At 60.7% G+C, this 139,046-nt stretch overlaps 1 protein-coding gene and 1 non-coding gene across 3 annotated transcripts; both read left to right on the top strand.

The window, feature by feature from the left end:
• Nucleotides 1-3,693: 3,693 nt before the first annotated feature.
• On the top strand, nt 3,694-103,111 carry PDZRN3 (PDZ domain containing ring finger 3). 2 transcript variants are annotated; one of them, XM_036267017.1, is made up of 11 exons: nt 3,694-4,416; nt 15,381-15,467; nt 19,848-19,955; nt 90,260-90,507; nt 92,999-93,080; nt 96,559-96,657; nt 97,580-97,642; nt 99,310-99,411; nt 100,504-100,620; nt 101,665-101,963; nt 102,039-103,111. In XM_036267017.1, exons 1-11 carry the CDS (start codon nt 3,694-3,696, stop codon nt 103,105-103,107), a joined length of 2,997 nt encoding a protein of 998 aa, XP_036122910.1. In that variant the 3' UTR covers nt 103,108-103,111. The 2 variants fall into 2 exon arrangements, with proteins under 2 accessions (XP_036122910.1, XP_036122911.1); XM_036267018.1 differs by lacking the exons at nt 3,694-4,416; nt 15,381-15,467; nt 19,848-19,955 and adding an exon at nt 77,836-77,904.
• Nucleotides 99,931-100,069, top strand: LOC118633645. The gene has a single exon (XR_004960205.1). It is a non-coding gene; the product is annotated as a small nucleolar RNA SNORA67 (small nucleolar RNA).
• Nucleotides 103,112-139,046: the final 35,935 nt, after the last annotated feature.

Raw genomic sequence — 139,046 nt, forward strand, 5'->3', positions numbered from 1 at the left:
GGAAGCCACTGGTCTGAGCTGAGACCTGTGTGTGGCTGCAAGGGGCCCGCGGCGGGTGCCCTGAGCTCCCCTCTGCGCCCGCATGCGCCTGGGCAACACGGGGACGCAGGGCGACCGTCCCGCAGCTGGAAGCGACTGCCCTGAGCACCTGCACCAGGTCTGCAGGGGTTTCCACACTTAAACATTAGTCAATTAGCAAGTGGTACCGTCTGCTGGGCGAGCACGGATTATCATTATCATAATTTTACCAACGGAGTAAATGAGGGTGTGAGGCTGCCAGGAGAAAAATTAGCATTAACGAGTTCCTAGATCACAGGCCTGCGTAGCAAGGACTTTAAAGTGCTTATTTAAAAAAAAAAAAGTGCTGTAAAGCGAAACTTGAATATTGCAAAACAGACTTTCCAAATTAAAAATGTTCGATTTATTAATGAAACCAGTGCCGGGATTCTGTTTTTCATTTATGAATGGAAACCACCCGTTTTTATGACTTTATCCCTTCCCGTACATCTGTGGTGACCAGCTTTTTTTAAAAAAGTTTTTTTCCCTTTATTGATTTTGGAGAGAGAGGAAGGGAGAGGGAGAGAGAGATAGAAACGTTGATGAGAGAACATCAACTGACCGCCTCCTGCACGCCCCCCACTGGGGATCAGGCCCACAACCTGGGCATGTGCCCTGACCGGGAATCGAACCGGTGACCTCTTGGTGCAGGGTCGACGCTCAACCACTGAGCCGCGCTGGCCGGACTGTGATGACCGGCTCTTGGTGGGGATTCCGTGTCATCGCGGGTCTTCACTCTTTAAACCGTGTTCCTTACTTTGTCCTGCTTAGGAGATCAAGGGTCTCCGATGTTCTGTGACCCTGACAGATGTGTCTGGACGAGTGAACATCTGGGTGAACTGCGTCCCGTGAGGCAGTGTCCAGCGTGACAGCTTCCCGATCGCTGAGGTCAGGGTGCACTGACGCCGCTGAGCGCCCCGGCCTGCCTGAGCTGCATTCCGGGTCCACAGCGCACCTGTCGGTGGTGTGCTCATCCCCTCCGGGAGGACCTGGGTGCCACAGGGTTAAGCCTTCCGGGCATCTCTCTGGGCCACTCCGTCCTCTGCCCTCATTGTGGTTGAGCCCCACTGCCCCAACCCCACTCAGGAACGGGTGCAGGACCTAAGGCAGGACCTTTAGGGGAACCGCTGGGGGAAGGATGCTGGGACCTGGTGGGCCTGTGCGGTGCATGGAGACCTCCTGGGAGCGAGCCTGCCCAGGGCCGCGCAGGTCCCATGGGCCCTCGGGACTTCTGCCGTGACCACGCTGCCTGAGTGTCTGTAGATGTTCGTTCTCAGTTCTCGTGGGAGCCTGCTGAGGAGTGGAACTGGGGGCCACGCGCCGCCCCCCAGTGAACACCCTGAGCACCAGCCAGGCCGTTCTGCATGGAGGGGCCCTGTGGGCAGCGCCCCAGCCATGGGGGAAGTTCCAAGGTCTCCACGTCCTCGCCTGCCTTTCACTGTCCGTCTGTCCGACATCAGCCATCCCAGCGGGTGTGAGGCGATGCCTGTGGGGATTCTGCCGATTCACAGCACGTGACCCAGCTGTCCTGTGACGGTTGTTTAGAATTCAGGACACACTTTGTTAGGGGAACCGTGTCATACCTGCTGGTGTGTGTCCCAAACAGGACGCTCTGTGATGCTGACCCCTGGTGCCAGAGGCGACGACCTGTGAGTAGGACCCTAAAGCGGAGTTTACAGGGAGCAGGATCAGGGAGCCCCACCTCGTCCAACATGAGGTGTCACGTGGACACGGAGCCCCCACTCCGATGGAACGAGACCGGATCAGCCCTGCCCCTGGCTGTCTGAAGCCCTGCTGTGCCCCCCAGAACCAGCTCGATCCCATCAAAGTCCTCGCCAGGTGAGCCCTTCATGCCCGGGGCTTGGCTCCTGCCCCTTCTCGGCCCCTACGGGACTCTGCTCCCGCCTCCCCTGTGGTAAGTTCCGGCCCTGCTCTGACTTACACTAACCTCAGCGCCTCCCAGTCCTGTCCTGTGGTTGTCACTGGCTCCTTCTCATCCGTCAAGTGACACTCACCCCACTGTGATCCGACTCCCCCCAGGAATGGGCTCCTCTAGATTCTGAGTCCCCAGTCTGTTAAATTCAGCCACTAAGAAGTATGTGTGGTCTGCCAACACTGACATTGTGGGGTTTTGTCCTGATACTAAAGTCAGCCAAGGAGGAGCTGCTCAGACAGACCCTGCTTTGCCTGAAGGGGCGCAGCCCAGGCCCCCACCCTCTCCCCGCCCTGGGCTCAGCTGCAGCACTTCACCCACCTCTGGTCTGCTGTGGGGTGGCCACAGCTCTCAGGGAAGCTGCACCCACAGTAAGCACCAACCTGCCCCCCCCCCCCCGGGTGCGCCAGGCTGTGCCCATTCCCAGACCCAGTGGGTTCAGGGCCGTCACCCTGGACACCAGCCCACCCCGAGACCATGAGGAGCCCACACACCTTTGTGGACAGGACCGGGTTCTGCCCCTTAGCTGAGACGCTGGGTGGCCTCGCAGACGCACTCGTGCGGAGGGGCAGGTGCTTACCTGGGCACAGAGTCCGCGGTCCGGCCCGGGCAGCGGGACCACAGGAGAGCCCACAAAGAGGCCCCAGAGCCCAACCCGACTGCAGACCTGCCCAGTGGCCGCTTCGACGGCCCCAGGCCCTGCTGCCGGCCGGCGGTGCTTCCCGCGGGAGGCGGTTCAACAGCAACGGGGGCTCCGCAGCCAGAGCTGAAGCAAAGCGCCGGACCGAAGGAGCTGCTGTCCGGCCCGCAGGCCAGAGCCGCACAGAGCCAGGCAGCCGAAGGTCCAGCTTCCCGCCTCCCGGCTGACCATCCAGGTGAGGCTGGGACCCCAGGTCTTCCTCCGACACCAGAGGCTTTGCTGGGGGCTGCGGGCGGACCCCACGGGGAGGCCGGGCTCCGGAGAACCGCGCGGGCCGGGCAGGAAGCTGGGTCACCCGGAGCCCGCAGACCCGCGGTCAGAACCCGCACCCGCCTGACGGTCCGAGCATCGCTGCCCCCCACGGCCCTGCGGGACCCCTCCGGCCGGTCCCGGCCCCAGCTTCCCGGCTGGAGGTGTCCGGTGGGGACGGGCCGCCGACGCGGGCAGAGCCGGCCCGGCCGCGGGCTCCCCACCCGCCCGGACCAAGTCGGCGCGACCGTAAGTGCCGGCATAGCGGCCCCCGCGCTTTCCGCCGCCGCCGCCGCCGAGGGGGGCGGGAGGGGGAGGGGCGGGGGCGGGGCGGGCCGCTCGGGGGCGGGGGTCCCGGAAGGGCTCCGCGACGCCGGGCGGGGCGACGGCAGCCTCCACTCCGCAGTCCGCGAGCTTCTCTCGGCTGCAATTTGCCTCCTGAAGCGAAACGTGCGGGCGGGCGAGCGGAGTCCCCGCAGGGAGGGCGCCGGCTGCGTCCTGGGGGCCCGGCCCCTCGGCGACCGGGGCCTCCCCGCGCCCTCGGCCCCCCGGCCGCCTCCCGGAGCAGCGGGCGAGCGGGCGGGCGGCCCCGGCGGGATGTGGGTGCGCTCGCGCTCGCGCAAATACGGCGGAGGAGCCCAGAGCCTCTTCCGAGAAGTCTGCGGAGTTGGGCTCAGTCCGGGGCGAGCGCGCGCGCGGCCGGGTCTGCGCTCCTCGCGCAGCTGCCCGGCGGCGCCCCGGGCCCGGCCCCACCATGGGCTTCGAGCTGGACCGCTTCGACGGCGACGTGGACCCGGACCTGAAGTGCGCGCTGTGCCGCAAGGTGCTGGAGGACCCGCTGACCACGCCGTGCGGCCACGTCTTCTGCGCCGGCTGCGTGCTGCCCTGGGTGGTGCAGGAGGGCAGCTGCCCCGCGCGCTGCCGCGGCCGCCTGTCGGCCAAGGAGCTCAACCACGTGCTGCCGCTCAAGCGCCTCATCCTCAAGCTGGACATCAAGTGCGCGCACGCGGCGCGGGGCTGCGGCCGGGTGGTCAAGCTTCAGGAGCTGCCCGAGCACCTGGAGCGCTGCGACTTTGCGCCCGCGCGCTGCCGCCACGCGGGGTGCGCCCAGGTGCTGCCGCGGCGCGACCTGGAGGCGCACATGCGGGACGCGTGCGACGCGAGGCCCGTGGGCCGCTGCCAGGAGGGCTGCGGGCTGCCGCTGACGCGCGGGGAGCTGCGCGCCGGCGGCCACTGCTGCGCCCGGGCCCTGCGGGCGCACAACGGCGCGCTGCAGGCCCGGCTCGCCGCGCTGCACAAGGCGCTCAAGAAGGAGGCGCTGCGCGCGGGCAAGCGGGAGAAGTCGCTGGTGGCGCAGTTGGCCGCGGCGCAGCTGGAGCTGCAGATGACCGCCCTGCGCTACCAGAAGAAGTTCACCGAGTACAGCGCGCGCCTGGACTCTCTCAGCCGCTGCGTGGCCGCGCCGGCTGGCGGCAAGGTAGGCGCCTGCGACCCCTGCCAGGCCCGAGTTCCCAGGCCGCCTCCCTGTCCCGGCCCCAGGGCACTAGGATGCCGTGGGCTGCCCAGGAGCGTCCTGCCCCCCCGTGGCTGCTTGCCACCGTATCCCCAGGAGCAAGGGCACTGAGTCAGCCCGACTTGGACACTCTGGTCCCTACGCATTACGAGGCGCACAGGGTGAAATACGGTCCGGCAACTTCAGGGGCCTGGAAAGACAGAAAGAGCCACAGCCGGGGGGAGCCAGGGCAGGTTCAAGTTGTGCTGCTCACACCAGCTAGGGTGTCTTGGGGGCAGTCTCTCAACCGCGTTAAGGTGGGAAAACGTGGACCCTACACACGTGACACACGCTCAGATTTGGCACGCGGGGTGAGCTACAGGCCAGCGTACCGGAGGCCAGAAGAGAGGCCTCTTCAGGGAGGGCTGGATTCAGGCGTGGGCTTTGCTGGCAGCAGCTGCTGACCTTGAGCGAGCTGCTGACCGGCTCTCAAGCTGGGAGTCTGTGTTCCCGGAGCTGTGACAGGGATGAAACACAGCCAGGCACCCTCTGTGGGGTTCAGCCGGGGATTCCAGAAAGAATTAAAGGAACCGGCACCAAATACCAAGTGCTCAGTGAGAGCGCCCTGTGGATTTGAACTGTGGTAGAACCTGGGCTTCTGGCTGGCCAGCTGGGTGGCCCTGTGGCTTCGTCCAGGTGCATCAGTCCCGAAGAGGTGGAGTGGTTGCTCGGAGCCTTCAGGAGGGAGTGTTGTGAGCAGGGCCTGGCGCGGTGCCCGGGGTGGGGGTGGGGTAAGTGCTCAACTGTGCCTGCAATTACCTTAACACCCCTGCCCTCCCCTGGCCCTGGGAGGCGGTGTAATTACACCAGTCTGAGGGCGACTTTGCCCTGCGGGCTCCGTGCTGAGCGCCTCTCAGCTGTTTCCTTGCCATTCCGGCGGCGAGGGGGCCGAGGTGCTCCTCCTGGGTGCACACCCAGGGCCCCAGAGGCCGTCCTGGGCCTGCTCCCAGCTTCCAGGTGCCAGGGCTCTGGACCCGCAGGAGCCGTCTCCCCAGCCCCAGCCCTTCACCGCTGTTGAAGCCTCTGGGTGTAGCCACAGGTTCCGCTTATTGTTGACTGTGTTTCAGCGATGGTTGCCGGCACCTCTTGCGTTACCTGCTTCATGGGTTCAGTGAGCAGGCAGCTCAGAGAGGGGCAGAGCTCCCAGAGCGAGCAGCCGCCCGGGCAGAGGCACCGGGCTCTGCCTCGGAGCTCTGGCCGGGCCTCCTGACGGTCCGCCCGTGCCTCTTCATTGTGGGCCCTTTGGTCGCATTCCTGGCTTCTACCCGCTACATCCAGGAGCACCCCCCACACACAAGTTTTGACAACCAAAAATATCTCCAGATATGGTCCAGTGTTCTGGGGGGGTTGTCCCTGAGAACCAGGGTCTCCTGGTTGCAAAGGCCACGCTTTTAACAAGGGGGGCGGGACAGCAGCAGCTGCCACTCTGGCTGCCTGTCCATATGCTCCGTGGAGGAGCTCGTATCTGCCCCAGGGCCCCAGGCCTGCGTCTGCTTTTCCTCCCGAGCCTCCCAGCCCCCCTCCCGAGCACACCAGGCTGCAAGTTTTCCAGCCCCCCTGCCTGGCCCCTGCCTGCCTGTCAGCTGCAGCCTAGCAGCTGGCCGCTCTGGGCACAGGGCAAATATTTACAGCTCAGAGCTCACCCAGGACCGCAGGCTACAAAGGGCTGGAGAGACCGCAAGTCACCCCAGCAGGGCAGGGCCGGGCCTTCAGCAGGCGCCGGGTCCAGGCCTTCAGCGGTCTGCGTCCTGCCTCTGCGCTGGCCTCTGGACTCTGCCTGGTTTTCCGTGATACTTGTTTATAAATGAGCCATTTGCTCCCCGGGGCTGACGCGTCATTCATTGTTAGGCTGGTTTATTATTTTTCTTGCCTTTCTGTTTTCTTTCTGGAGGGTTTGGGTACATTCCCTCTGAATCAACACTCAGGGCCCTTGAGTGGAAACTGGATGTGTTCGAGGCGCTGAGCTGGGCCGGTCGGGTGTTTAGCTCGGGGACCAGTCGCTGCCTCCTGGGTTTGCGGAGTCTCCAGAGTCAAAGCCCAGCTGCTGTGCTCCTTGGGGCCCGCCCAGCAGGGACGGCCCAGCCGAGAGCAGTGCAGCTTCCTCTCGGGCCTCAGCCCCTGGGCCCCAGCCAGGCCTCCGGGAAGCTCCTCTGGTCCCGGTCCACCCTCCTGGCCCTTGCTGTCCTGCCTCACTGGATGGGCTGGGCCCTGTTTATTCTCCCAAAGGCGGAAGGGTCGGCATCCAGAAACCTTCGTGCTGACAGTTCATTCACATCTCTGGTGCCGGCGAAGGGGGAAGACGCCCTTGGAAGACGCCAGTTCTTCCGGGCCCGGCCCTCGTCGCAAAGTGCGCTGGTTCACGCGGCCGAGGGCGCAGGTCCGTCCTGTTGTTGGGTCGAGCGAGGGCAGCGCGTCTCAAAGTCCCCAGACCGGAGTCGCCGGAGAGCTGTTCAGGCAGGTCCCGAGTCTCACTGCGCGGTTCTGACCCGTTAGGAACCTGAGGTCTGTGTTTGCGACAAGCTCCCGGCGAGGCTGGTCCACCTGTCACACCTGGTAGCTTTCCAGCGGAACAGGTGAGGCAGCCACGTGAGACGCGCCGGGTTCCTCTGCCTGTGGTTCATTCTTCCCCTAAACGTTCTGGGGGCGACCAGGGCACGTTCTGGAACCCAGACTTCCGAGCGCGGCACAGGCCGTGAGCCGGCCTGGGGGGCATCTCTAAGGGACGCAGAGCCTCCCGTGGGCTGCACAGGCGACGCTGGGCTCCGTGAGTGGAGAGCGCTGCCCCCGCCTCAGCTTCCCTCCCCGACAAATCCACCAGGGCGCACACGCAGAGCTCCCCAGGCTCCGGGCTTAGCTCCTTGGACTGGAGAACTTGGGGCCCGTCCTCGGCTCCCTCTGCTCTGCTGCGCCGTCCACCTGAGATCCTGAGCGTGAGGGCGTGCGCGGCCCCTCACCCCATCAGCTGACCCCTGTTCCCACCCTGGGGCTTCTGGACCTCAGCCCCGTTCACCTGTGGGCTCTGTGTGGGGGGTTCTGGGCTCTGGAGGGTGGGGAGCAGCACCCCGGCCTCTGCCCAGGGACCCTGCTGCAGGTCCCCTGGGGAGCGAAATCAGCCTCCACCCCGTCTCCCGCCTGGACCCCGGCTGCTCCCTTGATCTTGCTCCCCTTTGATTGATTCTCTACCTGTCGCCAGGGATAATCTCTTAGAAGCGGAAGTCTGAGCCCACTCTTCCCTCTCAGACCTGTTGTGCCTCCAGGTTCTCGGGGGCTGTGCCCGGTGCCCGCCTGCACCTGCCTCCCTCTCCCTGCTCACCTCCCAGCGGCTCCCTCTCTGCCGTCCGGGGCTCCACACCTGCTGTCGTCTCTGCCCGGAACAGCCTCCTCCTGCCCCTGCAGCTCCCCCTGCCCCTGCAGCTCCTCCTGCCCCTGCAGCTCCTCTTGCCTCTGCAGCTCCTCCTGCCTCTGCACTTCGTGTCCGTCTCCGGACACCTGGGCGTCCTCCCCATCAAGGCATCACCGCCTCCAGGAAGCCCTCCGTGCCTCACCTCGGTCCTGTGTGGTGTCTGTCTGTCCCAGCTGTGTCTGTGTAGCGGGGGGCTGTCGACTGTCTCCCAGGAGGGTCACAGCTGTCCGGACTCGATCTGTGGGTTCGGTGGGTGAATTGAAGGGAGAAAGGGCTCTCATCAGCCATAGAAGCTTCCCAGGTTGCTGACCAGGAGTGAGCTTGTGTCGGGAAAGAACGTGTTTCCCACGCCCCCCGCGCTGACAGAGTTGTCCGGGTTCTTTGGAGGCCTGCCTCCTTCTGAGACGCAGCGTGAAGCCACCTCTGGGCTGCTGGCCAGGAGCGAGGCCGGTGGACCGTGAATCGGAAGGCGCCCGGACGCCTCACAGGGTTTCCACGGCAGTTCCCCGCCTGTGCCCTTGTTTGTAGACGCTCCGGCAGGTGGCCACTCACAGGGCACCATCGGCTAAGGGAGCCGTGGGCATCCCGTGCCCTCCACCTGTGACGTCCGGGGAACGCGGGTTTGTTCTCGGGCCGCATGGTTGGGACGGGCATCTGACTGGGACCCCGGAGCGCTGTGTGCTGTGTCAGACACGATGCCCCTCTGCAGAGCGGCCGCGTCCAGGGCATACGGGGGTGGGGGTTGGGGGGTGGGGGTGGCCCTGCGTCGGCGCCCGCTTCACAGCCTGTGGGCGTCCTGGGAGGGGCAGGCTCCGGTCTGAGCTGAGCTGCTGTCTCAGCATAGAGCTGGGGTCTGAACCCCGCCCCCGACTCCGAGCTCACACTGTTACCAACAGGAGAAAAGCATTTTCTCCGAGGCGGGGTCCCCTCCGGGCACTGCACAGCCATCTATGCCAGCCCTGTGGGGTGGGGTGCAGCCCTGTCCTCAGAGCCGCCGTGAGGCAGGACCAGGGCATCGGCCTCCCTAGCACCCCTTGGCCAGCCCCCTGTCCCACCTGCCGTCGGTTCCCGTCCCCTGTCCCCTGACCCCCTGCCGTCGGTTCCCGTCCCCCGTCCCCTGACCCCCTGCCGTCGGTTCCCGTCCCGTCCCCTGACCCCCTGCCGTCGGTTCCCGTCCCCCGTCCCCTGACCCCCTGCCGTCGGTTCCCGTCCCCGTCTCCTGACCCCCTGCCGTCGGTTCCCGTCCCCCGTCCCCTGACCCTCTGCCGTCGGTTCCCGTCCCCCGTCCCCTGACCCCCTGCCGTCGGTTCCCGTCGCCTGTCTCCTGACCCCCCTGCCTTCGGTTCCCGTCCCCGACAGACTCAGGTGGCTCCTTTGCTCTGGGCTGAGATGTGAGGGAAGGGAGCTGGCACCCCGGTGAGGTTGCAGGTTGTTGGGGGACATGTTTGTCCCCCAGAATCACAGCTGGGGGCTGGCCAGCACGGCCCTGCCGCCCTGTGAGGAGACCCCCAGTCACATCAGGGCAGTCTGGGGAGAAGGTGCTCAGAATGGGGAGCTGGTCTGAGCTTCAGAGACTGTGCCCACCTGTCGGCCGCCCACTGCGCGGGAATGTGAGGTGCCGTGGTGCCTCGATGGCGTGAGGTTCTCAGGGACACGCTGGCAGACGCGTGACGTCACCCGGAGCTCCTCACGAAACGGGGTACCTGAAGTCAGACCCCAGGCCGGGCGTCGGTGCTCGGGGACCCTCGGGCTGCGAGGGAGCAGCAGGCCGTGGGGTCAGGGAAGCACCGGAAATCTTCACGTGTTTCTCTCTCCGTCTTTTTCAAGTACACGTTGGCTCAGGAATGAGCACCTTGTCCCCGGAAAAGCCGTGTCTGTTCCTTCCCTCCTACTCCGTGGCTCGTCCCCCCGCAGCGGTTTCGGGGCAGGTGCGTGCCGCCCCTCCTCCCTGCCGGTTTCCGAGCCTCCTCTGCCGACGCGGTCCGGGGCCTGAGCTCGGCCTGTCCTCCGAGATGCTTTCCGCAGAGCGGGGGTCGGGGCCGTCTGAGGGCAGGACACAGGCGTCCGGGTAGGGGTGAGGCACCCCCCTCTGGACAGATGTCTGGCAGCAGCTCGGCCCCCCAGCCCACCCGGCACATCCGGGGCTCCTGTCCCAGGCGGCGGAGGGAGCTGGGTCCCAGCTGTGCGGGCTCTGAGGCTGGGGCGTCGGGGCCCCAGACGCAGACCAGCCGTCAGTCAGAAGCAGCTCAGAACCACCGGCAGCTCCCACAGCAGACACCAAAGGCCCCTGGCGGGGAGGAGGGGGTGTGAGAATCCACACGACGGGCGTGGAGGGCTCTGGCCACCCCTCCGATCAGGAGAGGGCGAGCGTCCATGCGTCCCGGCCGGACTCCCGGGAACAGTGACAGGAGGTGGACTTTGTCCACAGAAGACAGTTTCCACCCTTGGGCACTTAGAACAGTCAGCAGCCACCGTACCGCGTCTTCGGATGAAGGACGTTCGATTTTTCCTTTGCACTGTTATTCCTCGCCCCCTGAATCTCGTCCCATTCGACCTTGAGTTGAACGCTGGGCGGATCACCTTTTGGGCAATTTTAACGCTGACCTAGTCTGTTGTCTCCGTGAGCACCTCGCAGTCCTGCAGGTCTGGGGGGACTCCGGCGGCCGAGCTGCGGGGACTCAGCCGCTGTCCACTCAGCGCCCACCCCTTCTCCCAGACGGTGTCTCTGCCCCGCTGGGTCCTGGGGACCCGAGTGCCGCCCATCGAGACCCTGCCGCGTGCCGGGCGCATGGCTGGCCCCTGCACTGCGTCCTGGCGCGGACACTGGGGTACTGAGGGTGTGCTAGGGCCTCCGGCCCCCCAGGAGGCAGTGTGTCACGCACCCCAGAATGGCGGGCCTCCCTCCTCCGCCCGACCCCAGCCTCTGGGTGAGAACTCCCGCGCCCCTGGTTCTGGATCTGGGTTCACGTGTCATCTGGGAAGGGGGACAGGCCGGGGGCGGCCCTCAGGAAAGCCACCGAGGAGGGGACATCTCTCTCCCAGCCCGTCAGGACCGCTGCTCTGGGGGAACTGGCCGCCCCGGGGTCGCAGCTGCCCCTGGTCCCTGCCTCAGTCGCCCAGCCTCTCCCCGTCCACACCCAGGCCCATGGCTTGGCTTCTCCTCTCCCTTGGAGCCCATGTCCGCGGCCGCCTCCCTCCAGGCCTGCGCTCGTCACTCGTCCGAGCCCGGGTGCCCACGGCCGCCCCGTCCACGCCTGCTGCTCTCGGGGTACTTGCTAAGACCCCTCGTCGCCTCTTCCAGTTCCCCAGCGCACGACTGGCCACACACTCCGGCAGCCCTGCTGGACGCCCACCCGACCCCGGGGAGGAGGGACCTGGGCCTGGAAGTGGTTCCATCAGGGGGGAGACGTGGCCGTGGCGGCGAGACGTGGCCGTGGCGGCGAGACGTGGTCGTGGCGGCACGACCGTCCCTGTTTGCCGACGTCGGGCCCTGGTGTCCCAGCCTCCTGAGGTTGGCGGTGTTTGTTCAGGGCTGGACGCCCGGGTGGCCTGGCTGTGGCCTCGGGCTGGGCCCTGGGAGCCCGTGGCCCCTCTGAGCGGTGCCGCCCGCCACGTGCCGCCCCTGGGAGTGAGCATCTCGTCCATTCGTGGGCACCGTGGCGAGAAGACACCATCACCACTCCCGTGCTGTGGGCCAGGAAGCTGATGTCGGGTCTGAGTGTGGACCCGAGGTCTCGGCCGTGACCGTCCTGTCGGGGCTCAGTGGTCTGCGCCCTCCGGGGGCCTTCGCAGCGGCCGCGGCACAGTGCGGTGGAGCCGCGTAAAACTAACTGCGAACCAGCCAGACGTCTGGTCCGGTGACCCTTCAGCGGGGAGGCCGTCCTCGGGGGCAAGGGGTCGGCGGCAGCCACAGAGCACAGGACCTGGCTCCCGTCCTGACTCTGCGCGTGGCTCTCCCGCAGGTGTGTGAGTTCTTGGCCCCAAGGACGTCCCCCCACTCCGAGCCCTGGCCTGTGTGAAGGGGTCTTTCCCGCTCTGTTTCACCCTTGGGCCGTGATGAACCCTAAAACCGACCGGCATTGGACAGCTCTCCCTTCAGGTGACAGCCAGAGGTCTGCCCAGACCGCCGCTGCGCCTCGCGGGGTGGCCGTCACGGGCGGACGTCACCTTAGCGCCCGCCTTCCCGAAGCGTTTTGAGCCCAAGGTTAAATGTTTAAGCAGAGAGTGTCCACGTGTTAAACATGCCGCGTGCAGTCCCGTGTTTACACGCTCTTCCTGTTTCTCCTGAGGAATCCGCAGTGTGACCACGCAGTTGGGTTGTTCCGGGGACGGGAGGGAGACCGACTCCAGCCAGGCGCCCGGCTGAGCTGGGAAGGCGCTGGGCGGGCGGAGCCCTGCCCCTCTGGCTCTGTTCTCTCCACGCTTGGCTCAGTGCTCGGGGGCACCCAGAGTCGGCCCCTCCCCCCAAGGCAGGGCGGATCGGATCAGGACGAGGTTGGAGGACCCTCCTTCCCAGGACATCGGGAAGTGCACGCGGCCGCCCAGTCCCACAGCTTTGCAAACCACTGTCCGGATGAGGGGTGTGTCTCGCGTGTCCCAGGAGAGAGGGGTCTCCGAGGCCGGGCCAGACGAGGTGCCCCTGGGTCACGCCGAGATGAGCAGGCCAGGGGCTGGTGTGGTTTTGTTCCTTTGCAGAACGTTTCTGAGCCCCGGCAGCCGGACGGTCTGGGTGGGTGGTGCACACGGGAGTCGTGCAGACCGTGCAGAGGCGTCCAGAGCAGGGTGAGCCCAGCGCCCCCTCCTCCGGGCTCCCACACGACAGGCCTCAGTCCCTCTGCCCAGGATCCCACGGTGTCATGAGATTAGTGCCCGGCGAAGAGATTGTCTGGGTTATTTTTATTTCTTTATTTTCTTTGTTGATTTGTAGACAGAGGGAGGAAGGGAGAGAGAAGCATCGGTGAGAGAACATGGACTGGCCGCCTCCCACACGCCCCCCACTGGGGATCGGCCCAGCCTGGGCCTGTGTCCTGACCGGGAATCGAACCGGCGACCTCCTGGTGCAGGGTTGAATGGTTTCTAAATAGAGTGACTCCTGGTGTGTACGTAGTGAGCAGCCAGTAAGCGCTGGTCCTCGTTCCGGCGGAATAACGAGGTTTCTTTATTTCTCTCTCACGGGTTTGGAAGGACGTGGCGCAGATGGGACGGGGTGTTTCAGTGCCGTGACCTGCAGCCCTGGGCCTGGCCGCAGACTCTCGCACCCGTGCTCACGGACGCCACGCTCCCCAGCGCGTCCCTGGAGGCGCGCACCTTGGGTTGGCAGCCTCCGCCCCGCGAGCTGAAGGGCGCGACCGCGAGGTTCCGAGGTTCCGTTTCTGAGGCAGAGGAGACACTTCCGGTTCGCGACTCGCTGAGCCGCGAGGTTGTGTTCAGTCGGCTGCAGTGGGGGGGCTGTTGCCTGTCAGTCACAGACTGTAGCAGCCGGGCCGGCCGGGGGCACCTGAGTCAGGTGGGTCCTCACTCGGGCTCCGCGCTGCGAGGTCCTTCGGCGGATGGAACTTGCTTCTCTCTTATACTGAGCACCCCGCTGGAGGGTCGGGGGACCGCAGGGCCCAGCATCTGAGCCCTCAGAGGACACCAGTCCTTCCCCCAGGAACGGCCCTTGTCTGGTGACAAATCATCACCTTCGTTTCCACCGCGTGTGAGCGATCGACGCGCAGGCTTCACCGGAACTTTCGAAAGTATTTGAGTTCTGCTGTGTAGAGACTGGTTCTGACAAACGGCCGTGGTTACCTCGAATTTTAAGCTTGGAGATAATTCTGCACGTTGCGACCCATTAGTCTTCTGTGTATGTCGGGGGTGGGGTGGAGATGTGTCTGTGGGGTGTGGGGGTGGGGTGTCTGTGGGGTGTGTGTGTCTGAGTGGGGTGTGTGTGGGGGTGTCTGTGGGGGGTGAGGGTGTGTCTGTGGGGTGTGTGTGGGGTGTGTGGGGTGTGTGTCTGTGGAGTGTGTGGGGGGGTGTGGGGGTGTGTCTGTGGGGTGTGTGGGGGTGTGTGTGTGTGGGTGTGCCTGTGGAGTGTGTGGGGGTGTGTGGGGTGTGTCTGTGGGGTGTGTGTCTGTGGGGTGTGTCTGTGGGGGGTGTGCCTGTGGGGTGTGTGGGGGTGTGTGTCTGTGGGGTGTGTGTCTGTGGGGGGGTGTCTGTGGGGGGTGGGGGGTGTGTGGGGTGTGTCTGTGGGGGGTGTGTAGGGTGTGTGTGGGGTGTGTCTGTGGGGGGTGGGGGGGTGTCTGTGGGGCGTATGTCTGTGGGGTGTATGTCTGTGGGGGTGTGTCTGTGGGGTGTGTGGGGTGTGTCTGTGGGGGGGTGTCTGTGGGGTGTGTGTAGGGTGTGTGTGGGGTGTGTCTGGGGGGTGGGTGTGTGTCTGTGGGGTGTGGGGTGTGTGTGTGGGGTGTGTCTGTGGGGGGTGGGGGGGTGTCTGTGGGGTGTGTGTCTGTGGGGTGTGTGTCTGGGGGGTGGGGGTGTGTCTGGGGTGTGTGTCTGTGGGGGTGTGTGTCTGGGGGGTTGGGGGAGTGTGGGGGTGTGTCTGTGGGGGGGGTGGGGGTGTGTCTGTGGGGGTGTGTCTGTGGGTGTGTGTTTGGCGGCAGCGGGCACAGCTCTCAGGATGGTGGAGTTGTGTCCCGGAGCCCAGGGGCCGGCGGCAGCGAGTTCCAGGCAGAGCTGAGCTGAGACCGTGCCGCCTACTCCCAGAAAGAGCGGACAGAGGTGTGGTGCCAGTCAGGTGACAGGCGCACATGGGTCACCCTGTCCACGTCCGTCGGTCTGTCCCCGCAGCGAGTTGCTTGGCAGCCGGGCTTCTCCGTCCCTGAGACGGGAGCGTGTCCGCGAGGCCCGTCTGGGTGGCTCCCCTGTTTGGAGTGAAGGCCCCGTGTTGACCCGCCGGCTTCCGTGGTGCTCAGTTCGCCTGAGCGGGTCTCCTGTGGGCGAGGCTGGTACCTGTGCCGGCGCCTGCCCCTTGCAATAGGTGCAGGGTCCCTGCGGCCCGCTGGTGTGCCCTGCCTCCCCCTGCCCCCCGATGTCTCCCCACACGGCGGGTGACCACCCAGCTGTGCTGGGGCGGTGGGGAGGGTGTCGGTGGCACCGTTCATGCCGGAACGAGGATTCTCGGTTGGGAAGCGGACGGACAGGTGTGTGGACGCCGGGGGCCCCGGGCGCAACATGGGAAGAGACACACTTCCAGGCCGGAGTCTGGGTGGAGGACACTCACCAGGCATCTGATGTCTCCGGGGAGTCTTTCTGGTCACTTCAGGGCCACAGGTGTCTAGACATGTTTGTGACCTGAACACAGGGCCGAGTTTCCGCGTGGGCCCTGGTTCCCCAGGGGCAGACACTTCTTACTGATCCGCTGGGTGGTGCCGAGTCCCCTGTGACGAAAGAGAATTTCTGCGGCCTGTTTCTGTCTGTGAATAAATCTGACCTCTCACCTTCCCTGCAGGGTGAAGAAACCAAGAGCCTGACCCTGGTCCTGCACCGCGACTCTGGCTCCCTTGGCTTCAACATCATCGGGGGCCGGCCGTGCGCGGTAGGTCCCGCTAACGGGGTTTCCTTCCGGGTGTGGCCCGTCCGTGGGGCAGGAGCCTCGGTGGCTTCCTTGGCTTCTGGAGTCGGAGACGCTGTTTGTGTCCGTCCAGCTCTCGGGGACCCCGTTTCGTTGTCTCTCACTGAGCAATGCGGAGGCTCGTCCACACGGCCTGGATTCGGGGTGATGTCGGCGTGGGGGCCGGAGCACAGGTGGCACGAGCCAGGTGCCCCCGTGTGGATGGCTGCTCCTCCCACAACCTGTTCCCTGCGGCAGGCGATGCTGCGATAGCACCTCGCCCGGCCCAGAGCTGCTCTGCGAACGGGCTCGGTCCTCTCGGACCCTGACGTGCCTCCCCAGTGAGTCTGGGGTGTGCCGACCCCCCGTCATCAGTCGGCATCTCCACGGCGTCTGCGCCAGAGGTCGTCGCGAGGAACCTCTCTCTGCTGGTCCATGAGACGCAGCTCACCCTGTAGAGCATGACCACGAGTGGACGGCACCCGGGTCCCACCCACAGGCTCCACCTCCACTCAGGCCTCACCCTGCTCCCGCCGCAGCCACGGACACGCCTCCCCCAGGGCTGGAGCCGCTCAGCCTGAGCCGGGGAACCAGCCTCCCCCCCCTGTGCTGCCTTCTGACCTCTTCCCGTGAGGCGCACGTTCTCGGTCCGTCTGGAAGGGGGCGTCCTTCCCAGAAGCTTCCGTGCACTTTCCCAGAGGGACCCCTGAGCCGGCAGCTGCAGCCTCAGGCATGTTCCCACGTGTCCGAGTTGACGGCCACTCACCTGACCGTGGGTGCGGAGCAGGTGCTGCGGGTGCGTCAGGGCGGACGTGGATCCCAGGTCCACTCCCTCTGGAGCTCGGGGCCCAGGTGCAGTCGGTGAGCAGTGACGTTCGAAGCGATCGAGCTGCGTCGTCCCGGGCAGGAGTCTCAGCTGTGGCTCGGCCCGTGCAGGGACCGTGGTGCACACGGGCGGGCGCCACCCAGCTTCGCGGCTGCGGAGACACAGGCGGAGCAGGGGGAGCACACGCTCCGGGGCCGTCGGGCGGGGAGCCGGCATCGGCTTCCAGGGGAGGTCTCAGCTGCACGAGCCCCTCGGGGAGGCAGCCTGTCCTCGCCAGCTGTGGACGCGCTGGATGGCGGCCCCTCCCGACACGAGGCTGTTTCGTCTGCAGATCAGTCAGAACACGCGCGTGTATTAATTACGTTCACCGTCTTTTATGGGCACGGTTTCTGGTGCCCCAAAACAGTGCCAGTGGGAACAACAAAGATGACTGATCACAGGTCCATGTCACATGTCACCAAGATGAAGACGTTTGAAATGTGGAGAGAATGACGAAGACGCGACACGGACGCGGGAAGAGTGGGTGCTGCTGGGAGAAGGGCCGATCCCCCAGCTCCACCCGGGGCTGCCGCCAGCGTCCGGCTTGTAAGAGGCCCGGTGTCCGGGCGGCTCAGTGGCCCACGGTGGCCTGCGTCGCGGAGGGAGCCCCTGCCCGAGGTCCGCGTGCCGGGGAGACGGACTCGGACCCCGAGTTGCCGGGAAACCTCTGAAGACGGTGAAGGGCGGGTCTCTGTCCCTCTCCAGCCAGCTTCTTCGGTTTGTTCTGTTGCTGATCAAAGAACATGTTTCAGGTCATCTTTTTCCTTTAAAAAAGTAATTTAAGTGCAAATCAGCCCGGACTCTGTCGTGTTCCCGAACGTTCTTCGTTTGTGGGAGTTTTTGCAGGAACCTCATGCAGGTCCCCGGAGGAAAACGTTGAAATGTGTCCTGATTTGTGAAACTGCACAGTGAAACCTCGTGAGCTTCACACGGTTGCCTGGAAACCGGCAGGTCACTGAGCGCGAGAAGCCACGGAGGGCGTCCCCGGAGCTCAGACTCCGCGCGGCTGGCGTGTCCTGAGGACCCGCTGTCCGGCGCCCGGCGGGCCTGCCCTGAGCCGGGACCGAGGCTGACGGAGCGTCCTTGGCGTGCAGAGAGCGCGCAGCGAGCCCGGCGCCCTTCACGGTTCTCACCCGAAGCAGCAGGGGCTGGTGGTCGGAGCCCCCCCCTCGGCCTCCGGCCCGTCGCGGTCAGGAGCTGACTTCAAACGTGTTAGGAGAAGAGTCCACAAAGGTTCGAGAGATGTCTGTCTTGTTGTTTGGTTCATCCTCACCCAAGGGTGTTGTTTTTCACTGATTTTTAGAGAGAGAGGTCGGAAGGGAGGGAAGGAGGGAGAGAGAAACGTCTACCGGCTGCCTCCGCACGGCCCTGACCCGGGCCAGGGCATCAAACCCGCAGCCCAGGTACCTGCCCCCGGCCGGAATCGGTCCCGCTGAGCCCAGCCGGCCAGGGCAGACACCTCTTTGCAAAGAAAAGTCCAGCGATCGGGTGGAGTCTGATCTGTGTTTTCTCTGATCTTTCTGCGCTCGGCCCCCGCGCGGTCTCGATGGACCTAGACAGGGTCCCCGCCCTCTGGTCCTTGCGAGCTCCCTGTGCTCCCGGAGGAGAGTCACGGCGCTGGTGCAGCTAAGTGTGCGGGAGCCAGGCCCCCGGCCCGCCGAGGACCCGGGGGGCACATGGGGTGAGCACGGCTCCCCTTGCTGTGTCCCCATCCCCTGGGGTCGCTCGCGCTCGTCGCTGAATCCCGTGTCCCCTGAGACGCGCAGTTTCTCTGAGGAATGTCCCACTGCCCAAGGGGGTCTTCTGGGTCCATCACGTTTCGATACTTTCTCGCTGGAGCAGGATGAGGGGGTGACCGGCCTCCGTTTGAAACTGGCCCCGTAGCTGTGTGGCCTCGGGTAAGGCGCTCACCCTCTCTGGCTCGGGGTTTTCATTTGTGAAATGAATGATAATGGCCCTTCCCACTTGGTCTCCGTGAGCACAGAGTGGGGGGCTGGGAGCCCTCTGCAGACCAGGCACCCCCTTACTCACACCCGAGATCACAGGTAGGGAGCTGCCTGCTCACCGGGGCAGGTGCGTGGGTGAGGTGAACTCAGGGGAGGCAGGGGTCCCTGGGAGCTCCGGCCGCGGGCAGCTGGCCTGCAGGGTGGGGCAGGAGGTCGGGGGACCACCGGTCCTGCCAGCACCCCACCCCGGTGACCTTCCCCCCCAGAGGAGTCGACAGCACTGAGGGGCATCAGAGGGCTGTGTCTTGGGGGGTGAGTGTTGGGGGACAGGCTCCTTCAGGCCGTGATGCTGTGTCCGGGGGGGTGCGTAGTGACCCCATAGTTTCTGGGTGGCACTCGAGTGGGTCCGTTGAGCCGTGTTCAAAGCCACTTCTCCCCCCAAAGAACACGAGGCTTCGTTGCCCTTTAACGAGGAAAACGTGAGCTCACAGTTGTTCTTTAGCAAACGGACCAGGTGTTGGTAGCGATGACCACTGGGGTAGAGCCAGGCGGGCAGCCCATCTCCGAGGCGGAGGGGCGTCTGCGAACCTCCTGAGCCTCAGAGGGTTTTCTTTGGAAACAAGGTGAACTCCAGCCCGTCTGCTCAGGGCGGCACGCGGCGCCGGGCTGGGCGCCCAGCTCGGCCCTGGGACTCGGCCCTGCGCCCGCCCGAGGCCTTCTGTGCGCTCCCGAGAGCATTGTGATTTCGAAGAAAGGAAGGCGTGTGAGCAGGGGGGGCTCCCTGTCCCGGGGCCTGTCGGCCGGACTGGGGCAGGTCAGGGTTCGAGGAGCGACGCGGAAGCTCTGGGCGGAGGAGACGGGCTCTCCCGACGCCACCAGAACAGAAACGAACACCCGTGTCCACCGTCCGGCGCTCAGGCCCTGACTCAGTCACCAGCATCATCAGTAGCTGCCGAGCTGTCCTGCGCAAGAGTCTGTGCCGTGCGGCTGGGGACGTGCGTCTCTGAGCCGCCCTGCGAGGGCTGGAGAGCAGAAGTGATCAAAGGTCCGAGCCCGGAGCCCGGACGCCGCCAGGGCCGGGGGAGCCCCAGCAAATTCCAGCAGATAGGTCAGCGCGCAGCAGGAAGCCCAGGCCGGGTGGTTCACTTGGTTGCGGCGGCGTCCTGTACACTGAAAGGTCGTGGTTCACCCCTGGCCAGAGGTCAGGGGTCAGGGGTCAGGGCAGACACCCAGGGTGCCGGTTTGCTCCCAGGTCGGGGCACCTACAGGAGGCGCCCGATCAGTGTTCCCAGTTTGCGTCAATGTTTCTGTCTCCCCCCTCAGTGAGGATCGAATTTTTACAAAATGCTGGAGGAAGGTGTTTCGCAGCCTGTCTCCTGCGCCACTGGGGGGGCAGCGCCCCCCGTCCGTGTGGGGTGCCGGGGGACAGGGGCGTCGGGAAGCTCTCGGTGTTTGAGTGGGGTGAAGGCGGCGGCAGGGGCGGGCACCCCGTGGGGCCGCAGGCTGTAGGACTGGGGCCGGACGCAGGCAGTCACGTGTGTTTTCAACCCACAGGACAACCAGGACGGATCGTCCAGCGAAGGCATCTTCGTGTCCAGGATAGTGGACACTGGGCCCGCGGCCAAGGACGGAGGCCTGCAGATCCACGACCGGATAGTGGAGGTACGTGGACGCCCCGGGGGTGCTCGGGCCTCGCGGGGGCTGGGCGGCTGCACAGTCGTCCAGCTGTGGACGCAGGGGGCGCGCCGCGTGGTGTGGGTCTGTGCGTGTGGCTCGCAGAGGTGCCGGACGCGAGGGTGTGGCCCTGTGCCGCGGTGAGTGGCGTCCTTGGTGCGTGTTGTGACTTCGCGCTGTCCCCGGGACACAGCTGTGTCCGGGCCGAGTCACCGTGACTCCCGGGTCACCGCACGTGTGTCTCAGGTCCCAGCCTCTCCTGAGCTTGTCTTCGCTCTGGGCTGTGGCCGCAGGGGCTGGTGGTCGGGAACCGTGGCCGGGGGTGGGTGTCCCGCACTCTGGACGTGTCTCGTGTCCCGGGACGTCCGCGCTGCTGGGGGAGCGGACACGCTCGCCCCCCACCATTCAGGCTCTTGTTGCCAAGGTTGATGCAAGTGACGGTTTTTCTGGTGTGTCCCACCCTTTGGACGACCCTTTTCACGGGCGAACACCTGGGCTACATTCGTGGGCGCTGCTGTGGGAAATGGGCTGTGGGTCCCGGTGCCGTTGGACCCAGGAGGCTCTCACGTGAGGCGGGAACCAGGAAGCAGCGCAGATCCGCCAGGTCCGTGTTCGGCACACAGTTGGGGCGCCCGTGCTTCTCGGGGGTTCCCTGGCCCGTTCCCACAGCCTGGGCTGAACCGTGAGCCGAGCGTGTGACGGCCGCGTGGGGCTGGCTCTCGGCTCCCTCAGGCGGGTCCCGGCGGGCGGCGCCCTGCGTGGTCCCGAGACAGCGCGTCTCAGGAGGAGACAGCAGGTGGGGCTGTGGCCCAGGTGTGACGAGGAGACTTGGCTCCATGTCCAGGACACGTTACGTGGTCACATCCTGTGCTTCGTGAGGTCTCACACGTGGGGCCCTCTGTGCCAGGATTTGGGTCCCTTTATGTGCTCAGGTGAGCGCCTGTGGGTCCTACTGTCTTGTTACCCAGAGGACACGGTTCTGAGGCTGTTCACAGAGATCAGTCCGGCTCCCTTGCCAGGGGCTGCGGCGCGGCCAGCCCTGGGCAGCGTTTCCTCCGGGCAAAGTGACGCCTTTGAACGATCGGCGCGGTTTCGGGTTGGCCAGCTCCCCGGAACAGTGTGTGAAATACCCTTCCTGGGGGGTGCAGTGGGGTTCCCCGAGTCCTCAGCACGGCCATCCCGGGAGGACCCAGGCTCTGTCCTGTCCGCGCGTTGCTGTCTCCTGTGAAACGTGGACGCCCAGCGTCTGCTGTGCGGCTGGCGTGACCAGAACCCGTGCCCGTGTGAGGGGCTGGCACCTGGCCCGGAACGCAAGGTGGCGCTGGTTCTGCGGGGCCGCCCGCGACCCAGTTCCTGCCTGAGTTACAGGTCACTGTTGTCACCTTTATTTATTTGTCCACTTTTAACTCCTCAGCCGAGGATGTTTTTCTGCTTATTATCAGACAGAGTAGGAAGGAGACTGGGCGGAGGGAGACACCAGCTGGCTGCCTCCCGCACGACCCGACCGGGGCCGGGGATGAACCGCATCCGAGGTCTGTGCCCTCGACCAGAATCGAACCCGCGACTCACTGGTCCACGGGCCGACGCCCTAACTGCTGAGCAAACCAGCCGGGGCTCGACTTCATTTCAAACCTGGTGACCCTTTGAGTCTGACCGAGGAGGGGCTGTGGCGTCTGAGGCCGAATGAGACACGGTAGCTGGTCCCCAGGGACGACTCTGAGGTCATGTCTCCGTGTGAAGGTCACGGTGACGCCGGCGGGTGCGCAGACCTGCGTGTGCGGTCGGGGGCTTTCGCTCCCCGTCGGAGGCCAGGAGGGGACCTTCTGTTCTGTGTTCACTCAGGAAGGTCACATTGGACTTGTCTTCAGGGTGAGGTTTGCACATCTTGAGATGAATGCAGCACAATGTGCAGAGACGGAAAACACCCTCCCGGTGAAGACGGGAGCGGGCGCCCGGGGTGACCCACAGCATTGTTGGCGGAGCCGTGTGTGGGCCTGGCCCGGGCAGCTGCTCTCGGCCCCCAGGCGGGACCCCGCGGGGCTCAGGTCTCCACACTCCTCTGAACCCCGGCTTCCAGAGGGGTTCGCCCTCCGGGAAACAGGACTCTGAGGGGGCTCGGTGCCGTCACGCGGCCCCAACACGCTGTCCCCTTTGACATGTCGGGTCCCAGCTCACAGCCGGCTGAGGGCACAGGGACAGGAGGACGCGGGGTCGAGGGTGTGGAGCAGGGACCCCGTCCATCCACGCTCCTCCCCTGTCTCTCCCTCCCTCCCTCTAACATCAGTGAAGAAAAATAATTAAAAAAACAAAACAAAAAAGAAAACACACGTCGTCCTCTTTACCGAAAGCTCGAAACTTCTCGGCAGCATCAGTGGGGCAGGGGCTCCGCTCTCCTTGGGGATTGAGGGGAAGTTTGAGAACTGGGGGTGCGGCCCGCTTCCCCCTTCCCCTGTGAGGCCGGTGACAGAGCTAAGTGTCCGTTTGTGCGCGGCGTCCGGCACTGGAGCGGGAGGGACGGTGGTCCTAGCAGGGCAGGAAGCGCCGTTTGCCGGGGTCCCTTTCGGGGAAGTGTGACCTTGACCTGGGCGGTGGGTGCGTTCGAGTGCCCACTGCCTTTGACCTCTGTGTTTTACCAAAGGGGACTTTGTAGGGTGCTCTGCTCAGAGCGGTGAGCACACCCCTGCCCGGTGACGCGGGCACAGGACTGCAGCTGCGTGGGGTCCGCCAGCTGTCTCGGGGGAATAGCAGGGCCTTGGGCAGTGAGTCCCCGGGGCGTGGTGGGTGGGGGCTCAGGAGCAAGTGAGAAAACAGAGGAGTAGAGAGGACGCCCCGTTGTGCTGTGTTTAAGGCACACGAGAGACGCGGAAGGAAGTCAGGTGCCCGAGTCTCGAGGTGCCGCTCCGGGTCTTACAGGCCGACTGTGGCCGGGGTGCATCTGACTCCAGGCCTCGGGCCCGCGAGGACCCTTCTGCCTGTGGCAGTGGAGCTGACCCCGGGGCCTGGGTCCCCCCGCCGTGCGCTCGCCGCCCCTGCGGAGGTTCGGGGAGTGTTTCTCATGGGTCCCCTGCCTCTGCCTCTGGGCGGCTGGGGTCCGGCCCTGCTGCAGGACGTCTCGGCAGCGCGCTCGGGGCAGCCAACCCGGAAGGCCTGTCCCCACTCCTGGTCCAGCAGCTGTTTCGCCACAGAACTCACCTCTCTCGGGAAACAGCTTCTTCGCCAAGTCGTCAGGGAAGAGCTGCCCGTGGCCCCGTGCGGGGCCTCTCTGGACGGGGACGGGGGGCCTCCAGCAGCCCGGGGACGGGGAGCAGGGAGATGTGCTTCGGGCCTGTCTCAGCAGAGAGACTGTCACCTCTCCTGGGACCCCTCTCCGCCAGGGGCTGACGGGGCGAATGTCCCCACAGTCCCGGGAAGCGAAAAGGGCATGAACGTTAACGTTTGTGGAGAAGTCAGAGGTTTCCTGATGGATGTTTCCGGACCCCTGTCCTGTAGCGAGCGCTGGGAGAGTGTGAGCCGAGTCCTGCGCGGGGAGGGCGGGACTGGCCCGAGCTGCCCCGTCGCCGTGTCGCCCTCACACACCGGAGCCGACGGGAAGCGGAGCTGTCTGAGCCGGGCATTTGCTCGTGTGTTTACTGCCAGGCACTGTTGTCTCCGGAAGAGGGGGCAGCTTGGGCCCCCAGAAGGTTTATCGCCGATGTACGAGCCTGTGGTCCACACCCCGGCTGGGGCCGCCCCATCCGCGGGGCTTTCGATTGGCTTCAGGGAGGACGCGGACGTTCAGGAGTTGATTCCCCAGCTCCGGGCAGGGTGCGGAGGAGCTGGTTCGCGGGGTGTAAGCGTCGGCCCGCCCGGAGCCAGGGACTGTCCCTCCGCCTGAGTGAGCGGGTTCTGGAGCCGACTCCCCCCCCCCGTTCGCCCACTGGGGGGTCAGGGTGCCCTACAGCAGCAGGAGGAGGAGAAAGCAGGGGGCTCTGACCCTGCGTGCTGTGTCGCGGGCCTCGAGCACGTTCCCCACAGATGCACCCCCTCTCTGTGAGCCCCCTTTGTTTGTAGCTCATCCTCCCTCCTGGCGGGATCTGGGGTCTCCTTGTTCTCTGAAATGGGGGTAATTACAGCAGTTACTGAGGCTTCCTTAGGGTCAGGAGAAGTCAGGGGAGCCGTCAGGAAAAGGACTGAGTTCAAAGGTCGGGGGCGTCGGACGGGGTGCACACCCTTTCTGCAAAGGGCCCTGTGGGCCGTGCCCCCTGCCTGCCTCTGCTGTCCAGGGGGCCACTGTACCCGCACAGGAGGGAGCGGGCGGCCCCAGGGACACTGTTACCACATGGGCTCTGGGCGGGTCCGGCCCCAGGGTGCGGGAGGCTGCGGGGATGGGCCCACCCTGGGCTGGGCCGTCCTGTGCCGAGTGTGGCCAGAAGGCAGGGCAGGAAGGAATCCCCAAATCCTGAGGAGGGGCCAAGGAGCAGGCTGACCAGAGGCTGCCCCCCAAGGAAGGAGCTGGGGACCGAGCTTGATGCCACCCCCGAACCTGGAGCCTGTTGACAGAGGCGGCCAGAGGCCAGCAGAGCTGGGGAGCTCGCGGACCTGCAGTGTCCCCAGGAACACAGAGCAGGGTGGACGGGAGGAGGCCCCCAGGACAGGTCGTGGGATGGCCACGAGCCGGTTCCCCGAGCCCCCGAGTCGGCGGTCACCGAGTCCTCGTGAGCACAGGGGTGTCCTGTGTCCTCCTCACCTGCGGCTTGAGGACCAGAGACCCTGCCCGGGCCGTCGGGCTCCCGGCGGACCTTCCGTGTGCGGCGGGCTCTGAACTGGGCCCGAAGGCCGGAGCTCCGTTTGTGAGAACGAGTGAATGAAAATCATGCTTCGTGAAAGGATCCTCACCCCTCGTGAGAGGCGACTCCGCGGGAGGAAAGTGCTTGCTCATCACACCGTGACGTGGCCCGTGGGGGTCGCGGTGACCGCGGTCCACATGCGGAGCGTCGAAACGAGAGTCGCGAGAATGCGTGCTGTGCGCGGGGTGTTCTGAGTGTCTTTCACTCTTGTTTTTTTCATCCTTATCCGAGGGTATTTTTTCATTTGCTTTCAGACAGAGTGGGAGGGAGGGAGGGAGAAACATCGATGTGAGAGGGACCCGTCGACGGGTTGCCTCCTCCACAACCAGACCAGGACCGCGGACCGAACCGCAGTTGAGGTCCGTGCCCTTGACTGGAACCAAACCCACGACTCACTGGTCCGTGGGCTGATGCGCTAACCACGGAGCCACACCGGCCGGGCTGTCGTTTCTTTATAATTCGGTGTTAGATTCTTCGTCTAGAGATGTCACCTCTAGGGCGTTGGTCCTTTCTGCCGCTGCGGAGGCCGTCTCTCGGGGGGCACCGTGACCCCAGCGAGGAGAACCGGACCCGTGGAGCCGCCCGTCACGGGACAGACAGGCCTGCGATCGGCCCACCACATGGGCAGCTGCCCAGTGCGGGCCCGAGGGATGGAAAGGGCAGAGACGGTCGTCTCCGAGGGGACTCCGGGGACCTGGCGGCGGAGTCCCTGTCGTGAAGAGGGGTTTCTTGGGGTTGGGGGCGTAGGGCTCTGCCTCGCCCCTCTGGTCCCTCCGAGACTTGCTCCCTTTGGCTTTCACAGTCGGGGACGGTTCCGGGACCGGCCCGTGAAGAGTCGGGAGAGGCCGGAGCGCTGGGAGCGTGAGGGGACGGCCGCGGCCGCGTCACCTGTGGGGGTCACGGCGGCAGGTGCGGCTGTGGTCTGGGCTCGGCCTCCTGCACGACCCCACCGAGCCGGGGATCGAACCCACAGCCCTCCGGTCCACAGGCGACGCTCTAACCGCTGAGGCCCGGGCCAGGCTGTGTGAGTTCTTCATGACACTTCACCCTTGTCAGAGGTCGCTGGCGGGTCCCTTCTCCTGTTCGGTGGGCTGTCTCTTCATCGTGCGGACGGTCCCTTGGCTGAGCAAAACCTCTAGCCTGACGTCGTCCCGCTTATTCCGAAACCACAGAACTTCCGAGGGAAACACAGGCAGTAACTGACGTTTCTCGTACAAACATGTTTGGTGACGTATCAACAAAATAAGGGAAACAAGTTAAAATACACAGTTTGTCCTCTGCTTTCACGTCACCGTCGGGTCACCGGAGCCCCAGTCTCTGCGCGAAGGGTGAGGCCCTCCGCAGCCTGCAGACTTCTGTGGGTTCCCCCTGAGCCGCGGCGGGACCAGGCTGCAGGGCACCTGCTCGTCCCTGGACCCTCGTCTCGGGTCGAGGCGCGCAGTCAGGCGTGTTGCAGGGACCTGTGTAGCCCAGGGCCGGGCACAGAGATGGGGAAAACGTCACTTTCGTGTCTCGGGTCGAGTCGTGTCTGCTGCGGCCTGTTGGCTGTTCTGCAGGGACGAGTGTGCTGCTGAGGCTGAGCCCTTGGCTGCACGTTTTCCCGACGTGTCGGGGAGAAGCTTCTGGGGTCGGCCGGGAAGGCTCTTCAGCCCCTGTCCGGGCTGGGCTTCCTGGCGGAGGGGACCGTGGCCGAGAGGCTCGGGGGTACGTCCTCTCCAAGCGGGTCCTCGTGGACCAGTCAGATCTCAGGCGAACGCGCTCCTTCCCCGTCCCGGGGGCTCCTGGGGGGTCAGGCCTCTCAGTGAACGTGAGAAAGTCAGCGTATCCGGTCGGTGACCCCGTCCCTCTCGCTGCTGCTGTGCTCACGGGTGGATTTGCTTGTTTTCCGTTGTTTTCCCGAGGAACCAGCTCTGTGACTGTCCTGTCTCCCGTTCCTTGGTGACAGATGTCCCTGGGCGAGCTCAGCCCGTTGCGGGCCCCGGAGCCAGGACGGGGGACGAAGGGACTTTGTGCTTCTGCTGTTGCCCAGGCCCGTTCCCTCGGTCGTGGGGGGACACTGTGCGCAAACCCTCTGTGTCCCCGAGTTGGGCTTTTCCAGTCACAGAGCGAAGCGGACCTGCCGTGTCCCTGAGGCACTGGGTGAGGACACCCCCACTCCGCCGCGGGGCAGGGGTGCGGCTTCTCACGGGATGCGTTTCTCCGTCTGCGTATGAAATCTGGTTGCGGGATGGGATCCCAGACACGCCCGGTGGGAGCCGGGCTGGGGGGCTCGGCTTCGAGGAAGAGTTCTGCGCCGGCTCTTACTCCAGGCTCGGTCTCGGTGGCCTCGTGGTGATCGAGGGCCAGCAGACGGGCACGTGGTCCCGCCACACGCACCTGGCGTGGACAAGGGCACACAGCGGTTCCGCCCCCTGTGCTTCTCGGGGGAGCTGCTGAGGGCCAGGGGTGCTGGGCTCTGACCCTTCCTGGACCGAAGTCACGCTGATGCCCGAGCACTGGTCCGAGAGCAGGGCCGCCTGGTGCGGACCTGGGGGTGTCCCCTTGGAGGGAGGCATCACCCTGAGAAGGGGACCCTGTGGGGACAGTGGGCAGGGCTCCCTGTCTGCGGTGCCAGTGTCCCCTGTGACCTGCAGGTGAGCCGTGCGCTCACCTGTCCTCCGTGAGGGCAGACAGGTCTCTGGGGGGCAGCTGGGGAGCTGTTGGGGTTCAGTTTTACTTCAGCTGCACATAGAAACGTGGCCCCTGCTCTCCATGTTGCTGTCCACTGAGTATTTTATGTAAGTTGCTCTTTGTAAACGTAAACTTGCTTTAAAAGGACACAACCATCCTCACACAGGAAGGGGCCCAGCTGGGAGGGGACCCGGTGGACGAGGCCGGGTGGCGCTGTGTCCTCGCTCGATGCACACCGGGGCCGAGCACACGGCAGGGACAAGCAGCCACAGAGGCCGGCCGCTGGGCTGACCTGGAAACCGGACCTTCCTCGGTGGGTGACTCCTTCAGCCCCGCAGGGACCCGTCAGCCAGGCCAGGAGGAGGCCCGAGCCAGGGGCCGGCCCTGCACAGCGTCTGCCCTGGCTCCATCCTCGGGCCCCCCGGGAGCAGCACGGCCTCCCCCACAGCCTGGCCCACGGTGCTGCGTCCCTCCTGGGCGGGCGTGCAAAGCGGCTCGGCCTCCCTGGGTCCCTGAAGACGCTCAGGCCCAGGGCTCCTGACCAGCTCTCAGGGCCTGAGCAGGCGGCTGGAGCCTCTGCCGACCCTGCCCCGAGTTTGCGTCTCGGGGCTCCAACCATCTTAGCTGGTCGCCCGGGTCCCGCCTGAGTGCGAGGGGCCGACCGCAGGGCGCTGGGCCGGGCGCTGGCCGCCACCGCCGGGACGGGAGTCGGTTCACGTCTTCTGTCTCCGTTTCTGATTTTCCAGACTTTACCTGATGTCTCTGAGGCTGTGCTGTGCGTCACATAGAAAATACTCTTCACGGTAGTGATACTTCTGAGGCAGGGATACTCGTGTTGCAAGGAACTGTTATAACTGCAAAAATAGGATTTTACGTTAATATTCAGTACTTCTTAAAAATCGTCTGCCTGCTAGCTTCCCAGATGAGCCCCTGGGGACCCCCCCCCCCCGGCAGCTCCCCCAGCACAGAGCGAAACTGGGGCTTTCGTTTAATAAAAACCACTGGTTCCATCCACTGCAGCGGCCTGTTTTTGGAAACAGTTTCTCTATTTCATCTTTTTGCATTCAGGAGAACAGCACACATTAAAGACAATTTTTTTTCAGACTTAAAGTAATAATACGTTTTCAGTGTTATGGACACGCAGAGAAACCCTACAGAAGAATGTTCAGGTGACGTCTCGCCGATGAGAGATACTGGATCCTGGGGCTTCTTCTACTTTTATTTTTGTGCAGAGAAAGAAATGCTGAGGTTGAACCGTTTCGTCTACTCTGTGAACGTGCCTATTTCTGCTCCTGTCTGTGTCCGGGGCAGACTGGGCTGTGGGTGTCGACGCTCAGGGAAGCAGGGTTTCAAAACCGTGTTTAACCTCCTGCCTTTTGGAATCGTGGTGACTGCACAGCCTCCGTGTCTGGAACCCTGCACTGTCGTCCTTAGACACAGACGTTTAAATGTTAAACGGAAGAACGGAGCCGCTGAGGTGAATTGGCTAAAAAGGCCGCGAACAGCCCTGGCTGGTGTGGCTCAGAGGTTGGAGCATCAGCCCGAGCATGGGGGGGGGGGGGGTCGTGGGTTCGATTCTGGTCAAGGGCACGTACCTGGGGTGCAGGTTTGGTCCCCGGCCCTGGTCCGGGGGTGTGCAGTTGACGTCTGTCTGTCTGTCTCTCTCCCTCTCCCACCTCCCACTTCCCTTCCACACTTTCTAAAAATCAGTGGAAAAAAATACCCTCCAGTGAGGATTAACAACAACATTTTTTAAAGGCTGAGGACATTCCAGACTTGTGACGACTTCTCTCTGCGTCCCCTGGTTCATTGCATAGTTTTGCTCTGAGGCCTCGGACTTGAAATGTATCGTTTTCAACCTGAACGAGGAATAAGGAAGAGCCACACTCATTGTTTTCAGCCGCCACAGGAATGAAGGATTCAGATCGTAAGACGAGGAACAGCCCCAGACATCGGCTTCCTGACGTGAAGCCAGGGATCGGTCCACGCGGAGGTGACTCACGTTGGGGCCGCGTGCTGTTCCCCGGACACAGCAGGGTCTTCCGTCGGGTGTTGGTGGTGCTGCCTTTCAGCCCGGCGGCTTCGGTCCTGTTTGGGTTCAGAAACCAGGCTCTGGAGGTCTCCCTGTGCGGGGCTGGGGCTGGGGGGGGAGGAGGCCCATCCGCGGGGCCCAGGACGGGAAGCCCCGCACCAGCCCACTGTTTCCATCACAGCCCTGCTCTGCGGCGCAGCCTGAGAGGTGGGGGTGGGGGTGGGGGCGGCAGAGGGCAGGGAGGGGTGTCCTGGGTCGGGGGTTTTGCCCAGGGCACTGGGCTGCTGCCCAGTTGGGGCGGGAGGAGACCCTGGGGCCGCACAGCACCCAGACCTGCCGTGAGACCCGTGTGCTCCCCGAGCCCTCAGGGCACCTTCCTTCTGGGACAGGGCTGTCCCTTGGGCGGCTCCGCGCCTCGCTGGCGGTGACTGTCCTTAGGTTACGTGGCTGCTGTCTGTCCTTCCCGTCCGTCCCCAGACCCGGGCACCTACCTGCCCTCAGGAGCCCTCGGAGACGCGTTGCCGACCCCACAGGCCGCACCGCCCTGGCTTTACTCGGGGGTACAGCCAGCCTCCCCTGATGAAATGTTCCTGTAATAGGGTTGCATTTGCCAAAAGGAAAAGGACAAATGACAGTATTCTTGTGTTCTTGTTTGTGATGTTTTACTGTCATGAATACTTCATATCAGCTTTGTAACATTGACGTCTGACCCATTTTTGGCAAAGCCCTAAGTTTACATTCAAGTTATTTTCTTAGACGCAGACATTCATCGCTTACAAACGACCACAGCGCACCGCGTGCGGGATTCCCTTGTGTTTAAACCACTCCCAGATCTCGACGCGGGAGAGAGTCTGTGACTGTTTTGCTCCCGTCAGGGATGAGGCTTCTGGGGCCGAGAGGCTCGTGGGGGACGGAGGCTTTGGGGCGGTGTGGGGGGCCCGAAGCACACTGCGCAGCGACTGCCTGCTCCGCACAGCGTTGCCGCCTCCGACCAGCGAGGCGCCTGGCGTGTGTTCAGTCCTGGACCCGTGTCCGCGCTTACGTGTGTGCTCAGTTATGAGCGAGGACGTGGAAGGAAGACATAAATCCAGCTGTCAGCAGTGCTGGCGAGAGCCTGTGCTTCTTACTTTTGTACATTTTAAACAATAGTTGCTTGAAATTCAGAGACGGGGACGCAGGCTCCCGAGGCCCCTCGCTGTCCTCTCTCCGCCACCGTGGTATCTGCACCCCCCTCCCGCCCTGCGCATCAGGACTGCCGAGGTCAGGGCGTGGACACGGGCCCTGGGCGGGCCGCGGTGCGGGCCTGAGTGGACGCTGCGGCCCTCCGAGGACAGCCGGGCTCTGTTCCGGAGAGGCGGCCATCGCGAGGAGAGCAACCGTTTTCGAAAACGTCCGTGGGAAAACGTGAATTTCCTGGAGGCTTGAGTGGTTGCTCCAGCTCTGAGCTGGAGGCCGGGCTCTCCTGGGGGCCGTGGGCGCAGGTGGCCGCTGGGTCTGGTCCCCCAGCCAAAGCGAGTGTCCCTGCCGGGGCGGCCCCAGGGACAGTGCCCGAGCTCCTTCCAGGGACGAGGGGTGGCCCCGAGGACGTCGGTGATGACGGCACAATGTCTTCCCGCGAGACAGGAACTGGCTCCCATTCAAAAAATGACCCTTCGGCCGTAAATCCCTGATTGCCTCTGAAATGCAGAGACAGACATGTTTAATTTTTCTCTCCCTCTGCACCTCGTCCAGTCGGCCTGGTGACGACGCAGGCGGCAGCCCAGCAGGCGTGCTGGAGTCCGGTCCCGCCCGCCTCGCGCTGTGCGCGGCCCTGGGTACGAGGACGGCAGCCGCCGCCTCCACGTCAGCGTGTGGGCGCTTTGCCTTTGCGCCTGAAGGTCCCCGCAGGTGGGGGGGAACAGCTGCGGGGACGTCGCGGGCGGTCGGGTCCCTGAACGTACCTCGGGGCGTGTCAGGTGTCGCTGCTACAGACTGTGCTCGTGGGCAGTTGGGACGATGCCGATGGTCAGTCTCAGACAGAGCGTGTACCCCATGCCGGGTGTTGTCTCGCCACGGCCGTGCGTGCGAATCCTCCGCATTCCTGGGAGACACTGTTCTCGGCCCCCCTCTTTCTGGCTGAGCTGTGGGAGACCCAGGCAGCAGTCTCGTGGCCGGACCTGCACCTGTAGCCCCGTATCGGTCTGCGCACAGCTGTTAGCGGACCCGCTGTCTCCCCAGCCCCTCCGAGCCCCCAATGGGGCCACTTCCCAGACGTGCCCTTCACGGCCCCCAGACAGCAGCCTGGTGCCGGCCCCCGAGCCCAGGCTCTGCCTGGCGTCTCCAGTTGCGGCGAGCCCCCTGCTCCGGGCGGCGGGTGTCTTGCTCCTCAGCCCCTGTTCCTCTCACTGTCCCTCTGCGCCCGGGCTCTGTCCCCGCCGCCCTGCGCTGCCGCCTGGTCAGGTGCCCCTGTTCCTGGGAAGCAGCCCCAGGCCTGTGCCCCTCCCTCCGCCGCAGGCCTGATGCCTCTGGTCGGAAGTCAGGGCCCGGAGTGAGCGGGAGTCAGGCCTGATGGGGTGCGGGCTCGGCCGGCCGCCCGCTGGCTCCCACCTGTGCAGAGGGGACGGTCGCACCTCGTAGGGTCGTGAAGAGTGAACGAGGTGAGCGTGTGAGGAATGTTACCGTCTCTTCACTGCGATTTAACATCTCAGCGTGCGTCCTCCGTGCAGTCTCCCTCTCGGGCCTTCGTTGCTGTTCTGTGTGTGTTTATTTTAATGTGCTTTGCTCATGTTAAAGCAGTTCGCTTTTTTTTGAATCCTCGCCGGAGGACACGTTTCCATGTATTTCAGCCAGAGAGAGAGAAACATCAGAGTGAGAGGGACACGTCGACGGGCTGCCCCCAGCACAACCGAGGTTCGTGCCCTTGACCGGACTCGAACCCGAGACTCTGTGCCGATGCTCTAACCGCTGAGCCACACCGGCCAGGCCATTGCTCTGTTTCACATGTGTTGCCTCCGACTTGCCGGGGCCCGAGCAGCAGGGAGAGAAGCCGCTGCAGGGAGTGCACCGTCCATGGGACCACGGCCACCTGGCGAGCTGGGACCCGCGCTCTGTGTACCCACAGATGGAGACACTCACCTCGATCCCAAGTGCCACACTGGGGTCGTATCTCCAGACTCCAAACAGTGGATCAGTTAGCTTCCCCACGCGCTGGCACCTGGGGTCCTGGGGCAACTGCGGGGTGAGCGGCCCTGCGGATCGGCCGATGGGAGGATCCAGGTCATGTCGCCAGCGCTGTCTCAGCAGGAGCGTCGTAGACAGTCTTCTCTGAAAACTACAGAGACATGCACACACACACATGCAAGGATACACACATCACAGACACACAGATATGCACACACGTGCTCACACACACAGACATGCACACAGATATGCACACACGTGCTCACACACACAGACATGCACACACGTGCTCACACACACAGACATGCACACACGTGCACAGATACACATGCACAGATATGCACACACATACATAAATATACGGTCTGTGCGGTCACATTTTCTCAGGGAAGAAGACATCGCGATCTCACGGGGTCACGAGGAATAAATGAGGTGATGGTGCAACCTGCTTGGGGAAGGGCTGCTCGGACCCAGTGATTACCCAGCCCCAGCCCATCATCACGGCTCCCAGGGCAAGTGGAAGGCGACGATGGTTATCTCTGCGGCACGTCCCTGCCCGGCACAGCCGAGGTCTGTCTGGAGGTTCCCACGCGCCTGCACAGCTGCGTCCCCGCGGGAATCTGAGAGGCCGCTCAGGACACGGAGCTCAGGACACGGAGGTCCGAGGATCTGTGCACCTGGGACGGAGGAGGAGGCTTGAGAAGGAAGTCGGAGGACACGTGTGCGGAGGGGGCTGGAGCGTCCCCTGTGGACTGACCTCAGGAAGGAGAGGGGGGGCCTGCAGGAAGACAGACCTCCGGGGTGACGCACCCTCTCGGGGCGCAGCCCCAGGAGGTCAGCAGGGAGATGACACTGGGGTTGCTGTGGAAGTGAGTGACGTGGCGGATGACAAAGGCTTGTTTGCTGCTTCAAGGTCGTAGCACCCCCACATATGACCTCCGCCACTTTCAGGGTTTTCTCAGGGGGCTTCTCCTAGGGTCAGGAAAACAGCGATGTCAGGTTCAGATGTGGCCAAAGGAACGGGGACTCGCCACAGCCATCCACCTGCAGCGCGGACCCCAACTTCCTGTGTCCACCATTCTTTGCCCCACCTCTCCCCTCCCCCTCCCTCAACCCCTCCTCCTCCCCTCCCTCCCCCCTCCCCCTCCCCTCCCCCCTCCCCCTCTCTTCCCCTCCCCCCAGGACTGAATGTCCCCCCACACCCAGCCCTGCCGGCACACACAGACACCTCCTTACCTAGCAACAACAGAAGAGACAAGATTCAACCCAAACTGAAAGCTGGCAATATTTTAACTCTGGAAAATAATTGAAAACACAGTTTTTGTCTGTCTTGTGACTGGTTTCTTTTCTCTTGTTTTTTTGCAAGAGTGAGCAGACCTACAGGCTGTGCGCTGTGCTTGTCCCCCACCCGGCCCTCAGGGGTGCCGAGGCTGAACCTCGAGGCCAGTGCAGGGACAGGCTGAGCCGCAGACCTGAGCAAGTCCACAAGGGCTCACACTCCTGAATGGGCTGGGGGTCCCCACGTGGTCGACGCTGCGGGACAGCCGCCCCCCTCCAGCCCTGCCCCTGTGAGGACAGCCCGGCGCGGGGTTCTAGCCTTGAGCCTGTGCTCGCCCCGCAGGGGCTCTGAGGCCAGACCCCAGCCTTGCCCACCCTCTGCGTTTCTGGGGTCATTGCCTCGGCTGGGACCCGCGTGGCATTTTCAAAGCCCCCCGGGTGTTTATAAAGGTGCAACCAGGACTGAGGACCAGAGCCCCAGGGGAGAGACCCTCATTCCCTGCACGTTCCCGGGTGGTGCGGACTCGGGGATCTGAGCACCCCCTTTGAGAAACACTGGCAGCTCGTGACCCTGGTGCGAACAGAGGTCGTCCAGACTCGGGTGTCACTGCAGACACACGTCCTGTCTGCACACCCGTCGGGCAGCTGGGCCCGGGCGGACAGGACGGGTGAGGGGCGGCTGAGGCTCGTTCAGAACGGCGTTGGAGGGTCTGTGGGGCCGTCACTCAGGCCGACGATGGCCAGGCACCGGCCAGCTTGGGGAGAGGTGAGCAGAGACTGGGATCTCCCGCATTCCGAGGTGGACAGAAACAGGGTACTTGGCCCCCAAAAGGGCAGTTCAGCTGCAGAACATCCAGCCTGTGGCCAGATCCATGTGTTTGCTGGTGGAATGGACACTCGTCTGTTGTTGTTGCTCTTGCTCCTCACCCAGGGACGCGTTTCCCACTGATTTTCAGAGAGTGGAGGAGGCAGAGAGCGCGAGAGAAACACTGACGTGAGAGACGCATCGGTTGGGGCCAGGGCCAGGGATCGAACTTGCAGCCCAGGTACATGCCCTTGACCAGAATCAAACCCACGACCCTTTGGTCCCCGGGCTGATGCTCTAACCACGGAGCCAAATGGGCCAGGGCCCCTCCTGTCTGTTTATCTGATTCTTAAAAGGTCTCAGCCTGGTAGAGGAGCTGTCTCGGGGTGCCGGGGCGTCACGGACTCGGTCTCTGCCACGTCCGAGCGTCCTGGGCCCTGGTCTTCTGACCTTCGGGGGAGCGGGGCCTTGGACAAGAGCTGGTCCCGCCCGTCTCCTGGGCTTCGGGGTTGGGCTTTGAACCCCAGCAACTCGCCCTTCCTTCCTGCCGTGTGACATCTGCTGGGGACGTGGCCCGTGGGGCAGAGGAGAAAACGGCCCGTTCTGTGTCCTGACAGACTCCATCAATAGTGACCACGAAAATGGGGCTCGGGCACAGCTGTGGCACTCACCCTGGTCCCGACAGCCGCCTGGGCCTCAGAGCGCAGCGCCCTCTTCTGCAGCGAGACGGAATAACGGTGTCCCTTCAGCTCCCAGGAGGAGATGTCCAAGGCAGTTTCCGTGCGGTTCAGCTGGACGTCACGGCCGCAGACGGGCTGCACCTGCGCCGAGGCCAGCCGCCCACCAGGCCTGTGGTGTGGCCCCCGCGGCGGCGGCGTGTGCCGGATGCAGGCCCTGCCCCGGTCCCTGCACCACACCTCCCGAGTCCTTTCCCGCCGCCCCGACGTGGGTGGGTGTCTGCTGCTTCCGTGAGAATCACCTTCCTCGACCTGGACACACTGGCGTCCTGGCCTGTCAAAGTACATGTCTGTTTAGTTCTTGGCCACGACAGGTGTCGAGGGACTGAGCCCGTCAAGTGGTCACTCCAGGTCCTCGCCGACTCCTTCTGCTCCGTGACCCTCAGACTTCGCGTAACGAGCGCTCGCTGTGTGGGCTCTGCAGGGCGGGGCCTCTGCTCCTGCCCGGGGCTGGGGGTCCAACTCCCTGGGACGCCAGGACCGAGACCTGGAGACCAGGCCCTGCTGTGCGGAGGCCCAGGGACGCCCCTCGGACAGACGCTCCCTGAGGCCCTTGAGTGCGATCCTGGGAACCAGAGCTTTTCTACATTGTGCTTCATGATTCCCAGCAGCCCCAAAATACCCAATTTTTTTTTCTGGTTACAGAAAACTTCCAAGTCCCCAAACATCAGAGAAACCCCAGGCCCCCAGTTGTCAGTTTGGGGTAACGTTCTCTCTCACTAGCACCTGAGGTTGGCCGATGGATGGATACTGTCCCGGCCTGGATTCGGCCCAGCGCGCGCCCGAGGACCTGAACGTTCTCGCCGGAGCCGGGGTGCGGCTTGGCCAGCGGCCACCTCTGCGCTCCCGGCCCCTGGGTGTCGTGAAGGAAGGGAAGGCATGTGTTTCTAATTCGCTTACATGTAGCTCATCAGAACGTAGTTTTGTAAGAGCTCTGTGGTGTCCAAGAAGCGTTGGGAGCCTTTTTATGAGACTTTTAACCCCCCGAACCAGGAAGCCGGGACTTGCCGAGAGTAAATGAAATCAAACTTCGGGTCACCCTGCCCGCACGCCCCGACCCCAGGGCTGAGCCCCAGCGGCGGCAGCAGAGTCCGCGCTGTCCGCTGGGCCCTGGGAGCGGTGACCGTCCTCCCCGGGCGCCAGCCATGGCTCAGCGCCGACCCCGCTCGGTCCCTCCGGCCTGAGGGTGCCCCACCCACCCCGGGCTGGCTCTGCACCGCGGATGGACAGGCCCCCCGCTGTGAGCCGGGCGCTGCCGTCGGTTGAGGACATTGGGGTTCAGTGTGCCTCCGTTGGGAAGACTGTCAGCTCGAAGGAACGTGGGCTGCTCTGAGGAGACAGAAGAGAGGCGTCCCCTGTGTGGAGCCGGTTCAGACGCTGTGGCGGGGAGTTTCCTCCCGAATCCTGACGGTGGCCCCTTCCGGGAGCTCCAGGGGCCCAGCGTTGCTCCCTCAGCTTTGTCCAGTGGAGGAGCCTGTCCGGGTCTGTGTCCACCTGGCCGGCCTGCGTCCTGGGTCAGGAAGGCGGGGCCTGGATGTCTGTCCCGCCCTCGGCTGCTGGCCTGGCCGCCCCAGGGGACCCTTCCTTCCTGCTCACCCCACAGGACGGCCGGAGCCCCACGTCCTGCTGCCACGAGGACGGGCCACGCCCTGCACACGGACCCGGGGTCGGTGGGGCCGCGCTCGGCAGGGGTCCTGCGCACGGACGGGGTCGGCAGGAGTTCTGCACAGTGACCGTGACGTGTTGGGCAAGTTGGGGAAGCAGCTGAATTGTTATCTGAAGCACAGGTCCGGGCGTCACAGGACAGGCCTCTGTCTCAAACCGAGCGTGTGTCTGCGGGCCGACCGAGGACCCGGCTGCACAGACCAGGTGGCCGGGCAGGCGTGTGCGCCGGGAACGCTCAGCCGCACCAGCCCCGTGAGCCCACGCGAGAAACACGCTGCTGGAAATGGTGCCTCCTACTGTCCAGTCTCGTGAGGCCGTTCAGGTCCAAGAGGCGGCCGTCCGGGAGCCGTGGTCCACCGCAGGGTCCAGGTCTCGGGCCCTGTGCCCCGGGAGCCCCCCAGACCGCAGCCCTCCCAGCAGTGTGTCCCCACGTTCCCGTCCGCCCCACGGAGCACACTTCTGCGCCCACAGCTCATCCTCACGCCGTCTTTCCCGGGACGGACGCGGGAATCACAGAACCACCAGGAAAGGACAAGCCCCTCCCCTGGGTTCTGGTCGGCGTCTGCGCTGTGCCGGCCCATCTGCGACGTGAACGGCTGAGAACTGCTCCTGTTCTGGGGACCGAGGGCCCTGGTCTCCCCATCCTACCGGGGCTGCTCACAGGGCAGCAGAGGAGTCCCCCTCGCAGGGGGACTGTGGGGGGGCCGCCCGAGGAGCTGAGGGAGCGGGTTGGCCACACCTCCCCCGGAGCCGGGCCAGCTGGGGTCACGGAGGAGCCACACCTCGCGATGGGTCGGCCAGAGCAGGGCTGTTCCCAGGCCCCACAGCTTCCGTCAGCTCCTCCGCGGGACCCTCCACTCCGGCCCCGGGGCTGAGGCTCCCACCGTGTTTGTGGTTAAACCTGAGCCGTGGGGACGGCGACGCTGTCCGAGGACTTGTGGGGGCCTGTGGAGGTGTCACCCGTCTCCTGCTTCAGGGAGCAGGGCGTCCGGGAGGCCCCCTGGGGGAAACGCCCCGGTCAGCGTGGAGGACAGGGCGGGGCCGGGCGGCCCTGGGGTGCCCCCGGGTGGGCGGCTCCGCCCTGCTGTCAGCGCCCCTGGTGCTGTTGCGTTAAGTTTCTCTGGGGAGATGCTTTGTCCCCGGGAAGCACTTTGCCAGTGTGTGTCTTGGAAAGCGGCTCCTCAAGGGGCCAGCCTCCCGCCTCGCCACACCCCTGCCTCAGACACCCCACCTCGCCACACCCCTGCCCACACCCGCGTCACCAGGCCAGCGTCTCGGCCACGTCACGACCTCTGTGCCCCAGCCTGGCTGCCACACCAAGGTTGTCGGCATGAAAGCAGACAGACGCCCAGGTCAGGCTGCTGGGGACACACCATCTCCTGAAAGCCGCATCTGATCCATTGCTGGGCGACCGCTCTGTGAACCCCACGCTCCTGTGGGTCCAGCTCGCAGCTCCCTAAGTGGCCGGGTGGTCGCTGTGGAGAGGCCGCGTGCGCAGCTCCTGGAGGTGTGGGCAGTGTCCACCAGGCACCGGCGGGAACGCCAGCCACGCTCCAGGTGCTCTGCTGAGTCCAAGGGAGGGGCCGGAGGCCGTGGACGTGGGTCTGTCTGATGACACGTGACGGAGCATACGTGCAAAAGGAGGTGCAGGCCCTGTGGACAGGCACCTCACACACACAGTGTAATGACTGTGACTGAGACGAAGAAGCCAGAATCTTTGACGCTAAGTCGGCTCCAAAACCTCGAAGCCACGTCTCCTCCTTGGGGTGAACTTTGCCCGGAAACCACGACCTGCCGTCACCGCTTCCGACAGAGACAGATCGAGGGCCCATGTCTCTGCCTCCCAGGGGCCCAGGGCACATCCAGGGGCTCAGGTCATCGCTCCGGACTGGCCGACAGGGGTTTCGGGTCCGTGCTCCCTGCGGGCGTCTCCTGCCGTCTCTCGACCGCGGGGTTGGCCAGATGGGAGCGGAGGAGGGGTTCTCCCGCCGGAGCTTTAGTGGGGGCAGGGCCACCCACTCGGCTGGGCGGACCCCGAGGCGCAGCTCTGCGGCCTGGCAGGTACAGGTGTCACTGGGGAGCCTGTGTCTGGTCACAGAAGAAATGCGCCGTCTGAAACCTCTGCCGCTTCAGACTTCCAGCTGCTTCTAATCCTGAGCATTGAGAACTTATTTTGAGACAAAAGTTCCTTTAAACTGATTTCCATAATGCGGAGACTGCGGGCCCGCGTCTGGGACACCATGTGTGTCTCAGCTGTCTGTCCCCGAGTCCTGCACTGTGGCGGCTCCACCCAGGAGCACGTCAGAGACGGGAGAAGGGACCGCAGGGGAGGGCCCGGCGTCGGGTCGCCCCGGGAGCAGCCCTGTGACCTCTCCGTCCTCCCCTCATCCCCACGTCGCAGAGGGAGAGGCTGCGGCCCGGTGTTTCGGGACCAGGCCCGTCGCAGCCCGCGGGTGGTCGGTGAGCTTGGCTCAGTGGCGGGTTCGTTCTCACGCGATTCCTGAGGGCGTCCTTTCTGACCGCCACCCCGCACTGCTCGGGGTGCAAACTGCCCTGGTCTGCGGTGGGAACTGCCCCCGATTCACCCTGGGGGGCTGGGGCTCCGGGGAGCTTCCTGAAGGTGGGTCTGGAAACACTCGGGGTTGTGTGAGCAGACGCCGACATGATGGTGTTAAAGCGTGAAATCTCGTCGGTTCACGCAGGACCTTCGGGTGGGAGGTGTGCGGACCCCGGGCCCACGGGGTGCATCCTGGGGGTGCCCTTCAGGACCTGCTCCCTGTGCGCAGGACTGTACGGTCCATTCTACCCCAGGAGTCGGGGTGCAGGACCCGCCCAGAGAGGTGGGGTGACCCGCCGAGGTCACTCAGCTGGATTGCGACCCAGTGTCTGAAACCCGCATTTTATTTAGTTATTTTATTTCAGTTTTGGGGAGAGAGGGAAACATCAGTGTGAAAGGGACACATCAGCTGGTTGCCTCTATCACAACCTCAACTGCACCCGAGGTCCGTGCCCTGGACCAGAATCGAACCCGCGGCTCATTGGTCAGCGGGCCGGTGTCCTCAGGGGTCAGACCAATGAGCCGCCTTGTAGATGTGATGTCATGAAGTCGCTCCCCTGGCCCAGGGCGTCCCCGTCCTCGGAAGCCCCGTGGGGCAAGGTCAGGACAGGGTGGCGAGGAGGTGGGCAGCTGTGAGGGGACATTTGAGCCGAGATCTCGGAAGGGGACTTGTCACAGTGGCCAGTGGGAGCGGGGTGCTGGGGACGTGTCCTCGGAAGGCTGGGGTGGGACAGGCTGGGGCCCGGGGCCGCCGAGGAGCCCTCCACGCCAGCAAAGGGGTTGCTGGGAAGAGACCCCGACCTCGAAGCAGCCGCCGTCCGAAGGAGTAGGCTCTGTGGCTGCCCTGGGCCCTGGGCGTCTGCTCTTTATTACGTAAACGTTACGTGAACTGCTGAGATCTACGCACGTGGAAGAGACCCGGCCTTTCCGTGACCGGCCACTGGCTGCGTTCATGCCCCACCCACGGGGACAGGCTCTGAGTTCGGCCCCCACACCTCCGCCGTCTTCAGGTTTGGCCCCCAAACCTGGCAGGTGCTCCCAAGACATGATGATGTCCTGGCCGGTTTGGCTCAGCGGTTAGACTCTAAAGTTTAGACCCACTGGCTCCTGACGTGGAGGCTTGGATTCCATCCCGTGGTTCTTCCCTTCACTCTCCAAGCGGCTCATAAACAGCCCCAGGCACATGCACAGGGTAGAGGCTGCTGTAGCTCCTGTCTGTCCATCTGTCCGTCCATCTGTCTGTCGTCCGTCCTCTGTAACCCAGTGCCGGTGGGGTCCCTCCAGGAGCAGGTCTGCTGGAGTCTCCCCTCTGGGTTCCCCGCACTGTGGGGTGTGTATTGCACCCCCCAGAGCACCTCCTGCAATGGGGGTCGCCGTGGCTACAGACGACACTCTCTCCAAGGCCCTTCCTGTCATTGTGGGGGTTCCCCCTACAGACACCCCGAGGCCCAGCCTCTGAGTCCCTGCACCTCCTCGGGGCCTACACCCGCTCGACGCATGTTGGGAGGCCCGGCTGTCTGTCAATGGCCTCTGCTCCTCGTGCCTGGGTCTGGGGCTGGAGGGCGGCGGGTCACACAGCAGTCTGGCTTCCAGGCAGGAAGGAGGCCTTGTTGGGAAACCCAGGATTATGTGCGTAAAAGAAACTAACTTGTTCGGAGGCGTCCTATAAGTTTCCTGACAGTTAGTCATGTGAGAAGCCTTTAATGAGGAACATGTAGGAAGCACTTACTCATAGCCCCAGCGCTCCGCAGCTAGGTCCACAGGCCTGACCTGCTCCTGCCGTCCCTCGGAGAGACCGCTGATACGGAGGGAGACTCGGAGAGGTCCAGTGAGTCCCCCCGGGCCCCAGAGCCGCCGGGTGGGGGCAGAGCCCCACTCAGGTCTCCTGTAGCGTCCCCTGCAATGGGACGAACACACAGCCGCCCCTCAGGTGTCTGGACAACATCAGCCTCTGTGGCAGCCAGTGCCTGTGCCCTCAGATATGGAAACAAACGAGCACACGACCGTGGAATCAGAACCAGCGAGGACAGAGATGCCCAGCACTCGGCGAGGCTGCGGTAACAGCTCCCCCGGGCTCAGCCCAGCCGGACGGGGTGCCTTGTGTCCAGTTCGCCCGGAGCCCGAGACCGCAGGGCCCGGGGTGACTTGCACCAGGGTCAGGTCCGCACTTCCCATGGACCTGTCTGTAGGTCCGGATCCAAATCTGGGTTAGCAGCCAGCCTGCCCAGAAGCCATGAAGAAAGGGGTTGACCCTCTGACTCTATAAAACTCAAGACTCCATGTGGCAGCACAAGTGTGAGGCAGCAGAAAGTGAACCGGCAGGAGCGGAGGAGGGCTGGTCCCCGGCTCCCGAACGGGGACCAACACGTCCCTGAAGAGGACCCCCCACGCCCCCGGCAGAAAGTGCGCCAGGAACCCCTCCACAGGCAAACGAGGGCTCACGCCCCCCCCGGCCGTCACGAAGGAAGCGTGGAGCGGGGTGAGGTTGGCGGAGGTGCCCATCTGATAACACGAGGCGTCAACACAGCGCCCTCGTAAACGCTGGCAGGAGGTCAGACTGGTGCAGCTTTTGCAACACAGAGCAAATGCTCCTTCTGTCTGGCTCATAAATTCCATGGCTGCGCATCTGCCCCGTGGGTGCCAAGGAATGTTTGTGCCCGGGGCCTGGGCTGCCTGCAGCACCACCCTGGGGAGTCACAGGCCCCCCCAGGTTAGAAACGGCCATGCTGGAGGGTCGTGACGCTGGTCCACACGCAGTTGGTCAGAGCCGCAGGCCGCTGTGCACAGCCAGGGTCCCTGGGGGTGTGTTCACACGGGGACACGCCCACATCGACAGGCTTCCCCAGAGAGTGACCAGGAGTTAACCTTTGGGGACTACTGTCCGGCCGGTGTGGCTCAGTGGTTGAGCATTGGCCCTGCACCCAGAGGTCGCCAGTTCGATTCCCAGTCAGGGCACATGCCCAGGGTGTGGGCCCGATCCCCAGTGGGGGGCGTGCAGGAGGCGGCCAGTTGATGTTCTCCCTCATCGATGTTTCTATCTCTCTCTCCCTCTTCCTTCCTCTCTCTCTAAAATCAATAAAGAAAAAAAAAATTGGGGGCTACTGTTGAGGGGTGTGGAGAAGCTTTTGAATCTTAAAATTTTCATTTTATACTTTTTTAGCAACGTGTCCCCCATGCATTCTGTTTATTTAAAGTAAGTCAGGGTTGCGTGCAGTGCATTCGGAAGTGGTTCTCACAGTCACCGACAGCGAGGTTTCGTTCTGAGTTCGGATCTGGCCATGCCGAGCGGCCCAGACGGTCCCTGAAGGAAGGCCGTGGGGTTCTGTGTTGGGGGAGCCGCTCCCCAGAGTACACCGACTGCACGTCTCCAGGCTCTGCTTTTCTGTGGAAACCCACCTGTTCCAGTCTCGGGTGGAATCCGTGTGAACTGGAACGTGTCCGTGGGTCACTGCCTTGCGCACAGGACTCCGTGGGGGGAGCCTGTGCTGCGCAGGGCTGGTTCGGGGGACGGGGAGGCCCAGCCGTGGTCAGAAAGGGACACCCAGGTTTTCGTGTCATTGGGCCCCAGTGCCAGCCGCTAGTGAACAGGAAGGGTGACTCTTCAAGGGTCCGCTCCTCATGCTGGGAAACGGGTTTGCTTTGCAGTCAGACCTACAGCTGCCTGCTGTCCACTTGGTCACAGCAGCCGAACGACCGCCTGTGACGGTTGATGAGCCGGGTCACGCAGGGGATGCTGACCCTCACACCGGCCCGCCTGGGTGGGCACCGGAACCACCGCTGAGCAGCCTGAGCTCGGGGCTGAGTGCCCGTCGCCGGATGCCCACCGGCTCAGGGAGGTCGGTGCTCGGGACCCTGACAGTTAGTTCATCTGGCTCTGGAACGAGCAGGACAGAGTCAGAACTCGGACTGTGGGCTCCTCACCCAGAGGCCTGCAGCGTACCCACGACACAGACCTGTCGGCTGAGACTTCTTAGGCCAGGTGTTTACTGGAAGTGTAGGGACCTGTCTGTGTGTTCGTGGCCTTCAGAGCCCAAATCAAGACCAGAGAATTAGCCCTGGCCAGTTTGGCTCAGCGGTTAGAGCGTCGGCCTGCAGTCCGGAGAGACCCGGGTTCGGTTCCCGCTAAGGGCACGTACTTCGGTTGCAGTTTGTCCCTGGCCCTGGTTGGTCGTGCGGGTGGCAGCCACTCGATGTGTCCCTTCACGTCGATGTTTCTCTCTCTCTCTCCCTTCCTCTCCCTCCCTCCCACTCTATCTGTACAAAAAATGGAAAAATATCCTCGGGTGAGGATTAAAAAAAAAAGACCAGAGAATTAGCCCAGATGAAAAGACTCAAGTAAACCATCCTCCACCCCCACCGCCCCGTCTGCCATCTACCCCTTTTGTGAAATCTGTTTCCAACCAAAATCTTGATGAAACCATGTTTCATTCTCACCCACACAGATACATTTGCTGAAACCAGCCATTTGCCTCAGGCCTGCCCCCGAGAAGGGTCCGTCAGGGTCGCCCCAAATGCTCTCGTTCAGACTTGAACAAAGTGAGATAAACAGACCCTGAGACCCAGCTTCTCAGTCTTTTAGACTCTGCCTTTCCAGGTGATCAAAGCATCCCCGCCCCCCGAGACCTCACCAGCCCCTCTGAGAACCCTGCTTCTCCCAGCCAGAGGTGCTCTCTCGTCTGCACCACTAATCCGCCTCCTCAGGAGCTTGTTCCTAGAAGTAGAGTGAACGTCCCTCACAGCCCCTCGTGTCTGAGACAGGCAGCCGGGCCTGGCCCGTGAGCTGGCTTCTCCGTGAATACACCGGCCAGCCGGTCACAAGTTTGGGTATAGAAACAGGACTTTTCCGTTCCGTCCTTTGTTGTAGATATGAGGTCGTTAGCAGGCCTGCATTCTGTGGGTGTCCCTTTTCGGGAGTAATAAAGGTTCAGTCAAGAACAACCAACTGAGCCGTTACCAGTTACCATTTAGCTGTGGGTCAGAATATTTGGGGGGACCGATATCTCTGTGGTTGATGGTTCGAGTACAGGCTCAGAGAGGCTGTGGTCCTGGGTCTTAGTTCAGGGTCCGGCTGTCAGACGTCCTGGTGTGAGGCCGGGATTGGGGGACACTTCCTTGTGGTTCGGTTCTCTGTACTTTGGACATGTGTGTGCTCACAGGCTTGCTGCTCAGGGGTGCTGGCTGAACAGCCTCTGAACTGGCCGGGTTCAGCACGCAGACCGTTACCCAGGGGCTGAGTGTCGGCCGCCTGTGTCCAGAATCAGTCCGTCCCCTGTAGCAGCGGCTTTAAGTCTGCAAGCTCGGCTGAGGTCTCTGCCGCTGCCACTGACCCGCCTCACCTGGGCCCGGGGAGCTGGCGTGTCTGTCAGGCCAGAGTGAGCACTTTGTGGTCGACTGAAGAATGTTTAATCACAACTTTAAAGGCCGATGAGCAGCAGCTCACATGCTGCCGTCTCTGGGTGGCTCACAGTCCCACGACGCACTTTGCTGCTTAGCTCCCCGCGACCTGAGTCTCTCCATTTTCAATTTGTTCTGTTGACTCGGGAGGAACTAGGTGGTGGGGTAGTTGGGGTGCAGGGCAGGTAAGCTGGGTTGGATCCCGGCGGCTGCCTCCCAGAGCCCTGCTTCTGCTCCTCGGCACCCTCAGGATGAGCTCAGACTCCCCTTCTCTGCTCCCCGGCGTGGGCGTGGGCATGGGCGTGGGCGTGGGCGTGCGGGATACAGATTGTTCCCTTTCCCGTGACTGCAGGGTCCATACGCCAAAGCGAACGAAGTCAGTGGGGTCTCTGCTGGGAAATCTGGAAGGGTCTAAAAATAGGAAGAAAACAGCTTTTTAAAAAATCGAATGTGTGCCCTTGCCCGATGTCTGTTGGTTGGAGCGTCATCCTGTACCCCAAGTTGCTGGGTTCGTCCCCATCAGGGCCAGGACAGCAGGCGACAGATCGATGTGGCTCACGTGGAAATTCTCTCTCCCTTCCTTCTCTCTAAAAGTCAGTGGAAAAACATATCCTCGGGCGAGGATTAAAAAAATCTGACTTGCAGAGTGCAAGCTGGGCTAACTTCCGTTTCAGAGTGAAAAGGGCATTTTAAAACATTTTAGTCTGGGCGTGTTCAGGTGTGAATGTTCAGCTGCAAGGCCTCTGCATGGCCCAGCCCTGGAGTGAGGTGTGTGGTCGGTCACACGGAAGCTTTTCTCCCGGACGGTGTGTCCGGTCTTATGCTGCACAAGGCGAGCAGGGGTCTCAGCCTTCGTGTAGACTTCCATTCAGTATTTAAAAACTTTTTTAAGAAAACATGGCCCGGCTGGTGTGGCTCAGTGGTTGATCATCGACCCTGCACCCAGAGGTCGCCAGTTCGATTCCTGGTCAGGGCCCAGGCCCAGGTTGTGGGCCTGATCCCCAGTGGGGGGCGTGCAGGAGGCAGCCAATCAATGTTCTCTCTCATCGATGTTTCTATTTCTCTCTCCCTCTCCCTTCCTCTCTCTCTAAAATCAATAAAGACAGAAAAGAAAAAAATAAGCGTGTTTCAGGCTGTATTTATGGAGGGAGACAGTTATCCCCCAAAGAACTGGAGTTCCCTCCTGAACCTGGTGAAAGGCTGCCTTTGGGTGCGCATATTTCTGGGATGTCGTCCACGCAAATACACACGTGTCACAAGGGCTAGTGGCGAGTGTTTCCTTCTGAACCAAGGTTATGAAACCGGTCGAAGAGCGATGTGCTGACAGATATTTACAGACAAGTCAGGATCCTCTGCTGAATGTGGAGGCATGAGGAGGGCAGCCTCGGTGTCCGTGGGCCGTGGACTGGGGGGCTATGTGGCTTCCCGAAGGCCCCGGCCAGGGTCCAGGGACACACCTGACCGAGATGTGTGTGCACTCGGCCTGATGGCCGTGTTGTCACTAGGTCTGCAGACACAGACTTGCTCACCGAGGCCCCGTGCGCCAGTCCTGGCCGAGGCTCCCTCCGGCCTCCCGGCGGCGTGGCCACCACCCTGCGGCTGGGAACAGAAATGCTGTGTGCTCGTCCAGACGGCTGGAAGCCGCCGTGCCAGTGCCAGCCCCTGTGATTTAACCGTCAGCCCGAGAGGCTTGCTTTGGACGGCTTCTTCCAGCCGAGCACAATGAGATGTCTGTTCCGATGTGGCCCCAGAGCCCTGGTCCAAACACAGGGTTGTTTTCTGTTTGCCAGCGGAACTGCCTTCCCACACGCCCTGCTTTGTCTGCCCAGGCTGTGGACGGCCGCGGGGAGGGGAGGCGTCCGCCGTTTCCGCCTCTGTTCCCGATCCACCGGCCCCACACCCCGGATGGGTTTCAGGATGAGACGGGCGGCAGGGCTGGTTCCCCAAAGGGCCCTGGCGGAAGAGGGAAGCTCGCCCACCAGGAACACCCAAAGGCACCAGCCAGGTCTCCACTTCCACCCAAGAAACCAGCGCCGGGGGCCTGGCTGTGGGAGGGTGCGAGGGCCCCAGGGCGGGGTGCAGGGGTTTGGCCAGGGGGACCCTAAGCACGGCACCTGCTCCTGCTCGAGCTGTTCGGTGGACATCCTCCTCAGAGGTGGCGTCCAGGGCACCCCCAGGAGCAAGGGCTGTCTGTCTTCCTACCGGGGGTGAGGGGTGGCAAAGAACAAGCACAGAAAAGAAACTGAGTCACTCACTCCCCCGCCGCCTGACAGCGGCCATGGTGCATGTTGACACATTGAGAAGTGGCCTCGGATACAGCTCCCTTCGCACGTGAACCTCGGAACTGCTGATGGCCTTGGCACCACCCCTGCCAGCAGGAGTCCCCAGTTTGGGGTATTGATTCTGCTTTGATTCGGGGTGGCGGTGAGGCAGCGGTGTGGTGAGGCCCGTCTCCAGCACAGGAGCCGTCCTTGCGTTGGCCACGGCCACATCCACATCCACGGCCACGGCCACATCCAGGGCCGGAACGTCTGCCCCCAGAGCCAGAGCGGAGCTGACTTACAAACACAGACGACTCCGCCCCTCGTCCTTGATTGGTCCATCCGCATGCAAATAAGGACTCCAAACCTGAAGTTTGATTGGTCTGAAAGGCACTGTCCTGATTGGTCAGAATGGAGCTGCTCGGATTGGTCGGAGAAGAAGCGCATGGAACACAGCCGCAGGGCTCCGATTGGCTGGGCAAGGCCTCCTGCTCTGGAAGCAGGATCCGGGGTCTGCTTCCGGGGGCTGGTTGCCCGTAGAAACCGTGGGAACCGCTGCCGTCCCCGGAACCCTTCCTGCTGGGGCCTCCTGGGGTCCACACGGCTGAAGTTCTCCGCGGCGCCCCCAGAGCAGAGGCCGCGTCCTGCTGTGCACTCGGCGTGCCCTCCGGTCCTGTGTGCGGGTCTCGGCCCCCTCAGGCCCCGCGTCCTCGCACCGTCTCCCGGTGCGACTGCGGTGTCCTGCCCGCGGGCGGGAGCGCCCCTCGGCAGGGCTGCGTGCTGACCCCGGCGATCGCCCACCCCCAGGACGAGGGCCCAGGAGGCCGCGAGGCGCGGGGGGGACGCCCGGCATCAGCGGAGGCCCGGGCCGAGCCGGCTGCACACGGTTCGGGGTCTCCGCAGGCCTCGCAGTGCTGGCGGGAAGCCGCCCCCCCGCCCCCCCAGCCTCGAGGGCATCAGGCGCGGGGTCGGGACCAGTGGCTTCTGTCTCCCTGCTTCTCTGGAGATGATCTGCTGTTTTCAAAACGCTCGCAGCCCCTGCTTTCCAGGAACCGCGGGCAGGAAGCTGGGCCCCTGCGCCCCGGCCTCTGGCAGGAACCGATTCTTGGATTCTTGTCCGAGCCCAGCGCCCCAGGCAGCGGGGGAGCAGGCCGAGACCCGACCTCACAGAAGTCTGGGGGACGCCGACCAGATGCTCCGAAGGCCGCTGAGTGAGGTGCTAGGTTTGGAGCAGCCCCTCCCGCAGCCCAGCCCTGGGAGACTGGCCGGAGCCAGGCCCGAGGCCGGGGATGGGGTGAGCAGCCCCTTGCACGCGGTGCAGAAACGAGGCTTTCATTCTCCTTCCAGGGCAGAGACCGAGCTTGGAGCCAGCCCGTCTAGGGTGTCGGCCCGCGGAGGGTGCTCAGCCAGTGTGGGTCTGCCTCGTGCACCCCGGGGGGCTGGCTGCCAACAGCCCCGAGAGGGCAGAGCCGTTTCCTCCCAGGGTCTTGAAAATAAGAAGGGAAAGTCAAACACATGGGAAATGTAAACAGCAGAGTAAGCCTCTGTGTTTTTAAATTGTTGTTTATATCTCGCCTCCTTCCACAAAGGATTTGGGGCAGCTTAGGAGCAAAGCCGTGAGGAGCTGCTGCGTGCGAGGCTCCGGTGCCGGGGTGTCTTTCTGCTGCGGTTTGGGGGCTGCCTGCGTGGACCACGGCTGCGCAGCCCAGAGGGAACTGCACTGAGAGACACGGGTCTCTGTGCCTGAAGTGTCTGTTGTGTCTTTGGGGAGCTTATCAGCCCTGTGGGCCATGCCCCCTTCTCCAGTCTCTAGCAGAACGCCCTTTTTGCATCGTGTCCAGAGAAGCTGTATTAATTACAGTGTAAACCAGGTCTCACCTGGGACCTGGTCTCTGTGACTCCAGGTTGGAGATCAGGCCTCCCTGCGGGTTTGAGGAGGGAAACTCCGGCCTGCACTGCCCCCTGGTGGCCGCTGGGTCACTGGCCTCTGGGAAGCACCACCTTCAGCCTTGGGTTGTGGTTGCTCAGGGGTCAAACTGCCACCAGGACCCCAGAATCTGTGTGGAGGGACTTTGTCTGCTTTTCTTATTTCCTGTTATGCATTTTCTTTGCTTCTGTGCCGGTGTCCTCAGAGTTCTAGAGATGACTCCGGACTGGTTTATGCACAGGGCTCATGGTTGACTCCGTCTGAGCCGCACCAAGAGGAGTTTGTGGGGCGTCTGCAGCTCCGTCCAGTGTGGGGGCATTTTTCAAGCCACTTTCTAGTCGGCAGCCAAGCTGGTCCTGAGGACTGGACAGGGCAGTAGTCACAGCCTCGGTCACGTTCCGTGTCTGTGGGTGCTGGTGCCCAGGCACCTGGTCAGCGCCCGTCTTACGTCCTCTGTCCTTGGCTGCGTGCTCAGCTGCCAGGATGACTTCTCGCTTGGCGTGTTCCAGTCAGACCTGACCTTGCTCCCTGCACACCTTCTCCAGGTACCGAAGTGAGGCCTTCACGGTCTGAAGGCACTAAAATGCAGAGGCAGAAGTCATCTGCCGTTTCACAGTGTGTGCTTGATGGGGTGTGTGCGTACGTGCATGTGTGGGGGTGTGAGTGTGTGTGGGTGGGTGTGGATGTGGCTGTAGGTTTGGTGTGAGTGTGGATGTAGGTGGGTACGAGGGATGTGTGTGGGTATGTGTGGGGTGTGTGCACGTGCATGTATATATGTATGGGTGTGAATGAGGTGTTAGAGAAAATGAGAAGGAAAGGCATGTGTACACACACACACACATGCACACACACACACATGGTTGGTAGAGGACCCCTCTTCTTCCTGGGGTGTGGTAGCCTGTTACGCTCACCGTGAACAGCCTTTGTCATTGGATAGACATCAGCGTCCGGGCTCACATGGCCCCGTGATGTGGCCCTGACGGTGCAGTGGTCCTGCTGTCACCAAGGTCATTTCCTGTTGCACACCACGTTCATGGAAGGCCCAGCGTCAGCCTGTGTCCTGGGTGCATTTCCTGTCAGTGTCTGGAGCTGGAGTGTTTCGCCCTCATTTTGGATCTCGCTCTCGGCAGGTGGGGGTGCCGTTCCCACGTTAATACCTGGGCAGGTCTAGTCCCGTATGCGTCCTGAGTTAGTTTCAGCCTCGGTTCTGTGGGTTCGTGAACACGGCCCCTCGCTGTTACATGGTGCTTCTTTTACTCCTAATTCAGTTGAGCCTGTTTCAGGGGCTGCTTGGCCGGTTGCGTTCCCTCTTTGGGACACGACTGGCCACCTCCCCGTGCTTGGCCGGTCTCTTCGCCTCCGTGATGTGGGGTAGCTCCGTTCACATTGGAGATGCCGAGATCTGAATCTGTGTTGCAAACATTTATTCCTTTTGTTTGCCATTTTCTGAGATGTTAGAGATACAAATAAATAATCTTTAATAAACAAATTAGTTACTTGATAAGTAATACTTACATGAAATAATATGTAAGGTTTCAAACCTCAGAGATTTGATCAACTTTGTAGAATATTTTTCACAAGACAGACAGTGAAAATTCTGATTTTCAGGCTGACAGGCCTACAGGTCTGTCCAGTAAAATATGTTTTTTTCTGGTTTGGTTAATTGATGGTCTGCAATTTTGGTTTGGGAGTTTTGGGTGTGATATTTCTGTCCAACGGACTGTGGCCCGGCTGTATTAAACCAACATCAACAAAGCAGGCATGAAAAGGTTGCATGGTTAAGCTCTGTGACTCTTAATTCTGAGCCATATTCTTTACTGAGGGCCCTGAATCAAAGGCCTTAACTTTAAAGACCTTGTGTTATTGTGAGGGCCCGTTACATAAAGGGCACAGTGCTCAGTCTTCATCAAAGGGCACTCTGCCTCCTGTCCCGCGGTCTCAGACCCTTCAGCTCCAGAGCCTCCTGCCCAGAGCTCTCTGCACTGGAGATGGGTCTGCTGCCGGTCAGACACTGGACAGAGCTCCCTCTCCAAGGGCCAGGAGTCCTTGCTGCCGGTCAGACACCGGACAGAGCTCTCTCTCCAAGGGCCAGGAGTCCTTGCTGCCGGTCAGACACCGGACATAACTCCCTCTCCAAGGGCCAGGAGTCCTTGCTGCCGGTCAGACACTGGACAGAGCTCTCTCTCCAAGGGCCAGGAGTCCTTGCTGCCGGTCAGACACCGGACATAACTCCCTCTCCAAGGGCCAGGAGTCCTTGCTGCCGGTCAGACACTGGACAGAGCTCTCTCTCCAAGGGCCAGGAGTCCTTGCTGCCGGTCAGACACCGGACATAACTCCCTCTCCAAGGGCCAGGAGTCCTGGCTGCCGGTCAGACACCGGACAGAGCTCTCTCTCCAAGGGCCAGGAGTCCTTGCTGCCGGTCAGACACCGGACAGAGCTCCCTCTCCAAGGGCCAGGAGTCCTTGCTGCCGTTCAGACACCGGACATAACTTCCTCTCCAAGGGCCAGGAGTCCTGGCTGACTGTGTTTTCACAAACATTGCTGCCCGTTCACTTATTCATTCCTTACTTAGTTTGAGAGAAGTTCCCAGAAAGCCTTTGATGTATTTCCCCACTTTAATCAGTCATGCTGTTCATATGTGAAAAATTAAATGACGTGCACGCCCATAAGTTACTCTGACGTGGTGATGTCCAGGTGAACCTCCAGGGATTTCCATGGGTGGGGACCAGAAGGGGGGGCGCTGTGTGGTTCCAGTGAGGTGGGTCAGAGCAGGACGTGTCTCGTGCCTGGAAGATGAGACACTCAGGACGTGGAATCATGAGAACGTGTGTCCGGTCTGATGATTTTGGAGAAGCAACCAAGAAGTGTCCAGAGCAGCCTGGGCCTGAAGGAGTGTGCATTGTGGCCGGGAGGCTGACTCCGGGAAAACCACACTGTTTGAAGCAGGAAGGTTGTCATGGGGACGAAGTCTTCCTGGTACCGTAACCCTCCGCTTGTCATAGGGCTCGTGCGGTATTTATTCAGGTGGCTCTTGCTGGGAAGGGCTGGGTTGTGCAAATTTGTTCTTCCTGAATGGCTCCTTTGTGTGCGCAGAAGATGCTTCCTTTCTTTGTCCCTCACGGATGACCCATCGTCAGCCAGTGCAACCACCGGTGCCTTGACAAGAGCGCGTGGGTTGCAGGCCCATCTCCTCCCTCGTAACCATACACTGTCTATGAATGAAGACAGCGGGCTGCACTGCGTGGTCATCTGGGGCAGTAACAATATGTGCACACAGCCAAGAATGCAACTCAGTTTCCATGTAGCGCGACGCGGGGTCTGCGCTGCGGCTCCGCATACTGTTTTCACTCTGTTCTCGTCGGAAGGGACCGACCAGCTGTGCTCAGATGTGGAAGTTGTCTCCCGCTGCGGACCGTGTCTGGCCTGTGTGTGTACTGAGAGAGCACCCTTGATCTCTGTATGTGTTTTGCATAAAAGGGTTAATTCCAGGTTTTATATTTGTCTCTGAGGCCTTTCTGCCCCGAAGAACAAAGCTTTTACTGTGTTTCGTGGGACACATTGTGGTTTCACTGAGACGGCTGAGTTCAGACACAGTGAGTGCTGGGTGGTATTTTTGGAGATGTACTTGCATTCTGTCATTTAAGACTTTGCAAAGATGGGAAAAGCATCAGAGGATGTCGTCTGTAATCAAAAACTACCAACCTAAGCAAAAGACGGGTGTTTCATTGTTCATTAGCTGAAGCCAAGTACACAGCATTGGGAAAGACATTTAGAATACAGCATAATGGATAAATAATTGATTTGAAATGAGTAAGTTACTTTTTTGAAGCCTGGTATTTGAACTGTGAAATCGTAATTCCTTGAAGTCTGACACCAGTGACCCGTGTGCAGCGCGAGGACTTGGTTATGTACCCAGATGTCGAACCTGCCCGTCGCCGTGACTGGCACTCACAGCAGCTCTATGACCTGAGTACCATCTTCTGGGTGGATAAAGGGCCACTTACACTTTGCTCGTGAAAGTAGCATCTGACAGAAAAGCTGAGGGAACCATTAAAATAAGTCTGGATTCAGCCTGTAAAGGAAATGGCCATTCACAGCTTGGCTGGTTCCTTCTACAAGACTGAGTCACCAAGATTCTGTGTGAAGATTGTTTTATGTTTATAAAATGTTTAATAGTTTTAAAGTTGAGAATAAGAAAATAGTGAGACCAGTCACGGGTCTGGTGGTGTCAAGTCCTCTGACCGGAGCGTCCACACCAGCCCCAGCAATGCAAACTCCACGGTGCCTATGCCCTGGCTCGGCCCCTGCGCGTGGGGACAGCTCACTGTTCTTCCAACAGCATCCAAGTGACTCCACTGGAAAGATGTGTTGTGAAGCCTGGCTCGGCCAGCAGGGGGCGCCCGCGCCGCGCGTGGCCATCAGTGCCCTGAGCGGGGCTGGGTCAGGCCAGGACTCAGCCCTGGGAGAGACGGGCCTGCGGACGGGCCTGCGGACGGGCCTTTTCTCTGCCCACCGAGCACCCGGGCCAAGCGGCCTTTTTAGTAGCTGACCCTGGGTTGTCCCCTGGTTCCCTGACGCTGGTTCCAGAGCATAACTGACCACAGATAGAGCTCTGCCCCCACCCTTGTGAGTGTGAGTGTGAGTGAGTGTGAGTGTGTGTGAGTGTATGTGGGGGGGCTGTGTGTGTGTGTGGGGCTGTGTGTGGGGGGGGACAGTACTCTAATGAAGATGGACGTCAGCTCTGGCCGATGTTGCTCAGAGCATCATCCCGCAGACCAGGTTCATGGATTCGATTCCATCAAGGGCACGTACCTGGGGTACAGGTTTGCACCCCAGCCCCAATCGGGATCGTGTGGGAGGCAACCAGTCGACGTGCCTCTCATACTGGTGTTTCTCTCCCTCGCCCTCTATCTAAACTCGGTGGAACAAAGATCACCTGGTGAGGATCAGCAACAGAAACGATGCATTTCAGTGGCGTGAACAGACACAGAAGCAGTTTCACTTGTCGGTGCCCAAACCCATGAAAACAAGTCTGTTCCCAGCCTCCTCCCGTGCACCTGGCCACCCGCTGTGAGAGGTCCCTGGTCACAGGTGGGAGCGTCCAGCCTGCGGGCCGTGTGAGGCCACGGAGTCAACACCAGCTCCCGCCACAGCCTCACCAAATGCACCTGAACACGGCGCACAGCTAGGTGCTGCGTTGACGATTTCGTGTGACCTGCAGATGGTCTTAGAAATGTCCAAAAGGCCCTCGGCAGAAAAAGGTTCCCACCCTGGGCACTAAAGGACACCGTTGTGGGAGTGACTCTTCCCATGAACACCTGGCACTGGGGTGGCGGCACCACACCGGGCACCATGGGCACCTGTGTCAGGGTGTACACGTGGCTCACACCCCCCCACACACACTCACCCCCACACACTCACATGCTCACACTCACGGGCACCTGTGTCAGATGTGCCCTTGGACCCGGACGTCACACCTGTTGTCTGTGTTGTGCCTCCTCTTTGCCTCACGACAAGCTCTGAGGAAAAGGTCTCCTGTAGGTAAACGCAGAGACAATGAAGGGCGTTCATTTGCGGTGGGTTGTCTCAGGATCCAGCGATAGCGACCCCCTGTTCCCACCAGATTTGGAGCCAGAGGGTCAGATCCAACCGGCTTCCCTTGGACACCTGGGCGCCTGGGCCGCGTCCCCCTCCGCCCGGCCTTGCTGTTTGCGCTTCCTGCGAAGTGGGAACACGGAGCTCTCTGTCGAGTGGGTCGCTGCGCCGTGAGGGGCGGGAGGGACGGACTTGCCCATGGCCACGGTGAGCGGTGACAGCGGCCGTCTCTGGAAACGTCCGTGGCGTTGGGGGAAGGAGGGGTGGCTGTGGGGCCCAGGAACAAGCGACAGGAACGTGGCATCAGGGGCAGATGGGACCCTGCGTGGAGCCATCGCCCTAAAGTCCACCTCCCGTTGCAGGGCACGGGGAGACGCCTCGCCCGTTGCTCGGGAGCAGGGCACAGGGCAGGGGTTTGACCAGAGGTGCCGTCGAGGGGAGAAGTGGGTCCCCACAAACCAGGCAGCTGCGGATGTGTTTGGAATTTGCACTTCAGTCAGGTTCACGAAGTAGCAACGTCTCAGCAAGTTGGTGACAGCAACCTCTCCAGATAGTTCCGCAGGTGCCCAGCCTCCCGAGCCACATGCCCCCCTGGGGAAGGGAAGATGCAGAGTGAGCCAGACCCAGGCCTGCCCTTGAGAAGCGGAGGACCGTCCGGGAGCCGGGACTACACAGGGCAACCGGCCGGGCCCACGGCGCTGGGTCCAGGCAGCTGGAAGGGGCGGAGCTGGAGAAGCCGCAGAGGGCGAGGGTCACGAAGGTCGGGCCTGAGGGCAGCAGCCCCGGGAGCAGAGGGTCTTAAGGGCGTGGCTCCGGGCAGAGTGGATGTGGCCTGGAGTATATGTGGGTGTTTGGGGTCCCCCCTGGGGGTCTCTGCCAGCCAGCAAACCCTCTCACCTCCTGAGCCTTTGGGGTTTCTTCGCCCTGGTGCACCTGCGCCTGCAGCCATCATGGGAACGTTGTCTTAGAAGAGTCACTGGACACCAGAGTCGGGTCGTCAGCGTCAAGATTTTGTTTCCCTGGTGGTAGATACCCCAGGGAAGGCGACCGAACTCATGGCTGCCGTTTCAGCCCCGGCGTCCCGGTCCCCACAGACGCAGGGAGGCTGCTTCCAGACACTCGTCTTCTCCACGAAGAAACCGTGAGCGGGGCAGGGACACGCGTTTCTGAATGGCCGCGTGCAGCTTAAGCACGCGATTCCCTGAAGAAAGCCCATGAACAGGCTGCAGACCCACGTACTCTGGTGTCCACCCAATTGCTTTACGCTTGGAACACGGCCCAGGTGTGCGGTGGTCACATTGTGACGCCGTGGCCGCCGCGGGATTTAGTCGGTGTGTCAGCCACAGCGTCTCTGTGATGCGGACCCTCCGACCACCTCTGCCCAGAACAAATGCCGCTGCGTGTTCGCCGGGAAGGGCCTGGTCAGCTTCCTGGAACAGACCAGGGCAGCTCTGAGTTCCTGGTCAGATAGCACAACCCATCGCGTGGTGACTGAGGACAAGGTTGGCTGTGTGATGAAGTCAAGGTAAGCTGTTTTCCCAATAATGTGGCATTTGGGGTGTATGTCATAATTTATCTTTTTTAACTAACTTTTTCACTAACTGGAAAAGAACTGTGTGCGTGTCCGGGGAATCTGAGCACGGACGGACGTCGGGTGGAGAGGAGGAGTCGTGCTGTGTGACGGGGGCATGGTGCTGGGTGTGAGATGTGAGTGAAATGGGGTTTGCCTTAAAAGACCCAGGAAATAAAGATGGGGAGAGCGGAGGATCCCAGAGTGGCAGAAAGTTGGGGTCCTCCACGCTGTGCTGCATTGTGGGAGCTTGTCCAGGGGAAGGGGTAGGAAGGGCAGCCCCGGAGAGGGGACAGGACACCCCCCCCCCCGCCTTCAGACTGTCTTCTGTGTACATTTTGCATGAAAACAATTTTCCAGGTTCGCCCTGGCTGGTTTTGCTCAGTGGTTGGAGCGTCGGCCTGCGGTCCAGAGAGACCCGGGTTCGGTTCCCGCTCAGGGCATGTACCTCGGTTGCAGTTTGTCCCCGGCCCTGGTTGGTCGTGCGGGTGGCAGCCACTCGATGTGTCCCTTTGGCGTTGATGTTTCTCTCTCTTCCTCCCTCTCTATCTGAACAAAAAACAGAAGAACGTCCTTGGGTGAGGATGAAAAAAAAGAAAACCTTTCCAGGTGTAAGTAAAAACCGGAAGGGAAATGCTCATTTTCAAAGCCCCAGTATCGCTAGGCTCCGGCCTCAGGGCCTCAGTCCCCGGCCTCGCCCCTGCCTGCCCCTCCTGCCCGGCTGGCCAGGCGCTCCTGCGGGGCCTGGGGTGGCTCACGCCTCTCTCACTCCCGGGCTCACGGCAGCCCCGCAGCTCTGCGCCCAGACAGGTCCCTTCACCGTGGCCAAGTGCACGAGCCCGGTCGGCCCTGTGTGTTCGGGACAGCCGTGCCCCGGGCTCAGACGGTCTCGGGCAGACTCGGGCCTGGTCCCGTGAAGTCCTTGGAGGTTCAGGTTCAGAGGCCAGCAGCCGGGCCCCACGGAACCACGCAGCGATTCGGTCTGACCTCTGAACGGGCCTTTTCCTCCCTGAGTGAGATTCCCTGCTGGCTCAGCCACGGAGACCGCAGAACCATTCCCCTGAGTTTGCTGACTTTGCTCCCCTTGAATTCGTAGCCAGAGAATCAGGGAAGGAAAAGCGCCTTTGTCCGGCCATCGCGGCCCCTGCTACAGATGTTCCCTCAGACACGACGGGAGCTGGTGTGAGGGGACCGCGGCCCAGTGAGGGACAGGGCCTCCCGCGATCAGGGGCGGGGTCCCAGGGGCCACAGGTGTGCTGGGGTCTGGGGCTGAGTCGGTTGTTTAGAAACAGACAACATCTTTGATGTTCTGCGGAGCAGGTGATGCCTGTGGCCAGTCCCTTGAAGGGACTGTGGATCCGTGGGTCACGTGTGAAGAGACGGGTTGTGAGGACCACGGCTGATTCCCAAAGTGACTCATGAAATCAGATCATTACTGTCATTGAAAAGGCTCTCGAACGGCCCTGACGGTCTCTGCAGTAATTAACTGGGCCCAGGTAGTTGTGACATCTTCGTCTGCTGGGTTGTGATGGGCGGACCGGCCTCTCGGACACGCAGGGGAGAGGGGCCTTCTCTGGGGTCCCGCGGACGAGGGTGGCGACATTCAGGGTTCCTGTCCTCCACGTGTTATTTACTTGCTTGTCTGTTGGTGGCGTTTCCCCAGCGGTTAAAAAATAATCATTTGTTTTCTTTGTGAAGAACATGATGTTCTAATAAGATACAGAATTAAATGTTACTTTGATTCGGTAAAAATTTTTTTTGAGAAAATGTGTATAATTTCAAAACCTTCAGCTGTCCCTGGGAACCTCTGTGAACTTGGAGATGCCGAGGCTGAGTCCGTGGAGACGGGGCCTGTGGAGTGTGTTTAAGTCGTCCTGTGCTGGGGACAGTGTCCAGTGCAGCAGGTGTCGGCTTCGGAGCAGAAAACGTTCAACCAGACCGGCGCACAGGTGGCTGAGACTGGGCTTCAGATTAATTCAGATCTTTCCAGTACCTTCCAAATGTTTGGTTCACCAGAGATGAAATGACAGGCCTGACCTTGGAGACGCCCAGTCGTGCCGGCCCGATGCAGGCACTGTCCCAGAGGGGCCGGCCTGGGCTCCGTCCCTCATGGTGACAAAATCTGTAGCTTAACGTTCACCACTTTAAAGGTCCCATGTCCACGACGTGTGCGTCGTCATCTATCCCAAGGCGCCCATCACCCCAACCGGAGCAGCTCTAGCGAGTGCTGGCGTCTCTGCGGGTGGGTTTCGTGGGTTTTTCGTTTTTATAAAATCTCTCCCTGCTGCTGCCCTTCCGCCCGGGTTGTCCCCAACCCCTCCTGCCCGCTCGCGTCCTGGCCTCCGCATCCCCGACCCGCGGCCCCTGCCCTCCCCACGCCCGCCAGCCGGCTCCACCACCCCGATGAAGACCAGGTCTGTGCAGCAGCCGCAGGCCGTGCCGAGTGTGGGCGGGCCCTGTAATCACCTTGAAGCCCACTTAGAGGGATTGGAAACAGAGAGCCACTGCCGGGCACACCGTTGATGGTTGATGACTTCACAGCGGCCGCCGCCTTCGGGCTGCGGTCACAGGTTTTCACCATCCTTGTTCTGCCCAAGTTCTTCCCAGTCTCTTTCTGAACACGACAAGGGACACAGGCGAACGCACATCAGGTTACTTACCACGCGTCCTATGGAATTGTCGTCCTTTGCGCTCTAGCTACATATCTTTTGATATGCGTTTAAAAAAACACACACATGACATATTTTACGGTCTTATTTAAAATGAACATCTTGCGACCAAGAAGTTTGGACTTGAGAAAGATTTCAGGAAGTTGTTGGAAGAATAAAATACTATCAAGTCTCCTGAAATGAGCTCACTGTGTGTGAGGCAAACTTACCCGACTTCGAAGCCTGCAGGTGTAGCCTGGGGAATGGACTTCTCCATGGAGAACCCGGGTTCGAGCTCAGTTGAGCACCCAGTACCCTCTGCCCGGCTGTGAATTCTGGGGGTTCATTCTGCAGAGGGGTTGAGACAGTTTGTGGAAAGTATTTCCCACTTCGTGGTAATGGTGCTTTGGAAATTTAATTAGTTAAAAGATTCTGTTATTGCCCTGGCCAGTGCAGCCCAGTGGTTAGGACATCAGCCCGTGGACTGAAGGGTCACGGGTTCGATTGCAGTCAAGGGCAGGTACCACAGTTGTGGTTCGTCCCCGGCCCTGGTCGGGTCGTGCAGGAGGCAACCAGTCATATTGACGTTTCTCTCCCTCCCTCCCTCCCACTCTGTCTGAAGATAAATGGGAAAATATCCTCGGGTGAGGACTTAAAAAATAAATAAGTAAAAATTTAAAAAGATTCTGTTACCGTGTCTCGTGCGTCAGGGGGCCGAGCCCCGCCTGGCTCCCCACCGTGTGTGTGCGGGACGTGAGGACTGTCCCTCTGAGCGCTCGTGTCTGCGGGGTGAGGTTGTGCAGGGCCAGCGGCCCCGCTGCAGCCCGGGCAGCGCCCTCTGCTGTGACGTCGTCGTCCCCACAGCCCAGGTTTGGCGGCTCCGGGGCTCCCAGCAGGTCTGAGCTCCGAGGTCCTCCAGTCCGTTGGCTCTCAGCACAGGGAGGCGTCTGCTGGGGCTTCGGAGTGAGCTGGCTGTTTCCCGTAGGAGAGCGGCCCCGAGGTCAGCAGCCGGGACCTTTCCCGCCGGCCTGCTGTGGGAGCCGCGGGCGTGGGCGTGGGCGTGGCCCTCACCTGGTGCTGTGTCCCAACCCACAGCCCCTCCCCGGCGCCGGCAGAGGCTGGAGGGTCAGCAGCCCCACGGCCTCTCGAGGCCCCGGCCAGGCTGTCGGCCCAGACGGTCACTGAGGCGGGTCCCCCACAGGGCTGTTGGCAGGGCACCCCCGGCTCTTCCCACCACACGGCCTCCCCAAAGGGCCACTCAGGACCTGCCCTGGCTCCCTGGAGCACTGGTCTGACAGGAGGGAACCCCCAGTGTCTTCCGTGCCCTGATCGGGAGTGACCTGCCACCCCGTCCCTGTGTCTGTCCGACACACAGAACCACTCTGGCAGGACCTGGGGACGCCCCAGGCCGTGTGCACAAAAGAGGGGCCCCGGGGCTCGATGGTCAGGCAAGTGCAGCCGCCCCCTTCCTGTGCCTTCGTCACCCCGAGGCCACCATGGTCCAAAATGCCAGATGGAAGGTGCAGCTGTTTTAAGACTGAGACAGAGAGAGAGCACCCCCGTGACCTTCTCACAGTGGGTTACGATTTCCCTCCTTTGCGATCAGCGGTCGTTACTGTCTCACCGTGTATAGTGCAGACCACAGTGTCCTGGGCACGTCTGTGCAGGGACCCAGGGTGTCAGGGTGCAGAGGACCCGCCGTCGCGGCTGCCACGGGGCCTTGGAAGGGTTGCCCTCGGGTGGGGGACGCTGACCGGGGACCAGGAGAGCTCCCTGCAGGGAGGACGAAGGTGGGGACGGCCATTCCTCTGACTGCGTCCCCGGTGCCGGGACAGAGTCTGCCGTCTCCCTCCGCTGTGCTCCGCCGCCCCCTCCAGACACCCCGCCCGGCGGAGGTCCATCCACTGCACCCCGACTGAAGGCAGGGAATTTATATTCAATCACCAGTCTCGGTGGCTCCCCCCAATTTTCTGGGGGCAGATTCGCCGCAATCTCTCTTAAATGGATTTCCTGGCCTTTCTCTCGGGCCTGCATTTGACATTTTCTCGGGAATGTTTATTTCTTAATTTACAACTTGGAGAGGTTGATTTTATGAGATGGGTTTTATGCAACAAAGTATGATGGGTTCGGAGGGGGAGAACCTGTGAATTTGAAATCGACTGCGGTGGCAGACTGTCCGTTTCATCTGTGGGAGAAACACGGCAGCGAGCAGAGACTTCAGTGCGTCTCGATCCACGGGCGGAACGAGAAGCCCTCACAGCCAGCAGCTAGGGTCTGTTTGGGGGTCTGGAAAGGACAGGTTGGGGTGTGGGCTCTACGGGGGCTTCACAGGGTCCACTGGGCCTTTTGAGGTAAAACAAAGGAATCGGAGGCTGAGCACCGGAGACCCTGGACCCACCGGCCGTCTGCCCCTTCTCCGTGGCTCCCGCGCCCTCTGGCTTCCGAGAGGAGAAGCTGGGACACCGTTCCTGGGTCTGCTCCGTCTAGTGACGAGGTGAACTGTCAACTCAGCTGAGCACCTCGTCCGTGATGACCCTCTGCCGGGCTCTGAGCAGACAGACTGGGAGCAGAGCATTGCAGCCCCCGTGTCCGCCCTGACCCCCCTGGTCCACCGTTTCCAGGCAGCACCCCTGGCCGGGACCGGACGCCTGGGCTGCAGGCCGTGAACCACCACCCACCCCAGGCGACTTGCCACTTGTCCTTCACCCTCCGCCACTCCCATCCCCTCCCCCGGCCCCGCTGACCCCTGGCCGGGCTCCCTGTTCCCCAGGACGGCAGCCGCTCCGCCCTCAGGACGGAAGTTTGGGGTGGGAGACGCTGTGACCTGCAGACTCGACTCTGCATTCTTCTCCCCGAGTCGGTCTCAGGTGGAGTGGAGCACAGAGGCCGACCCGTTCAGACAAGCCGCTCCCGTGTGAGCCCTGTGGTGGGAGGCGGTCCGGCGAGCGAAGACTAAGATCTTAGGGGGGATCCTGTTCTCCCCGGAACCAGGGACCGCAGTCTGCTTGGGAAACCGTGTGAAGTGACCTCCAGGACGGGGTGGGGGCCTGTCCATCTCCTCTGCCTGCGCTGTCCCGGGACTTCCTGTTGGGTGGCCGCAGGTGCTGGCGGCAGGGAGGGGCGGCTACAGGCCCCGAGGACTCGGGCCATGTGGTGAGGTGCTACTCCAGAGCCGGGGGTTTGGGAGTCCAGGCCCCTCCCTAGCAGCTGTGACGAGTCCACCAGTCACGTCTCGGTCCGTAATCGCCTGCAACAACCCCAACCCTAGGGGCTGAGGTGACAGGCGTGTGCTGTCGGGAACTGGACAGGCCCTGCCCAGCCTCGGGGGCCACAGGGCCCAGCGCCCAGTCCCTCCGTGGCCGTGGGCAGCGCCAGGTCTCAGCACGCGGGCTGCTCGGGACCTCACAGGCGCCCGAGAGCGAGACGGGAGCGCCCAGGGCCCCGGCCTCCGTGTGGCCCATCTTGGCGGCATAGGTCAGGCCACCTGGTCCCTGCAGGAGGCGTCCGCAGAGCAACCCCGGCAGGCCCGTGGCGGCGTCTCCGGCCCCCAGCAGCTGAGTTGTGATGCTTCTCAGCCCCTCCCTTTCTCCTGGAAAAGGAGGGGGACACTTCAGGGGTCTGGGGAAGCTGGGATTGGGGGAAGGTCGCGGCCCTCACAGCACGGCCTCCCCGTCCCTCGGGCCGTGTCTCCAGTCCTGCTGCCTCTCTGCCGCCCACCCCCGGCCCTCCTCTCCCTCGGCCCCTCCTCGCTGCCCCGTGAACCTTTGGGACGTCCGCGTCGAGGGCAGGAGCCCTGCCCGGTGGTCTCGGCCGGGTGTGGGGAGACGCCGGGAGCCTGCACTTGGCCTCTGCTGAGAGGAGCCTCCCTCAGAGAGCGGACAGGCCGTCAGGAAGGCTGGACGCCACAGGACGTCCGCTCTGCGGGACGGGGTCAGGGTCAGGGTCTGGAGCTGTGGGGCCTGCTGGCTGCACCCGAGGCCGCCGGGCCTGCTGGGCCCACACAGAACTGGGCGGGGTCCTGGACCTGGGCGGAGTGGCCGGCACAGGGCGGGAGGCAGCGGGAGGCGAGCCCCTTCCAGGCCTTCACCGCAGGGACACGGCGGCCGTCTGCAGCCGCACGCGAGACTCCTGTTTCTGACAGCTTCCTGGCAGCTCCAGCTCTCTGAGCGATGCCAGTGACCGCTCATCTGCTTTTCTCGGCCATGATGTCATCGTTACGTGGCCGTAATGAAGATGGAAGGTTTAATAAAGGGAAGTGTTACAAATTCCAGTGTAATCATTTCTAACTGGATTAGCGCTCTGCCCCCTGCCTGGCCGGACAGATGCCCCGGCCCCGGCTCACGAACGGTGCTTTGTGGGCTGCAATTGAGTTACTGACTCGCCGCCATCCTCCAGGGCCCTGCGCCCCCCGGCCACGTGTGCTGGGGGCAGGGAAGGGTCACGGCCTGAGCAGCAGAGTCGCAGTGAGTGGATTAACGAGACACTCAGCACAGGTCCTGCTCAGGGCACAGGCCCTGAAGGCTCCCCAGGAGAGAGCGACTCTGAGCAGAGGTCCGCCCGGGCCCTGTGGCCCCCACAGGTGACGGGCGAGTCCCAGCGGGGGGTGAAGAGAGGACCCCGTGGCACAGCGGTCAGAGCTGAAGCCGTCAGCCGACGCTGGCCACCCCGGGCTCTGCTTTACTGACCATCACAGACCTTCCGGCCCCCGCAGCAGCCTCGGGCAGCAGGGCAGCTCCCACCAGCTCCCACTTCGGTTCAGAAACTGGTGAGCGAGTTTGCTGTCTGTGTCCCGCCAGCCCACGTGCCTGTCCTGTCGTTGCCCACCGTCCGGGGTGACCGGAGCTGCTGGGCTCACGCTCAGTCGGTCATCTTCCTGTTCCCTGAACCTGCGATAACCTAAGGTGTCATCGTCACAAACCCATTAGAATTGTGTGAATAAACATCCCAGACCTCGGGGCCGCGGGGCCGTGCTGCCTGGGGCCTGGAGCAGACACGTCTGGAGACAAGGACGGCGGAGGCGTGACAGGTGCCTGACGTCCCGGCCGCCCTGGGGAAGGACCAGCGAGCAGGCGGACGGCCGGCGGCCAGGTGGCTGGCGAGGCCCGGGGCCCGCAGGGCGGCTCCACTTGGCTGACGGCCCCGGGGGAAGCTCCTCTGTCACAGTGACACAGACTGTCCCAGAAGCCCAGGCAGCGCCGTGTGCGTCCCCCAGGTCGTCCTGGGGAGAGACGTGTGGGGCGCAGAGTCCGTGTGGGGTGCAGAGTCCGTGTCTGCTTCCCAGGCCCTGGGCGGCCAGCCCCTTGTTCGCCCGGTCACAGCCTGAGTGACGTAGATGGAGGATGTGTTGTGTCCCAGGCTCTGGGGTCTGGGAGTCAGGAATCAGGCGCTGGCCGGGCCGTGGTCCCTCAGAGCTGGAGGGGCCTCCCTGCCTCCGGTTCCTGGAGTCCCCGGGGTACGGGGGCCTCGCTGCGGCCCCTGGGTCCTCAGCCCGCTTCCTGTGTCCAGATGTGCCCGGAGGACGCAGCCCCACGGTGACCTCTGGGGGCCCTGTCCCAAGCAGGCCGCCTTCCCAGGGCCTTGGAACTAGGCCGTAAACATGCTCTTTTCAGCCCACTTCGAGACGCGTTTGAAAATTGCAAAAGAAAATCTAAATTCTTTCTTTTTATTATCGAGGCCTATTTAGAATGTTTCTCCCAAATATCTTCATCGAAACTCAGTGTCCTGGGTGTCGGAGGGGAGCAGCGTGTGGCCGGGCCGCTGACCAGCTCCCAGGCCGTCAGCTGCGTCAGGACGTCACTGCGCGGGGCTGGTGTCTCGTGGCGTCTGAGCACGTCTGCAGGGGGCTCCTCCAGAGCCCGTGTGTCTCCCTTCGGAGCAGGTGGTGCCCACAAGGTGATGGGCAGTGTGGGTCACAGGCCCCGACTCGGTCCGGCACCACCCTGAGCACAGGAGGCGGCCCGGCCACCCCCAGCGCCTGCTCTGCCCGCCCAGCGCCCCGTGTCAGGTCATGAACTCTGTGTGTCTACAGAGCAGTGTTTTTCCTGTTATATTTAACTTAGGTTTATCGGATTGATGGACGCTATTAAAAATGTTAAAATGTTTCCTTTAAATTATTCTCCACCAGTGGCCATACTGTGAATCTTTCTGTGTCAGGTATTTTAATTATCTTTTTGGTCACACTTGTTATGGTCATCTCAGAGCCGCGACCCCAGGGCGGGTTCTCGCCAGCGACGCCCGGATGTCTCGAGACATTTTGGCTGTCACAGCGGGAGAGGAGGGTGCCCCTGGCACCGAGCGTGGAAGGCGGAGGTGCCCCCGCCCCCTGCAGAGCACAGGGTGGCCCTGCGCCCAGACCGAGCATGAGAGACCCACCTCCAGCCCCAGGCGTTTCCGTGGGTGGACGCAGCCCATCAGAGCACAGATGCTCAGAGAGCACTTCGCCTTCTGTTCTGTCCTGCAGAGAAAACAATTTGAATCAGAAGCAATATTTTCTAACGTTACGAAGGAAAGTCCCTGCAGCTGAAGTCGATATGCATTTGATGAGTACGTGTCTCTGGGGTCGAGTTGCTGACAAATGGCAGCGGGACACCCCGGGCACCCGCCCTCGGCCGTGGCGCGTGAGGGAGCGCACGGCACCGGGGTGGTCACGCAGAGCCTAACAAACCGCAAGGCCGCCCAGAGCCTCCCGCCCCGTGTCGGGGAAGCTGAGGACACCGGACCGTTGGCAGAACCGCAGCGGCTGGCGAGAACCGTCATGGTCACAGGGCCACGGCTCACCACCCTCTGCCCTCACCTGGCAGATTCCGGGGGTCCTCAGTGCCCTGTCGCCAGGTGGTAGCCCAGGGCTGCTTAATTCCCCCTGAAAATCAGGACATGACCTGCCTCTGCCTTCACTCTGAGCACCTGGGGTTTGGAAGCTGCCATAATCCCCCCGGGTAGCCCCCCCGGAAACCCCCACTATCAAGCCTCCTACTGAACCCCCAGCTCGGCTCAGGCGAGACACAGACAGGGCTGGGGACCGTCCCAGGTGACGCTGGGGCCCGTGGCCTGGACGAAGCAGCAGGTCGCAGGCTGCCCTCGGAGCGGTGCCGAGGAGGGTGGGTCAGCGCCACTCCCGCCCCCCGCGGGGCAGCTTCGCCCCCCCCCCCCCCCCCCCCCGCAAGTCTCCTCCACCTGGCGCTTGACGTGCGGAACGTTCCTGCTCCGCCTTTGTCAGTTCACGAGAATCCAGAGCCCTCGCCGGGGTGTCTGCTTTTAGACGAGACGTATGTTGTGATGACGGATTTGGATCTGCAGAGAAGCAACGGGGCCATCCTGGAAATTCACTGCGGAGCCAGTGTGCTGAGGGCCCGGCCGGCCCTGTGTCTGTGATGGCGCCACCGACAGGGACCCGCCCACTCACCCGGGACCCGCCCCCCGACAGGGACCCGCCCACTCACCCGGGACCCGCCCCCCGACAGGGACCCGCCCACTCACCCGGGACCCGCCCACCGACAGGGACCCGCCCCCCGACAGGGACCCGCCCACTCACCCGGGACCCGCCCCCCGACAGGGACCCGCCCCCCCCGACAGGGACCCGCCCACTCACCCGGGACCCGCCCCCCCGACAGGGACCCGCCCCCCGACAGGGACCCTGCCCACTAGCACAGGACCCGCCCTCCGACAGGGACCCGCCCCCCGACAGGGACCCGCCCACTACCCGGGACCCGCCCCCCGACAGGGACCCGCCCCCCGCAGGGACCCGCCCACTCACCCGGGACCCGCCCCCCCGACAGGGACCCGCCCCCCGACAGGGACCCGCCCACTCACCCGGGACCCGCCCCCCCGACAGGGACCCGCCCCCCGACAGGGACCCGCCCACTCACCCGGGACCCGCCCCCCCGACAGGGACCCGCCCCCCGACAGGGACCCGCCCACTAGCACAGGACCCGCCCCCCGACAGGGACCCGCCCCCCGACAGGGACCCGCCCACTCACCCGGGACCCGCCCCCCGACAGGGACCCGCCCCCCGACAGGGACCCGCCCACTAGCACGGGACCCGCCCCCCGACAGGGACCCGCCCCCCCCACAGGGACCCGCCCACTCACCAGGGACCCGCCCCCCGACAGGGACCCGCCCCCCGACGGGGGACCCGCCCACCGACAGGGACCCGCCCACTCACCCAGGACCCGCCCCCCGACAGGGACCCGCCCACTCACCCGGGACCCGCCCACCGACAGGGACCCGCCCGCCCCCTCAGGGGGCGCCCAGGGGCGTCCAGTGTGGGTGAGGTTGAGGTGCCATCTCTTCACTCTGAGACACACCCACCCCGCTGACTGACTTCTGTGGTTCTTTGCTTTTCTCGTGATCACGGACCTACTTCCGGTGTGGAGCCCACCCTGTTCCTGTGTCTCGTCCTGGAGACTGTGCTGGGCCGAGGGGCTGTTGGCCGTCGCAGACAGGCCACCGCGCGTCAGATTCGTGAGACCTTGTCACCAGTTCCTTCGTGGAGAGAGGCCTCCCCAGGGGACAGTGGGGCCCCGATGGGACCGTCCCCTCCTGCTGCTGCCCGTCCTCCCGGCCTACGAGCCCAGGCTGCAGCCTCATGGGCCCGACTGACAGGGAGACGCAGTCCTTGGCTTTGTTTCCGCTCAGCGCCGTCCAGCTTGGGGCAGCGCCTTCCGTGGCCCTTCTCTGACGCGAGACGGTCCATCCGAGGGCCGGAGCTGAGTCTGCCCGACCACAGGCTCTTGTGCGTCCGACGGTGACCGCAGACACAGACGCATGAATCCCCAGGCGGCAATGCTGCCACAGAGGTAAAGCCGGCTCCTCGGGGTGGAATCTGGAGCGTCCTCCAAGTTATTAGTTGTATTGGGACAGACATTGCGAAGGAAGATTGGTGTCCAGGCAGTAAACACAAATAATGTGCAGCAGTAACTGTGGGTCCCAGCGGCCAGTTCCTGACCCTCAGACCAGCTGCGCGTCAGCCGTGGGTCCTCGTCACCGGGTCCCTTTGGAGGTGGTCCTGGGAACTGAAGGGGACGCACCGGACAGCACAGAGGTGCGTCCACCCTTCATCAGGCGCTGAGCTGAGCGAGGCCTGGGGTGGGCCAGGCCCCCACTCCGCCGGGAGTTAACACTCAGAACACACTCGGCCTCGGTGTGCGGACCTGGCAGAGGAGAGTCGGGTTCCGGGCTTTAAGGGAGGGCCCCTTTCCTAAGTGGTGAGTCCTCGGGGTGAGTCTGCCTAGGGCTCGTCTGGACGACGGGAGCCCGTCCTGAGGCCCAGCAGGTGCGTGGAGCCTCTTCTCCACTGGGGTGTCCCTCAGGACAAAACCCTCTTGACACCGGTCACCAGGCAGCGCCCCCTCCCAGTCACAGGAACCGGCCCTTTTGTCCGAGAGTCTCAGGGTGTCTTGACTTTGCCAGAAATTTCTCTCCCGAGCGTGACGGAGTAAGGAAGGGCTCTGCCTGCCAGGGTCACTGCTGCCGGCGAGGTGCCAGCCTCTTCCGGAGTCGCCTCTGCTACCTGCAGGGTCGCCATCCGCCTGCAGTTCTCTCCCCTCCCTTCCCGGCGGGGCCCCCCAGGAGCAGACCCGTGGGGTGGCCGCCAGTAGGCGTGGCTTTCCCCGATACCGTGGCCCCTCAGTGCTTCAGACGAACTGGCCACGCCCTGCGACTGGAAGACTGTAGACTGTGGACGGGATCGAGTTCCTTTTCGTGGGTTCAGGAGCTGCGCAGTGATTTTACCGAGAAAACAGGATTCGACCCCTTCGAGCTGAAGGGCAGCCCCATCCTTCGTCCTGGGCTCCCTGCTGGGACACAGGCCCTCGGTCAGACATGCGAGCAGACGGACATCTCGGCAGAATGTGTGTGGGAATTCTAACAGGGACGGTTTCACCATCCTCCACGAACAAAGTCATCCACCTCTTTCCACTTGAGGTGGCCACGCAGTGAGGACTGTGGGGAGGCTCATGGACACCCGCAGACAGACATCGGGGTGCCCCTGATGACAGGATTGTGGCCACCCCGGGCAGGAGGCTCGGCCGGAGTGAGCCAGGAATGAGCGAGAGCCCACTCCCCCCGCTCCGTCGCGGCCAGGGGAGCCCAGCTCAGGCCTCTAGCTAGCCTATGACAGGTGTCCAGTAAATCCTAGCTGGCCGTTGAAATAAGTACAGAATTTGGAAGAAAATGGTTTTAAATGTCAGGAAGGTTGAAAACTGCACTGAGGAGAGGGAGCCACCCACAGGCAGTGCCAGACCCTGTCGGACACGCCCAGCTGGATGTCTTCAAAGCCCCGGGAAAGCCAGCACCCAGGCGGCCAGTCTCTGAAGGCGACGTGGCAGCCTCAGACTCGGGGTGGTTGGGGAACAGCCCGTGTCCCTTTTCTGCTCTTGGTTGTTTATTCTTCCATAGGAACAAGTGAACATCATATGCTTCAAATGGGAACTGTGACTATTCATTTTAAATGTTCTCAGTAATTAAGGCAGATAGTTTTTAAAATATTTTCTAACCAAGAAACTATTTTCCTTGTGTCCGATTTTGATTGAACCACAAGTATTCATCGCGGCTGCACCTGAGGAGAAGGGGTCGGCCATGCACACAGCACTCTGAGGGTGGAGGACGCCAGCAGAAAGCTTCTCTGGCCTCAGGTGCACAAGTCGACACTTAACCAGCTGAGGCAGGTCTGTCCCTCGGAGCCGAGTCACCCCCAGGGGGCAGTGTCATCATGATTCTAAGAAAGACACACAAGCACACACTTGCACACTCATACACGTACACACATGCACACACCCTCAGGCACACATGCGCACATGCCTACAGGCACACGTGCACATGCCCATGACACACACGTGCACACCCACACATGTACACACACTGACAGGCACACACCCACAAACACACTCATGTGCACACACACTGACAGGCACACACATACACACCCACAGGCATACACATGCACACACCCACAAGCACACACACACGCACACACACAGGCACACATGTGCACACGCCCAAACACACATGTGCACATGCATACACACTGATATGCACACACCGACAAGCACACACATGCACATTCCACAAGCACACACATGTGCACACCCACACATGCACACACACTGACATGTACATACAGGCACACACCCACAAGTACACACGTGTGCACACCCACACATGCACATACATGCACCCACTGACATGTACACACATGCACATACCCACACATGCACATACACTGACATGTACACACAGGTACACATCCACAGGCACACACATGCACACACTGACATGTACACACGTGCACATACCCACAGTCCCACACAGCTGTCAGCCCCTCAGCATCCCAGGAAGCCAGCGTTCATGCCTGACTGTGTGGACGTGACCAGTGGTGGACGTCTGTCTGGACACTCTTCCGGAAACGTGGAGGCCATCTGCTGACCACTGGTGACTCCAGTGCGCTGCCTCCTCCGTCCGCCCTGGCTCCTTGTTTGGGACTCAGAAGTCATTTAGTCTGTGCTCCCTTTGCTGGCTCCATAATTAACTAATGAGTCCAATTCCCATAACTGTGCTGATGTCACCGGTTATTTTGAGCTCGGCTGTGGAATACCTAAATTGGCACATTCCATTCAGACACCCTCAGGGACCTCAGCAGGGGTCAGAGGACCATGGCCCCGGTGAGGAAGGTGGAGAAGAGGTACCTTCTACTCCTCTGACTCTGTGTTTGAAACACCTAAACAGTTCTTGCTTTTTATTTGCTCCGCGCTAGAGGAAAACGACCCACCGCGGTTTACACCGGCTTATTGCGTCTCAGCCTGTCAGAGGGTTTCGGAAACACACGAGGCCCCTTCATCCTTCGAACGAGACACTTGCAGTCTGGTGCCAGGGAGGGGAGGGGAGCCCAGACACCCCGGTGCTGGGGAGGTCTCTGTGGTGCATGTCGGGGTGCAGCCTCCCACTCCTGGGGTCCGTCTGCCTTCTCCATTGTGGACGAGGGACGTGGCCATCGTTTTGTGTCCACACAGCCTCACGTGACCGTGGAGCGCTGAGGTGAATCCTGGTTCGAGCATGTGCTGTGGGTCTGTGGGTCACCCAGCCTTCGCGGCCTCCCCTCATCTGCGAACTGGAGACTCTTCTAGGCAAGAGCTGTGCCTCCTGGAGCCACTGCCTGGGTGGAAGGACCTGCCCCGTGCTGACCTGTCGCCTCGAGCGGGCGGAGGGGGTTCAGCGCGGGTCTCGGTCACCCCTACGGTGCGTCCTGCCCCAGCAGGAGCTCTTTCCCAGCTGCGAACGTGACCGTCGGGTGAGAACGTAGAGTGCAGCTCCCAAGTGGCAGGGGTCAGTTCCCCAGGGAGGGGTGGGCACCCCTACACGGTCTGTGCCAGGAGGCACAGGCTGGGGTGAGCTCCAGGAGCAGTTGGGGCACCGAGAGGGTAGACTCGAGACGTGTCAGTCAGACAAAACCTCTGTCCTGAAAGGCTAACTCACTGATGCTGACAGTGAGGAGCCCAGCTCGGCTCATAGCCCAGCCTCAGAGGTACGTCCAGTGACCACCACGGGTGTCCTGTGCCCGCCTGTTCGGTTACACGTACAGTGAGGCTGCCCTGGACTTGTGTGAGCGCCTCCGTTTCTCGGCCGGCACCACGGGCCCGCCGCCACCCCACGGCAGTGAAGACGATCTCATCACAGCCCTGGTCAATGTTGTTCTTGGCCTGCTCGGCCCTGAGCGCTCACAGGCAGATGCCACTCCACCCACTTAATGACAGTGTTCCCAGCGCATGCAGATTAATCCCAACAACAACCTGGCGGAGCAAACAGCAGATGTGGGTCTGAGCCAGGCTCCCACAGCCCTCTCAGGCTCGTATCAGCGTCTCGGACTGTCCACGCCGGCCCTTCCATGACCTCTTCCAGGGGGACATTGGTTTGGAGACACAGAGACGTTGCGATGCATCTCCCCACTCAGGTGAGGGTTGGGGATCCTCGCCGATGGGCTTGGGGGTGAGGGTGGAGACACAGCGGGAGATAAGGGCCTCTCCCTGTCCTGAGCATCTCTACCCCTGGGGTTTGCCTGGTGGAGAGTCCGGCTGTGTGTGAACCCCCCTGGGGAGGGCCCGAGGGGCGCTGGCATCTCTGTTGTTCCCAAGAGGGTCTGAAACGCGGGACCCCTGTGCTGGGGGAGCTGTGATCTGATTATTCAATGACGTGCACCTGTGCCCGGTCACTCTCTGCTGTGGAGTCTGCTGTTTGGAGTCTGCTCTTCAATGGTGTGGGCCACTGGCGGTCGGTTTGAAACATGCTGAAGGTGTTTATGTGGTCGTTTGTAGTGGCCCGGATGGATCTTTGGGGGAGACCCACTGGTGCTGGGCGGGGGTACGAGGCGCTGAGCATGCGCCGGAAAGAGAGTGGACGGAAGGCCGGTGGCTCTGTCGCAGGCCCCTGGGCCCTGGAGCCCCGCCCTCCGGGAGGGTGGTCAGCTTTGTGAAACCACAATGGATACGAAACAACAGGCGCACTTACATGTACTTCATGCACGAAGAAGACGACCGTGTGTGTGGAAGTCATGGCGCTGTTTTGAAAGAAAGCGTCCCAGGGTCACACTGAAGTCAGGGTCCTGCGTGGGCGTCTGTTCTGTGGACACTGCACAGCCCAGGCCGCCCTCCCGCTGTCCCCGCCCCACACACGCTGTTGTCCCCTCTGCCTCGGAGTGAGGCAGCGCATGGACTCTGCGGAGAACACAACTTCCCGGAGACGGTGCTGCCGGTCAGGGTTTCCTGGGAAAGACTCTCTGTGGGCACCTCGCGCCTCCTAACAACATTTCCAACCCCTGTCCCCGCGGTGCCAGCGCAGAGCTGGGATGTGAGCTTTGGGAGCTCGTCTTACCGGGCGCAGGTGGGGGCGGACCGGAAAGACCTGCCCGACGGACGCGGGCGTGCCCCGCGCAGGCTCCGGCAGCGAAGGGAGCCGGGCAGGTCGAAGTGGGTCCTCAGAGCTCCCCAGGAGAGCCCGGGTGGCACAGTCCTTGTTCTGGGGAGAGGACGCGACCGTGGTCACGGTGGTGGCAGAGGAGAGTTTGTTTCTCCAACGTGGACTCACCCACCGTCACACCTCCCCCGAGACCCCTGCTCACCGGACTGGCTCACCTGCTGTGTCCACCACGTGTTTAGTTGTGTCCCCTCCCCGACCTCAGGGCGTGGAGATCAGGGCCCCTCTGCAGCCATGGAGTCCCTGCGCTCACCAGCCGGACAGACCCCGGCAGCTGGTCCCTCACGCAGTCCGAGCCGCTTGTGTGGCCTCCAGGCTCTCTCTGCGCCCCAGCTCAGGGAGCAGAAGTGCTGTCACTCGTGGTAACTGACATCCCCCCACAGCCTGAGTGACGCAGCCCTGTGTCCGCCCACAGGGCTGTGACAGAGCTGGGGTGTCTGCGGGGTTCAGGGGGAGCCAATGGCCTCGGGCGAGAGCCAGTGCCTCTGCGTCAGCGAGCTGACCATCTGGGTCCTGGGGCAGGAGGACCCACCTGACAGTCAGCCCGGCTCTGAAGCCCTTTGCTCTCCTCCCGCCCACTGGCTCCCCTCGGCCCGTCTGCCGCCTTCGCGCTGCAGGCAGAGTGACCGCTCCCGGTCCCGCTGGGCTCGTCAGGTCTCCTCTGACCCAGCACACGCTCCCCGTGGACACTCACAGTCAGCACGCTTGGCCTCTGTGCTTGTGGTTCAGCGTCGTTAACCCGGCCGCTGGACGGGTCTGGGTGTCTGCACCCCAAGACTGCTCGCTCACTCTGCCTCCGTCTCTCTGTCTCTCTGTGTCTCTCTGTGTCTCTGACTCTGTCTCCCTCTGTGTCTCTCTCTCACACACACACACACACATCCACTCCCAACAACACAAATATTGACTTAATCATTTGTTACCAGAAAAAGTTGGGGAGCAATTACCTTTTTACTGCGCTTGCCCTGAAAGACAGCATCGTTCCTTCATTGCCTGTGGGTTGGGGCCAGTTTCGGCGACCCTGGAGCCTGGAGGGACATCCGCGGCTCCGGGGACGGCACAGGGTGGACTCTGAGGCGGGACGTCAGGCCCCCCTGGCCTTGGACCCCTCCCGATGTGGAGATGCCGGGCCCGCTGGGCGGTGAGGGCTGGTTCCCGGGTGGGCGCGTGCAGACACAGGGGGGCTTCTGTGAGTTTGGAGGATGTCAGCTCCTTTAAAGAGCATGAGAAATGCTCCGGTCAGTCTAGAAAGAATTACTGGGGGACATGTTTTGACTGTTAATGTTGATGGTCTCATCCGGGGGCTGCAGGTGTAAGGTCTTGATGGACCCCCCCCGCCCCCCGTCCTCTGCCTTTGAGTCCTGGTCTTCCCCAGCCGGGCCGACCCAGGCAGGGTCCTCCGGTGCCTGGGGTCATGCTCGCCCTCTGGTCGTCGGAAATACAGAAGTGCCCCCTGGTTTTTACGGTGCCTGAGCCAGCCTGGCTGCGAGGTCCTTCTCGGCCTGGGAAACCCCCCTGGAGGCAGTGACCTGTGAGGGGCCCGCGGTTCCTTGTTAAACACGCACTGACTGAGTTTGGGGGGCATTCCTTGTCCCCCTCCCCCCAAAAGTAAAGTGAGTGGAGATCACTGATGCCTGACTACCTCTCTGTTGTTGAACTGGTCACCTCAGGTCACTTTCCCCGTGCGTGAACTCTGACCCCAAATCCTGCACCCATCAGAACTGTCCCCTATTTCTAATGTGAGTTCATCAAGGGGCTTGGGGTATCCGGGAAGCCCTGCAGGATGAGGGGTGTGGGGTGTGGCCAGAGGCCCCTCGTCCAGGAGAAGTTCAGTGGGCGGCGCCCACCAGACAGCCCCCCGGGATGTCCTCTGGAGGCCGGCTGTGGGGTGGAACTGGGCGGACAGCGCCTTCCTGTGGGTGCTGAGCGGATGCGCCCTGAACCCCGGGCGCAGGGGAAGGTGCGGGCCTGGGTGCCTGGGAAGGGCCTCCCTGGCGTCAGGTCTCCGAGGACCAGCTTGAGGCGTCCGGCTGCTGCTGGTGTCCCGGTGGACGGACTCACACGCGGGGCAGGGCTTGGCTTTTAAGCAGCTGCCTTGTCCACAAAGTGCGAGTAGGAAGAACAGCGGCCGTGACAGCTGGGCCTGGACGGCAGCAGGCTCCTGAGACCCCAGGGTCGCTGGGAGGGAGGGGCCTCGGCAGCCTGTGTCGGCGGGATGTCCAGGTGGCACCGAGGCAGACACCACCACGGCGTCCGCCCAGCTCGCTCTGAACCACACGTTCGCTTGCTTTCGCTTGAGATTGAGACCGATTATGTCCGTGAGCACCAACGCCCTGTGCTGTCCACGCGTCCTGTCCTGTCGACGGGGAGGCCGGAGGGGATGGACGTGGCCACCGGCGGGAGGAAGGAAACAGGCCTTTTCCAGCGTCCAGGCCTCCTCGCGATGCGGAAGCCGGCGGGCTCCCCGGAGGCCTCGTGGGCCGTGGGCAGACCGCGGGTGGTCCTCCTGCCCCGTGAACCAGAACCCGGAGACGCGGCTGCAGGGCAGGTGGTCATTTCTCTCTGATTTTTAAAGACTGATGTTTATTTAACTGTGACCGCTGGGACCTCCTTCCGAGCACCCAGGGCCAGAAGGGAATGTTAATCAGACACTCAGCAGGGAGCCCGCGTGTCTGACAGTTAAAGGCCCGTTAGTTCATTAGGAGATGTCACGGCACAGGGTCCCCCGGCTCGGCCGCCTGTGCCCGACCCCGTTTGACAAGCCGGATCACATCATCACGGCCGTGTGCTGTCCGCCGCCCTCTGTCGGGAACATTCAGGCTTTCCTTTCTGGGGTGTCCTCCCGCTTCTCGAGACCAGGCTGCCAGCGAAGCGCAGCGCACACAGGTGTCGGAGGTCTGGGGGGCCCGAAGCCAGCCCCTGGGCCCCACTCTGCGGCGAGGGAACGCAGCTGCTGCAGAGCTGTGGGGGCTGGGCGGCTCGGACGATTCACATCCTCCAGGTGTGTCCAGGGCCCTGAGCTGAGGCGGGAGGTGTCGGGGTGCCTGCAGGGGGTGCCCTCGGATCGTTATGTCTGTAGCTGGAACTCAGGAAACAGGTGAGTCCTCCTGGAGAGACGGGGGGCTGACTCAGCCCAAACCTCCCCACCGGAGCTAGGACCAGAGCTCCTGGAGGAGAGTCCGGTTGGGGATGTGACGGCCCGTAAGGTTAGGGAGGCGAAGGCCGTGAGCATCTGTCTTGCGCTGACCAGTCAGGCTCGTGGGGGGGGGGCACCCACGGGGGCAGCAGCCATGTCCTCAGGTGAGAGTGGAGAAGGGGGTGGTCTAAGGTAGCGGATCCGAGGTGTCTGGGAGCTGCTGGGCCCAGCAGAGGCTCTGGGGTCAGGCTGTGGGCTGAGGCCAGGCAGGGGGCAGGCTGAGCAGCTGCGGTTCCCGTCGTCCCAGCTCTGGGCTGTGTGACCTCCTGGGGGCCAGGACATGGGCCCGTGACCTGCTCCTGGACCCACAGAGCCCTTCACAGCCCAGGAGCGAGCAGAGGTCAGTGTGCTGCCCGACCCCCCGGCTCCCTTCCTGCCCTTCCTCCCCTCGCTGACCCAGCCCCGCCCTGGAGCCTCAACGTCAGGGCCGAGAAATGGGCCCAGGGGTGTGTGCTGGCCTGCGGCCCAGGCAGTGTACTGGGCCTGGTCGGATCCCTGGCAGCGGTGCCCGGGCTCCCACTGAAAGGCGGCTTTATCCCTGGGGCCCCTGACGCCTCCTGAGGGGCGTGGGCGTCCTCCTCAGACAGTCTGTCCTTTGTGAGGCGAGGGGGTGATGGAAGCGTCGTGAGAACTTTGAACATCCACCTGCTTGAGGAGACGGGCCCGGTGCATCCTTTCAGGCAGTGGGGTCACTTAGGAAGAAGGTCCCTGTTACCTGAGTGCAGCTCTCTCCCCGCAGAATAAACGCCTCGCTCTGAGCTCAAGGAAAGCGTGTTTCTCACCCGCGCGCTCCGTGGACAAGGCTGGGGCAGAAGGGGAGCCTGGGCCGCCTGCACAGGCAGATGCTCTCCGCGTCCCGGCCAGGCCACCCGTCACACGCAGGGCTGGGGGCCTGACCGCCTGCCCCGTGCCTGGCCGTGGGGATGGCGCGAGGCTGACCCCCTCTGCCTTCCAGGGCGCTGGGCGCCCTCCGCCCTCAGCCAGTGACTCTGCCCTTTGGGGACGATGGCCCCTTAGGGCTCTGTCCTCACACCCGGTCAGTTCGCATGGGCCTCGGTGTCTCTCAATTCGCATTTTATTCGTGTGGAGGATCCTTCCTGCAACTTGGTAAAGCGCTAAACACTCGATGAACATTATTCAAAACAGGTCCGTCTCCTAAGACCCTGTGCTGTCATCATCTGCAGCGTTAAGTGCCTTTCATGTCCTCGGAAACGTTATGATGCATTAAAAAGGAATTTCTGCTCAGCTCGTGTGCGCCGGGCTCTTCCGCAGAGACCTCGCTCAGAAGGCAGGCGCGTTGATTTGTAACCGCCAGAAAACGGCTCGCGGAGCTGCGGCGTCTCTCATTATTGCCCACCACCGGGCGCTCGCTTGTTGTTGGAGACATTTCAACTGTCCTCGTTGGCAATTACAGCCTCCGCGGGCACGTCTGTCATGAATAGTCAATGAGAGCTGATTAATATGCATGAGCAACAGTATATACACACGTGTGCACCCGGCACAATGCAGCCCAGACTCTGAGGAGCAGCGGCCTCGGGCTGCAGGGGAGGGAGGGGCTCTGGGAGCTGCGCCTGGAGCCGGCTCGAAGCATGGGGTGCCATCTGTGCGGCCTGCAGAAGCCGGAGGAGCAGTACCGACTGCTCTACGAAGTTTGTCAGGTAACCGCCGTCTGTTCTGAGCAGCGGAAGGCGCTCACCACGCGCTCCCGGGCAGGAGCGAGGTGTTTGTGCATGTTCGTGGTCTGAGGGAGGCAGCTTGACTTCTCTGCATGTTTTCTGTGAGATCGCTGACTTTCCCCGGGGGCGCTGAGGTGTCTGCGTCTGCACGTTGGAGCAGATGTCAGAAGTCTCGTCCCAAAGCTCCGGTCCACCTGACGCGCTGGGAGTGCTGAGCAGTGTCTCGGGGGGGGGGGGAGCGTGGCCGCCCCTCTGTGCACGGTGACGCTGCTCCCTCCCCCGTCCCGTTCCTCCTGCTTGGCCAGGAGGCGTCCACTGCTGGTTTCAGCAGCTTCCCGGAGCAGGACCTGTGGCTCGGGTCCACGCTCCACGCTCCCACGTCAGCCCCTCTCTCTGGGGGAATTTTGGCCTCTTCTGGAGCAGGTGTCTGGGTCTTGGGGCTGGCATCCAAGCAGGGGGCTTCCGTGGGCTTCTGCCGACCACACGCATTTCAGTTGGGAGTGGACAGGATGTTTAAAGGAGAACCCAGATCCCTTGTCTGACATTTGTGTTCAGTGTTCTCGTTTTTAAAAACTCCACTGAATTTATTGGGGTGATGTTGATTGATAAGATCATACAAGTTTCAGGTGTGTACCCCTGTAACACATCTGCGCATTGTGTTCACCCCCCAGTCCCGCCTCCTTCCATCGCCATGTACCCCCCACCGAGTGTTTTCTTCGTGAATGTTTGTCTTGTCCTGAGCTGGGAGGGGCTTATCCTGCGGCTGGTGACCGAACTTGGTAGTGTAGCGGTTTCCCCTTAAACTGTTCTAACGCCTTCCAATTTTTCTTCAGCATTCAAAAAAATCATAATCTTGTTAAAAAGGTTTTTTAACGTGAGAACATTAGAATAATGTTGTTACAGTAAGAGAAAAAAAATGGTTCTTGTTTCTCCATCTATCAGCGTGAACGTGCGCGAGTCTCTTCGAGGACCAGACTTCGGTGGAAAGAACTTGATTACGATCCACCGGGTGTCATTTTTTCAGCCGCCACCAGAGGGCACTCGGCATGAAAAAGACCCTGAGCCCCAGATGGGGGCCTCTGTCTGATGACCTTGCGACCCTGGGGGAGTGAGGGTGTGCGTGTGTCTTTTCCACACCGGGGCGCGGAGGGTCCAGGACAGACCACCCGGGCCTCGTGCCCTCCGCACATGTGCAGGCACATACCTGACAACGCAGCAGCCTCGTCAGTAACTTTTAGAAAAGCACTTCCTGCTCAGGACTGCCTGACCCCCTGCTTCCAGAGCAGACGGGCCCCGGGAGGCCTGGCCCACCCTCACGGGGTCACGGGGTCACGTGCAGGGAGCAGGGAGCAGGGAGCCCCGTTTTCAGCGCGTCCGTCACTCAGGCACGAAGCAAGAACGAGGAACCGTCTCCAGTTGTCACAGGCTCTCACCGCTGCGTGTGAGGTTAGCATCGTGCACAAGATGTAGTTTCAGTAACTCATCGTTTCCTCCTAAACACCAGCACACGGGAGTGTCTTCAGCCGCCCTGGCTGGAGCTGGGCCGCCAGAAGGTCCCGGAGCACACCCCCTGCCAACCAGATCAACCAGACTTGTTCCTGCTGTGGAGGCTCCGCCCCGGCCCCACACAGGAAGTCTGGCTCCTGTTTGTTTGTTTTTTACCAGGTGGATTTATGTGGAAATGTGTCTGGCCCAGCGCTGGGCACAGAGTTGCTGATAAATGGTTTCCATCTGGAAGACACTTGTCACAGTTTAGGAAGCAGATTTCTTCTAGGGAAACTCGGACTACTTCTTGGACCATCACGCTTGTGCCAACTCAGTAGAATCCCCTTCTCTAGTTTGGGAGTCCTGAGCCGTAGCACAAAGGAATTCGCAAAACACTTGCAGGAATTAATCATTGCGTTTCCACTCGTATTGTGCGAAGCCTTATTAGAGCAGAGCAGGGACGGTTTCCATGAATCACTGTTGCAGAAGGTCCGGTGTGTGTGGCTTCAGCGAGCCCTCCTAACAGCCGCACAAAGAGGATCAAATATTCTGGGGCCCAGACTTGATCCTTTCCACATCCAGAGATAATTCAAAGAGATGCTCTTCATTAGGGACTTTGGCAAGCTGCCTGCAATTTCTTCTGGGGCTGCTGTGAGCTTAATGATGCTGAACAATGACTCTGCCTGCGCGGCACACACACCTCATTGTAGCTTTAATCACATTAGAGCAGCAGCAGCAGCACACGGAGTCGCCGGGTCTCCAAAGGGCCCTGCAGAGGGTGCACACGTATCAGCGACCTGCAGCAGGCTGCACGGGCCCGGAGATGTTGGGGTGTTGGGAGCACTTCCGGGGAGCACGGCCTCACCGGCCTGCTGGGGCTGGGAGGTCAGCCGAGTCTCGGCTCTCTGTCCTCCTGTGGTGACGGTGGTGCCCTGGGAAACGCTGGGACGGGCCTGTGCCCTTTGGAACTTTACACTGGAAGTTGCTTCGTGCGCCAGAGCTTTCGTGTGTCCTGCGACTTTGCGTCACCGTCCGGGCAACAGGACAGGGGAGCAGGGAAGGAGGGCGCTGTGCGTCGTCAAGGGCCGTCGCTGCCTTGGATGCATTCGCTGGCACGGGAGACCTCACGTCCGTCCAGGTGGCCGTGAGCGTGGTGAGGCTCCAGGGCGGTGGCTGGAGTCCAGCTGGTCAGCTGGCTGTGGGCAGGGCCGGGAGGAAGTGTTTGCAGGGGTGCGGGTGTCAGACTCCGTTGTTCGGGGCCGGTGCCCCGATGCAGGCCAACCTCCAGCTCTCCACCAGTGTCCCTTCAGGGCCAGGGGAGGGCCAGTCGGGTGCTCTGGGGTCTGCTGATGGAGCCCGCGGTTGGGGAAGGAAGCGGGCACCAGTCCGTGCCCCTCGTTCCCTCCACCTCTTCTGGGGCCACCAGAGACTCAGGGGGGGGGGGTGACTGAGCTCATTGGATTGGGAACAGGAAATAATTCTGGTTGGGATTTAGGCTTCCCGCCCAGACTGTGCCAATGCCACGCCCCCAAGGTCTGCAGGCAGGAGGGCAGAGGGGGCGCTGGCTCCCTGCAGACACGGTGCGGCAGCCACAGTGTGGTTTATGGACGCTCGTGCGCCACGCAGCCTCGCCATACGTGTCCCTCAGGGCAGCGCCAAGGGCGGCTGGGATTACCCCCATTTCAGAGATGAAGAAACTGAGACACGAGGAGCCAGGCATGGGGCTGGGAGCTGTGTCTGTTCTGTGGAGGGTTCCAGCGTCCTGAGAACCTTCTGCACAGATGGTCCTCATCACCGTCAGCGGACGCTTCACCGACGTTGTGTAGGACACGGGTCCGTCGTTCCGACGCTCCTGCCTTTGGGAGCTGACAGGAACACTCCGCTTCTCAGAGGGCCAGGTGCTGCTCGGCACCTCCGTCAGCCTGAGAGCACTTGGGTCTGTCACCCGACAGGTGAGAGGGTTCGCGCGGGGCCTCCGGGCCCTCCGTCCCGACGAGAGCGCGGTCTGCAGAAGCTGGTGTCCGTGTGTGGGTGGGAGCAGCGCCTCGCCCAGGAGCTGTCTGTGCCTTTCAGGTCACCGGATGCCGGTTTTGAAAAACAAAAACTTTGCCCAATAACTGACTTGCCAGCACATTGTACCTGTTCGTGTTTGTGACCCTTCCTGCGCCAGCCAGCCGGTCGGTCAGAGAAAACGATGTCCGTAGCCTCGGGGACGTGCTGACGCACCGCCCTCTCAGTCACCGCACACGCAGCCCTCAGGCGCCTTGGCTGCTTCAGAGCAAAGCGAGCGGCCACTGAGACCCGGCGGCCGGAGGTGGCGGGTAACCGGATGGACGTACACTTGACCTCTGGGCAGCAGGCTTGACCCTGGTTTAGTTGTCCTGCAGGTGGGAGTGTGTTTCTTTAAACTACCTATCGATCTGGAAGCTCCGTTTAGAACTGCAGGGCCAGCAGGTGTGGATGAGGGCGCCGTCGCTTCCTGCCCTGTGCGCCGGGCCCTCTTCACGGGGATGGCGCCCGCCGGTGGCTGAGAAGGTCACTGCAGTGTGCATTATCTGTCCCTACCGTGGTCGGCTCTTCAGACACCAGGGGGAGACGGGCCACTTTCATGCTGGGGGAGCCACGGAAGGGGTGGCCAGGGCGGCCTCTGTCCGCCCGTCTCCGCTCCAGGAGGACAGCTGTAGGGGCCACAGGGGCTCTGCTGCCCCTCAGGCCCTCTGAGTGCTCCCGGGCTGCCGGGCACCCAGCCGCCTACGGATCCCCTCACCCACCGCGGCCGACTCCCGCGGTCACTTGGTATCAGGGGGTCTTCTCACCGTTTCTTTCCTGTTTGTAGCAAAGGGGGCTCTCGTTTGTGATCTGCGTGTTCACATCGGTCTCGGTACAGAGACGCCTCCCGGGCAGCGATCCTCAGACTTGAACACGCGTGGCCGCCACCTGGAGGCCATTCGTACACTGAGCCCTGCGCTCCACCAGGGTCGTGCCCAGGTCTGGGAGCCCCTGAGGACCTCTGCTCTGGGGGCACGGCAGGTGCCTGTGCACAGACGGTGGGGAGAGAACAGGAGGAGGGGGGCACTGCGGTGCACCAGCCTCTGGGCCCTCACCCGACCTGCTCCTCACGGCCGAAGCCGCTACGCGTGCTGCCCGCACTGGGCGCCTGAGCACTCGTGTCCCGGTGCCGTGGCCGGAGAAGAGCCCGTGGGCCCAGCTGCCCCTCCCTGGCTGTGTGCAGCTCAGTGTCGTGTTCTGGGACGTGCGGGGCCCACACTGGCCTTTCTTCTGTGTGCGAGGCCTCACCCCGTGCCCCAGTGAGCGGTTCATCTTCCCTCGGTTTGAGGGTTTTTATTTATTTATTTATTTTTTTTTATCCTCACCCGAGGACACTTTTCCATTTTTTGTTCAGATAGAGCGGGAGGGAGAGAGAGGAAGAGAGAGAGAGAGAGAAACATCGATGTGAAAGGGACACATCGAGTGGCTGCCACCCGCACGACCAACCAGGGCCGGGGACAAACTGCAACCGAGGTACGTGCCCTTAGCGGGAACCGAACCCGGGTCTCTCTGTACCGCAGGCCGACACTCTAACCGCTGAGCCAAACCGGCCAGGGCGGTTTGAGGGTTTTTAAAGTCTGGTCCCAGCCCTGGCCGGTTTGGTTAGAGCGTCAGCCCGGGTTCGGTTCCCTCTAAGGGCAGGTGCCTTGGCTGCAGTTTGTCCCCGGCCCTGGTTGGTCGTGCGGGTGGCAGCCACTCGATGTGTCCCTTTCACATCGATGTTTCCCTCTCTCTTCCTCTCTCTCCCTCCCACTCTATCTGAATGAAAAATGGAAAAATGTCCTCGGGTGAGGATAAAAATAAATAAATAAATAAAGTCCGGTCACAGTACTGGTTCATCGGATGCGAGTTGCAAACATTTCTTCCCGGCGAGTGGCTCGTCTTGCCGGGTCTTGATGATTCTCCCAGTGAAGAAAACCCGTCGGCGAATGTGGTCAGAAACCGTCTCTCCGTACGGTTTGTGCTCTTCGTCTAGGAAACACGTTCTCTACCTCGATTTGTTCTAAACGTGTTGTCAGTTTTCCTTGCACAGTTCTGTTTGGGTTTTTGTTTCTTTGTCTTTTCATCCTCACCTGAGGACATTTTTGCCTTTATCTTCAGACAGAATGGGAGGGAGAGAGAGACACATCGAGTGGCTGCCTCCTGCACGACCCTGACCAGGGCCGGGGACGAACTGCAACCGAGGTCCATGCCCTTGGCTGGAACCGAACCTGCGGTTCCTCGGTTCTTGGGACGGTGCTCTGACTGCTGAGCACACCGGCCAGGGCAGTGGCTTTATCTCCACATGGGGACTTCCCAGTGCCACAGACCAAGCGACAGCACGAAGCGGAGGGGGCAGTCAGGACAGGGATAAGGGCCGGGGATCCCGGACACAGCGATGTCCCCACCACACGGCGCTGCCCAGTGAGCTCCTCACTGCGGGAGGTTCAGACTTGGTTTCTGACTCGGCCCAGAGACGGGAGAGGAAAGTCCTCCCAGTAATGAAGCCTGGAGACCCCGACACGGTTCTGGTGCTGAGCGTGGCCCAAGGAAACACTTCCCCACGACTGCCTGGCCGCTTGGTGCCACGGGGCGTGGTTCTGCCCACACCGTGTATCAGGAGCAGTGCTGCCCGCACCCCTCCCCCAGCTGGGCAGGCGCCGGGTCCCAGCAAGAGGAGCGTGAAGGCACCGCGGCCGCTCCCCCCCCTCGGACCTTGTGCCCTTTGCAGACGGAGTTGCCTTCTCGCTCCAGCCGGACGTCTGAGGAGCCAGACTCCGTGCCCCCCTCTGCGCCCCCCTCTGCAGGGCCTGCATGGTCTCCGTCCTAATTGCATCATCAAGTGCTTGCTCGGTCCATTAATTCCTTCCCAGATGACTGCTCTGGGTAGGTTCTAGCAGATTCTACCCACGTTTAATAAATCATCTCAGAAAACCCTGCTGGTCCTTCCCCGCACAGGGGCTGGGGTCCACGCCGATTCCCGGGCCCACACACAACAGAATCGCCCCTTCGGCCGCCTCCGGAGCTTGTCCAACAGCCCACAGCAGTGGGAGACGTGCCCGCGACTTCTCGGGGCATGTCCGTGGCTCGCTCCCCTGGAATCCACTCAGCGTATTTTGTCCACAGGTGAGGGTGCATCTCCCCTCTGCTGCCGGACCTGCGAGATGCTCTCATGAACTGACAGCAAGAAGTTGCGTGGAGAAGACTTAACCCAGGCTGTTTCTGTTCAGTTCCACACACTTCTCTCTGGCCTCCCAGAGGCTAAAATACGTCATTATTCTGCCTCTTATTTTTCCGGAATTTAATAGTCAGAAGTGCAAGGACCGACGTCACAACGTGTCCGTGCTTCACTGCCCTTCCGAGGCCTTGGGGGCAGAGCCCCTTGTTCCTTGCTTTGAAGGCTTCTGGGCTTGACCGGTCGGCTCCCTGGCTCCTGGTGTGTCGGCTGCTGGTGCCCGTGGGCGGTGGGGCTGCTGGACTGAGGTGGGGTGGCCCTGCCCAGGTGAGGCCGGAGGGTGGGCTCCGTCGGAGCATCAGGTGGCCGGGACTGGGTGCTCCGTTCAGCAATAGACAGGCTACAAAGTAGCGTCCACGCCCTGCGGGGCAGGCAGGACCCAGGGCTGTAGGCTCCTTGCCCGGGGACCCGAGTCAGTCGAGTCGCACCGAGTGCCCTGCCCACCACGGGCTTGCTGTTTGCTCAGCGGCCTCTGTGGGAGGCTGGTGAGTGGGCCGTGCCGCCGCCCTGGGCTCTGGCTCGGGTCCCTGGTGCGACGCTGGCCGGTGGGCAGAGCGGGGGCTGAGTTAGAGTCACACCCCGCACAGAGGGAGAGGCCGACTTGCACCCCAAGTTCCCCGACGGCACAGGCCGCGCGTGGCACCACCTTCCGCTCACCGAGGGCACAGGCCTTCTCCGCAGCTGGCCAGCTGGCCGGGGCTCTGCCTGGCAGGACCACCCCGGGCCCTGGGCCAGCACATCTGCTGGGCTGCGGCCCTGAACCCAGTGGGTCCGAGGTCCCGGCCTGGTCTGCAGGTGGAGTCAGTGCTGGGACCAAAGGTGTGAACTCCGTCTGCCCAGGTCCCTCCACCTTCTCCTCGCCGTCGGATCCCTAGGGCTGAGCCCCAGATGCCCCTGCAGTCCCCATGGTTAGACGTCAGAGTAGGGCTCCCACAAAGGGACCCGGAGCCCTGTGTGCCGGGGTGCACCCCCTCCACGTCTAGGGTCTGTCAGCTGCATCCTGTCCGGGAACAACAGCTGTGAGTGGTTTTCAGGGAGGGGGGCAAAGTCAGGACTCCTGTCACCGTCTAGGTGGTGTCACTCCAAGAATTTTTTCATCCGACCTAAATCAGGGTGGAAAACCTCTTCCTGTTCGGTACGAGGGTTATCACCATCTTACTTCCCGTGGAATCTGACTTTCAATTCGTTTGGAAACATAGGTGTGATATTTTACAGAATGAAATCACTGCCCCTGTATTTAATTAAATGAACCCTATAAAAGTTGGTTTTTCCAGGGGCATAATTTACAGCAGGCTGCCTTTTAAATTGCGTTCACACGGATACCGGGTCATTTTCGCTCTGATGGAAATAGAGGTGATCACAGGCGCTGATCCTCAGGAACCAAATGTCTTCCCATAAAAAGATACTTATTTTTTAATTTGGAGAGAACGTGGGCTGTCGTTTCCAAACATCATATTAAAAACATTCTGAGCCCTGGCCAGGGTGGCGGTTGGAGCGTCAGCCCGGGCACTGGGGGGCTGTGGGTTCAATTCCTGGTCAAGGGCACGTGCCTGGGGTGCAGGTTCGACCCCCACCCTGGTCAGGGTGTGTGGGAGGCTACAGTTGACGTGTCTCTCCCGTCGATGGGTTTCTTCTCTCTCCGCCCCTTCCACTCTCTCTGAAAAATCCGTGGAAAAAACATCCTCTGGGGAGGGTGAACCACCCAGAGATGTGTGGCCTGAGCTCCCACCTGCGGCGCAGAGAGCTGCAGGGCTCCTGCCTCGAGAGGTGACGCGAGAGGTGTGTGGCCAGCTCACTGGTGGGACTTCTGGGTGGACAGTCCAGCCTCGTCCCGGGTTCTGGGCCAGCCGGCGTCATCCGAGAGCCGTCCGGCCACCTCTTATCTGCTCCTGCGTGCTGAGGGCTCACGGTCGCCCAAGAAATTCTTCCAAGTGGGCGGCTGTGAGCCAGGAAGGGGCGAGTCTCAGTGACCCCAGCAGACCCTTCGGGACGAGCGGGTGACTAGAGAGCGGACAGGTGTGTTGTCAGTGAAATGTGCCCCCAAGTGGACAAAGCCCAGCCCGGCCCGAGTCCTCAGCACCTGGACAAGAGGCGTGTGTGCCCTGGGGCAGCGGCGGCACCTGCACCTGCCTCAGTGGGACCCGGAGGGTCCTGCACCCTCCGCCTGACTGTCTGGTCTTGGATGGTGCAGTGAGGGACCCCCGAGGCCCTTGGCGTCAGGGCGCGCCTGTGATGTTTGCGCACAAACCGATGGGATTCCCTTCGTAATTGCACCTACGTCCCAGGGGACCCGCCAGAGCCTTGGGCGAATAACGCCCGCGTCGAATTGAGAATAAAGATAAAGTTTGCAGTCAGCGTTGTCCAGACCTCCCGTCCGCTGGTCTCAGAGCCGCGTGAACGGCGGTAAATGCAGTCTGCACCATCGGGAGTTAATGACCCCGGATCTGACCGGGCCAGCGTCCCTGGATGGCATCGGCCGCGGCCAGTGCTCCCCGGGGAGAGGCTGTCATTCTCGGGGGGCTGGCAGCGTGAGTCATCGCCTCGCCGAGCCCCTCGGTGATTGGATTCTATGATGACAACGTGATGAGTGTCGTGTGCACAAGGTAATTCAGAACGAATCTGGCTGCGCAAATGGGTCGTCTGGGCTGGTGAACTCCGCCGCGCCTGCCGTCTGTCAGCGGAGTTCGTGGCCGTGTCCGGTCCTGTGGAATTTGTCTGTGGCGCCCCCTGCATGACCCTACCTGTCTGAGGGCGGGAAGGGTTCCCCTGGGTGCCATGCCGGGAACGTGGGTGCTTCCCTGTGCGGACGTGTCTCCCGGCCCCCAACGCAGTGCATCTGCTTCTTTGAGAGACTCTTTTCTCCCGGGAACATGTGACCATCTGAGAGGGTCCCCGTTACACTGGTTTCTTGGTAAATTCTTGTTGTTTGCATGTTAGACGTTAGACGCAGATGATCTCATTACACTTGGTAATACCCCCAGCGGCACTGGGGGACACCCGGAGAGAACAGTTAAATCACCCAGAGCCCTGAGTCAAGATTCCAGCCTCGGCCCAGGCCCAGGCCCAGAGTTGGGGTCCCTGTGCCCACCATCCCTGAGCAGGGGGAGGCCACCTCTGGGAGGCTCATTTGGACGGTGTGATTAACGCATGTGCGGCATTGGCTGCTGGAATGTTCCCTCCGCACAACGGTCAGAAGCGGGTCCTCCCAGCCTGAGTGTCGTCCATGGACCAAGGGGTCCCGGTCCGATTCCTCATCAGGGCGCATGCCTGGGTTTCAGGGCTCGATCCCCAGTGGGGGGCTTGCAGGAGGCAGCCGATTATTTGTCTCTCACATCGATATTTCCATCTGTCTCTTCCTTCCTCTCTCTCGAAAATATTTTTTTAAATGAAGAAAAGCACGTCTGAGCACGTAGCCCTGGTGGTGATGACGTGGGGTGAGGGGCCCACCCCGGGTTTGCTCCTCCCCTGCGGCCTCGGGCCCCCCTCCTGTGAATCATCCCACCCAGGGGAGCTGTTTGCCCTGCGACTCTCCTTGCGCGGGGAGTCCCGTCTCCCACGTTCCCTCGGTATTGATCTGGCCTCAGAGACGGCTCCCACGTGATCCCAGGTGTCCCCGTGAGTCCACAGCCCAGGCACAAAGGGCGTCCCTGCCTGGTGTCCCTGCTTTAAGGAGAAACACACCCCATGTCTCCCTGGCAGACCGTCAGCCTCAACGGCGCCTGCCCCCCACCCTGGGCGAGAGGAGCAGGACCCCAGCCAGGCCTCGGGGTGCTCCCGACGGTGTGGGGGAGGGCAGATCGGGGCTCTGGGCAGTGCCCCCGAGTGGGGGAGGGCAGATCGGGGCTCTGCGGGGGGGCACAGGCCACAAGGAAAGGGAAGGTGCCTGTGGACCAGCTGCCCTCTGAGACCTGCTGTGAGACCCGTGTGCGGACGGCAGACTCGGGACAGCGGCGGAAGGTGCCTGGGAGAAAGGCCGGAGTTTGTACCCAAAGAGCAAAAGCAGAGATTTCCCGTCTTGAGACCATTCAAACGTCCTGATGTCCGAGTCCTTGGTGGCAGAACTGCTCTTGGTGCGAGCCGCCTGGGGCCACCGCGGGCCTCTGCCTCCTCCGGACAGGCCGGCTGCCCGCTGTGTGTGTCTCCCGGCCCTCTGTCCGTCCCATCACCTCCCAGCCCAGCCCTTGGGGTTCCGGGCTCTGAGCAGGGGAGGGGTCGGGAGGTCAACAGGAAAACTCTCTTCTCTCAGAGGAGGCCGAGTGTGCTGAGCGCGTGTCCCACCCTCTGGGTGGGGGCTGGAGGCGGTGGTCCGAGGCTCACTTGTCCAGTGGGGCAGGTGAGCCCTGTGGCCGAGTCCCTGCTCTGCCCAGTTCCCTTGTGACGTAACTAAATGACTTAAGTGGATTGATTCCGGGTCATTAGTGATCCCTCCGGCCTGATTCATCTGGGCTCCATCCCGGTGAAGGAACCGACATCCACTCCTCAGCCCAGCAGCCGTGTCCGCGGAGCTGCCGCCTGAGTCCTTGTCCCCCCAGGACCCGGCGGACGGGTCAGGAGAAACCGGGGCACGGGCTGCAGGGCCACTGGTTCTGCGGCACAGAGACGCCCACGCACTCGGAACCACGCAGGACGGCCTCGGGGTCGGGGTGCTTGGAAGGGGGGGGTCCACTGGCAGGAAAAGGGCCGATGCTCATCTGGGAATAAACACTCCTCTGGGAACGTGTGCGACTAGCGTAAGGGATTCAAACGCAGGACTGCATCGCTGCGCCAGCGAGGGGGACTTGTCATGTTCTCTGCGGGGAAGGCCTGACGCTGAGTGCTTGTGAAGGAAGCACCCCGACCGACTCTCATTCCCTGAGCTTATCTGCCTTCAAGGCAGGCCGGCCGCTTGGGGAAGATGGAGCTGTTTCGGAGCCTGTGATGTTCGCGCCCTCGTCGGGCGCCGCAGGCTGTGGGACCTGATGCCTATTCCTCTGCGGGGGCGGGGGGGTGGGGGGACACGCTGGACTTCCATGTTGCTGGGAGTGACTTCCTGCTCTGGAATCACAGTTCCGGCTCTTGTGTCAGCTGTTCTGGGGACAGCCGGGTGGAGGCGGTTCTGATGGTACCGGAGACTCCTGGACACAGCCTCCAGAGTCTCAGCCGACTGCCCGCCGAGGTGGCCCCGGCCGTTAGGCTGGAGGAGGGCGGTTTGTATGTGACGAGGACCGCAGGGCCCTGTGCCGTTCCCTTGATGTTTCAGTTGGCTTTGTAAAGAAAGCAAAGGGGTTCATTGGCAGAAGGAGCATCACTCCACCCACAGAAGGGTCACCACGCCCCCTGGGACCCTGGGAAAGTGCGCAGCGTCGAAACGCGGCGATGTGGTTGGTGTCTGGACCGATCTCCCCCAGGCGCGATGAGGAAACTTGTTAAAGACATTCCAGCAGGACGTCGCGGGTCCCCGCTGAGAGACTGGTGCTCAGTGCAGGTCCGGTGTGTGCGCCAGGGCCTGCGGGGAGGCCTGAACCCACTCTGCCGGCCCCACAGCCGCCGCCTGTGGAAACACTCACGGAGGCTGCCCGATTAAATCCGGCTCCTAAATATTGTCGACAGGTCAACGGCAAAGACTTGTCCCGGGCGACGCACGAACAGGCGGTGGAAGCCTTCCGGACGGCCCGGGAGCCCATTGTGGTGCAGGTGCTGCGCCGGGCGCCGCGGACCAGAGCCCTCCCGGCGCCCTCAGAGGCCCAGCTGGTGGACACGGGCACCCAGACGGACATCACCTTCGAGCACATCGCGGCCCTCTCCAGGCTGGCCCCGCCCGCCCCGCCCGCGCTGGAGCCCTACCTGCTGCCCGCAGAGTAAGTAGCACCTGGACGGCCCGGGCTCTGCTGCAGCCCTGAGCTCGGCCGTGCACGTGCGGAAAAGACGAGCGTGTCTTAGATTTTCCTCCATTCCTAACTTTATTGTTTATAGAGGCAATAAATTGAATCCTGTGACATGTTAACTGCCTTATTATAACCCCGGAGCAGAGTTATTCAAATTATATTCTAAGAACAAAATTACTTACTAATGTCGTAAAAGTGGTTCCAGAGTAAAAGTCAGTCACCGCCCTGAGGGGTGCGAAGGTGGTGGCTGCTGTGGGAAGGGGAGGGGCTCCTGTGCCGGCTGAGCGAGGCCAGGACGAGCGCGGAGGGGTGCACTCTGCTCTGGGGTGAGGCCCCACTGCCTCCCGTGAGCTCTGGCCGGCCAGGGCAGCAGCAGCTGGTCCTGCACCCTCATCATCCACACGGACTCGGCACCGTCTGCCGCCCAGATCGGCCCAGAGCCCTGCGGTCTGGCTGGTGCTCAGGCTAATGCCCGGCGCCCCTGGGCCGTCCGTCCTGTCCCCGGGGGGCTCCATGTCTCCGCCTGGAAAGGGGGGTGACAGGGCCTGCGGCACAGGGTCCTGGGCGAAGTGCAGTCGCAGGGAAGGCAGCCCCGGCCTGTGGTGAGCGCGGCCTGTCCCTCTTTGGTGATCGGTGTGGGACATTCAGGGAACAAGTGAGGAGCGGGAGGTTCTCTGAGCCTGGCCCCTGGCTCGAAGGCGCGCAGCCCGGTGCAGCTGTGCACGTGGGTCCGCACAGCGGTCAGACGTCCTCGCCGGCCTGGCCTCGCCTGGCTCCCCCGTCCCCCCCACGCTGCTCCGTTCAGGCTGCTCACTGATGCTCGTTTCAAAGGGCCCTGGTCCTCCTCCGGGGACACCTGCGTTACCCCTGTTGGGATTGCATGAGCACCCCGGTAGCCAGAGTGAAGATACACGTCCCGTGTCCCCGTCAGACTCCACAGGCTCCCTTCACCCCTGGCTGTCATCGGAACCAATGCCCAGGCTGGGTGGCTGCAGCCCAGTGTGAGGGCAGGTGTCAGCGTGCGGGGCATGAACAGACAGCTGTGTCCTGTGTCCCCCACACTGTCCTCTGTGCTGTGTCCTGTGTCCCCCACACTACCCTCTGTGCAGGTACCACCTTCCAGTCCTGCTCAGCAGCTGTTGCAGCTGGGTCTCAGGTGTCTCTCCTCAGCCCTCAGGTTGTAACGTGACACCCAGCATCACCAGGTGGTTCTGTGGGACAGCTGGCCAACTCCAAAGTGGGGTCACCCAGACCAGCCCTGACGTCACTGAGCAGACTGATCCCGCTGTGGGGCAGCGTGTCCAGCCACTCTCACCGATGGCCTTGGAGAGGCGAACCCCTAATCTCCTCCCAAGTCTAAGGAATGTGATGTGACGTGTCCCCAAGGGGCAACCTGAGAGATGTCAGGAGTGTGGAGAGGTCAGACCCCTGCAGTTCTGGCTGCGAGGTCAGAAGTCACAGGAGGGCACAGGGCTGCAGGGGGTTAACTGGACACCTGCCGGCCTGGCCTTCCAGCGGCGTCCTCGGCACTGAAGGCCCCTGGCGGGCCCAGGACATTGGAAGCCGGTCCCGCTGGAACGGCCACGCCTGTCTGACCTGCCCTGGGAGCACATACCCGAGGGAGACCAGAGCCCGGTGACCGCTGCACTGCCCCCGGGAGCGGTTCGGTCCCAGCCAGCGTCGGGCCGGGATCTCTGCCTCCCCACCCGGCACCTCCCGGAGCTGCGGGCTGAGTGCGTCTTGCTTTCCTCTGCCTTTGCTCTGCGCGGGTCCATTCAGTGTCTCCAGAGACGAGCTGGTTTCTGAGAACCATGTCCTATAAGCTGTTCTGGAGACAGACAGGCTCAAATCCCCTAGCTGTGTGTGTGTGTGTGTGTTTGCGCCTGTGTGCGTGTGTGTATGTGTGCATGTGTATGTGTGCGCGCGTGTGTCTGCATGTGTGTGTGCGTGCGCCTGTGGGCATGTATGTGTGTGTGCACAGGCATGTGCGCGTGTACATACATTGCACACCTGTATGTGTGTGCTGGGCTGTGACGTTGAACACAGTGTTGTGAGCAGTCAGAAAGTTTGCAGAGACTCTGCCCTGGGGACAGTGCAGGTCTGGTCCAGCCTGTGAACGGGTCTCAGAGCCCCGCCCCTCTGAGTGTTGCCTGAAGTCCCAGCCCCTCTCCCCGGAGAGCAAGTCCTACTGCGGAACAGGAGGCTGTGAGCACGAGCTGGTCTCGTGCTGGAGACTGAGGACCAGGCCTTTGGGTCCCATGACCAGTGCGCTGGGAAGGTTCCCCGAAATAGCAAAGCCAGCCCTGCTCTCCTCGCACCAGACCCCTTTCTGCAGAGGACGGGCTCAGCACAAGCGGTGGGGATGCTGTGGTGGAGGCCGACGGGGCTGGGATCGCACCGAGCGGTGGGGGTCCCCGGGCCCTCGCGGCCACGGCGGCACCCCAGCTCTTCCCTCTCTCTGCAGGCCCTCAGCCCACGGGTACTACGACCCCAGCGACTACCTGGGAGGCCCTCAGGACATGGACAGAGTGGAGCTGGAGCTGGAGGTGAGGCTCATGCAGGGCCACATGAGACCAGTGAGTCTGTGTGAGCACAGACTGGTGACTTCTGGGGAATTTCTCCCAAAAGAACAACTTCCTGCTGTTCCCAAGGCTTCTGGAAAGGACTCTGTGACCGGGCGGCCTCTGGGACCTGCACCTCAGAGACCAGAATCCTTGGTTGTTTCTGGCCTCATAGCCCTGAGGGGGGCTGTGCATTTGCTCAGTTTCTGTAGGTCAGGGTCAGGGAACGTCCCAGGCCCGTGGGCAGACCTGTGCAGGGTGCGGACAAGCGGTGCCTGAGCGAGGGGCCAGGGGCTCGGCGACGGGAAGCCGGCAGGAGCGCTGGCGGCAGAGGTGACTTCACACACCCGGAGCCGGCCTCTCTCCAGGACTTTAAATGAAATGTTTAAACAACATATAAATAGCCCTGGCCGGTTTGGCTCAGTGGTTAGAGCGTCGGCCTGCAAACCATTGAGTTGTGGGTTCGATTCTGGCCAAGGGCACGTACCTCGGTTGCAGTTCGTCCCTGGCCCTGGTTGGGTCATGCGGGAGACAACCAGTCGATGTGTCCCTCTCACGTCGATGTTTCTCTCTCTCCCACTGTCTGAAGATAAATGGGTAAATATCCTCAGGTGAGGGTTATAAACACACAGCTCTGTGCCTTGGGCTGGCTGGCAGGCTCCGTCTGGAGGGGAAGAGCTCGGCCCCACTGCGCTCTCGGAGGGAGGGAGCTCGTGGGCGTCACGAGGGAGGAAAATGTGTGAGGGTGTCGGGCCTCCCAGGACGAAGCAGCAGAGAGGAGCACGTCCTGTCCTTTAAAGCCCACACAGCGACCGCACCTTCCTGAGGGTCAAACCCCTGCTGTCGGGAACCTGCTCCCAGGGGACAGGGTGGTGCCCACGTGCGCCCTGGGGTCCAGCAGCCAGATGCACCCGTGTTTCCACGGCTGAGCACCTGCTCTGGATCGTCCTGTCGGAAGTTGAGAAAGAAGGCAGACGTCTGAACCAGTTATAATTTCCCAGTTGGCTCAGCGGCAGCTCCAGGCAGTGGGTCTGCAGTCACCTGTGTGTTCTGAGGACGTGGTTCTGACGGCGGGCGGGCAGTGAGGTCTCCTCGGGGTGGACGTGCGCTCCCAGCCTGGCCCCAGGCATAGGCCATGCGTTCGGGAGAGTCCTGGAGAGAGCACAGGGTGCCCAGCCCCTCCCCCACCAGCCCCCTGCCCAGGCTCCTCCAGCACCTCCCCGGTCAGCCCACCTACTCCACCCCCCATGTCATGGGGACTTTGTTGTTTGTACCACCACCTGCCACCAAGACCTCCAGCTGCTGCGATCTCGTCCTGCACGGCCCCTCCCCAGTGAGGGTGGACCCCTCTGTTCTTCCTGCCTGTTCTCTGAACCCCACTGGAATCCAGGCCCACAAGCACCAGGCTCTGGTCGGACTCGCTCACACTCCGCCTGCCTGCCCAGCGCTGGCACCGAGCGGCGCCCAGTGAATACGTGTTGGATGAGGAGTCAGTGCCTTGTCACCCTGCCCCAGGGTTAAGGTGAGGAAGACGCAGTCCTTCCGGAGACATGTCCACGTCCACACAGCACCAGGTGGATGGAGAAGGTGTTGAGATGGTTTAAAGACAAGTGCACAGCAGCCCTGGACCCGTACGGCGAAGGAATCCGCCTCCATGACCGTCTCCCTGCAGGTGCACCAGCCACCGATCAGTCTGGGGACACTGAGTGACGCGCGTGGTGGTGAAACAAGACCTGACTCGCCTGGTGGGGGCCTCGTTCCCTCATTGGGCTGTCGTTCCAGCCGAATCCGAAACGTCAGGCTCAGCTGCCCGTCTTCATCCGTGGCCGTCTAGACCCATAAGCAGCCCCGGGGGGGAGCTGTGGTCCCGGACGCCGAGCGTATTCATCCCGGTTCCATGAACGGTCTGGGAGGCCTGAGCCCCTCGTGGCAGACAGACGTGCATCGCAGCGTGCTCAGCGTGTGCTCAGCGTGCGCTCAGCGTGTGCTCCGTGGTGCACGGCTTTGCCTCTGCTGTCAGAATGAATCACAGGATCGACAGCCGCAGTGCTGAGGAGCCCGCGATGTCTGCTCACACGCTGCGCACCACCGGCGTCACTCTCCTGGCCGGGCGTTGCCGTGAGGACAGGCTCGGACCTGGTGACAGCTCAGGATGAAGCTGCCAGCACGGGGCCGCGCGGGGATCTGGGGTCCACAGCCCACCCCTCCCGCACGCAGCTGGAACAGTCCGCCGGGGTGGGCAGAGCTCACAGAGCTGGGTCACGATTCCCAAAATGCAGAAACAAACCCGAGTCCCCACGCTGGCCGGTGGAGCCCTAGCGTCCAGCCCCGCCCGTCCTTGTGCACAGTGCTGTGGGCCCTGCCGGGCCTGGGCACCTGCCGCTCTCCGCTGCTCGGCGTCCGTGGCGTGGGCCTCACAGGAAGGGTTCGGAAGTGGCTGCTACATAACCGCCTTGAGCTTTGCCACAGAAACAGCTCATCCTCACCACCCTCCACGAAGGGCCGGGAGAAAGGAGAGGCCCCAAGACAGTGGGTCCGAGGCCCGTCTGAGCTCCTCCCCGCGGGCTGCGGAGACAACGCTGTGAACCAGGCCGAGGGCTCGGCCCCAGGAGGACCCTGCCAGGCAGCCAGGGCTGCAGGTGCCCCGTGGGAGAGGGCGGCCTGGCAGGTTCCCCGCGGCGCCAGCAGGGGAACCTCGTGCAAAGGTGGGGCCCTGGGCTCACGGTCTCGCCCGGCTCAGCCTTATCTTGCTGCATCCGCAGTGACAGCCGCTGGGAGTATCTTCTGACGGCTGCTGCCGGAGGACGAGCTGCAGCTGCCCCCCCCCCCCCCATCAGTTCACTCGTCTGTGGTCTATTCCTGGGAAGTCCCGGGGATACAACATGAGACGATCTCACAAACACACTGAAACATTGTAGCGAAATGGCTGGGCGGTTTGGGTCTGGACATATTCCTGTGTGGGGCCGACTTTGAAGGAAGGCTTTTTAAAAGCCCTGCCCCCGAAGTCTTCCTGTTGAGTGAAATATGGGTAATTTTTCTTTGGGGGGATCAATAAAATAACTATTTCCAAAACGACTTTGTATCGACTGAGAGGTCAGACATGCGCAGTGATCTGGGTCCATAGTCAGTGTTTGTTTGGTAAGTTAACCCATCAGAGTTGGCCGCAAAGAAATTCAGTTCATCATTTACACAAATTATTTTTTTTAATCTTCACCTGAGGATTTTTTTCCATTTATCTTTAGATAGAGTGGAGGGGAGGGAGGGAGAGAGAGAGAAACATCGACCTGAACGAGACACATAAACTAGTTGCCCCCCCCAACGCGGACGAACCACTTTGGTCTGCGGGCGGACGCTCTAACCACTGGCCAAACCGGCCACGGCGTAAACAAAACCTTTGTAACGCTCTTGCGGTCTGGCCGCTGACACTGCCCGCGGAGCCTCACGCGACGCTCTCCTTCCGCAGGAAGTGGACCTGTACCGGGGGAGCAGCCAGGACAAGCTGGGCCTCACCGTGTGCTACCGCACAGATGACGAGGACGACATTGGGATTTACATCAGCGAGGTAGGACGGCAATTCTTCACTGTCCTGAGGCCAGGAGAGGGGGTCGTCTTCTTTTACGGGTGAACCAGCCTTAACTCTGGCTCCTTGAGAACCTCTGGAAAGACACACATTTCCCGGCCCCTTCGTCACACCCACGGAATGTCGTCTTTAGCGGGTTCGGTTCTGACGCTGGCGCGCACGGCCAGATTGCCCTGAGAAGCCTGCAGATCCCCACAGGATGGTTTGCGTATTCGTCCCCGAGGGAGAGCAGACGGCGTTTCCAGGCTCCTAGTGCCCGGGCGGGGTGCTGGAGTCGCACTGTGTCGAGTGTCCCTTTATCCCTCTCTTCCCTGTGGTGGGACGGGCAGAGCTGAGCCTGTGAGTCCGGTGTACTTCCCAGTGCAGACGGGGATCTTTGCTCATCTGGAGGAGACAGTGTGGCGTCTGTGTCTCAGCGTGGGTTTGGGAAGGTTCGCCGGGAGTGGACCGTCTCTGCAGGACGAACCAGGGGCATGCCAGCGGGGCTCAGGACCTTCCCTCTGGACGCCCTTTGTCCCCCGAGCTTGGTGGTCCATCGCTGCTGCACTCGGGGGCCTTTCTATAACCAGTCCCCGTGTCTCAAGTACACTTCAGTGTTAACGTTAGTTCCCAAAATGTAATGGAAGCAGTTGGTGGCGTCATCAAGGCAGGGTTGCCGGTCACCGTAGTGATTTTCATTTCCGTGCGTCTCGAATCCCCGAGGCCTGTGGGGCCTGTGCACGGGCCCTGGTGGCAGGGTTGCCTCACGGGGACTAAGAACAACCCCGGGAAGAGCTGGGAAACGGGTGAATCCGTGCTTCCTCGCTGGCCGGCGCTGGGTGTTGCTCAGGGACGGCACAGCTGTCAGAGACCCTCCGGGGAGCGTGTTGTATTCGTGTGTCGAGTCATCCACTGTGTGTTCCAGATCGACCCGAACAGCATCGCGGCCAAGGACGGACGCATCCGAGAAGGAGACCGCATCATCCAGGTAGGTCGGCCGTCCGCAGCCTCGGCCACTGCCTGTCACTCGAGAGCGAGCTCGTTCTGATAGCAGCTCAGGGTTGACGGGCAGGGATCAGATGCGTCGTGAGGCCAGACGAGTTGAATTACAGGTGAAGCACAGCTACGGACCGAAACGCACAGGGCTTGGAGAGGACAGGGAGCTCGCTCACCTCGTACTCTCCCGTCTCCTCGGGCCAAAGACGGCACGTGGCTGGGGCGTCAGGCTAACCGTTTGCAACTGGCCAACCAGAGTAATTCTCTTTGCACATTTCTCTGACGGGTCACTTTTGGAGCAAGTGTCTCCTCTTTGGTCTTGTTTTTAAAATGGTAGCATCTCAGCATGTGATGGAACCAGAGGTAGTTCTTCCCTGGGGCCCGCCGCTCCTTCAGTCTAAACGAGGCCATTTCCCCTCGGCCGGTCGTCCCTCATCTCCTGGAAACCCGGGTTCTTCGTTCAGGGTCCCACAGGCTTAGTTTTCCCTCTTCCCCTCTGATCCCGCGTTCGTGTGTCTCATCACACTCACCACCACGAGTGACTGCGGTTTCCACAGCTCATTCCACGTTCCTCAGCCCTCAGCCCAGGCCTCGCTGCTCGGGTCCCCCTGGTGGCGCATCCCCCCCCCGGTGACGTGTCCCCCACTGGTGGCGTGTCCCCCCCGGTGGCGTGTCCCCCCCTGGTGACATGTCCCCCACTGGTGGTGTGTCCCCCCCTGGTGGCGTGTCCCCCCCTGGTGGCGTGTCCCCCCCCTGGTGGCATGTCCCTCACTGGTGGCGTGTCCCCCCCGGTGGCGTGTCCCCCCCTGGTGACATGTCCCCCACTGGTGGTGTGTCCCCCCCTGGTGGCGTGTCCCCCACTGGTGGCGTGTCCCCCCCGGTGGCGTGTCCCCCCCTGGTGACATGTCCCCCACTGGTGGTGTGTCCCCCCCTGGTGGCGTGTCCCCCACTGGTGGCATGTCCCTCACTGGTGGCGTGCCCCAGCCCTCATTCCCCCACTGGGCACGGCCCGTCTGCTCCGGGTCTCAGCAGCCCCCTCCCGTCACTCCAACCAGTGGAGTTGCCCTTCTTGCCTGTTGGCACAGGAGCTGGGGGGAGGCTCAGCTTCCAGCTCAGTGGGACCGTCCCTGTGTCCCCTGGAGGAACCACGCTCCTGGGACCGAAACCTCCCGGCCAGCAGGGCCCCAAACCCTCAGGACAAGCAGCAGACATCCTGCAGGAGGGTCACCAGGTGTGGTGTGGAGAGTCCCTCCCCCGGACTGGGCACACGGACACCTGGTGCAGTGCCCTCCTCCTCTGCCCTCAGCTTCCATAATGTCCCCCTCGGGCTGCTGCTCCCGAATCATCCGAAAATGCCTGTGATCCCGTCTCAGTGCCTCCCCCGGGCACTTCGCCTGGGTCTCCTGTCTGATGGAGTCTCTCCCTGTTCCTTCTCCACACACTTCCTTTCACGGGGCTCGCACGGTGGCACCGGGGGCTGTGTCCTGGGCCCGACTCTGCATCCGTCCGAGCAGCCCCCCCCCCCCGAGAGTCTCTGTAAGATGAAGCCCTGTGTTCTGGCTGCGCGTGGCTGACGGGGCAGGCCTCAGAGCGCGGTGAGCTTGTGTGACCTAAGTCTGTGTCTGTTCACCCCACCACCTTCTTCTTTTTGTTTTTAAGATTAACGGGATCGAGGTCCGGAACCGTGAAGAGGCCGTGGCTCTTCTAACCAGTGAAGAGAACAAGAACTTTTCCTTGCTCATTGCAAGGCCCGAGCTCCAGGTGAGTCAGCTTCTCGAGCACAGCGCTGGCTCTGATTTCTAAACCCAGAACCTGGGCTCCTGTCCCCGCGGAACCCGCCCGAGTGCCAGGTCTGCACCTGGAAGGTGCCCTCGCTGTGCGAATTGGAGTCGGGTTTGTGTGCAGCCGTTTCCGGCCGGCAGTCACACCGCAGGCCCCGCAGGTGCCTTAGCGCAGGGGCCGAATGGGGACAGACCGGCGGTGAATGGAGGGCAGCAGGGTCATCACCATCACGAGGTTTGACCTCAAGACCTGAGCGACGTCTCGCCGAGATCTGTGTCTCTCACAGTTGCGGGGGGCACAGCCTGTGCCTGGACCTGGTAACACTGCCTTGGCCCCTGGAAATTTGCTAAGAGGGTGAATTTCAGGGGCTCTTATTGCAAAAATGCGTAACAGGGAGATGACGTTAATTAGCTTGACTATAGGAATGATCTCAGTAGGGTTATCAAATCTGGTATATACCTCAAACATAGTCCAATCTATTTATTTTTTTAATGAAGGAACCGAGGTGACTCCCTCTCCACGGGGCCTGATGGGGCCTCTTCAGGAACGTAGCAACTTGGAATAAAATCTGGCCTCTGGGTTTTGGGTGCGAAGGTGATGCGTGAGGTCCTTGGCCTGCCTTTGGCCGCTCACTTATAAACGAAGGAAGGAAGGAGAGATTGGTCAACGAAGTTTTTATTAAAACGAAAAAAAAAGGCAGGTTTTGGCACATGGGCTGGCGATCAAGGGCCCCTGAATAGTCTGCTGTTTTTCAGACAGGGAAGAGGGGCCTGCTGGGCTGGTGAGGGGCCCGGGATGCAGGGCCCGCTCCCCCCGGGCCTTTCCCTCGAACGTAGCTGGGGGAGGAGCTTCTCCCTGCGAGGGTAGAGCAGTGGGCACGGAGACGTCCCCAGACGCGGGCAGTGCTCCCAGGCGTCCTGCCCTCAAAGCAGCAGGCAGACTTCCCTACACGATTCTTCCCCAAGGAAATCTTCTCTTAAAAGAATACACATCAATTAAAAATATGCACTAATTAAATGAAAGCGAAAGGACTCTCTTCTGAGGTGTGTGTTGGCTGCTGCTTTTACCCAGCTGGACGAGGGCTGGATGGACGAGGACAGAAACGACTTCCTGGACGACCTGCACATGGACATGCTTGAGGAGCAGCACCACCAGGCCATGCAGTTCACCGCCGGCGCGCGCCCGCAGGTGAGGCCCCCCGCACCCCCCGCCCCCCGCGCCCCCCACTGCCCCCCGCGCTCCCCGCCCCCCCGCGCTCGCAGGTGAGGCCCCCGTGCCCCCCGCGCCCGCAGGTGAGGCCCCCGCCGCCCCCTGCCTCCCTCTGACATGCTCAGGACGGTGGGGCCCCAGCTGGGAGGCAGCGGGACACTCAGTGCCTGTCCTCTGGCCCCGAGTGAAGCGCCAGGTCCGCGCTCGGGGGAGGCGCAGAGGCACCGCGGCCTGTGTGCTGGGAGAATGTGGGGGCGGCCCCGTGGCGCAGAGCAGATCCCCCGAGATGTTCCTTCGTCCTTCTGGGCCACCAGCTCTGTCCTGGCCACGCCCACGGCCCGGGAGCCAGACAGGCTCTGCTTCCCAGGCTCATTCCCCAGTTGGGTGACCGTCACCCTCGCCCTTCAGATGGCCTCAGTGGTCGCCCAGGTCGGTCTGGCTAATTCCCAGACCGTCTTTGCCCTGACGTGCTGAGTGGCAGAGGCCTGCCCTACCTCAGACCCTTGTCCTGCAGGAAAAGATCACAGACAGCGCCCGGCCAGTGTGGCTCAGTGGGCGGAGCATCCTCCCATAGACGGTGTGGTCCGGGTTCGATTGCTGGTCAGGGCACATGCTGGGGTCGCTGGCTCCATCCCCAGTAGGGGGCTTGCAGAAGGCAGCTGATCAGTGTTTCTCTCTCTCTCCCTTTCTCCCCCTCTAAAAAATCAATAAAAATATTTTTTAAAAAAATCACAGGCAGCACCCTGGCCGGTTTGGTTCAGTGGTGAGAACCTCAGGATGTGGACCAGAGTCGTGGGTTCAGTCCGGTCAAGAGCACAGACCTTGGCTGTGGTTGGGTCCGACCCTGGTTGGGGTGGTGCAGGAAGCAGCCAGTCGATGTTTCTCTCTCTCCCCCGCCCTCCCTCCCACTCTACCTGAAGATAAATGGAAAAAAATATCCTCAGGTGAGGATTAAAGAAAATCACTGGTCGCTGCACCTGGGTGCCCTCACCATGACCATCTGTCTTGTGTTCGGTGGCGCAGAAGCAGCATGAAGAAGACGGGGGGACCACGGACACGGCCACCGTCCTGTCCAACCAGCACGAGAAGGACAGCGGTGTGGGCCGCACGGACGAGAGCACGCGCAACGACGAAAGCTCGGAGCAGGAGAACAACGGTGACGAGGCCCCCGTGGCCACCGCCCTGGCCGGGCAGAGGACGCGCACGTGCAGCCAGGACACGCTGGGCAGCGGCGACCTGCCCTTCGGCGGTGAGTCACTGCTCTGGGCGGACTGTGCCGACGCGGCCGAGTGTGAGCGCTTCCGGCAGCTGCTGGAGCTCAGGTACCCAGAGCGCAGCGCCCCCGAGCGCGCCGACGGGGAGCTGGGGCTGCTGGACGCCGAGCTGCTGGAGCTCAGGTGCGCGGAGCGGGGCGCGGACAGCGGGGCCCAGGACAGTGTGGACAGGGAGCTGGAGCTGCTCAACGCCGAGCTGCGCAGCCTGGAGCTGGAGTGTCTGAGCGTCGTGCGCGCGCACCGGGCGCGGCAGCTGCGCGAGGCCTGGACGCTGCACCCCGGGGGCCTCCGCGGCTGCGACGGGGACCCGGACGGCCGCAGGCGCGAGCTCTCGGACATCACCGAGCTCCCGGAGAAGTCGGACAAGGACAGCTCCAGTGCCTACAACACCGGCGAGAGTTGCCGGAGCACCCCGCTCGCCCTGGACATGTCCCCCGACAGCTCCCTGAGGAGAGGGGCCGCGGGGGCCTGCGGGCCATCCCCCGACAGCCCGCTCTGCATCACCGAGGACGCGGACCTTCGCGGGGCCCCGCAGAGCCCTGAGCGCAGCCCCGGTGAGGGCCCGGGCCCCGCGCCCCCCGCGCACGCGCCCCACAAGCTGGCCCACATCCCGGCGCACGCGCGGCGCTACCGCAGCTACATGCAGCTGGTGCAGCAGAAGTCGGCGGTGGAGTACGCGCACAGCCAGGTGAGCCTGCTCGGCGTGTGCAAGGACCCGGGCCCCGGCAGCCCGCCCGAGCCCCGCGCCGAGTGGAAGGTGAAGGTGCGCAGCGACGGCTCGCGCTACATTACCAAGCGGCCGGTGCGGGACCGCCTGCTGCGGGAGCGCGCGCTGCGCATCCGCGAGGAGCGCAGCGGGGTCACCACGGACGACGACGCCGCCAGCGACATGAAGCTGGGCCGCTACTGGAGCCGCGAGGAGCGCAAGCGGCACGTGGCGCGCGCCCGGGAGCAGCGGCGGAGGCGCGCGCTCCTGCTGCAGAGCCGGCTGGACGGCCCCAGGGAGCAGCCCGCGGACGACGACCGGAGGGAGGTGAGCATCCTGGAGCTGAGCCACAAGAAGATGATGAGGAGGAGGAACAAGAAGATCCTGGATAACTGGATGACCATCCAGGAGCTGCTGACTCACGGCGCCAAGTCCCCGGACGGCACCAGGGTGTACAACTCCTTCCTCTCGGTGACCACGGTGTGAGCACCGCGCGGAGTCAGCGCCCCCGGGGGGGCGGGCGTCCTGCCTGGCTGGGCGGGCACGTCTGTGTGCGAGCGTCCTTGCTGGCCCACCGCGCCTGCGGCCCCGCTGCACTCGCGGTGGAGAGGCCGGGCCGGACTGCCCGGAAGGCATGTGACACTCGCCTCTCCCAGGTAGCAGTGGTACTTTCTTACTTGTTCCCTTTTACATAAAGTGTTTAAATGTCAGAAAGATCTTTTTACTCAGCATACTTTCACAGAACGATTTGTTTAAACTATATTCATATAAAAAAGTTAAACACGCTTTTTCTCTGCTGAAAACACAAATGCAACTGCCAGTGTGTATTTTTAAAGGACCCTGTTTTGTAACGTTACTTTGCTGAATGTGTTTCATGTGAGTGACCATTAATATATTGTCTAGGCCAGGGCTTCGACTCCAGACCACCAAACCAGTGAAGAACTTAACACACAACAAACCAGCCGTGTTTGAGTGTGTGCGTCAACTCCAGCCCTTTCTGGTTCAAGTTCCCAAGCGAGGGTGAAGGTTCAGGCAGGAAGCCGAGCGTCTGCAGCTCGCGGAGCTCCAGTGCGTGTTTGCGAACATTGCGGCCGGGGAGCCCGCCCAGGAGCTGGGCAGCGGTGTGTGGAGCTAAGAGCCCTCCCCACAGACCTTCGCCGTGTGGGTCTGAAGGGACACGCCCCGCAGGGGCAAGTTCACGGAGTCACGATTACTTACCAACACAGCAGAATGAAGTTAAAATAAATTATTTTCTGTTCGCTATGTTTTGAGGTGATCTCTCGTTTTCCAGTGGTGCCTCGGAAGTAAAGCCGTAGGCAGGGTCTGTTCTCTCCCCGCGTTGCTGCTTCTCAGACCGGAACGCCCTCGTTCTGCCCGGGCTGACAGGCAGGTGTGAAACCGGGTCTGTCGGCGAAAAGCAGGACTCGAACCAGCACATAAGCCTGCATTCCGGCGTCCATCTCGCCGGAAGCCTCACCTGGCCCAGTGTCCCAGCAACAGGAAGGACTAGGAGCAGGTGTGGGCGGGGGCGGGGGCGGGGTCAGGATGAGATCTCACTGGGGCTGCGGCACCGCCTGGTGGTGGTAACACCGTGGTGACCGGCCCAGCTTCCCGTGGTCGTCTGAGGTCACATGGTATTTTCACAGAACAGCAGGGGTCACCAAGGGGGTGGGCTTGAAGACTGGCATCTTTACAACTCAGCACCCCCAGGATCCTACATCATGAATTTGCTATAAATTGTTCTCTGGTTACAAAGTTCGCAACAATTCCAGTGATAATCCCTACGGGAAAAAACAAAAAGTAAAGATTGGGTGACGAAGGGTATCATTTGATGATGCCAAGCATCTCAGACATAGATGCCTCCCACAGAACCCATTTCAACCAAAATTCCTCCTTTGGGGCCAAACTCGTGAGTAATTAGTGGTCACACGTGCAGCAGAACCAGTTAACGAAAACAAGACCCTGGATTCTTACTCGTCACGGTTAAGACGCCGTCGTCCGTGGCCTCTCTGAAAACCAGCCCTGTGAAGAAAGTGACGGCTGCTACGTCCCCACAGGTCCGCGGCCAGGGCCCTGGTGTCCCCTTGGCTCCCTGGAGCCGCCCCCGCCCCCGCCCCCGCTCTCCGGAGCACAAACATCAGGCAGGTGAGCTGGAAGTGCCGCAAGGCGCACACCGTGTCGGTGTCTCGGGACGTAGCTTTGCTCGCTTGTCTGGTCTCATAAAAGACGGGGGATGGGATACACGAAGCGGCCTCTTCAGAGTCAAGCAGGGGGGCTTCTAATCAGGACTCCCCCTGTGCTTCTGGACTGGGGGTCACCTGTGGTACTGGTGACATGTCCATCCAAGTCCAGGTCCTTCCACGCCAACCGAGGTTTAAATCACTGTATCATGTACAATGTGGTACACGGCTTCCCAGATCTAATGTAGGAAATCAACTCATAAAAGAAATTGGAAGAGACCTTAGAAATCATCACTTTATGGGTGAGCAGGAGACAAATGTGGCGTATTGATGAGCCCGGGGGTTGGAGGGAGACCATTCCTCGCTAGGTGTCTGCTGTGTCCTCCCGGGTGCCCCTCCCCCCTCAGTCCCTGGCTACGGTGACCCCACTTTCTTCGATGAATGGCCCCCCAGAGGGACTCACTCCTGCTGGACGCCGGCCGTTGGGGGAGGGGCTGAGCCACAAAACCTCTTCCCTCTTGCGGCTTCAGGAGGGTTTGAACCCAGGTCTCCAGAGATGAAAGTTAACGTACACAACCTGCTCCCCCAGGACCCTTCTCGTAATCTCATTCCAGGGTGGCCTGGTGCGCGCTGGCCTCTGTCGGGCCTGCTGAGGGACTCGGGGTCGCTGGCCGGTCAGGGACCTGTGGTCGGGAGGGGCGGCCGTCAGGCAGCCTCTGAACCCTGCGGGGGAGGATGTTTCTGTCAAATCTGACCCTGGCTTTCCCGCTGGAATCACAGGGCAAATGCTGCCAGTCCTGTCTGCTCCCACCAAGAGGAAGGACCCAGGAAGGGGCCTCCTTGTTCAGGCAGATCCCGCCGAAGTGGCTATGTTCTAAGTAACACTGCTGTTGGAGTAGGCGCCGTTTTGAATGTTTCTCAGACATGTTCACGAAGTGTGCGAGGTCGCACAGGAGGTGGTGGTAGAGCCAGGACACAGACGGCACCTTGCGTGCTGACCGAGGGACATGCTGGATCGACCCCACGTGGACAGGTTTCAGTACGCCAGGAGTACTATCTGGATATGGGTTTGGGCATTTTCAAAGTTAATTCATTGCCCAAAGTTTCCCAGACTTTCGCAGAAGTCTGGTTCCAAGGTCCACACACGGATTAACCTTGGTCGCAAACCTGTAAGGTGACTTACTTTCCCAAAGCTGTTTTCCCTAGAACGATAAAAATGGGCGTTTGGGGTTCTAAGTCGGTTCCAGGAGCAGATCAGCACCCTGGGGTAACTGGATCCCGCCTCCTCGTCTTGGCAGAGGACCTGTGGTGTTTGCCTGGCTGGTGTCCGTCACCCCTCCTTGTCCTTGGACCCCACGTGGCCCCACCCTGTCCCCACAGGCAGTCACGGTGTCCTGCCGTCGCGCAGGCGAGGGCGAGTCCCGGACCCGAGCTGACCGGCGGACACTCCCCAAAGGGCTGCAACGCAGACCCCTGGCAGGACGGCTGTGCCGGTGCAGCCCCGGGACTGCAGCTGTCCCGCCGCCATGGTGAGCCGTGGGCGTGCGCTGGATCGGGCCGGCGCTGGGCTCTGCGGAGGCGCCTGCGTGCCTGCGTGGCAGCTGCCAGTGTGCGTGGCCTCGGTGGGGACGCTGGCTCTGCTCCTGGGTTTGCTGTGAATGTTCTGTAGCTTCTGTGGTACGTTTCTCTGTGGAGTTTATTTTGTGTGGTGTGTGAGGTTCGGGTCACGGCTGCTGGGACGTCCACGCTCTGGCTCCGCGTGTGGGGAAGGAGCCTCCACGGACACTGTGTGCACCTTGGGGAGGAATGCACTGCACACTGTGGGTCTGTTTCTGGGACCCTTGTTCTGTGCTGCTGGTCAAAGTGCCCCTCCCTCCGCCACGGCGCACCCTCCGGTGCCGGACCCCGGCAGTGAGCTTCGGCCCCGGTACATCTCCCCTCGTTCTGCCGGGCCTTTATCTAAACGCGAGAACCAGCTGGTCTAGGCCAGGACTTTGATAGGAATGAACAAACCCTATAAGTCTCTTTAGGCAGAATTAACATCTTTAATATGTTGAGTCTGACAACCCCTGGACATATTTTAATTTGTTCGAGAGAATCAGTGATGACTCGTGGAAGCACCTGTGTGACCGTCTCTTGGGCTGGCCACGTCCAGCCACGTCCACCTCACCTCAGCACCGGCCACCTGACCGCCTCCCCTCGTCAGCGTCTTCTTGGGTCCTCACTCCGTCCAGACTCTCTTGACTCGATCATACGTCCCCTTGTCTGGCGTAGTGTCCTGGTCTGGCCGCCTTTCCTGAGCTGTCGTTCCAAGGACAGTCGAGTGTTTTCAGCCCTGACAATGCTGATGTCCGCTTTGCTGTCCTGTGTCTCCGGGTGCTGCCGGGGTTGGAGACTCGGGGGGGGGGTGCTCCTGTGTCTCCAGGTGCTGCTCAATGGGACTTGAAGGTTTCTGGGCCTCAGGACAGAGTGTGTCCAGGCCTGTCCAGGTGCAGGGGGCTTCTCACTGCCTGTGTTTCTGTAGGAGGAGGGCCTTCTGCCTGGGGGCCGGGGCAAGGGTCAAAGGTCTGGCTCACCTCTGCTGCTGGGTGGACCTGGGGTGGGGTGGAGGGGGTTCCACCTGCCCAGGGTCCCTGTTGGTGCCTGAGGAGGTAGAAGGGTTGTGCCCGGAGCCCTGCTGGAGCTGATGCCGCGGGGGGGTCAGGCGGCATCGCCACAGGGGAAGGGTCACCCTTCTGCGTCCCTGACGGGGACTTCGGCCAGAGCAGGACTTTCTCGTCGTCGTTCGGTCTGTGTCTGCGGAGGGCTGGGCCGGAGGCTCTCCCGGGCACTGTCGGGACGGGTGGGAGGTGGACAGAAAACCCGGGAGCTCAGCGGTTCCTGCAGGGGCGGAGGTCCTTCCTCGCTCTCCCTGAGGGTCACCTCTGAGTGATTTCTGCAGTATTTTGTTGTGTTCAGAGGACACATGTGGAGAACAGTGACCGGGGTGGGGGCCTTTTCCCTGCGAGGGCCATTTGGATACTTGTAACGTCCTTCCCCGGCCGCACAGAACTATCAGCTTACACATTAGCTGCGGTTTGCTCACGCTGATTTGTGAGGCTGTGATGGGACCGGGTACTGATTTCGTCGTCCTTGAGTGGCCAGTGGGCCAGACGTTCCCCATCCTGGTCTCACCATCTCGTTACCCGTCTGTCCCTAGTCTCTGCCTGTGTCCCCTCTGCTAGTGTCCTGCTCCCGAGGCGGCCACTGGGTGGGTCTGCTGTCAGGGGAGGGGTCCGCCGGACCACGGTGGGCAGGTGCCAGCCGCCCCCGCCACCCCCGCCGTGCCCACCACACCCATCGCACCCACCGGCCCTGCGGCCCCCACCGCGCCCCGTGCCCACCGCCCCTGTGCCCACCGCCCCTGTGCCCACCGCGCCCTGTGCCCTCTCTGGCGGTGTCCACACCAGTGTGGCCTCGGGTCCGGCAGATCCAAAGGCACGTGGAGCCGCACATCCACCTCCTCACCTGGGTCAGGGCTTTCCTCGGGCACACCGGTCCCCCGGGCCCCTGTTGGGGACCGTCCCTTCGATCAGCGCCCGCCCAGCCCTGGCAGAGCGGAAGGAGGTGCAGGGCTGGCTCGGCCGGGCGAGCCGAGGACACTCCCTGACCACCTGTCTGCTGCGGACGGCGCGTCACAGATGGAAGGGCACCGATTTGCCTGGTGGGTCACCTGAGATGTGGGGTCGGGCTGTGGTGATGGGACCTGGAGCCACACGGGTCTCCTAGGTTTCAGTTTGGGACGGCAGACTTCCAGCCGGGTGTCCGCAGGTCTCGGGGGGGTGTGCCCCCTGCACCGGGGGAGGTTCTGAAGGCAGCAGCGGCCCCAGTCGTCCTTGAAGACCTGTGGGGAGGCCGGTTCTGGGGACGACAGCTCCACCTGCCCGTGACCCCAGTGCCCTCTCCTGGCCTGGCACTCGCTGGGCTGCTGTCGGGCACCAGGCGTGGCCCTGAGTCCGTTCGGGCTCAGAGCCCCTTGGGGACAGCTCGTCCGTTTTGCACCCCAGCCCCTGGAGCTCACACGCCCGCCCGGTGGACACAGCACAGCCTTCGGTGGGGTTTCTGTTTCCCGTCCCATCTCCCATCCTCCCTCCTGCTTGCGCAGTGCGTGGAGCTGTGTGCAGAGTCAGCCCCCAGGGTGCAGCCGTGCTCTCGGGGGTACCCAGGCGCTGTGCAGCTCGGTGAGACGGGGGCTCCCCTTGCCTGTCTGCCAGACGCACTTGGTCAGGACAGCTGGCCGCTGGGCGCATCCCAGGCTTGGGGGAGAGGTCACAGCGGTCAGCACCCCAGCTGCAGCTGGCGTGTGCCGGCCGGGTCCCCTCGTCTCCGCGCCAGGCACAGCTGGGCAGCCCCCGGCATCCAGGCGGGGACAGGAGCCGGCAGCTGCCATCCTGGCCCTGCCCCGAGGGGCTGGTCGGTCCTCGCCCTCCTGCTGGTCCGTGTTCGGCTGTAACGACCAGCGACCCCTGGGCCGGCGTTTCCAGGGCCTGTGACGGAGACTCAGACGGAAACACACAGGCGGCCCTTCCACCGAGTCATCACTTAGGATACAGCTCGATTAATTTGTTTAGTCAGATGTAGAAGGCACTAAAAAGCAATTGACTAAAAACAATTAAAACAGTAAAAGTAAATTGTTTGTGTCCATTAAAACCTGCTGAGGCCGTCAGCGGAGAATTGTGGGCGTCCATGTGAAAATTACAGCTATTGATTTCCCCATATGATGGGAATATCAGAGTCTAATTCGCTGTGTTCCCCTGACCGAAAGCCCCGAGGTCACCGCGCCGCGGCCGTCAATACGCCCTCTCGGTGGAGTTAATAAAGATTTGGACAGACGAATATGATAAGAAATGCCGGGACCTTTTGAGGGGGTTAATGTCTGAGCGGCACCAGGCTGCATGCTAATATTGCTAATTTATTCCATTTTGGGGCTGAAAATGGAAAATCAACTGCGGAATATATGATATTCCTAGGTCGAATTTTTAGGGCTTTGCCTTAATTTATGTCAGATAGATTTTATTGTTGTCATTTTATTTTTTTTATGTGCCCCACTAAATCTTGTCTTACACGTAGTGTTATATTTTAGTGTTCAATTAAAAAACCGACATGAAAGGAATTTCACATGGACCGATCTTTACTCGGAAGTAAACTCGGGGGGACCCTGCGGGTCAGGCGAGGAGGTTCGGGCACAGGCATGTTGTCGGAATGAAGACGGCTGTGCACCCCAGTGACACAGCTTCCAGGGTGCTGTGGGCGTGAGTTAGGGTCCGGCTTACATTCTTAGAAAGCAGACACCAGCCCTGGCCGGTTTGGCTCAGCGGTTGGAGCGTCGGCCCACGGACCAGAGAGGCCCGGGTTTGGTTCCCGTGTCGTCACCTGTCCATCACCTCCGCTCACCGACCACCTCCCTGCGCCCTCCAGCCTGGCCGCCCCCTCCTCTCGGCTGTGATTGGACCCCTCAGAGTCCACACAGAAACGAGACCCCTTCACTCAGCATCATCTGTGTTGTTTCAAAGGGCAGAACCTCCTTCCTTGTAAAGACAGGACACGAATCTGGCCGGTGCACAGGCCACGTGCTGTGTGTGGGTCTAACTCGTGACACGCGGCCTTATCACAGCGGCCAGGACACGGGAACAGCCTGAGCATCCACGACGCGCACGTGGGCGGTGGGACACTCGCCTCTTCCACAGGGCGACCCTGCGAAAGGTCCGCAGGCTGCAGAGACGTCGTTTACAAAGGTGCCCCAGCCCCCAGCCCGGCCCGTGTGGCCAGTGGCTGAGCGTCGACCCTGCACCAGGAGGTCCAGTTCGAATCCCGGTCAGGGCACAGGCCCAGGCTGTGGGCCCATCCCCAGTGGGGGGCGTGCAGGAGGCGGCCAGTCGATGTTCTCTCTCATCGATGTTTCTCTCTCTCCCTCTTCTGTCCTCTGTCTAAAATCAATTAAAGAAAAAAATACTTTTTTAATAAATAAATAAAAAGGTGCTCCAGCCCTGGACAGTTTGGGCTCAGTGATTAGAGTGTCGGCTTGCGGACCAGGGAGTCGCAGGTTCGATTCTGACCAAGGGCACGTACTTCGATTGCGGTTCGTCCCCGGCCCCTGTTGGGGTCGTGCGGGTGGCAACCAATCGATGTGTCTCTCACATTGATGTTTCTCTCTCTCTCCCTCCCTCTCTGTTTAAAGATAAATGTAAAATACCCTTGGGTGAGAACTAAAGAAAAGAGGGTGCCCCAGGTGCTCGAGCGGGAAGCCTGAGGGCCGACCACACGTGGAGAAGCCCCCCCCTCCGCCCCTCCCCCCGCGGCGGCTGCCCGGGTGCTGCGTGACGTGGACAGTTCATGCCGACGAGAGCAGATACGTACGTGCACCCAAGTCTCCCTTTTATTTTAACACAAGGGTAGCGTACGAAACACGTTGTTTTCCATCCGTGTTAGATGTACGTTTGTCGTCTTTTCTGGCGCGGACTTTAGAAAGGACGGTGGTGGTTCCCGAGTGGTCCTACTGTTGGTCTGGACCTGGCGCCTCGGCTGAACCAGTCTCACCTCTCGGGCTGGAGAGTCGTGGTTCTGTGGGTCTGCTTACAGGCGGCGGCGTGTCTGTGACGAGCGGCGGTGGCCTCCCGGCCACGACCCCTCGGCAGGCGCTCTGTCTGTGAAATGGGGTAATCGGGTGCCAGGGCCCAGTTCCGGCTCTCCCTCGGCCCTTCGAGTCGCTGGACTAACCGTGGCTGATCCTCAGGGCCCGATATTCACAGAAGCCTCCTCCAGGTCAGGTTCCGGTACAAAAACAGTCTCAGTTCAGAAGTAGCTTCTGTGTGTTTTTTGTTTTCTTTCAGAAATCCACAAAGTCAAATAACCCTCGAGATGCACCAGCGCGTATACAGTTGTTGGTCCCTTTCTGTGGCTTTCAGGTTCATCTGTGGGGTTTGCTTTCGCCGTCTGGGTGACGATTCCTTGGCCTTCCCGGTTCAGCTCCTCCTGAGCCCCAGGCCTTCGTCCAGGTCCCGGCGGTCGAGGCGTCACAGGATGCACAGCGGTTGTGCACGTGCCTCTGTCCGCACAGCCACTGAGTGATGGGGGCAGTGTCTGTGGGCACAGAAGTGGGAGATTCGGTGCTGCGGTCACACCGTCTCAGGTGGGCTCATCCAAGGCAGTGGGGTGTCCGGGGTGCGCGTCAGATTCCACCGCCTGCTCCTTGCTCACTCCGACCTCCTGGCTCCTGGCTCCTCCCGTCCTGCTTTCCGAGCTCTGTGGCTTCCGCGTGAGTCCATCTCGTCTCCCCGCAGGTTGTAAGTGTGGGATCAGGAGCAGGGGCTGCTCCCGTCCCAGGCCGGTGCGTGGGGCCAGCAGGTCCCGGGGGCGCAGAGAGAACTGGAGTGAGCCGCACCCCGGGCCCAGGTTCCCTCGGACACCTGCCGTCTTCAGAGCCTCTCTCCCCCTTTGCTGTCTTGCGCATCGAGCCCAACGGGACGGAGAGGCTGTCCCACCGTTTAATGATTTCTGAGATCTAAGGATGTTAAGGAGTCATTTCCGCTCTTATTAGTTAATCTTCTCTTCCTCAAATGGGTTGTGCATTGACGTTCTCAACAGGTGAACATAACAGATTCGTTCCTGGCCAGAAGGTCACAAAGTCTTCGTGGATTTGCTTTGACTTTACTCTTGATTTTAAAATAGGAGGGAGAGGAGAGGGCCAGTGAAACGACGTGAGCGCTCTCTTCCCTCGAGTCTCCCTCTCAGCCAGGCAGTCGGGGGGCAGGGAAAGGGTTCAGTCTGGTGATGTTTAGTCTCTGGGGCACGTGTTCTGATGATATTTCTGTGTGTTTGACTCTGCCACGTAATAATGCACCCCAGAACTTTTGGGCAGCCCTAAACTTTGGGGGTTCAGATGTTCTCCTGGTCACAGAGACCCCTCCCGAGGGAGGACGGAGGCGTCTCTGTGGGGACCCCGGGGGCCTTCGCAGCAAAGCACCCGAGTTCCACCGCGTATGGGCCTCAGCGCGCCCGTATGGGCCTCAGCGCGACGCGGGCAGGGCCCTGGGCACCGCCGTCCAAGCGGGAGGACGTGTCATCTCTGGTTCAGGAAGGAGGCGCCCGGGTCCCCGTGACCAGGCTGGCGGACAGGCCCCCCTGGGAGGGAGGTGCGGGCGGACTCTCGGAGGTTACTCGCTGATTGGAAATGTGGGAGCCTGGGACCACCTCCGGGGTCGCTGCACCTGAAAGGTTTGGGCTGCTCGGCCAGATGTCTGCAGGGAAAACAGCACCTGGAACAACGGAGCCTTCAGGGACGTCAACAAGCAGTGTTTGCAGGGAAACAGCAGCGGCCGTGTCTCAGGACTTGAAAGGATGCGGTTCCCGTCCCCGGTGCTGCCGGCTCAGCCCAGGGCCAGAACCTCCCCGTCTGAGCCAACGGCCCTTGGAAAATGCTCCGGAACAAACGCGTCCGGGTCGTTTTCCTTTGATTCTTCAAACCGCGGTTTGGATGAAAGACAAACGTGTGATGTTTGGCTGTGAAGCGAGGGGCTTCCCGGGGCGTCCTCCGTGAGGTCGGGTCGGGGAACACGGGTCCCTCAGCCCGTGAGGTCGCCCAGCCGACCCTCCCGAGCCCGCCCTCCTGGGCGACCTGAGGTGTGTGGTCTCCGGGCCGCGGGGACGTCTCCGTGTTTACACGTCCAAAGGCAGTCTGCGTGGTCTGCGCATCGCAACACGCACAGGGGAGCCCAGCCGGGCCGGCGACCTGCTCGGAAATACGTGAGGATCCACCTGGATCGCGGGGTGAGGACTGTGGTCTCCGTAGTGGGCACAGAGATTCGCCGAAAATCCACTGCGATGTCTGTGGCGACATTTTACAATAGGCTCCGGGAGGGAGAGACCGGTTCCCATCAGGAAGGTTTTCCTGGAGGGAAACCCAGGCCGTTCATGCCGGGCAAGTCCCCACCGACAGGCACACTGGGGTGCCACTGCCCTGGGGGGGGGGGGTCTCCACGAACAGGAATTGCTTTTCCTTGTTTCTGATGTCTGTATTTATAAATCTAAAAACCACTGCTTTTTCTTTCTTTTTTTGATCTTTGTTGTTGAAAGTATTACAGGTGTTTCCCCCCCACAGTGACGCCCTCCTGCCTGCTCCCCGCCCCCCACTTTCTCCAAACTCCTGAGGCGCTGACGCTCGCTCTCCGGTTTGTCTCTTCCACCCCCCACCCCTCCCGGCCGGCTCCCTGCGTCTGGACCACGTGATCTCACTTGTTCGTGGAATTTCATGAACAAAATAAGGTGTCGATCAAAACAGCACTGCTTTTTCTTAAAACGTAAGAATTACACACACGTACAACAAAAACCAACAGCCCAGCCGGTGTGGCTCAGGGATTGAGCGTCGACCCTGCACCACGAGGTCGCCGGTTCGATCCCCAGTGGGCGGCACGCAGGAGGCGGCCAGTCGATGTTCTCTCAGCAACGTTTCCATCGCTTTCTCCCTCTCCTTCCTCTCTCTCTAAAAAAAATCAATAAAGAAAAAACATTAAAAAACAAACAAACGAAAACTTCCCCCAGCCTCTCTTCCATTTTTCTCCTGGTGACCCTGGTCTCTCCAGACCCTGCTGTAGGGATCTCACAGCTCGGTTCGCTGTGCTCTGACCTCACCACAGAGTCGCGACGCCCGCTTCCCAAGCCCTGGGTGTGGGTCCCCCCGTGTCTCCTTCGGCCCCACAGCCCTGGGTGTGGGTCCCCCCGTGTCTCCTTTGGCCCCACAGCCCTGGGTGTGGGATTTGCTGTGACTGTGGAACCACATTCTGGTTGGCAGGTGCTTGAGGCACTTCAAGGGCGATAACAGAACAACAGGGACAGTGGGGGGGTTGGGGTTGGGGGTGAGGGGTGGAGGTGGGGTGGGAGTGGGGGGATTTGGGGGTGAGGGTGGGGGAGCTGAAACAGCAGATGTTGCTCCAGTTCTGGATGCTGGAAGTCGGGGCTCAGCTGCTGCAGACTTGGGGTACGACGAGGACTCCTCCTGGCTGGGGGACAGCTGCCTTCATGCAGAGCTCGCCGGCCTGTCCTCCGTGCTCCCGGGGGGCCCTCGGGTCTCTGCTTCTTCCGAGGACACTGGCCCGACAGGCTCGAGGTCCCACCCTGTGACCTCACGTGACCTTCATCACCTCCAGACACAGAGACATGAGGCCACGCTTCAGCACACAGACCTGTGGCGATGATCAGACTCTGACAGAGACACTTACGTGGCTTCCAACGTGGGGCCACCGTGAGCACGTGGGCCGCGATTTCCCGGCTCTGGAGGGAGAACTGCCGGCGCTCGGGCCGCACGTGGCCGTCGGGTGAGGCTGACCGGCCTGGGCCGTCCTGCCCACACCTCGCCCGCAGCGTCAGGCCGCTCGGGCTTCCGACCCGCCGGACTGATAACCGAGGTCGTGTGCGTCCACCTGTTTCCTTTGATAATCAGCGATCCCCCGTGGCTGCCTTTCCGCATCTTCTGGGTTCTCAGGGTTTGCAGTTCGTACGTTCCGGCATTTCCCAGAAGGTCTCCAGGAACGGGGCCCGGGCTGGACCACCTCTGTCGCTCGCAGGCTTGGCTCTCGTGCTCGAGGTTTCTCACCAGCGGAGCCTGTGTCTCCTGGAGGCGGTTTCAGTCTGTTCATCAGGGCGGCTCCGTCACAGCCTCAGTGAGCAGAGCAACCTGGCGAAGGGAGCAGTGTTTCTGGGCGTGTCTGGCTGTCCTTCCAGCAGTGAGTAGAGAGGGGTCAAGAGACGTCACCTCCCCCCAGGAGCACACGGGCCTTGCTGGTCGTGTTGGACAGAGGGGTGGCTCTGGCTGTCCTGGCCAGGGCGGCGGTTCTGCCCCAGGCTGCGGTGGCCCCTCTTGGTCACCGGGGCCGCCGCCGGAGGGCGCGAGGGGAGCTCAGGGGCTGCCCTTTCCAGACGTGTCCTGTGGAAACAGGAGCCAGAGAGAGACACCCGGCCAGCGGCCACGGTGCTGACCTGCTGCTGCTAGTCCCAGACACAGGTGCGGAGACTGTGTGAGCCATGCGGGCGGGAGCCCCTGACACCGGGTTATCATGGGACGCTGTCCTCTGCGGCGTCTGGGGCAGCCCCGCTGCACTCAGGCGCTTCGGTTGTCCCCCTAAGTAGACCGAGGTTCAGGTCTGATACTGACCATGAGCTTTCAACTCTCCAGCCGGCAGACGGAGCCCAGCGCTGGCCACAGCCCTCACCCAGTCAGTGGGCCCAGCCGGCAGCCAGCAGCCGTGGTCAGCTGACCGTGGGGGTCTGGCAGGAACATCGGGAGCCCGGACGCTGTGTGTGCAGACCTGGCAGCTCCTAACTGACTCGTTGTAAAGTTGTATATTTGAGGGGCAAACGCACAGTGAAAAAGTTCAAGGTAGTGAACAGCCTCTTCCGTCCTTACGATTCCCTTGTGTTTGTGATGAGCGCTGCCCGCCTCTCGGAGTGTCCACGCTCCCCCGCTGCGGGGGGGCCTCCAGCCTCACTCCCCCCAGCTGCACCTGTGCCCACCCTGCACCCCGGCAGCCACCTCTCTGGTCTCCGCCCCCGCGTGGAGTTTCTAGATCCCACGTGAGCGCCCAGGAAGCCCCCGCCAGGCTGACGTCCCCGTGTGGTGCCCTCCGGGGCCGGCTCTGAAGAAGCTCCTGTTAAGTGCCAGCTGACCTGAGCCTCCCGAGCTGACTCATATTTGCATGTCTCTGAAATTCTTGGACTCGCACCGTGTGGCCACGGGCCCTTTCCCGTGCGCCCCTGGACCTACCAGCCCACCTGCTCAGCTGCGTCAGGGGGCCCTGGCCCTGGGCAGCTGGTGGGTCCGCGGCGGGGCTCTCTGTGAACCTCAAAGACGAAGAAAGGCCTTGCTGACACCGGCGCACCCCCAGCAGCGCTGGTTCCCCAGAAGGCGCTCACCGCGCTTTGCTGTCTCGGCTGTGGCCTTCCCCTGAGACGCGAGACAGCCCGCGGGGGGCTTCCCTCCACAGAGAGGTGGGCTGGGTCTCTCCCTGCCCCAGACCGGGGGCTCCTGTGGCTGCGAGGGGTGCGTGGCGCCCCGCTTTGCCAGCAGCAGGGCCGCGGCCCTCCCAGGAGCCTGGCCCCCGTGTGGTCACGTGTCAGCACCGGCTGCAAATCCAGAACAATTACAAAGCCATCTGAAAACAGTGATGCTTAACTGCAAATTCTAAGTATTATTGAAGTGTTAGCGTTTTTCTGAATTATTTCCTTGCAGCTCCCGATGGGCTGCCCGCAGGCCTGTCTCCCGTGAGCAGACGGGCGAGGTCAGGAGCTGGCCGAGGTGCCTCCTCCGCCCCCCGCTAACTCTCACAGAGCTTTTGCTTCCAGTGTGTGGCCAGGGGAACGTGTCATTTAAATTCAGTTTTTATTTTTAAATAAATATTTAGGTATAGTGACTTTGATAAGCAGCTCTTTCCTGGCTTAATGGAGGGTTTTTATGGGTCTGTGTAACCCAGTGTCTTAATTATACAAATGGATAATAACCCGTTTCTCATACATGAGGATGGAAACGCAGTGACTGCCATTAAGAACAATTGGATTTGCTCTTGATAATTCCGTGAAAAAGAGTAAATACTGCAAATAACAGCCCAAGGGGCAGTCTCTGCAGAGCCACAGAAACCACACACATAACTAACTTTTGCAGAGATTTCCTGTTTTTTGGGCTGACAAAAGCAAAATAGAGATTCACGCAGGGAATAGTGGGTCACTGGGCAGGTGCTGATGAATCTCCCCGTGTGCTGGAGACGGCCCGGCTGGAGGGAAATCTTTGAGAAGACACCAGGGGAATGGCCTGGGTACCCCAGATGGCGCTGTGCGTTCCCACAGGGTGTGTGTGGGGGGGTGGGTGTGGGGGGGAGTGGGGGGTGGATATGTGGGGGAGGGAGGGGGGTGGGTGTGTGTGTTTGTCGGGTGTAGGGGGGGTGAGGGTCACCTTGTTTGCAGACCCCCCCCCCCACGCAGACCGGCCTTCTCTGGGTTCACAAGGCCAATCAGACGCCATCGCGGGAACAGCTTCCGTCCCACCGATGCGAGGGAAGAGCCGTCTGTCTGGAGCAAAGACGGAAGGATCTCATTCTCGAGTTTCCTAGTCGGAGGTTTTCAGACAGTGTCAGAGAACTACCGGGCTCGGCGGGCTCAGGGCCCCTCTGCGGGACGTGGCTCGGCCGGCGGTCCAGCCGGGCCCTTCCCGGACAGGACCCGCACACGTGTTTGGGAAGCGCTGGCTTCTGGGGAAGGTTAAAAATCCTGCTTGAAATGTCCCTTTTCTTCTTCTTCTGCTCTTGTTACACGGAAGTTTTAGTTTTACTCAGCCCGTGATCAAAGGGTCCAAATGTCAAGTTAAAAATCTGAAGATCACTTGTGTAGGGAGGTCAGCGTCGCCCGCAGCCGACTACAGCAGCCGGAGGTCGGCAGGAAGCGGGGCTGGTGGGTGACCGCATCCCCCTCGCTCACGGCGCCGCTCAGACGGAGGCAGGACAGGGAACCGCTCTGAAGAGCCTGTGCCAGACCCAGAGGCTCCTTAACAGCGTCTTAGCTGAGACGGGGGGACCTGTTTCCACGACGTGTCTGATAAAGATTCGTCGCTGCAGCCCAGCCGGTGTGGCTCAGCAGTTGGAGCGTCGGCCTGCGGGCCAAAGGGTCAGGGGTTCGATTCCAGTCAAGGGCATGCACCTCGGTTGTGGTCCGTCCCCGGCCCTGGTGGGGGTTGTGCGGGAGGCAACCAGTCGATGTCCCTCCCACATCGATGTTTCTCTCTCTCTCTTTCTTCCTCTATCCCTCCCGCTCTATCTGAAGATAAATGGAAGAATATTCTCAGGTGAGGATTAAAGATCAAAGATCTGTCCCTGTAACTGAGATTTAGCATTTAAATCCCTGGCCTACAGTTGGTTCCACTTTGCCCCCCACACCCCATTCCCAGATTCTCCGTGTTCCCTAGCTCTTATTTTTCTTTACTGATTTCAGAGAGAGAGGAAGGGAGAGGGAGAGAGACAGAAACATCGATGAGAGAACATCGACTGGCTGCCCCCTGCACGCCCCCCACTGGGGACCAGCCCACAACCGGGGCCTGTGCCCTGACCGGGGATCGAACCAGGACTTCTTGGTGCAGGGTCGACGCTCAGCCCCTGAGCCGCACGGCCGGGCTCTTTTCAGTCTAAATGGTTACAGAACCTCACTCCCCACAGGCCCTCCGTGCCCTGAACAGAGCCCTGGGGACCATGGGGAGACCCCCTGTCTCCCCCCGGGACCCACGTCTCTGTGTTTTCAGGGTGGATTCTAGGGGCTTTCAAAAGTCTTTGCAGTTGAAAACATTTGAACACAAGCACCCCCACAGTCACCCCAAATGACAGAAGTGGAGGGACTCGAATGACCAGAAGTGTGTGGGATCGGGGGGTGCGATGGGGACTGGGCCTGAAACGGCTCAGGTCCCAGGAACCCACCGCTGTGGCCAGTCCCTGTGTTCAGGGGACGACTGACCAGGTCCCGGAATTCACCCTCCTGCAGGACATGATGCTCCTTCGAGGGGAAGGGGCAGAACCGACGGGAGGTTATGTATCCGTCGCTCCCGCGCTGAGGCGCATGCGGTTGCTCAGAACCGAGCAAGGCCAGTGGCCGGTCTCCTTACAGGAGCAGTTTTCTTTGTTAACAGTGTTTAGATGATGAAATGGAGACAGATGACAGGCAGTTTGAGGGTTGTTTTCAAATCCTCTGCCAGAGCCCCCCCCCCCGCCCTTGGGGAGCCCTTGGGGAGATCGGCCCCCTCCCCCGGTCTCGGCTAGAGGATGGCTTCGGTTTCAGCTGTTCTGAGCTATTTCTAATCCATTTCCTGATTCTCTTTCCCACCCCTGCTCCTGGGGAAGATGCGGTGGGGGTGTCACAGGTCTGCAGTCTGGGTGTGGCCCCTGGAGGGGAGTTTGCCCCTGTTGCCAGGAGACCCCAAGCCAGAGGTGTCACTACGGGGGGCGGGGGGCTGCCCTGGGAGCCTGGAGGGTCCCAGGTCTGTATTGAGGTTGCAGGTCTCTCAGGGGGGCCCCTCCCCGCAGGGGCGGAAGTAGCACCTCCCAGCGCCCCGGGCTGTGCCGACTTCCTCCCCTCCCTGGCTGCATTGGCTTCTACAGGCGGCTGAACCTCGCGTGGGCAGTAACCGGATTGGGACACGGTCTCTTTGTAGGACAATCTTATCGGAAACTCCCCCAGAGAAAAAATGAGTATTCAGTGTGGTTGAGGAAATCCTAGTGCCAATAAGACAGCCTCGTTCCAACAGCCCTCTGGTGAGAGACCAGAAACACCTACTTTCATCTTTGTTTTTTTTTGGTGCCTCTAGCGGGAGCCGAACCCGGGACTCCCTGGTCCACAGGCCGACGCTCCCACCACGGAGCCAAGCTGGCCAGGGCTACTTCCGTCTGACCTTGCCAGTACTTCTCGCAGAATTTACTGCCCTGGAGAGAGGAACGTATAGCAGGGGGATCCCACCCGCTTCCAGCGTGCGATGAACTACCTGTGGGGGGCTGGGGGTGACCAGGGATCCCGAAACCTCTGGGTCAGCACTGGTGTCGATGTTTAGTTAATAGATGACAGGGTCCTGGGTTGAGAAGCAAACCCTGATTTCGAGGCTCTCCTGACACAGGCACGGGAAACGGGGATTCTGTACCTGACGTCACCGTAGAAAGGAGCACGGTGTCCGAGCGTTTCCGGCCGCGTCACTGTGGGGGCGCAGGTGGGTCCTGCATCCTCAGGAGAGGGGGGGCGCACCAGGCTCTGCACAGTCACAGAGGTTGCGGTGGAACCGTCGGCACCCGCCCGCGTTGCGTCTTTGGCTGTAAAACCACAACCCTGTAAATCTGGGAAGAGTCGGGCAGATTACAAATTAGGCACATTGTGCGATTAGCTGCAGATTTCGTGATAAATTCTGCACACAAAAGCCCCTTCAGTGCCCTGTCTGCGAGGACTTGTACGGACCCCGTACATATCCTTCGAAATGAAGGCTGATGGATGACGGTCTGGCCGAGCAATACGGACGTACGGAGCATCACCTCTGATCTTTCTTGCTGTCTACGAGGTCAAAGTTGGGTTATCAATCACGACTTATGCCTTGGAGTCTCTGGGATGATGCTAAAGCAGATTCCCCCCGATGGTTTGATTTGAGCCGTACCAAGCATAATAAATAGTAGGTGCACTTGTTTAATTTTGGACACAATTCTGTTTTCAAGATTTTGCTTTGTTTTCCACCTCAAGGCATTATTTTTCATGTTTGTTTTTAACCTACCGCATGATAACTGTAACTGAAGGCTCAGTTGTAGCAAATAAAAACCTAAAATGCATGTGTCTATCAATGTGATCCTATACAACTGAAATAATAAACTGTTTAATCTAACGTTCAGCCATTTCCTTCACCAGATAGTTTTTCCTTTTTCTAAAAAAATTCCTCACCCGAGGATATTTTTCCATTGATTTTTGGATACAGTGGGAGAGGGAGAGAGAGACACATCGACTGGTTGCCTCCTGCACAACCCCAACCAGGGTCGGGGACCAAACCACAACTGAGGTGCGTGCCCTTGACCGGAATCGAACCCAGGACTCATTGGTCCACGGCCGACGCTCTAACTGCTGAGTCAAACTGGCCGGGGCACGTTTTTTCTATCTTTCTTCAAAATTCAAACATCTAAATGCTTATAGGAGCTTTGGGGTCTCAAAAACATGTGTTTTACACACAATTATCATGAATTGTAAAATACTGCCTGACTCATGGTGTAGGCATTTGACAAAAATACATCTTTAAGTGGCATTTCTTTATAAGATAATTCGTTCATAGTAAGAGAAGACAGACGGGTTTGTTCCCAAAGGAGCAACATGCTCTTTGGAAACTAGAAAGACCGAAAGCAGATTCTTTATCTCGGTGATTTTTTTAAATTGTAGGGTCGATGGGTGAACAGCACAAAAACGTCCGACCCCTAACGCTGCAGGGCTCGTTGGTGCCGGACGTCACGGACCTGCGGACGGCCCGCGGGGGGGGGGGGGGGGGGGGGGGGCTGGGCCCGCAGGTGCGGGCGGCACACACTCCTGCGCCCCGCGACCCCCCAGCCGCCCGGGCTCTGGAGGAAGCAGTTGGCAACATGCCCGGAGCCTCACACAGGGGAAGCGCCTCTTTCCCCCCACGATGTCTTCATGCCCCGAGGCCCGAGGTCCGCGGTGCGGACAAGCTCAGGGCATATTCCGCGGGAGCAGCCTCGCCTCAGTGAGCGTCCGTAGCTGAAAGGGACCCTGTGGCCCCTCGAGCGGAAGCCCCGGCTCTGAAAACACCACCACCATCAAAGACACAACTTCTGGGGGGAAGCGTCCCTCCTTAAGTGCCACATACACGCAGTGGCCTATGCAGGTCCCGTCGCGGCGTCTCTGGTGCCCCAGCCCGTCCTCCCCTTCCCTGCGCCGCTGGGCGGTGTGGTGGCCGGGACGCTCCTACCCAGGTCTCACTGAGTGGCCTTGGTCACTGACGTTCGTATGCTCGTTTCCACTGGGAGTCGACTGGGCTCGTCCTCGGTTGTCTCCAGGGGTGTGCGTCAGTCTGAGGTGTAGACACTCAAAATGAAAGGTTTCTTTCAGTGGGGGAGGCTGTCATAGCGTCACGTTCGGGTCTCTGCTGGTGTCTGTCAAACACGGAAAGTCACTGGTGCGTGTGGACCGCACACGCGTGGGGAGTTCGAATGGCGCAGCTCAGGTGGTCGGGAGCAGAGGTGCCCAGTTTCTCCCCCATCACACTGACCAACTGGTCAGTTCGGCCGCAGCCGCAGGGCAGACGAGTACCAGTGAAGACAGAGGACGCAGACCACTCCCTTCTCCGTGACCCTCCAGTGTCCCTGTGGACTTGGTGCCCTGAGCACCTCTCCCTCCAAGTCTGCACTCGGATTCTCGGCCCTGGTGTCAGAAACGCACCGCGAACACCCCCAGAGGAGGGGCTGGGCTCACAGGCCGGCGGGGTGGGCTGCACCTGCTCAGGCGACACTCTCCAGGGCCCCTGCGCTCCTGAGTCAGGACGACCTTTGCCCCCGGGGCCCCGCCAGCTCTGGTGGGGAGAGGCTGCACCCCCAAAGCTCCCACTTCTGAGGCAGGAACGCCCACTCTCTCTCGGGGGGGGGGCTCTCCTGGAGAACCACAGAGGCACTGGGCAGTGCAGCCCAGCAGCCTTCTCTGCTCCCCAACGACCAGCTCCGGGATGCTCACTCCATCGCTGTCCTGGGTCGGCTCACCCTGCCAGGCACCCGCCTGCCGTTTCCTGGGGCGACCCTTGGGCGCAGGACTGTGTCTCTGGGTCGCGCTTCATTCCCCAGCTACAGGGCTGCTTGTCCATCATCCTGACTCGTATGTCACTCGCCCGTAATCAGACTGACTTATCGGGCTGGGCAGCTCCCAGGCCCACGGATGCCCCCACTGCAGGTTTCCACCTCCTGGGCTTAGCCCCCCGTCCTGTGCTGGCAGGAGACTGAGGCCCTGGGTGAGCTGGAGCCAGCCCGGCAGCCTGGGCCGCACAGGCTGGGAGCAGACCCAGCGGTGCCCTGACAATGCTCCTCGAAGGGGGGGTCAGACCCTGCGCTTCGTAACCGGTCTGAGTCCAGGCTCCTGGGAGCTGCCTGAGGCTCCACGTTCTCCACCCAGGGGTGCCGCCCGGGCCGCCCCGCAGCAGAGAGATCTCAGGGAACCTCTCCGGGCTGCTGTGGGGAGGTGGACCTGGAGGGGTAGGAGAGCGACGGCCACACGCCCTGCTCTGCGAGCTCCCTGCTCCGTGAACGAAGGCCCAGACCGCATGAAGCTCCCCAGCAGCGACAAGCCGCAGCGAACGCCCAAATCTGCCGCATCACACTCGTGGGGCTGCTCGTGCTGGGGACGCACAGGCAAGAGAAGGTCCTGGAGGAAAAGCCGGCCCTTGAAACACTCAGGGAAGGAGAGAAACGTTGTTTCCGGCCTGGCTTCTGCCACCCCGGCTCAGGGAGCCCTTCTGGACTTGCAGACTGATCCTGCGCAAACCAGCCGTCCGGGACAGCGGCCTGGGGGAGGTTTCCCTTTGCTCGGGCAAAGGCAGGAAACCAGCTGTGCCTGGTGCTCACACGGGCCGCGTGGTGCTGGCCTCCCTGCAGGGGGCGGGTGTCTGGGCACCCCCACTGGGGGACAGGCCGCCCCAAACTCAGTGGCTTAACAGCCACTCACGACTCACGAGTGTGTCCCCCGGCAGGGTGTGGTGGGCACAGCTCGTCTCTGCTCCGTGTGGGCCCGGCAGGTGGACAGCGGGCTGTGGTCATCTGCAGGGTCGCTCGTGTGTCCGGCTCCTGAGCTGGACAGACTCACACGGCTGGAGGCTGTCAGCTGGACACTCAGGCGTCTCTCTGTCTCTGTTTGGTCTCTTCCTGTGGTCTCTCCTGAATGGGGGTGTCCTTCATGTCAGGTCAGGGCTCCCAAAGCAGAGGCTCGGGGGGCAGGAAGATGGTGGGGGCATGCTGAACCCACACCACCTTTGATGCCTGTCCTTGGGACACACAGCCCCCGTTTCCCGGATTCTAAGTGACTGATACAGGTGCAAAGACCCACATGGCTGAAGCACTCACGGTGTGTGTGTTGCATGTGTGTAGGTCTGTGAGTGTGTGTGTGCGCGTGGACACCTTTAGAAAACACACTGGCACAGAGGCTCTGAGGGATATTTGCAGCCTTCTAAACATCACACCCTCCTGACTTTAGAGCTTTAACAACCAGAGAAATGACAACGAAGAAACTGACCAGGGGACTGTCTAGAACCTGGGACAGACCTGGCCGCACATGGCCCTCACCTCCGAGCTCTGGTCACCAATGGGAGCTGAGTCAGGGCCCTCAGGACAGGACCCGCTGGGGACGGTGGCCAAGCCACACACGGATTTCCCTCGGTTCCTCGGAGGGTGCGGCCAGCAGCCGGCCGAACTCGGGACTTCGTCCTGACAGCCACTGGCCTCCGTGCTCAGTGGACGTGTGATCTCCAGGCGGGTGGGGTTCTGGCCGCAGGGCAGGGTGGCAGATGGCGTGTGGGTCTAATGAGCTCAGCTCCCCCTGCCGCCGGCCACTGAGGAGGCAGCAGTAAGAGGCGATGAAGACATCCGTCAGGGCTGGCACCTCCCTGCACGGATTTCCTCTGTGCTGTGACGGGTCAGTGACCGGGATGGACTGCTCCTGACCTCCGGTTTCCCACAGAAATGCTGAGCGTCTGCTCTCCTCGGGGTGCGCAGGGTTCGGGTGTTCGGGTGCTGACGTGGCTGCAGTCAGAGAACGCAGCTGTGCTCGGGGGTGCTGGGGTCGCGACCCCGTGGTGACTTGTGCAGACGCTGGTCTGTGCCCCGAGAGGCCTGCCCTGCAGGTGGACGGCAGAGGCCCACGCTCCCCTCGGCCAGTCTGACGTTGCTTTTCCTTCTCTCGGACGTGGTCCCCGGGCAGTGTGTCTAGGGCTCTCAGACGGTCCCCGGGCAGTGCGCAGTGTGTCTAGGGCTTGGCAGCAGGGCGACCTTTCCTGCAGGAGGAGCCGGTGAGCCAGCGGGTGCCTGGGTCGTCCTAGGTTTGTGTCCCTCCCAGCGACTGCACAGACCACAGAGGCTGCGGGTGACCGGGTCACATTGGCCCTCACCACCTACTTCCTGTTTGCCAGGGTCAGCGCCAGCACCTGGGGTTGTGGGGCTCCCCACTCCCTGCCATTTGAGGGGCAGCCTCTTTAGCTATGTCAGGAGACCGTTCTCTGTGTTGCCGTCCATTCTGAGGTCTGGCCAATACCCAGGGCCGTCAGGGAGCTGGGCCTACTCCCTGTGATGTAGACTATACCTCTCCTAGGACCAGGGACCCTGTGCCCGTCCCAGTCGGGGAGCTCCCCCCTCCCCCTCCCCTCCCCCACCTCCCTCCCCTCCCCCACCCTCCCTCTCCTCCGTCCCCCTCCCCCCCTCACCCCTCCCTTCACTGTGGGCTCCACGTGGGCAGGAAGGATGTTCTGCTCACTGTACCCTGGGGGCTTGGAGTTGGTTCTCAGGAACATTTGACCGGCCAAGGTGTCCATCACAGCAGTTCTTCTATTTCAAGGCTTCAGCTAGAGTCCTGTTTCCTGATAAATGATGAGATGGGAACCCTGCCCACAAGCAGTGTGTAAATGTTTGCATCAGAATAACCAATAAGCCTACCAGCGTCTTGCAGAGAACGGTGGCGGGCGGAGAGCCGCCAGGAGCAAACACAAGCTCCCTCTCGGCCTTTCTGCTCTGTGATCTTGGAAAGGTGACTTTGTGGAAACTCAATGTCCAGTACTGTAAACTGCACATCATTAATGTGCAGTTTACAGTACTGGACATTAATGATGTGCCTGCGTGCTGTGGTTACATCACGTCACTCAAAATTCGTAGGTGGAAGTCTCACCCCCGGAACTCAGAATGTGACCTTACTTGGAAATAGGGTCTTTACAGACAAATCAAGTCTGAGTGCGGTGACTAGGTGCCTGGCCCGCTGTGACCGGTGTCCTTCGGAACAGGGAAGATTGGGACTTGGACGTCCACACACAGGGAAGAGGGTGGGAGAGACACGGACAGGCGCTGGCTTTCCACGGCGGCGGAGACGACGCACAGCCCTCGGGGAGCCGAGTCGGCCCTGGGTCTGGACCAAGGCTGCCAGACTGAGAGGACGCGTTTCTGCTGGTGGCCCCTGTCTGTGGCGCTTGGTTTTCCAGCCCCTGCAAGACAGTACACAAGTCAGTCGCTTTAATGCACAAGGACGCCACGTGTTCAACAAACCACATGTCAGCGTCTCACGGAAGAAAACATTCGTGTTTCTTGCTCAGGCCTGTGGGTCAGTTGCAGTTGACCCAGAGTCCAGGCTGGTTGGGTTCAGGTCGTCCCTTTGTACCTTGATTACTGTGCCCTGGCGGCTTCCGGGGCGAGCTCTCCTGGGAGGGGCGGAGGGGTGCCCCAGGCCTGCTTGGCCGGCTCCTTGGGGGCCTTCCGGGGGGCACGGCCGGGAGCAGCCATCGGCCAACAGGTCCCGCGGCCAGGCCTGCTGCCCACAGGCACCGTGGGGACGACGACCCAGTCGACACGATACCGACAGAGCAGAAACAACAGCGTGCAGGCTCTGGGCCGTGCCGGGCCGCTGTCAGCGCTCGGAGAACACTCACTGCTATTTTTACTTTTGAACGAACTGCAGTGTTGTCTTCAGTCGGTGCGGACACTCTCCCTCCACACAGGGAATGAGCTGAGAGAACCGTCAATGTTGGTTAAACAAAGGTCCCTGGGGGACCACATCCTCGCAGCTGTGACTGATCCTCTCAAATTCTCCCAAATGTCTTCGTGGGTGGAGAGAGCGAGGATGTCAGGCTCGTGTTTCTCGTCAGGACACTGAGGTCACAATTAAATGCCCTTTTTCCTGTCTTCTTTGAAAAAAATCAGTCTCTTAAAATGCGTCGTTGTGAAAGGGCACATGGATGTGTGGCGGTCACAGCTGAATTCTCAGAAGCACCCTCAAGACGAAGTGCTCGATGTTTGGATTCAACTGAGACTGGTTGAGCCAGAAATACATGCCACAGTGTTTCACAAATGGCACGTGGTGGCGTAATTGTAACCATGTATCACTTTCCTCTCCCTCCAGATGCATAAAGTGCAAACATTTCTGTTTCCACTGGCCTGGCTGCGCTGTGTATCGGGTCTGCTTTTGACTTAAATATCTGGGCGCAGCCTTCAGACTCATATTACATAGTAGCAGGCGACGTCTCTGCCCAGAAGGCTGTTGGAATCAAATTTTACGCCAGCTCTTTTCTTGCAGAGACGTGATTTTGTTTATCTTGTGCACCAAGATGCTGTTTTGCTGTCCCCTCCGTAGTGTCAGTGCTGCAGGCCGCACAAGGCTTTCGTCCCCCCCCCCCCACCCCGGGTGCTGCTGACGCTCAGGTCGACACGGTGCCGCAGTGTCAGCAGTCGGGGGCTTCTGAGGGGTCTGGCCTTTGCCTTGAGTTTGCTACAGGGGGTCTGAAGTGCGATGTCCGCTCCGGACGTGTTCGGTGCTGTGAGTCTGCCTGTGGCCGGGGAGTGGGCCGGGGAAGGGTGGATCCCAGCACGTCCCGGCCCGTGAACGACGTTGTGTCCCGGTGTCCAGGGGAAGGTTAAGTGGAACCCGTGAGGGTGAAGAGATCGGGAGTCGGCCCCTGTCGCTGGGAAAACAACCTCTTCAATAGAGGTTCAGAGAACAGACGTTCCCAGGCACCCGAGTGGACCCCACCCCCCTACCTCATATCCCCAGGAATCCTGCTAGAATCACAAGGAGGCTTCCCAGCGCGCAGCCCTGTCAGCGGCACCCGCTGAGTGGACGTTGTTGTTCCAGACGTCTGTAGGCGGAAGAACGGGCCTTTGTGTGCTGAGACCGTCATGAGTCTTCCCAAATTAGACTGAAAAACAAAAGCTCATCTAATGTAACTTCAGTTTTACCAAGTGCTTAATTAACTCTGAGGCATCAGGAGCCTTCATATCATTTCATGGTATTCCTCCCAAAGTCTTTACGGACGGCTACATTATTCCCACTTTTCAAAGACACACTGAGGCCCGAGGAGGCTGGGTGGGCCCCTGGCAGACCCGCCCGCCCTGGGTGTTTGCGGAGACAGCTGTTCTGGGCTCGGCTCTAGGCCCCGGAGAAGGTGTTTTCAGCAGAAAAGGGCCTTCTTCAAGGAGCTGACAGTGTCCTGGGGGAAAAGGTAACAAACAGGTAAGAACTACCTCTGACTGCTGTTCAGGTTGAGCGGAGCCATGGAGAGGCCAGGGAGGGGCGGGGCTGGAGGGGGGTCGACTCGCAGGTCACAGCAGGAACATCGCGATGTTGACGGCTCCACAGACATGGACGCTGCTGTCCAGAGTGACCGGAGCCTTCGCCCACTGGACCTCGGGGAGGACAACGCGGCACGGCCTCAGGGCCCCCACCCCTCCCTTTCCACCCCTGCAAGTCCCGGCTGGAAGAAGCCACCAATCAACTGTTTTCTCCTTAACCAGTGGTTCTCAACCTTCCTGATGCCGCGCCCCTTTAATACAGGTCTTCGTGTTGTGGGGACCCCCAACCATAAATTTTTTTGTTGCTACTTCATAACTGTAATTTTGCTACTGTTTTTCTTAGGCGACCCCTGTGAAAGGGTCGTTCGACCCCCAAAGGGGTCGTGACCCACAGGTGGAGAACCGCTGCTTAACTGGAAAGACACGTCGTGAAATTGCTCCGACAGTGCAGACGTGTCAGGGTGCTCTGCATGTGAGAAGTCCCGATTTTAACCCGTGTTAGGGTTAAAAATGTAGCGTGAAAATTAGAAACTCAGTATCAGACTGTATCCTGTGAAACACAGCTTGTTCCTCCCCTGGTTTAACGGCAGCAGGGGGAGGAGGGGAGGTCGAGGATGAGGGAGCTGGGACGGGGCCACGAGCACCTGCTGTCACCCTGGGGGTGCGGTGGGTGCTGGTCAGAGAGCCGGGCCTGAGCTGCCTGTGGGAACCCGGGGGAGGGGGGGGCCTTGCAGGGGGATCATTGGTGGAGCAGCCTCCGGACCGGCTTTGAGAGGCTCTGCACCCTGACCTCTGCCCCAGGGAGGTGAGAAGCACAGAGAGCGGACAGCGGGCGGCCTTCAGCCAAGGCCCCATCCCTGCTTCCCAGCCCCTGCCCGCCCTCCCCTCCCCCCGCCACCCCTCCGTCCTTCCCAGCCCATCTGCACTAGGACAGCGTTTACACTTGGGAAGCGCTGGCTGGGGCGCGTCTGGGTGACATCGGGGGACTTTGCTCCGGACTCCAGCTTCCTCATCAGCGACGAGAGGAACACTCTCCCTCTGCCTCTCCTTTTGTCTCCAGTAAATTTCCGACCATCCGTCCCTGACATGCACCCCGACTGGTGCTGGGTGGAGAAGCTTTGGGGGTTTTGCAGGTGGGGTATTTGATAATCAGAGTGGGAGACGCTTCTCAGCTTGATTCTCTGAATCCTACACAGGAGGACGAGGTCTTGGGGGTTCTCCGCTCCAGCGGCTCCGCCTGAGGACAGGCCTGGGGCCCGGGCTCTGCGGGGACCTCCTCTGCCTGAAGGTGAACCGTCCTTGGTGTTGATGGCACTTTGGAGTTTCCTTCCTTCCCGGCCAGTGATACGAGTTTTATGTTGAAGGAGATGGTGCAAAATTTCCGTGCATTTTTGTATAAATGCAGAAAGTCTGTTTAAAGAAAAAAATGCAGATACGCAGCGAATAGGTTGCTGTGGTGACCGATGAGGACAGCAGACACGGGAGCTGGCGGGAAGGTGCAGGAGGCGTTCTCTGTGGAGCCTCACGCCGTCCCCCATCTCTGTCCCGCGCCCCGCGGGGTCCCTCTCCCTCTCCCTCACAGGCACTCGCTGTCTTCGAGTCTCTGTGCTCCCTCACGTTCTCAGAAAAGCCTTCGCTTGAGGGGAATGAGGAGCTCGATCAAACAGACTCAGCGAGGTTCTCGGTAACAGGGTTCACAGAGCACACCCTGGGCCAGAAGGGCAGGAGCCCGTCGCGAGTTTACCAAAGTCTTTGTCCGGGTGAACGGACAGGGTTCCTGTAGGTCTAGAGATCCTCCTAGTCCTTCCGCTCTAGGGAGGTCGTGACCCTAAAGTAGTTCGATGGAGGTGAACCTGCCTCTGGAGCCCGTGCAGGTACTCAGGCGAGTCTTCCATGCAGAGAGCTTTCCGGGGTGCCGGACAGGCCTGGGAACAGGGACCTGGCTCCGCCCAGGCCCGGGTTCGATTCTCGGGGACCTGTTGCTCACTGACGCATGCAGCTGTGACTCGGCCTGGATGTCTCCTCACTGCGCCGTGCCCTGGGGGGACAGGGCTCGCGTCACCCCTAAACATCGCGTGCTCCCACATTGACTCCGAGCTTGGCAACCACGGATGGCCAGCCGGCTATGGCTGTCTCACGAGAGAGCAGCCGACAACGGTTGGCGAGGACTGGACAGAGGTGGAGGCGGGCTGGAGGTGTGAGGCAGAGTCAGCAGGGCTGATGACTGATTTACGGGGTGCCAGGCGGGCGGGATGATGGGGTGGTGGAGCTGGGAGCAGGTTCCCAGGTGTGGGTGGGTGAAGAGGCTTGTTATCCCAGCCACTGCGGCTGGTCCCGGCTGTACTGGGAGGCACACATGTCAGTCTTTGAGGACCCCTCCCCTCTCCCATGCACCCCACTGTGAGGTCTTTGAGGACCCCTCCCCTCTCCCATGTGCCCCACTGTGAGGTCTTTGAGGACCCCTCCCCTCTCCCATGTGCCCCGCTGTGAACCTGTGTCCTCAGCACTGGGTCTGAGCCACGCTCCTGTGGGTCTGTCCTGGCCGAAGGGCACGTCCTGTTCTGCAGAAGGACCAGTGCGTCATCTGTGCTCCAACCTGCTTGTGATGATCACACTGGATCCACGGTCTGCAGCTCGTGCAAATACCTCTGTGGTTTCTTTAAAAATACATTTATTTCGAACTTTTAGAGATTTATTGACAAGGTGCAGAAATAACACAGAGTTTTCTTGCTTCTCCGCGGCACTTCCGCCGATCTGAGGTCTTCTGCCCGCACAGCCCAGCAGAAAGGAGCCGCCGTCCAGGGCAGCGGGCAGGTGGTGAGGAAGGTGGCGGATGGTCCTCCGGCGCGGTTTCCGTCCAGGGTCCGTTAGGCGCGATTTCTCCGTGTCCTCCAACCAGGACAGGTCCTCGACCCCTCCTTGTCTTCGTGACCTCAACACTTCGGCCGGGTGCCTCTCCTGTCACACAGACGGCAGTTGGGTTTCCTCGGCACTTTCTCGTGATTGGACTGAAGGTTGGCGTTTTGGGCATGAATCCCACAAAAACGCTGGTGGGCGAAGGCAGGTTTCCAGTTGTGAGTGTGTGAGGCAGTTTATTTTCGTGTTGTCACTGATTATTGTGTTGTTTTCGGTACCAGCAGCCGCAGACCTGGTTGGTCCGCCCTGCAGTGTCCTCAGTGCATTGCAGGAAGGTTCATGATGTCACAGCTCATCAAGGGTTGTTTTCTTGTCACAAATTGGTAAGTTGGTATCTGCCAAGCTTCTCCGTGTGAACTCACCCTCTTCTCCGTAGCTGATACTCGAGACTAGGACCTCAATCCCAGTGAGGGCAGCCAAGACTGGACCCGAGAAACGCCCCTCGCCCCCAAACAGCTGTTGGAGCCGAGACAGCTCAGCCGCTACAGCGGAAATAAAACTGCCGTCCCGCTGGCTTGGTGGTGGTTTCTGAAGATGAAATGGTGACGGTTCTTTCCTCCTCCGCTCACCTGTGTCCACAGCCATGTTCGATCATTCGCTTTCCTGAGTAATGTCTGGTGGCCGGACTGGATCCGTGGTTTGGGCATCGTCTAGTGCACAGAAGGCTTGTCGGTGTATTTCCCGGTCGGGGCACGTGTCTGGGATGGGGGTTCAGTCCCCGGTCGGGGCACGTGTCTGGGATGGGGGTTCAGTCCCTGGTCGGGGCACGTGTCTGGGATGGGAGTTCAGTTCCCGGTCGGGGCATGTGTCTGAGATGGGGGTTCAGTTCCCGGTTGGGGCATGTGTCTGGGATGGGGGTTCAGTCCCTGGTCGGGGCACGTGTCTGCAATGGGGGTTCAGTTCCCGGTCGGGGCATGTGTCTGAGATGGGGGTTCAGTTCCCGGTTGGGGCATGTGTCTGAGATGGGGGTTCGGTCCCCAGTCGGGGCACGTGTCTGGGATGGGGGTTCAGTCCCCGGTCGGGGCACATACAGAAAGCAACCCATCAGTGTCTCTCTCTCTCTAAACATGTCGTTGGGTGAGGAATTTTTTAAAAAGTCTTTGGTGGGTTCCAAATAACTGGATGAAAATGTCCTAACTCCCCGACCTCCCAGGAGCCCCGAGACAGGAGCACAGGGCACGTCTCACTTTCTCCTCCGTCCTCTGCTCCCAGGAACCCTCGGCCAGGTCCCGCCTGCTGTGCCCTGGGTCTCGCCCCCCCTCGTTGCCTCCCCCCCCCCGTGAAGCGTGAACAGAGGCCGCAGTGCTGCTGTCTCAGCTCCAAGCGCCTGCCCTCTCTGCCCTGATGTGGGCCCGCTCAGCACAGCACCCTGGCCCGGAGGTCGTCCGGGCCTCGGGAACCCTCCTCAGCTCCAGCCGCAGCCCCAGCAGCGCCTCCTCCCCAGGGCTGGCCTTCCCGCAGGGAACTCCTCAGGCCTCTAGGTTCCGGTCATCCCAGCCTCTTCCCGGCTCCGCTGCCCAGGGGCAGGCCTCTCCCTGCTGTCTCTGCTCCACACAAACTCAGATGTCTCATCCCTACGCAACACGTTTTTATTAAATTCCCTGTCACAGCAAAACCCTTCACCCGCACGTGCCCCAGTAGGGATCAGACCCGTGACCTTTCGGTGCACAGGACGGAGTCCAGCTGGCCGCACCACCTGGCCGGGCCGAGCGTGAGCACTGTTGAGGACGGTGAGGCCCTTGGCACTTGCGCTGACAAGGCCTGGAGGCTCCAGTCAGGTTAGCAGCTGCCTGAACTGTTATGAAAACAGCACTGTTGCCCGGCCTGTGCTCAGTGGTTGAGCGTCGACCCTGCACCAAGAGGCCCAGGTTCGATTCCTGGTCAGGACACATACCCAGGTTGTGGGCCCAAACTCCAGTGGGGGGCGTGCAGGAGGCGGCCAATCCATCATCTCTTTCACTGATGTTTCTCTCTCTCCCTCTACCTTCCTCTCTCTCTCGAATCAATAAAGAAAAAACATTAAACAAAAAACAAACAGCGCTGGATCCCTCACCATCAGCCAATGGCAGGCTGGCCCCTCCTGAACACTCAGGCGCTGACCCTCAGGCCCGGGACAGAGCCAGCCTGACTTGCAGTCTTCACGGGGCTCCTGGCCAGGGCCCTGGAGGACACCGCTGACTGGTAGGGCTTCGGGCCTGTCAGCTCCCAGAGGCCTCAGGCTTCTCGTTAGCACAGGTTGAAGTAGCTCATGGCTCGTCCTACCTGTTGTTCTTAAAAAGCCGCACCCAGACACTTGGAGCCTCTGCTGAGGGGTTGGCAGAACGTCACGGGGAAGAGACACGCTGTCCCTGTGAAGGATGGCGTGTCAGAACCCGAGTGCATTGCTCACGGGTGTGGATGAGAGCATCGGGGCGCTCTGTGCTCCTGTTTCCAGGCCCTCGCTTATTATTCATGAGTCATTATGACCCCTTTATTCACACACACACCCAGGGCTGCATAGGGGGAGCAGGTGCATGGTGCGCCTGAAAATATACAAGCATAAAACTCGCCATATATTTTAGTTATAGGTGCACTTTTCCTCCCATCAAATCTCGCTTTTCCATTTTAGCCACATAAATGGTTGTCATGGTGACATTTGCTTCCAGCCCGGGTAGCGATGATGTGACACCAAACCCAGCTCCACATCCCCGCTCTGAAACTAATCAGAGCCGAGGTCGCTGTGGCCGGACATGAAACTGGCTGCAGCCGACCAGGTCTGAGCTTTGCAGACAGGATAAGTGTGACTCAGCCAAAAAGTGGGGAGTTCGACTCCTTCTGACAATCTCCGCAAATGTTGGGTCTGCAGTAGACTTCAAGGTTGTGACATGGTCCAAATATTTTTTAAATTTCTTCCAGCTGACTTGACTCTCCCGTTTTGTGACATTGTGCTCATGTTATATGTGCACATATGAAGATCTAAAGGTATTTCTTTAAGGACCTTTTTTAAATTAATTAATTTTTGTTACAAACGTTTCTGTTTCCCCTCAGACACCCTCTTCCCGATCCCGTCCCCCACCACCCTCCACAGCATTGTTGTCCGTGTCCATTGGTTATGCGTACATGCATACCTCTTCCCACCCCCCCCGCCTCTTCTGAGGATTGTCAGTCTGAACCATACTCCTTTCTGTCTCTGGGTCTGTTCTGTTGAACAGCTTCTCCTGTATATTATATTCCACAAATAAGTGAGATCATGTGATATTTGTCTTTCTCTGTTTGGCTTATTTCGCTCAGCATAATATTCTCCAGGTCCCTCCATGTCTCTCAAAGGATAAGAGATCTTTCTTTCTTACAGCTGCATAGTACTCCATTGTGTATATGTACCACAGCTTTTTTATCCATTCGTCTACTGATGGACACTTGGGCTGTTTCCAGATCTTAGCTACTGTAAATAGTGCTGCTACGAACATGGGGGTACATATATTCTTTCTGATTGGTGTTTCACTCTTCTTAGGGTATATTCCTAGAAGTGGGATCACTGGGTCAAATCGCATTTCCATTTTTAATTTTTTAAGGTAACACCATATTGTTTTCCATAGTGGCTGCACCAGTCTGCATTCCCACCAGCAGTGCACTAGAGTCCCCTTTTCTCCACACCCTCACCAGCACTGTTGTTTGATGATTTGTTGATGGCAGCCAGTCTAACAGGTGTGAGGTGATACCTCATTGTTGTTTTAATTTGCATCTCTCTGACGATTAGTGATGTTGATAACTTTTTCATATGACTCTTGGCCATTTGTATGTCCTATTTAGAGAGGTGTATATTTAGGTCCTCTGCCCATTTTTTAATTGGGTTCTTTGTCTTCCTTTTGTTGATTTGTTGAGCACTCTATATATATATTGGAAATTAACCCCTTATCTGATATATCATTGGCCATTATGCTTTCCCATATAGTGGGTTCCCTTTCCATTTTGATGGTTGTTTCTTTTGCTGTGCAGAAGCTTTTTAGTTTGATGTAGTCCCATGTGTTCATTTTTTCCTTTGTTTCTATTGCCTTAGGTGATGTATGAGTTAAAATTCTGCTGCGTATGATGTCCGAAATTTTGTTGCCTATATTTTCTTCTAGGATTTTTATGGATTCATGAGTTACATTTAAGTCTTTTATCCATTTTGAGTTTATTCTTGTGTACAATGTAAATTAATAGTCTAGTTTTATTTTTTTGCATAGAGATGTCTAATTTTCTCAGTCATTTATTAAAGAGGCTGTCTTTACTCCATTTTATGCTTTTGCCACCTTTGACAAATATTAATTGAGCATAAGGTCTTGGGTCAATTTCCGTGTTCTCTGTTCTGCTCCACTGGTCTATCTGCCTGGCTGTTTTGATTACAGTAGCTTTGTAGTATAATCTGATATCTGGTATTGTGATCTCACCTACTTTGTCCTTCTTTTTCAAGATTGCTGTGGCTATTCAGGGTCTTTTTTGGTTTCATATGAACTTTTGAAGTATTTGTTCTAGTTCTGTGAAATATGTCATTGTTATTTTGATGGGGATTGCATTGAATCTATAGATTGCTTTGGGTAATATGGACATTTTAATGATGTTAAATCTTCCAATCCATGAACAAGGTATGTGCTTCCACTTTTTAATATCTTCCTCTATTTCTTTTTTCAATGTCCTGTAGTTTTCTGCAAATAGGTCCTTTACTTTTTTGATTAAGTTTATTCCTAGGTATCATAATTATTTTGCTGCAATGGTAAATGGGATTGTTCTTTTAGGTTCTCTTTCTGTGAGTTCATCATTGGTGTATAAGAATGCTGTATATTTCTTGATGTTAATTTTGTATCCTGCTACTTTGTCAAATTCATTTATTAAGTCTAGTAGATTTTTGATGGAGTCTTTAGGGTTTTCTATGTGTAATATCATGTCATCTGCCAATAATGACAGTTTCACTTCCTCCTTTCCAATTTGGATCTCTTTTATTTTTTCTTCCTGTCTGATTGCTGTGGCTAAGACTTCAAGTACTCTGTTAAATAAGAGTGGCAAAAATGGGCATCCCTGTCTTGTTCCTGTTCTTAAGAGAAATTCTTTCAATTTTTGCCCATTTAGTATGATGTTGGCTGTAGGTCTTTTACATATGGCCTTTATTATGTCAAGATATGATTCCTCTATTCCCACATTGCTGAACATTTTTATCAGAAATTGATGCTGGATTTTGTCAAATGCTTTTTCAGTGTCTATTGATATGATCATGTGGTTTTTATCTTTCATTTTGTTTATGTGTATATCATATTTATTGATTTGTAAATATTGTACCAGACTTGCATCCCTGGGGTGAATCCCACTTGGTCATGGTGAATAATTTTTTTGATGTACTGCTGGATCCGATTTGCTAGTATTTTGTTAAGGATTTTGGCATCTATGTTCATCATGAATATTGGCCTATAGTTTTCTTTCTTTGTAGTGTCTTTTTCTGGTTTTGGAACTAGGATGATGCTGGCCTCATAAAAATAGTTTGGAAGTCTTCCTTCTTCTTGAATTTTTTGAAATAGTTTGAGGAGAATGGGTGTTAGTTCTTCTTCGAATGTTCGGTAAAACTCTCCCGTGAAGCCATCCGGGCCTGGGCTTTTGTTTGCTGGGAGAGTCTTGATTACCTCTTCAATTTCCTTAGTTGTTATTGGTCTGTTCATGTTTTCTATCTCTTCCCAGTCCAGTTTTGGGAGACTGTTTTTCTAGAAATTTGTCCATTTCCCCTAGATTGTCGAATTTGTTGCCATAGTATTTGTTAATGATCCTTTGTATTTCTGTGGTGTCAGTTGTTACTTCTCCTCTTTCATTTACGATTTTGTGTATTTGAGTTCTCTCTCTTTGTTTCTTAGTGAGTCTAGCTAAGGGTCTATCAGTCTTGTTTATCTTTTTGAAAAAACAGCTCTTTGTTTCATTGATCCTTGGAATTGTTTTTTTGGTCTCTATGTCATTTATTTCTGCTCTGATCTTTACTATTTTTTCCCTTCTCCTTCCTCTGGGGTTTTCTTTTTGTTTGCTTTCTAGTTCTTTAAGTTGTGAGGTTAGATAGTCTATTAGAAATTTCTCTTGATTCTTGAGGTAGGCCTGTAGTGCTATGAATTTCTCTCTCAGAACTGCTTTTGCTGCACCCCATAGATTGTGTGTTGCTCTGTGTTCATTTTCATTGGTTTCCAGGAAATTTTTAATTTCTTCCTTGATCTCCTTGGTAATCCATTCATTGCTTAATAACATGCTATTTAGCCTCCATGTGTTCAGATGTCTTTTCATGTTCTTGTTGTAATTGATTTCTAGTTTCATGCCATTGTGATCTGAGCAGATGCTTGATATGATTTCAGTCTTCTTCAACTTGTAGAGACTTAGTTTTTATCCTAACATGTGGTCTATCTTTTAGAATGTCCTATGTGCACTTGAGAAAAATGTGAATTCTGTAGTTTGGGGTGTAATTCTCTATAAATATCTATGAAATCCATTTGATCTAGTGCATCATTTAGAGTCTGTTTCCTTGTTAATTTTTTGTCTAGGGTGATGTCAGCGGTCTGTTGAAGTCCCCTGCTATGATTGTATTGCTGTCGATTTCTCCTTTGAAGTCTTCCAGAAGATTTTTAATATATGTTGGTGCTTCTATATTGGGTGCATATATGTTTACCAAGGTTTTATCTTCCTGTTGGATAGATCCTTTCAATACTATGTAGTGGCCTTCTTTGTCTCTAGTTATGGCCTTCATTTTGAAATCTATTTTATTAGATATGAGTATTGCTACCCCAGTTTTTTTTTCCTTTCTGTTTGCTTGGAAGATTTTTTTCCATCCCTTCACTTTCAACCTATGTGAGTCTTTTGTTGTGAGGTGGGTCTCCTGTAAACAACACATATGTTAGTCATACTTTCTTATTCAATCAGCTACTCTGTGTCTCTTTATCAGAGCATTTAATCCATTTACATTTAAGGTGATTATTTATATGTACTTATTTATTGCCTTTTTTTTTTTTTTAGTATGGTTATATTTTTCTTTCTATTTCTTCTACTAATTACAGCAGTCCTTTTAACATTTCCTGCAGTGATGGTTTGGTGCTAATGTATTCCCTTAGCCTTTTTTTTTTGTCTGGGAAGCTCTTTATTTGACCTTCTATTTTGAATGATAGCCTTGCTGGATGGAGTAGTCTTGCATTCAGATCCATGTTTTTTGTAACCTTGATTACTTCATGTTATTTTGTTCTGGCCTTTAGTGTTTCTGTTGAGAAGTCAGCTGAGAGCCTTATGGGGGTTCCTTTGTAGGTAACCTGTTGCTTTTCTCTTGTTGCCTTTAGGATTCTCTCTTTGTCTTTAATTTTTGGCATTTTAATTACTATGTGTCTTGGTGTGGGCCTGTTTGGGTTCTTCTTACTTGCGGCTCTCTGTGCTTCTTGCACTTGAATGTCTTCTTCCTTCACCAAATTAGGGAAGTTTTCTGTCACTATTTCTTCAAATATATTCTTGAACCCTTGCTCATTTTCTT

This window comes from Molossus molossus, unplaced genomic scaffold (genome assembly GCF_014108415.1).
Source record: "Molossus molossus isolate mMolMol1 unplaced genomic scaffold, mMolMol1.p scaffold_m16_p_18, whole genome shotgun sequence".
NCBI lineage: Eukaryota > Metazoa > Chordata > Mammalia > Chiroptera > Molossidae > Molossus > Molossus molossus.

Bases quoted from the DNA above. Each gene is read 5' to 3' on its own strand.
- PDZRN3 (XM_036267017.1), top strand. From the start codon at position 3,694: ATGGGCTTCGAGCTGGACCGCTTCGACGGCGACGTGGACCCGGACCTG. The intron at 15,468-19,847 runs GTAGGTCCCGCT...TTCAACCCACAG, and splicing joins TCGGGGGCCGGCCGTGCGCG to GACAACCAGGACGGATCGTC. The intron at 19,956-90,259 runs GTACGTGGACGC...TATTGTCGACAG, and splicing joins TCCACGACCGGATAGTGGAG to GTCAACGGCAAAGACTTGTC.